Here is a 144,179-nt window from a genome sequence, read left to right as displayed (position 1 = left end):
GTTAGGTGCTGCTTAACAAATCATGCATCTTTTAGTTCATGGTGGCAGCAGAAAAAATAAACTGTTTCCAAAATGGATAGCTGGGGCTATAAGGCTTAGTCTATGGGATGCTGTTTGACATTTTACGAACAACATAAACAAATTATGTAAACTAGGTTCAGGAGAAAAAAAAACTTTGGCTCAAAATAGGGATATAGAAATGTCTGGGTGCATACAAAGTGGAAAATATACAGGAAAGGACAGTCAGCTTGGCTGATAAATGATAACATTTGGTAATTTTATGTGTAAGAGGAGTATATATAACAAGAGGAAAGGGGGTGAGAAGAAAGGATGCATAAGGAAGTAAAGAATAATTTATCTACAGTTGTAAGGGCCGTATTGAAATGAAAGAAACTTTCTGATTGGTTAAGAAGTTTTCTGATATAGCTCTAAAAGGAAGACAGTACAGTAAACTTACCGCCATAATAGATGTTAGAATGATCAATGCTGCAGTAGTCTTAGCTATATTGATTATATCCTGTCAATGATATAACAACCGTCTGGCTTCCAAAGCTTCTGGTGCCTTTCACATGTCAAAACTATCAGGCAGCTTGAGATGAGCGGACTAAAAGACAAGTTTGGGCACAGAGTCCTTCAGAGTTTTCTGTCAATGGAGAGAGGGAGGCTGAGCCCTGAAAGGACAAAGTTAGGAGCAACAAAAAATAAATGTCCATGCCCTGGCATAAAAAGCACACCAAAACCAAGGGGAATAGAGTGAGGGAGTGGCCACTGCAGCAATGATCATTTGAACATCTACTGATATGGTGAGTTTACTTACACAACTGTACTATGTTCATCATAGCTAAAGGGTAGATTATCCTAGCTAACTACATTTTGGAAGTGGAAAGAGAATTGTCCAGGAGCCCCTGGAGAATGGTCCTAGCAAAAGCTGATCTAGACCTAGAGAAGGAATCAAGCTTAGAGCACTGTGTAAAAATAAAGAGAGAGAACCAAGTAGCAGTTTCTAGAATACTTCTAGAATCCAACCCTTTCCAATAAAACATAGATGAGGCCAAGACCCTGGCAGAGTGGGCTTTGACCCTGCCTAGAATACATTTGTTATGGTGCGTATAACAAAAGGTAATAGCCTTAGACAACCATTTGGAAATAGTTTATTTTGACACAGGTTGTACCTTCTTCTTAACTTTACAAGAAATGAACAATTAATCCAAATATCTACAAGATTTAGTTCTGCTAAGATAGTTCCTGAGGTGACTGTGGACATCCAAGGTATAGGGTATCCTTTCTCCCTCATTTTTAGATTCAGGAAAGAAAACAGGGAGACGGATAGCTTGTGTTAATGTAAACTTGGACACCACTCTAAACATAAAAGAAGGATTAGTCTTCAATGACTATAGATAGGGCTGACTCACCATAAGAGCTTACAATGCGGATACCCTTCTTGTACAGGTCAGAGCAATTAGTAAAACTGTTTTCCATGTTAAGAACCACAAGTCACCAGTTTTCGTGGAGGCTTCTTATGCAAAACAACTTTCAAAAACATTTTGACATGAGACTGCATTGAAAGAGGAGGATCTATGGGCAGATATGCTGAAATGGCCAATAAGTGAACCTTGATAATGGAATAAGAAAGACCATGGGATAGTAACTCACACAAATATTATAAAACCAGAGAATAGTTAGCCCTGAATGGGTGCTGATTATGTTGATGGCATCAACTAGAAAACCTTTTCCATCTAATATATGATGTTCTAGTAGCAGGCTTTCTTGCCTCCATTACTACCTGCTGCACATCCTCAGTAAACAGTTATCTAAAAGGAATTAAACCCTATAATCTAGGCATTCAACTGAATTTGATTGATGTCAGGGTATATCTAACACCCATGTCTTTGTGTTAGTATATCCAGTCTGTGTAGAAGCTTATGGTAATTGCCCCAGGCCATTTCCAAAAGATAGGAGAACCATGGTTACCTTGACAAGAAGGGGACCACCACTGTGATCTTGGGGGATTCCTTCTGAATTTTCAGAAGTACCCTGGTTATTATTGGAAAGGGTGGAAAAGCAAACAGGAACATTCATGTTCAAGGAAAAGAAAAGGCATCCATCTTCCAGGCCTTCTTGCATGGAGTCATGGAACAGAATATTGCCAGCTGATTATTCAGAGAGGAGGCAAAGAGGCTTATTTGAGGAACTCCCCACAGATAGATCAAATTTTGGAAGACTCCTAGTTTCCATACTTGAGGGTCTACCCTGGTCATTCTCAACTTGTCTGCCACACAATTTTGCTCTGACAGAATGCAGGATGCCTGTACAGTGACAGCGTGCTGTGAAGCTATATCCCAAGTAAACATGGCTAGTCTGCAAAGAGGGTATGACCTGGTTTCCCCCTTGCTTGTTGATGTACCACATGACTGTGGTATTATCAGTAACCACTTGAAGAAGTCTTGTGGACCAAAGGTGATGCAGAGAATTGAATGCATTGATTAGGGAAAGCAACTCCTTGATATTTATGTGCTTGCATATGTCCCTGGTGTTTGACACCACCTGCACTTTTATCCCACCAGAAACTGCTCCGTAACCAAAGCCCAAGGCATCTGTGGTAACTGAATGCTTTGTAGCAGGAAGGAAGATCTGGATTTAAGGATAGCTGTTGTTTCCACCAAATTATTTCCCTCCTGACCAACCCCAGCACTGGGATTTGAAAAGCTAAAGACTGTTGGTGCTGGGAGCAAAGAAATTTCAGATACCACTGTATCTTTCTCATGTGGAGTCTTGCTGGGGCATCATGGAATCATAGATTCCATGAGACCCAAAATCCTGAGGTATTCCCTCTCAGTGACCAAAGTGTGAGTAGAAAACCTTAGAACTATGTCTAGACTGGGTATCATGGAATCATAGATGTCATGAGACCCAAAATCCTGAGGTATTCTCTCTCAGTGACTAAAGTGTGAGTAAAGAACCTTAGAACTATGTCTAGATGGGGTATCATGGAATCATAAATGCCATAACACCCAAAATCCTGAGGCATTCCCCTCACACTGACCAAAGTGTGAGTAGAAAACCTTAGAAATATGTCTAGATATAGATCTATTTTTTTTCCCGTGGAAGAAAAAAATCTTTGAACTGAGGTGTCTAGCTGACATCCCAGGAATGCAATCCTGTGTGAAGGAGTCAATAAAGAGTTTTGAATGCAGTCTTGGAATTCCAGCTTGTGTACCAGATCTCTTGCTCAAGAGAGAGAGAGACTCCTGACACTTTGAAAAATGTATTTATTTATTTACATTTGATTAGCGGGTAAGGTCCAGCTGGGCAACTAGCCCATTTTCAGCAGAGACCCAGGGAGAAAAACTCCAGAGAAGTAACATAGTTAAACATTAAGCCATTGCATACAATGTGTGAGGGACACACACACACACACACACACACACACACACACACACACACACACACACACACACACACACACACACACACACACACACACACACATATATATACCAAGGAGGACATGATGCTATGTGACAGCAAGAAGAGAGTCAGAAAAGGAGGGTAAGAACAGGTTAGTCTGGGGGAGAACAGGAGCATATCCAAAGATTTGAGAAGCATTGTTTTAGGCCCTGTTTGAAGTTGAATATTTGTGACGGATAGAATATGTTGAGGAAGGGAATTCCAGTATTTAGCAATTTTATGACAGTATAAGGAGTCTCCATGTGAGGTATGAGTTTTGATAACTTTAAGCAACCTTTATCAGCTGACCTAAGAGACTTAAGGTTAGTATAGGGTTGAACAAGGTCAGATAGAGCAAGGCAGTTATCAGGTTTATAAGTGACTGTATGGCTGATTAATAGTTGATTTAGTGTAAGTCACTTTGTGAGTTCTAACCAGTTTAGGTAGTGGAGGGTAATACAATGATGTAATTTATGAGGCTGGTTAGATGCAAATTTGGCTATCTTGTTATAACAAGATTCGAGGCTATTCATTTCTGTTTTGCAAAGGTTGGTGAATATTTGAGAGCAGTAAAGTAGTGAAGATAAGAGGTGGGTTCTTGGCTGTTGCATGTCTGGCATGCTTGGTAAGATAGGGTCTGGCCCTATAGAGAGTACCAAATTTTACATGGACTTTTTTAATTGTTAGTGCTATATATTTGTTAGATCTCAATGTATTGTGAATGGTGACCCTGAGAAGTTTTGTTTGTTTGACAGGTTCTATTTAAGTGCCATTGGAAGGAAAGACAGAGAGTTGTGGTTGATTATTTATTATGGAGGTATTTGAAGACCATAAGCTTAGTTTTATTGGGATTTAGTAAAAGTTCATGGACTGCTAAGTAGTTTTCAATACTATTGAGGCAGTCTGAGTTTTTATTTGAAGTTCATCAATAGTGTGAGCAGAGCAGATGAGGGAGGTGTCATCTGTGTATTGTATGATTTTGGCAGAGTTAGCAGTAGAGCTTAGGTCATTAGTAAAAATAGTGAAAAGTAGTTGTCCAAAGATTGATCTCTGTGGGACTCCTACAGAGATGGGATGCTGGGGGGAGAGTTTATTTTCCCATAAGGAGGCCTGTTTTCAATTAAGAGAGGTAGCTATGGAACCAGCTTAGGGCTTCAGGGCAAAAATTGTACGATGCCAGTTTATTTAGAAGGATTTGATGAGATACAGTGTCAAAGGCTTTTTGCATGTTGAGGAAGGTGGCAGAGACATGTTGGCTGTTGTTTTTAAGGTGATTAATGGAAATGGTAAAACTTATGAGGGCTGTATTAGTACTATGTCTGGGTCAAAAGCCATGTTGTATATCTGATAAAAGGTTGTTCTTCAGGAAGTTTGTTTTTAAGGTGATTAATGGAAATGGTAAAACTTATGAGGGCTGTATTAGTACTATGTCTGGGTCAAAAACCATGTTGTGTATCTGATAAAAGGTTGTTCTTCAGGAAGTACTATAATATTTGTTTGTGTATACACTTTTCTAAGATTTTGGCTAGAGGTGAGAGAATGGCTATAGGTCTGTAGTTGGATATATCTGTTGAGGGGCCTCCTTTATGAAAGGGTATGACATGGGATATTTTCCAAAAGAGTGGTACATACTATTCAGAGATAGAATGGTTGATTAGAATAGATATAGGGTAAGCAATGGATGTGGCGGCTAGTTTTAGAAAGTCGCCAGGTAGCTGATCAACGGCAAGAGTACACAGTTTTACCTTAGTTATTATATATATATTTTGTATGTAACTAGTTTGGATGGGTTCAAACTTGAAAAGGGTAGAAGTTTGGATAGTGGGAGTGGGTATGGTAAGAGGGGAATTAGTAGTTTTGCTTACTAGCAAGGTTATTGAATTAATGAAATGGGAATTGAATTGAAAGGCTATACATTCCATATTACTGGCAGTTGTTAGCACAGGGGTAGTGGGTTTTCCAAGATTAAGAAGATAGTTAATGATTGCTAGAATTTCTAGGGAGTTTTTTGGTATTTTAGTTGACAAGATTGAAAGTATGTTTTTCTGTCTTGTTTAATCTGCTTCTTGTCTTGATTTTGGAGTTGTTGTTAGGAGGTGAGATTAACATTACTTCCCTTAGTAAGAAAAAAAGACCACGCTCTGTCCCTTTGCTTAAGTAGTAGAATTGTTTCTTTCGATAACTAGGGAAGTGTTTTGGTTTTGATATGAATTTTTCTGAGTGGGGCAAGCTTGTTTAGTATTTACAGCAAAGAATTATTAAAATACTGCACTGCAAGGTCCAACTGTAGAGTTTTTAGAGGTACCCAGTTATGTTGTTTTAAAAGTGTGTCGAAGATGGTTGGGGAAAATTGTTTTTTGTTTCGATTGTAGTGGAATGTAATATTATTGGAGTTATTTATATATTTTCTTTTTTCTTATTAGATATGCTGGGAAGTGATCACTTAAACTATCAGGAAGACAGCCAGCTTTGTAGCTAATGTTAGATTTGTTTGTCAGAATCCAGTCGAGGGTGGATTGTCTTTTTGTATGTTTGTCTGTGCGTGTAGGGTGGTGAATGTTTTGATGGAAGTTATATAAGTTTATAAAATTTGTTAGTGAGTTAGAGAAGCAGGTAAGCCAATCAAGGTTAAAGTCTCCAAGTGTTACTGTTTCACGGCTAAAGCTAGAGGAGGCCCATTCACGGATGTTTTCTAATATTATGGAGGTTATTTGCTGGGGGAGGTAGATAGCTATAATGACAGTGGACTTAAATTTATTTATATCAAGCATGCAGCTAAAATTTCCAAATTAGAGAGATTGGGTGGGATGTAATTAAGTCGAACGAAATTAAGGTTTTCTTTGAACATGATGGGAATGCCCCTGCCACGTTTAGATACTCTAACTACTCTGAGGATACTGTACCCATTAGGAAAAAAAAGAACCTGCAAAGATAAGCAAGCCATCTAAATATTGAAAAATGTGGATACCGTGTGGCCTGAAATCAAGTATAACTGGAGCTAACCACTTTCTGAACACTGTTGGTGCACTGGATAGTTAAAAAGTTGAGCCAGAGAACTGATTGTGTGATCCAGACACAAAAAATCTTAAGAAAGGTCTAAAGTGTAGATGAATAGGGAAGTGATAACAAGCATCTTTTAAGTTTAGTGTTACCAGGAAAATTGAAAGAAGAAGAAGAGAGGTAACAGATTGTGAAGTGACATCAGTTTGGATTTGGGAACTCTCGCACCCAGGTTTAGGAAGAAATATCCGGAACTGGTCTCCAAGCATTTTCCTTCTTTCTTTGGTACTAAGAATATCCTTGAATAAAAACCCTTCCCATGAGGGAAGAAGGAGTTGGTTCTATCACTCATTGGAGCAGCATGTGATGAAAACTGGTGGCAACAAAAGCATCTGATCTGGAGGATGAGGAAAGACCACCCCGCTCCTGGAAACAGAGAATTTCTTCCCATGGCCATGTGTAACCTTGAATGATTTTTACAACCTATTCTAGCAATAGTCTCAGAGAAAGAGAATCCTCCACAGTGAGAAACTGAAACTGAGCTCTCCTTGGAGTATGAATCAGAAATCTGAGGAAAAAAAATGGAGCCATCCCTGAATCTTCCTGTTCAAATTCAGAATCTTGAATCTCTTAAGTTAATCATGTTTTTTAATCTTATGCAGTCTCTTAGTGATATTATGTACTGTTTTTGTTTTTTTTTCTTCTTTTAACACAAGTCATGTTTACATGTATATCTTGGAATGTTGACAGTTTTATGATTTTAATGGTAGTAGTTTTAATAATGGTGCATTTTACTTTAAGGAAAAAAGGGGGCATATTTTTGGCACCATTTTTTTTTAAATAGTTGTATTTAAGCACTGTTTCCTTTTGGTTTTACTCAGTTTCTGAAGAAGTTCCTTAGCAAAATGAACAAAAGTGCTTAAACTGATGTGTTTTTGGATGTAATAAATGCTGGTTCATGATTCCTGAGTGTCATTTTTTCTTTTTAGAAATCTGAGGGAAAAAAAACTGGAGCCATCCCTGCATCTTCCTGTTCAGATTCAGAATCTTGAATCTCTTCAGGAAAAGAGGTACTCCTCTTTATTTTACCATAAATACTTTATAAAATGGATCAATAGCCTGAATTAAACCCTGAGCCAGATCCATTAAACTACTTCTATCCAAACAAAATTGAGGAGGAATAGATAACATGCATGGTTTTCTGTTTCTTTCTGACAGGAAAAATGGGGCCAACCATGTTAATAATGGTAGCAGCAGTGTTCCCAGGGATGGGTATAGCATTCTGACACAACAGGGAAACATTCCGTTCCTTCTACCAGGACAAACAAGAGTGGCTTGTCCACTGAGGGAAATGATACATAGTGGCTCTAGGTGTTACATCAGAGGGATGCGGGGAAAAAGATAAGTGGTATGTGGTACAACAAATGGCCACAGCAGAGTCAATCACCTGCAGCTGATGCAAATTGCTCACCTGCTGTGGTGGCAAAAGCTGTTTGCTTAATTGTTTTTGTTTAGTGGCTGGAAAAAGGACTGACCATGGGACTGGTAGTCTGTTCCTTGGTCAAGCTGAAAATGGTGCCTCTTTCCTGGGGAAGAGAAGCAACAAATGTTGATAAACACTATGTGTCTCCAAAAGTAACCTTTTGACAGAAAAACACAGAAAAGAAAAGCACTTTAAAACACTATGCCAACACTAGAAAAGTAAAGTAAGCACAATTTCTCCACAGAAAAATTGTTTTCAGTTACTTTACACCAGTGGTCTCCAACCTTTTTTGCACAAAGAACTGGTTTTATGTAAGACAATTTTCTACAGACCAGCCATTTTGTGCACATAAAAATAAAGCATAATAAAGTGCATAACAAATACAACTCATCATAATGCAGAATCAGTGGGAGTGCTGAGCTTGCTTCCCTTCAACAAGATGGTCCCATCCAGGGGTGATTTTTTTTGGTTGCTGTCATCGCAGAAAACCCCACTTCACAAAGATAGGATGCTGGAAATGGAAGCAGGGTTACCAGTGCTTATTCTAACAACATTTTCAGTTTATATGAGTGATATTTAAAATCTGTCTCTATTATTTGTGGCTCTGTCTAGATTTATTGTGAGCGAAGTTGAGAGGTATGGTTGAGAGGTATGCAAACCTAATGGAAATCTTTTTCTGAATCTAGCAACTCTCTACGTTTATAAGAGCAATATTTACATTCTGTCCCTATTATTTGTCGCTCTGTCCAGATTTAATGTGCAAGAGGTTGAGCGGTATAGTCAAGAGGTACTCAAACCTCTTAAATGATGCTGCTGCAGCTGCTGCCACCAGGGATCATTCTCACTCTTCTCTCTCTCTCTCTCATGGAGACACACACACACACACACACACACACACACACACACACACACACACACACACACACACACACACACACACACACACACATTCACTTTTTTGTTTCACTCCCCGCCTAAAAGATTCTGTGCGGCCCATTACCAAATGATCCATGGTCCGGTACTGATCCACAGCCCAGTGGTTTGGGGGCCACTGCTTTATACCACTTTTGAAAGTGACAGCAAACATGAGTGCTCAGTTTAAATGTATGTTACATTCTCATGCCAGTCCATTAAAATGTAACATTCCTAGTTTTAAAATAACTTTCCAGTAGAGAAAAGTGATAAATGAGGATTAAAAATAAGAATATGGAAGTTTTTTCCCCAAAGGGAACTTATTTGCCCTGCAAAGGAAGAACACAAGCCGACCGTCGATCCTCAAAAGCCTCAGAGGAGCATACTCTTCAGCAACAGTAAAGCTGTAAAGGCTTTGTACCCAAACTTGTCATTTAGTCAGCTCGGCTTGAGCTGCCTGACTGCTTAGGTGCAGGGAAGGTACCCTGAAGCTTTGGAAGCTAGCCAGCTTGGCAGGATATAACCCATATAGCTAAGGCTACTGCAGTGGTGATCAATATGATGAACATATTAAGCTTTCAGTAATAAAGATGCCAGAAAGAAATTAATGTAAATTCAGGTAGAGCTAAAAGCTGGAAAGGAGCAGGCATACCAAGTGTGATCATGTGAGGTATTGCCAGCTATGCCAGGAGAAGTAGGTCGGTGGATATGTAACATACGCCAGCAGAGCTAGCTGGAGCTTTGTAAAGAATTATACATCATTTATATATCAAATGATTTGTACAGGTGCTTGTATTGAAAATGTATTTGCAAAGCTGCTTGTGTTAAAAATCTACCAACAGTGTGTCCTACTGGACAGAAAAAGAAATACACCTGCATGTCAGACTGTATTATAACTGTTGAAATTAATATTGTAACATTTGATACTGGAAGACAAGAGGTTAATCTTAGTCCAGCTAACTTTGAAAAATAGTTTATAATTAAATTACCTGGTAGGCCATAAAAATTGTATCTTAATTTCTGATTGCAGCCAGAGACAAAATGTCTGGGGAAACAAGGACTAGAAATCCTGCTGTATCGCCTTTAGCAGTGAATTAATTGCTACCCTGGAAGGGTGGAAGTGTTGAAATGGATTTATGGATTCCGGATGCTATAACACACCTTAGCAAAGCTCTTTCTGTGTATATGGCAACATATATGTGCTAGATTCTGGTTCAGTTTCTAGTAAAGGGGGGTAGTATGGGAGCCAGAAGTCAGATGACCAGATGTATGTGAGATCATTTTGTAGTCCAGGACTGAAATTATGTTTTAATACTAGATGAGACAGAAGTCTCAGAGCAGTCTGTTTTTGAAACCTGACATAGAAGGATCACTCATCTACTTCATCTTGCCTTGCTTTAATAATTAACTAGGGAATAGTAATTCTTTAGATGCATCAGAAAAAAATAGCGAGATTAATTAAGTACTATTTTTCCTGTATCCATGTGAATCTATTCATCTGTGTTATTTTAATATTTCCTGTACTCGAAATTCTGGTCTTTATTGTAAATAGATATTTAGTATTTTCATGTTCTTTTATTATTTATTATTAAATATATTTAAACTTCTCATTGTGGCTGGTCATTTAGAGAATATTTTAACCTTTGAGAGTACTTATATTTACTTGGTGACACTGTGGCCGGTCTTGGAAGCCTTGCTGTTTGGTCAATATTACCATTTATATTAATATTAATTTCACCAGTATAATTGGGTATCCTTATAAAAACCTTAAAGTAACTGGCTTTGGAGTATCCACTGGCAGTAACTACCTTATAGTCTGGGCAAAGGGTAGCACAGCGAGTAAATCTGTGTTAGCCTTTCCCAGGTGTGTGTGTGTGTGTGTGTGTGTGTGTGTGTGTGTGTGTGTGTGTGTGTGTGTGTGTGTGTGTGTGTGTGTGTGTGTGTTTGTGTATGTGCAAATCAAATTTCAAAGAGTGTGTGTGTCAGCTACTTGGAGCAGGGTCACAGAGCACTGGCTTTACAGAGAGAATGTTGGAGGACTTGGCTTGGATACTTGGCTGAGGACTCAACTCTACGGCTTTGCCAGTGGGAAGTCTTACTGGGGGCCTGTAGAGAGCAATAGAGAAAACCCACACCCTGGACTGAGTGTGTTCCTTGTGTGCTTTTAAGGGAAATTGTGCTTGATGCATGGAGCTGCATTTGGAAATACTGTGTGTATTTACTTTTGTTCCAAGTGAACGTCCCTCACTGATGTCAGTGGTAAGGATTCAGGCTCCTTGATTACTGGCCCAAAGATGGGACATTACACCAAGTAAGTAGGCTGAAATACTGACTGGCATCTTTGGTTCCAGCATTTACTAAACAATCTATGTAAATTAGCTTAGTCTTACTGGGCTTGTGTACTGATATCGATAATTCTCCTTTTTCCCCTCTAAGTTTTTATTTTACACTGTTCAGCTCATACAGTTGTTAACTATCTCTTGAAACTTTCTTAGTTTATATCATAGCTAAAGTTTACTGATGTTTTTTTTTTAAATAAATACTGTTACATTGCTGATTCAGTGAATGGGCCCTGGTCTGTTCACACTCACTACACTCAGGCTTATTCCAGTCTTGTAACCTACCCTCATTTACCACCTACCTCCTCCTACTCTACTTTTAAATTATCCTAACTCCACCTCTACACTTCTCCTAACCTATCTCTGCATCATTTAAATTATCATAACTCCACCTCTACACTTCTCCTAACCTATCTCTGCATCCAAACCATCAGAGCAATTGCCTTAAAATTATCATCTCTGAGTCATCCACTTAAAGTGCTTCAACCCAGTGTGTCAGACTAACATCTTGAACAAAATCTAACTTACGTGTCATACAAAATGACTCTGGCTCAAACTCTACTACAGTGCCTCCTCAGCATATTAACACTCTTTACCAACTACCATATCTCCCCACTAAACATAATTAGCACTCCTACAAACCCACACTCACTACACCATTTAGCAAGTGCATCAATCACCACAGCACCCAAACTGCACCAACAAACCTTCTTAGACTTTTTCAATTACAGATATCTTAAATTTAAGTGTTATATTACCATACGAAATCCAATACACAAATGGTTTTGGATACATACTTTCCTTCATAAAGTTTCCACCCAAAAAAAGCAGTGGAGACATTCACCCAAACATCAGCACCACACAACAGCAAATCCCCTACCCTAACAGCACAGATTAATTGTACCATTCTCTTTTCCTCTCCCATCCCCACTTCCACTCTTCTCCTCCTAAATACCAATCTTAGAAACTATGCCACAAAATCCAAGACATACATGCTTGTATTGCCACATATTCCCCAGACATAGTCATAGCTACAGAAACCTGACTGAAAAAGCACATCCATGACAATGAAATTACCCCACCTAGTTCCAATATAATTAGGTTTGACAGTAAAAATCATCAGGAAGGCAGAATTGACATCTACAAGAATTCCTTAAACATAACCAGGTACATTCAAAAACTGAAACAAAATTAAGAAAAGTTTCTAAAGTGAAAACTCCAGGCTCAGATGGTGTATCGAACTTCTGGCTAATGTATTAACATCTTTGCACAAAGATTTAACCCTGAGTAAGAATTACTTATATGCACATCCTGAACAGACACAGACCTGGTTAAGAACAGGAAAAAAGATACTCCTCCTTAAGAGTGAACCTACATGCCATCCTAAAAACTACAGACCAATAACTTGCTTTCCAACAATGTATAAACTATGTACTTGAATTGATGCCAACAAAGTTTATAGTCGATTAGAAGAAAACTCAATCATGGCAAGAGAACAAAAGGGTAACAAAAGCAAGTCATATGGAACAAAGGATCATTTGTTGCTAAATGCAGTCACCATCATCATCATCAACCCTCTTTATCCCATTTTCTACATGGGGTCAGGGTGTTGTGTCAACTGTCACCATCTGTCTCTATTCAGTGCCACTCTCTTGCCTTCTTTGACACTCATGCCTGACTGTTGCAGGTCTTCTCTCACACAATCCAGTCACCACTTTGCTGGATGCCATTGCGTCCTCTTACCATCTTCCTGTCTGTCTCAAATCTTCTTCACCAGATTGTCTTCTGCTTTTTCTGCACATATGCCCAAACCACCATAATCTGTTCTCTTCAACCTTTTCTACAATTGGAGCTACTTTAGTTTCTGCTCTTATATCCTCATTTCTTCATCTGTTCCACAGTGTGCACCCTACCACCAGTATCAGGCACTTCATCTCCATCACCTTTTGCTTCCTCATCTGCTCTGCCTTTACTGCCCAGGATTCCATACCATACACTAGTATTGGTCACACCACTCTTTTGTACACCTTACCTTTCAGTTTCTTTGGCATTCTTCTGTCATATACTACACCTGACACTCTGTGTCAGTTGGCTGCAGCCCTTCTAATTCTACCTTTGACTTCCTTATTCAGACTTCCCTTCTCTTCAACCACCACTCCCAGATACTAGAAGCTGTTAACCCTTTCCAATATTTTCCCCTCTAACTTAATTCTCAGCTTCTTCTGAACTCCGTCATTTGCTGCCATTAGAGCTGTCTTATCTGTACTCAGTTTCATCCTGTGTGCCTTAAGTTTTGCATTCCATTCCCCTATTCTTTTGCTGAAGTTCTTGCTCAGTCTGCCTGTAATACCACATCGTCTGCATACAGCAGCTTTGTTGATTTGTCCCTTCTGACTTGTCGGCTAATGTAGTCCATCACCAGTATAAACAGCAGTGGGCTCGGAGCTGAACCCCAATGCACACCCACTCCCACTAGGAAAATCTCTGAGAGACTGAACACTGTTCATACTTGAGTCATTGGGTCCTTGTACATAGCTTGCAATAATTCTACCAATGTTTCTTGGACGTAGACCCAGCACAGGACTTTCCAGATCAACTTTCTTGGGATCTTGTCATATGCTTTTTTCAAGTCTAGGAATGCCCAGCTGTGCTCTTTCCTCATCTCTAGCTTCTTCTCAACCATCTGTTTCACTGCAAACATTGAGTCAGTTCTGCTGCATCCTGATCTGAATCTGAACGGCTCATCTCCTTTCTTACTTTTTACTACTCTGAGTTTTCATTTATCAATTAACCTGTCCAGGACTTTCATGCAATGTGACAGGAATTTGATACCTCTGCACTGCACACAGTTGTGAATGTCCCCTTTGTTCTTAAACACTGGCACTAGTATGCTTATTTTCCTGTCATCTGGGATATGCCTTTCTCTTCACACTGGTTTGAGTACCCTCTGGAGCCACCCCCCCCCCCCCCCCATCTCACCCAGCATCTTTATTATATATGATGTGACCTCATCTGAGCTTTCTGCATTCCCTGACTTCATTTTCCTTAGCACAGTTCTTAATTCATCTATATTAGGCTCCTCCTCTTCTCCTCTCATTGTAAGCTGTGTCTGGAGTAGTACAGCTTCTCTGGGGTTTTCTTCATTCAGCAGCTGCTGAAAGTACTCCTTCCTCTGGCCTTTGATGTCCTGTGGACTGTTGAGCAGGTTGTTACTTGCATCCCTTATAAAGGGTGTCTGACTATCTTATCTTTCTGTGTTTGTCTTGCAATCTGATATAGTTTTTTGTGTTATCTTCTGACTTGCTTTCCAGAAGCTGATCGGGTGCCTCTAATATCTTCTTTGTTAGCCAACCAGTATTCCTTCCTATCCTGGTCTATCTTTTCCATCTCCCACTTTTTTATGCATGCCTTCTTTTTTTTTGATGACTTCCTGGACTTCTGCATTCCACCACCAGCTTTCCTTATGTACCTTATTTCCATGCCTGGCTCAGACACATATCTATTCTGAGGTCCTCACATATGCTGTTTTGAGGCACTGCCATTCTTCTTCAACTCCATCTATTTATTTTTCTTGTTGAGGTGCTGGAGCCCTGAATAATTCCTTGAACTGCAGTGCTTTTTCTCCAGTCAACTTCCAGGTCTTCTGCCTGGTCTCTGTTGAGCTTAGAACATTCTCTGACCACTAATTGCAGGTGATTGTGGTAACCAGTGGTTTATACTGTTGGATGACTGTTTTAGTGAGATGACTTTGCAATCGCTGATTCTTCCCCAGTGCCGTTTCTTCACTAGGAGGATGTCTACCTAAGTTGCATGTTGGCCACTCTTGTATGTGATCCTGTGCCTGTCTCTATTTCTAAAGCATATTTATTTATTTATTTATTTGTTGTTATTATATGTTGGCTACTATCAAGCCATTTGCCAGACTGTAGTCTAGAATGACTTCTCCTTCTTTATTCCTGTTGCCCCACCCATGTGGACCCAAGCAGTCCTCATATCCTGTTCTGTCTGTTCTGATATATGCATTCAGGTCACCCACTATCAACATCAATTCTTGTTGCCCTGCTTTATCTTGTAGAAATTGGAAGTGCTGTCTGAATGCACTCTTTTCCTCACTATCACAACCCTGTTTTGGAGCATAGGCTGAGATTATGACTACTGTCCTATCAGTAGGGTGGAGTCTGTCATTAATTCTGATGACATCCCTCACTGCTTTGCTTCTCCCTCACCACAACTCCTACACCATTTTTACCCTGTCCTCCTGAGTAGTAGACTTTGAATCCCAAGCCAAGTGGCTTTGCTGCACTTACCTTCTACCTTATCTCCTGGATACATAGGATGTCCCACCTCCTCCTTTCCATTATGTCATCCACTTCCAAGCTGTATCCTATCAGTGAACCTACACTGAGTGTAACAATTCTTAGTTCGTGTTTGGCAGGTTGATTGGTTTTATGTCCAGCTTTTGCTCCACAGAACTGTCCCAGTTAACCCAAGCTGGGAAACTGGATATTGTCCAGCCAGTAGCTTTATTGACCCAGGGCTGCTGGGCTTTATGGCAGGCACACATTGGCCCATATGGGGACATACACCCCTCCCACTGTTAGCAAGGGTCTTTGACATAGGTCAGAGTAGTCCGGATCCTCATCCCACTTATCACTGGCAAATACCTATGCCCATTTGGCAACATTAGTCAACATGACCGAATCACCTAGAGCCATACTTTACACCATTGAGTGGCTAGCCCTGCCACGGTGCACAGTCTGTGATCTGTATTCTCTTATCATAAGGATACTGTGCATCACAGTAGAGACCCAAAGTGGTTGGTTTATACAGCTCTGGCCCCTATAGAGCATCATGTAAAGTCTGTACTGCTGCCCACAGCAAGTCATAATGAAGAACTGTAACAAGGGGAAGAATCTAAGAATGTCATGGATAGATAACTAAAAAGCATTTGACAGCATCACACATTCATGCATAAAGACGTGCTTAGAGATGTATAAGACACACTGACATTGATCAATCACATTACAGTAACTATGAAACAGTGGCAAACCACTCTGCAATCAAGTTATGAAAAAGGACAAATTATCACCCAGGAATAAAAATTCAAAAGGAGGGTATTCCAGTGTGATTCTTTTTTTACAGTTGCTGTTTTGTCTTGCCTTTAATCCATTAAGCTGTCTATTTAAGGGATTAGGTCTTGGCTATAATTTGTGTAAACACCTCTCATGTTCTTTTCGTGGATGACTAAAAACTGTATAGTTCATTAGATGAGGAGTTGAAAACACAACTGCAAGTGATAAAATCTTGCTAAGATGATATAAGAATGTCATTTGGTCTTGATAAATGTGTAAAAACAACATTTAAAGCAGGAAAGCTGCAGCACCAAGAAAATGTCAGTCTGGGACAAGAGTGTGATATACAGGAACTTGAGCAGGAAGGAGTGTATAAATATTTGGAAATGATGAAGGATTAGCAATAAAATATGAAGAAATGCAAATAAAACTTAGTAAGGAATGCTTCAGCAGACTAAAATTAACATTGAAAACATCCCTAAAATCTAGGAACAAAGTTCCAGCTATAAATCAATTTGCTTTTCTGTTTTAACTTATAGTTTTGGTATGATTGACTGGCCTCAAAAGGTGTTGGATAATTTGGACAGAAAAATAAGAAAAATGCTTCATGCTTATCAAATGATATATAAAAAATCAGGGTATACCAATATTAAATATCGCTCATTCTGAAGGAGGTATGGGTCTCCTCAAAACTGATTACATATACAGATCTGCAATGGTAGGACTGCGTACGTATCTGCTAACCTTACCAGATCCAAACATAGTGAAAGTTTTAAAAACATGAGCAGAAGTCTAAGATGACTTCCCTGCTTAATTTAGCAGAAGCATATCAGTGTGAAGCAGGAAATGAAATTAAACCAGAAGTAAAAAAAATCAGGCAGCAACTGAATGCGCCAAAAACAAAAGAAAGAATATAAGGAGAAGGATCAGATGAGAAGGAAAGAAATGTGAAAAAGGCATAAATATAGTGGTAAGTACAGAAAACTCCTGGAACAACCTCATGGTGATTGGGATTTGATGCAGGAATGGTTAAGAAAAAGTGAATTTAAACCAAAAGATTAAAACTTAATATTGGCGTCCCAAGATAATGGACTAAGTACATGTTGGTTTACAAAGTCCATTGAACATTTGGGAGAAACAGACAAATGCAGGTTCTGCAAATCAGAACTGGAAACAGCCACACATCTTGTTGTTGGATGTGATACACTAATGGCAGAGGACCTGTATATTGAAAGGCATAATAATGTGGCAAGACTGCTGCAATGGAGTCTGTACAAACTTTACAATACTGAAATAGCTGAGAGGTATTGGAAACATGAGCCACAAAGCATCATAGAGAATGATGAAGTTTATGTCACATCGGATCACCCATTATCAACAGTTCAGAAAATAGATGCAAGAAAACCAGATACAGTAGTCCGTGAAAAGAAGACAAGAGTAGCATTGAGCATTGAAATTGCTACACCCATTGACTACAGTGTCTAACATACACAGAGAGACACAAAGTCATAAAATACTAGGATTTGCAGGTGGAAACGAGAGCAATGTGGAAGAAAAATACCCAGATAGTTCCAATAGTAGTAGGAACAATGGGTTTCCTAAAAAAGAATTTGCAGTCATATTTAAATATGCTACAAATACATGGGTCTCCATATGAATTGCAGAAGGGCTAAGTTCTGGGCACATTGTGGCTGTTGTGATGAGCAGTTTTGGCTAACATCAAAGACTGAAACAATACTAATTTCATGAACTTTAATCATACTCTGACTTAGGAATGGGGGTCCACTCCCATTATGGTTTTAGAAACCTAAAAGAACTATGAGATGCCATCATTTAATAATGCAAAACTACTTATATAACACCTCAAAATCAATAATAGGAACATGCTTTGTTTAGCATTCATATATGTTCCACCAGGTAAAAACATTAGCACTGTGAAAAATATCCTTTACTGGATATCCCACAATATACAACATGAAACAATAATACCAGATGACCTAAATATAGATTGGCAATTAATCAATTGTAGCACCCCATATGATTCCATAAACATATATGCATTTAATCAGTTAATTATATCAGTTATTAGAGACCACAAAAGCACTGGTAGGAAGTCAACTTTAGACTGGATTCTTACTAATAGACCCCAAAAAATTAAGGTAGCCGGTAGCCTCTCACACAGCCTATGTGATCACCTACCAACTTATGCTCTCCGAAGTTACAATATCCAAGATAAATATGTAATTTATAACCAAGTTCGTAACTCAAAAATACTTTGATAAAGACACTTTTATTAAATATTTAATAGAATATAATTGGAAAATACTAAAATCCTTAGACTTTGGTGTCTTTGCTTCAATGAGACATTCCTAAAAATTCTCAGTGGCCTTGCCCCATTACATACCAAAAGGGTCAAATCCAATCCTGCACAATGGCTAAAAAAGGAAACTAAGAAACTAATGCTACAGCATGATAAAGCCTGGAAAGAGTGGCTCAAACATAGAACACAAACTACATTTCAACTTTTCAGGTAACTAAGAAATAATACAAAATACCAAATAAAACATGACAAGCAAACATGTTATAATAACATCCTTCAAAATAAACATCTAAACAAGCCAAAACTCTTTTGGTCTTCCATAAACAAACTTTTACATCCAGGTCAAAATACCGGACCACCCCCTACATCCAGCAAGATTACTGATTCAATTCTAACACAGTTTAACAACTATTTATATAGACTATATTGTCCCTCGTAAATATTAATACCTCAACTACCCTCTCAGTACTTGCAGCCTCTACCACATACCCTTATCTATTTGACTTCAGCCCAGAACCTACATCCACCATTAAAAGGCTCCTACATAAGCTAAAGCCAGTCACCTTAGCTACTGACCAGCTCCCCTTGGACTACTTAATAATGGCTGTAGATGCAGTTGCTTTTTAAGTCTCAATACTGATAAATAGATCTAGATCTGAAAAATACTTTCCTTCCATCTGGAATAAAATCCTTTATTATAACTTTACACAAAGGTGGCACTTTTACAAAAATGTAATAACTACAGGCCCATTGCAATCCTGTCCCCCTATTAAAAATACTTGAAAAATGTATTCATGCTCAGCTTCTACATCACTTAAATTCAGCTTATCTATTCTCTGAAATACAGACCCCACCATAGCACAACCAACGCCCTAATTAATTTCATTAACACTATAAACCGGCATAGGAACAATGGTAACCTAGTGTCAGCTGTGCTCCTAGACTTATTCAAAGCATTTGACATTGTATCACCCTAATATTTATGCACTCAACTCTCTTCTATATGTCTCTTTCAGTCTTCCTTTACATGATTTCTTAGTTATCTATCTGGGAGGCAACAAGCAGTTAAATGATAACAGGACCTCTTCTCCTCTCTCCCAGTTACCATAGGTGTCCCACAAGGCATTATACTAGGACCCCTTATCTTCAATATTTTTATAAAGAAGCTTTATACTGCCCTAGACCAAGCATATGTAGTAAAATACACAGGTGATTCACCTTTAATCTGTATAGTCCCCGCAATATCCAGACTCCAAGAAATCACTCAAATTCCTTTCTCGTCAATCAAAACCAGGCTGAAAAATTTAAACCTGTTCCTTAATCCCAGTAAAACAAAACTGATTCTCTTCACCATAAAACATCATATCAATCAAAAGCAAACTTTCTTGGTTACATCTACAAATAATACTAAGGCAGTACTATATACTATATTACTGGGCATTTTAATACATAGCAGTCTTAAATTTGATCAACGTGTTCTTCAAACAATTAAAAAGACCCACCAGAAACTTGGTTCCCTTTACAGGGCAAAACAGTACCTTACAAACCCAGCAAGAAAAACTCTAGCCTCATCATATTTGCTTCCAACCCTGTTATATGCCTCACCTATCCTTACAAACCTAAGATCTACACTAAAATCTAAACTAGCCTACTGTTACAACAAAGTATTTAAATTTGCTACCAACACTGCACAGTGTACTCACCACTTCCAAGCCTTAAGCAGCTAAACTGGCTACAGCTTAACAACTACATAACATACTCTCAGCTAGTTATGGCATACAAACTGATATATTATCCTGAATAATGGCCTGCATTAAAAATATACTATTACATTACAACCCCACAAGGGACCTATATTTTGGTGATAAATTTCTACTAACCAGTAGTAAAGTAAATAATTCACTGGAGGCTCACTATACTCCTGTCACAGCTCTAAACTCTGGAATGCCACCCTTACACAAGTAAAAATGACTAACAAACTCCCAAACTATAAAATCCATCTCAAACAATACAATACTTTACCCAGTCCTGGTCACACTCATGATCATCAACAGGTTCAGACCTCTATTGAAAACAAATTTTATTACTTATCACTAATTTTTTGCCCTCCTGTACTTGAATCAATACTCCAATATTTATCCTTCTCTTAAACATCAGTTCTCATCCTTCTCTTTTTCTAATGCTCCTATCCACCACACTACCCCTCTCATGCATTCCCGGAATATCTATATTATAAACCTTCCAGATAACACCAGTCTGGAACAGGCAGCCTAGATAGGACTAATTCTATACCCTGCTCTCTGACTCGAATGCTGTTACTACTATCCTCTTGTACAATATTAATATCTCCTTTCCTACATAATTTTATAATTTCATTATATTTCTTGAATTCTTTACAAACCTATACAATTCTAAAATCTCCCTTCCCATATAATTTTATAACGGTACTTCATTATATCTCTTAAACTCTTTAAAGCCTTTATGTACTGAAATGTAAGAACATTTAAACTTGTTTACACTTTTTTTCTATATACAGTATAAATCCATTTACCTTCCGCAAGATTTTAGAGCTATTAGAACAGTATAGGCTTATAATTGTCGATGTAAATACCTTACTGAAAAAACTTGTCTAGCAATTTTTTTTCTAAGAAATGCAACTGTTGTTTTTCTGAGAACTGTCTAAAATTCACTTGTTAATATAAATATACTGTGATGGACCTTTTCTCTCTAGACCTCTGCTAAAAATGAGCTCTGCCCAGTTGGACTTTCCCAGTCAACAAAGGCAAACAAACAAATGAAATAAGCAGAATAGATGGATGGTTCCAAGTTGGGAAGGGCATTGAGATTGAGTAAACAAGTAAAAGTTTGTGAGAATAACATGGAAGGATGTAGAAAGAGTTACCGGATTTAAGAGGGCTTACTGCCCATATACCAGATGGATTACCAGACAGAGTGTTGAAGAAACTGACAGGGTTAGTATGTAGTCCACTTATAAAACGTTATAACCAGACCCTGCAGATGGAGGAGGTTATATTAGACTAGAAGGCAGTCTTACTGCTGCTTTTACATAAAGAGGAATCCAAAAAGATTCAAGGAGCTCTAGGTCAGTAAGCCCTGTGTTAGTCCTGAGGAAGATGTACCCAACAGTTCTTACAAGTCTGTTAAAGGTCTGTTACAAAAACAGACTGCTCAGGAAACAATAACATAAATTCAGAAAAGGGAGATCATGCCAGCTAGTCAGGAAAGGGGACAACTGAAGGGAATAAAAGGAAACCAGTGAATATGATTTTCTAAAAATGTATATAGAAGGCTGATGGCAAATCCATAAATGACAGTTCTGGGGGCAACTGTGCAGAATGCAATAGACAAGCTGATGAAGAATCTAGTGAAGCTGATGGTATGAACAGAAAAATGGCAGCTAAGTTATGATGTGAGGAAGTGCAAGATTTTTTTACTTTGATTACAAAGATCTAAAAGTAAAATAGGAAAGTACTGGCATCCATGGAGGAGGAAAAAGACTTGAAGATCATTATTATCACTAAAATGAATCAACAAAGAGCAACATCAAGGCTTAACAGAAGCTTTAGAAGTGAAACCTATAGATCCTGAAATCACAATTATGTTGTTTAGGTCTTTATTGGGTCCACACTTGGAATGATGTGCTCACTTTTTGAAATTACTTAGGGCATAGGAATAAGCCACTTGAGAAAGTCCACATTAAGGCTGCAAAATGATAAGTTTGCTCAGTCAGCTATCACATGAAGAGAGGCTACAGAGACAGGGAATGTTCACTTTGAAATGAACAGGGAAGAACACAATTAAGGCACATAGACGAGTGAAGAAAGTGCTAAAGAGACTAGAACTTAGAAGAAGGCTTGGGTGCCTGATAGATGCAACTAGGTTTATAATGGTTGTCAGAAGGTATTGTTTCACTATGAGGGTGTTAGGGAATTGAGCAGTCACCATAAAAGCTGGGACAACATTTAGGCTTAAATTAGCTTGGGATGGCTGGAATAAAAGTTCAAATGAAATTAAGAGGCAGTTGTAAGGATGTAGCTGCCACTTCCAGATAGAGTAGATATATTTGTTGACCTAAACTGTTATGGTAGATAAAGCTTGGATAAATACCACTGTGTTTGTACATTGGAGTAGGTCAAGCTATCAACATAATCATTTTTTTTAAATCCTGGTTATCCCATTTTTGTGTGCACTTATTACAACTAGCATGTGGCTGGAATCTAGGGACTTCCTATCTTCCAGCATCACTGGATAGTTTATAACATACACATCCAATTGATTTTGCATGTGAAATGCATCTACCACCTCTAAGTTTGTCTGCTTGCCAGTCTGTCTGTCTCTCTCTCTCTCTGTTTCCCTCATTTTCCCTATGAAAAGTTTCCTATATCAGAGAACAGATTAAGTTTAGATACTAGTTAGTTTCCTGTACCAGACAATAGACTAATTTTAAGTAGTACTTAGCTTCCTATGCCAGATGACAGATGAAGTGTATGTAGTAGTTTCCTATAGCAACAGGACAGATTGAGTTTAGGTAGCAGTTAGTTTCCTATACTAGACAACAGACTAAGTATAGGTAGTAGTTAGTTTCCTATACCAGATAACAGACTAAGTTTAGGTAGTAGTTAGTTTCTTATGTCAGATGACAGATTAAGTTTAAGTAGTAGTTAGTTTCCTACAACAGATTAAGTTTTGATGCTAATCAGTTGTACATCCAGCTGCTGGTAGCACTGTTCAGTCAGTCTGTTGAAAATGTGGCCGTGGGAAGATGGCATGCTGTGAGATGTAACAACAAAGGCTAATTACACACTTGGTTACAGAAAATATATAAATGTTGCCAACATGAAACAACGCTGTCAGCCACCAAAATGAGCTAGATGTGCTAAAGACTTTATTGTAGGTTCATAGATTAGTACTAGGCTAACTGCTCTTGTGGGCTATTTTAAGCCTAGCCAATTACCCCATGTGATAATCAAACCCTGCACCTTGTGTTTGTAAGGTAAACACTTTAACTGGTATGCCAACCTCCTCAACAACAGGTCACAATACTGCAGCAAAATATGAAACCATGTGCAGAATTTACTGGCAAAGCCAGCGTGGATAGCAAGGTAGGTATCAAGAGGTGGACATTTGATCTGTGCTCATCCCATTTACCTGAGAGTGATCAGAACAGAAAAAGAAAATTTCACTGATCTGCTGAAAGCAAGCTAGAAAACCTGCAGTATATCATGGTTTCAGTATAAGTGGTTTGTGTCTGTGGTTAGTGGAAGCAGCCCTTCTATAAAAATGTCCTTATTCATTTCTTCAGATTTCTTAACATTTTTCAGACCCAGCAATTCCATGCAGTTTGCCAACAAAGCCAGAGGCAATTATGTGCCTATTCCCAAATCACAACTTGGTGCTTCTCGGGTAAATAACCATGCAGACTTTGCTACAATGGTAACCAAAAGCTGTAAATGGTGATTAGGTCAAACAGTCAGAGGATGTAGACTTTTGCACTGTAAGGAAATTCTAAGAATCTGAAATAAAAATATTATGGCCCAACACCTAGAATTTTTTTTAGTGGCAACGGCAGAAAATGAAAGTAATGTAGTTACCCTAAAGGTAAATGTGGAGGACCAGGTCCATCTTCATCTAGCTCTAGTACTCAAGGCTTGGGTAGATCAGCACCTAAAACTTTCTCAGGATCCCTAACTTCTTCCTTTTCCCCACAATTCTTAGTGTGGAAAGCCCGTCTCCAGATTTCTCCTAGCCTGCAGAAAACAGAGTACAAGAAAATAAAAGAAAAACTAAAGAAGGAGAGAAAAACACTCTGAAACAAGTTCCAACCCCCTTGAAAGGCAAGTGAAAGGGTGTGAGGTCATAGAGGAAAATGGACCTAATTCTACAAATCTATCATTATGCTAAGTACATTATGTTCACATGAGATTGGACTGGTCCATCTTCCGCTACCTCTAGTTAAGAGTTGACAGTAGGACTTGCTAAGTGAATCATTGCAAAGTTTATCTTGAAAAACAGCATCTCTAGAAGAATCATTTCACCTTAAATATCTTGAAAGATAGTATCACTGAAAGGAACTAAACTGGAGATAACTGAATCTGATAATCTCTCACAAAGAAAACGAGAGTGACCATACCTCTCAACTGTCCAGATTTTTGGCTCATATTTTTGGTCTATTCCTCATAAAATGTGTATTTTTTTGGCAAATCACTGGGATGATCTGAGGATTGAAGTCACTAAATAATGACATACATTTGAGTTTCAGACTTCAAATCCTTCAGAAAATGTATGTTAAGATGGGCGTGGCCAAGGATAAACACAGGGTAGCAGCAGATTACTTCAGCTCCACCAACATAACTACATTAACAGGAAATTATTACTTCAAAACTCAACTAATGGAATAATTTTCTTTCTAAAAACGTTTGGACTATCATTACTTATAATAATATCCAAAAAAGAAAGAAAATTTGACTGACTTTCCTGTCAGAAATCTTTTTGGAAATTTCTCTCTCATCACTTCTGTTCAGAATGAGTTCCAGCAAGGCTAACAGTCAGGATTCCATCATTAAGGAAGAGCTTCAGACATTATTATCAACTATACAACAACTAACAACTAAAATGGACAGACTGGATGTTAAAATTGACAATTTTATAGAAAAAACCACAAAACAAATGGATGTACTACACCAAGATCTACAACATCAGAAAGCCCAGATAACAGGTATAGAAGAGGCACTTAAAGATATGGACAACAGAATTAAGGAAGAAGAAATGAACATTGAATTTTTATTGAAACAAAATACTCACCTTCAATTCAAACTAGATGACTTGGAAAACAGATCCAGACGTAACAATATAAGGATTTTTGGACTGCCAGAAAATATAGAAGGTAATAATATTACATCTTTTTTAAACACTTGGCTTCCCAAGACTTTAGATCTGTCAGAGGCATTTTCTTTTGGCATTAATAGAGCCCACAGGTCTTTATCTATTTCTAATACAAATAAAAATTATCCTAGATCAGTTATTGTAAGATTTTTATCATCTTATGACAAAGAGATGGTATTAAAATCTGCATGGGCTAAATCACCTATAAAAATTAATGAAGCAATTGTGCACTTTGACAATGACTATTCCTCTTTGGTAATATCAAAAAGAAAGGTCTTTTTACCATTAATAAGAGAGCTTAAGAAAGCACAGTTCAAAACTCATCTTTTATTTCCTTCCAAACTGAAAATCTTTTTACCTGATGGCCCTAAAATTTTTGAAGACCTGGACTCTGCTTTGGTATATATTAAAAAAAATAAAATACTAGACAAAATAGAGGATATGGAATGGGCAAGTCCTTCGTTAAAAAGAATGGCAACAGGAACATCTTGGAAGACATCAGAGAAACAAAAAAGACTAAAAAACAAATGACATGTTTTATATTTCTTTGAACTCTTTAATCACAGTTTCTGCATTTACAAGAAAACCATAAATATCTTAATGATTTGTACAAAGTTATACTAATGTGCAAGAACTGAAGTTTTATGGATAATCAAACTTTCATGAGGAACAAATAATCCTGATATAAATCAACTTGTTTCTCTTCTGTAACTAAGAGACCTAAGGTTAGTAATATGTTATATCTTTCTTTCTTTATTTATTTTAAATAATAGTACTCTATTTAAACTAAACACATATGGGAGGGGGAGGGAGGGCAGGGAGGGGGGAAAGATGAAAAAAAGGAAAAAAGGGGAAAAATAAAATATTATTTCTTTTAAATTATTTATGCTGTTTAAATAAAACTGCTTTATATTATACTATGATTAAATTGCTCAAACACATAATATCAAATAATAAATTATGATATAACTGTAGTTGTCTAGAACTATAGAACTAAAGCAGTTGTAAGTAATGTGTTCCAGGTTTTACTTTACTAAAAGAAACAGCAAGTAAATATATATGTAGGTAGTTTTTTTTTTTTTTTTTTTTTTTAAGAAGTAACAAGGTTCTGATAATACTGATGTGTGTTTGTAACATACTTTGAATGAGAAAATGAAATGGGACACATAAATATAAGAAATGTTTATGTTAAATAATTTAAGGCTTGGTTTCACTGCCATAGAGACTGCAATGACTTGTGGAGTGCTTCGAGAAGGTTTTACACTGTATAAATCCTTTTACATTCAAAATTAATGTTTGACACTTACTTTTACTAAAATTCCCGCCAGAATGTTATAAGAGACAATTTTAGTTATAGGTATCCTCATGAATAGTGTCCTCGAGCCAATTTAAAAGCTTCAACATTCAGCAAATGCACAGAGAAGCTGAAAGTAGCCATTTTGAACTTTGACCCCTGATTTCACACAGACACGTCGCAAATTCAAGAAGTAAACCAGTTTCAGGAAGTAGAACTGCTGTAAATGCGGTATTGTGATGAAAAACGAACTTTATGACAACAAAATGTGAGTTTTTCTTTATAATAATTTATTTATTTAAGATGTAACTTATAAAATGTAAAAGTTATAATGATTTTTAATGTCTTAATATGCCATAGTAAACAAATGAAATAACTTAGACTGCATAGAAGCTAAACTCATGCATATATGACTCTGAAAGCTAATATAGTTGCTGCACTTCAATGCATATAGGTGCTTATAATTTAATGATATATAACATTATAATGCATTTATTTTAACAAAGACAAATAAGTATGTGCATTATTATGATTTTATTTTAGAAGAAAGAGTCATGTGGTACATTCTAAAGCTGCAGTGTTGATATATGAGATATAGCAGGCTTTCATCACAATGATTCATGCATAACTAGAGATCAACACTGCTTTGTAGTCTGTTCTTTTTATCTCATATACTGAGAATAATCATTTTTATTTAAATGGTAAGAACAAGTAGGAGAAGGAAGCTTGTAATACATGTAGTTTAAAGTTTTAAAACTACTAATAATACTGTTATGGCAGAAAATATGAATACTCTAATGTAAATAATATTTTGAGTCATAATAGCCTTAGATAATAAATGTTATTAAATTCAAATGAACATAAACATATAATAAGAACCTATCACTACAAGTTTATTTTAAATAACTAAAAGGGTATCTCTCTTTTTTTTTCCTCTACTCTGCTCTCTCTTTTAAGATTGTTAGAATGCTTTTATGATGGTGTATACGTTATATAGAATAGATATACATAACATTGTTAAGATGACTATAAAAGTTTTATATGATAATACAAAGGTATTCTCAAAAATAATGTTGGTAATGCTTCTATTTCTCAAAGATGATTTATAATGAGTCATTTATTGTATAAGTTTTAAAGTAAACAAATATGAGATATACATAATACATGTTAGTGATATTGATTATAAGTTCTGTTTTAGTTTCTTATACATTATCATAAAGATTAGTTAGTGTAAATGTTATAATAACCTATTTCTTAACTTTCATATCTAGCTATTACATTAATTACATAATTGATTTTCTTTTATTTATTATACTGTAAAACAAGAAGCTGTTATATAAATTGTTTAAGTCCTGCTATAATAGATAATCAAAATAATGAGCTTAACTTTAGTTAATAAACGTTAGTATTTAATTAATTTTGGTGGCAGCTGGCGTACTGCTGCTTAGGATAGGGAGATAACTTGAGTGGTATTTGCTACTCGAAGTTGGAGTTTTTAACTCCAGGCTGGATGCAATGTTTAATCCAAACAATATTTTCATATGATTTTGTCATGTGTACATAGTTTTGACATCCACATCACATTTTATAAACTCACTGTCACTACAAATAAAAGTTAAAATTTCACAAAATTTCATAAGATTTTCACTAATTGCAGCTATAATTAATATAATACCTAAAGGAGGAGACATAATAATACTTACTTTAGTAAATGCTATTCTGATTATATGTTTTATATGTTTATAAAAGTTAAATGGTAACTTTAAAAGGAATGTCTCTAAACATTAATGGATTGAATAATCCATGTAAAAGGGGAAGTTTAATGAGATATATTAATCTGCATAGAGCCAACTTAATATTCCTTCAGGAAACACATCTCCTGAAAAAGATATAGATAAATTAGCCACTAATAAATATACAATCTTGGTTAGCTCAGAACACACACAGAAAAAAAGAGGAGTGGCTATTTTATGGAACAAAAATATGCCCACACCTAAAATTATTAAGTCATATAAAGATGACAAAGGAATGTTCTGCCTGGTTACAATACAGATTAATGGGAAAATCTATACATTGATTAATGTATACTGGATACCAGGAATTGGCATTAATACAGTGAAATACCATCTCACTAAGATTATATCATTTTCTAAAGGAGATATTATTTTAGCAGGAGATTTTAACTGTATCCTACATGAAAAAGATACTACTACTATAGGAAAAAGGAAAATCACATCTAATGCAACATATTTAAAGGATTTCATTAATTTATATCATTTGAATGATATTAATAATCAGACAGATTCTAAATCATTACCATATACCTTTTTTTCTAATAGACATAGAACTTATTCAAGAATAGATAGAGTCTTTATTTCTAACCAACTGGTAACTGACCTAACTAATTCTAAGATCATTTCATGCCCTATATCGGATCATAATTCAATTGTCTTTGAATTTATGGTAAATATTACTCATAATGTTCAGATCAAAAGAATACCTGCATACCTAACTCAACTAAAAGATTATAAAGATTATATACTTACAGAGGTACAACATTTTTTGGGCTTAAACACTACACCTGACGTCTCCATTATTTACATTTGGGATGCTCTAAAATCTTATTTATATGGACAAAGTATCAGATGGTATAATAACAAAAGGAGAATTTGGGACAGGGAATTAATAGACATACAAAACAAATTAGACTCATATAAACATAATAATAAGGAAAATATTATGCACAAAAAAAGTCATTGAGGAAATAAATAAATTAAATGAGAAATACAAAGAAATTTTAAATCACAAAGTCAAAATAACATTAGAGAAATATAAATTTTTGTCTTACTCAATAAGTCCCAAATACTTACATAGACTTAAAAATAAAACGAAAAGGCTTAATAAACAAAATCACATCAAAGAATTTTTTTCTTCAAGGAAAAAGAAGAATGTTTCTAGTTTACCAGAAATATTAGATGAATTTAGAAATCACTTTCATAACATTAACCATAATAACATTAATATGGAATCTAAAGATAGAATAAAGAACTTATAATTACAAACATGAACAAAAAACTTAATAAACAACAGGCTGGATTAATAGATAAAAATATTTCATATACAGAGGTTATCACACAAATAAATAAACTTAAATTAAACAAAGCACCAGGTAATGATGGTATTATTCCTGAGATTTATAAAATCCTTCCTAAGAGTACCTATTCATTAATACATAAGGTTTTTATTTCAGCTCAAAATGAATTAATAATTCCCCCATCTTGGCAATACACATTTCTTTCACCAGTCTTGAAACCCAATAAAGATCCAACTAGATGCACATACAGACCCATTTCACTACTTAATGTTGACTACAAAATGTTCATGAATATATTTGCTGACAGATTAAAGACAATCATTCCAAGTATAATAGATATGGATCAGGCAGGCTTTATACAAATAGAAATACTTTTGATAATATAAGGAGAACTTTAACTCTGATTGATTATGCAAACAGAAAAAAGAAAGATTTGACACTCATCAGCCTTGATATAAGTTCAGCATTTGACTCAGTAAGTTGGGACTATCTGTTTATCTTATTGAAGTGTACAAATTTCTCTAATACATTTGTGAACTTAATTGAACATTTATTTAAAGGAGCGTTGGCATACATTAAAATTGGAACATATGTCTCACAAAAGATACCCATATTAAAAGGCACAAAACAAGGGTGTCCACTTTCACCATTGTTATTTACTTTAATAATGGAGCCTTGGGCTAATTTGATTAGGAACAGCAATGATATAGATGGATTTGGTATAGATGAAAATACAATATCTAAAATCCAACTTTTTGCAGATGATGTTTTAATTGCATCAACAGGGACACATTCTTCTATGCAGTCATTATTTGATAAGATGACAGATTTCAAGAATATTTCAGGTTTGATATTTCATGAAGAAAAAACTAAAATATTACCAATATACACAGGGAAAAATGTTCTCATTAGTGATTTTCTTAAATACATACCCAATTCAGGTCAAATAACTTATTTAGGCATAATATTAACTAAAGATATTAAATCCATTATACATCATAATTATAGTAATTGTCTTCATAATATACAAACTCATTTCAATAGCTGGAACAATATGTTTTTTACCATGGAAGAAAGACTCACAATTATTAAAATGATAATATTCCCAAAGATGTTATACATAATACAATCAATAATACTCCCACCTACAAAAATAATTATTAAGAAATTAAATTCACAAATGTTAAATTGCTTATGGGCACCTAATAGCCCTAGGATTACATTAAAGAAACATACTAATAGTTGGTCCCAAGGGGGTATAGCATTTCCAGACTTTGATTTATACACTATCTCCTCTATTATAAAAGTTATAACATTACTAATAGATCAGTCATATGTTGCAAAATGGAAGGAATATTGGGAATTAATTAGCATGCACTTCACAAAAATATCGTTAACACACAAAAATACTATTATAAACAATCCCATGTTATGGTTACTTAAAGAGTTTTGTACCTCATCTATTACACCAAAATATATAACTAGTTACCCATTAAATATTATTATTAGATATCATAATTTTATATATATGCACCCTAAGTATAAGGAATGGAATTTTATCTTATTTCCCATAATATATACACAAGGTATTCTTTTATCATCCACCTCTGAAAGAACTCTTCTAGTCACAGAGAATAATTTAAAGTATTGGTATCAGATGCTGTCAGACAATAAAGTAAAACATTTAGACTTCTTAAAGCAAGAATTTGATTTGAGAGAAACATGTTGGTTAGAGATTCAGACTTTTAGACAACATCTTGCTAACAAACTTGACTTAATGTCTTTAACAGTTAAAGAATATGTTCCAATACTGATTGACTACTTGATTCTAAATTTACAACAAAGGGTCTCTGATAAAGGTAAGCTCTCACACATACATAAAATTATTAGAGATGAAACCTATTATAGTTCAGATAATTACTGGAATTATTTCAATACCATTAATGGTGAATTACCAAAACAACAAGATAAACAATATATATTGGAATCTGCTTATAAAACTACTTCTTCTATTAATTGGAGACTTTATACCTGGAAATTTTTACATAGATCTTTCTATACACCCCTAATGATGAAAAAAATTAACAAAAAAGATAACATATGTAAGAGATGTACTGTATAAATAAATGCTGATTGGGCACATATGTTTTACGATTGTATAAAACTGAAGGAATATTGGATGTTAATCAATGATTTTTTGCAGGCTCTTTTTACAAATAATTTCGTAATCTCTAAGTCACTTATATTATTTAACACCCCTGTTCCTAAATGTGTTAAAAAAGTTAAACTTCCTTTACTATGGTCAATTCTAGCAGTGGCTAGAAAAATAATAACCAGAAACTGGATTTCAGATACTCCTCCTTCATTTAATGAATTTAAAAATGTTATGATTGAAGTGTGTCATATGGAACTAATGACAATAAAGTCAAGAACCATTAGGAAAACATCTTACTATAATATATGGGATACCTTACAAAACTTGTTAAAACAGTCTTAGTTTTATTAATAAGATGTTACAGTTTAATTAATTGATTTAATTTAGAGTGGATGTCTTTGTAAATACTTTAGTTGTTTTATTAAATGTTATAATTGTTTATATGTTAACTGTTTGCATAAGACTATCATAATATTTATTTTGTATGTTAAAACTAATAAACTTGTTTTTTAAAAAAAAAAGAAAATGTATGTTAAAACAAACCCTGTTACTGTATCAACTTTATACGTTTATAAGAGCAATATTTAAAATATGTCCCTATTTTTTGGGCCTTTGTCCCCCCTTTTTGTCAGGCTTTGTCAGATTTATTGCACTAAGAGGTTGAGAGGTATGAAGGAGACAAATGCTAATAATTTTTGAAGGGAGTATGCCATGACAGAACTAGCAGTCCCCGAGACCAAGGATCAAGAATTAGTCCTTAACTGCCAAAGTGAGAGTAATGTGGTTGTTAGGATTAAGAATCTGAACTATTAAGATAAAGGCATTCTGACAGTGAATAACAGAAAAATGGGTAGCCTAAAGGCAGTATGCTGACAAACTCTGGGGGAGTCTATACCTAAAAATAAAGTCAGTTGCAAGGTCAGTAACACAGGACCTCAAGAAGAAAAAGGGATCTAGTAAGCTCACAGAGAACAGCTAAAGGCATTGTCAATAACCCTACCAATAACCTCACAGAGAGGGAATAAGTCTGGACCCTAAAGTAAGGAGTAAGGACAAGTATTAGAACCACAAGAGAAGTGCTCAGTAACAATAAATCTGGAAATTAAGCAGAAAATGAGTGAGAGACATTGGTCTAAAAGCAATAAATTAGCGCAACAACAATGAAGACCAGTCTGGGCCCAAATGCAGTGTAAAGTACAAAGCCAGCAAGAGGGAGAAAACTCTTTAGCACAGAGGAATCTGGTAAGACAGCAGCAAATTAACTAAAAAGCTTTTGGCAGTATATCTTTCAACAGCCTAACAAGTGCGAAGTCAGCCTGGGAATGGCAGTCTTAATGCCAGAAGAGTAGGAGTAAAGGAGGAATAGCAAAGGGATATGTGAACTGCACCCAATGGTTGAAAGAGACAACTGCTGCAGGGGGAAAAAACATGTCCTGACCTATAAAGGAAGCATAAAGGTTTCAAATGGAGCAATGTAGAAATCACAAGTCAAGGGGAATTTATTGTCCTGAAAGAAGGGAAAGAAAGATAACATGAACAAAGCTATCTATAAAGGAAGAGATGTAGAGAAATTCACAAATGGCAACCTGTGCAAAAAGGGATTAGATGGACGCAGACAACTCCTTGACACAAAGCTTCTCAAAGTCATATAGCAGATAATTCCTTAAAAATCACTGTTCAGTAAAGATTTCAAAATAATAGCAATAGCACAAGAGCTTTGCCACAGATTTAATAGAATAAAAGCAGGCCAAATGCTGTGTACAGCCCAAACCCTATTAATCAGGAAAATTAAATGGTTAAAGATATGCCCTGCCTCTGAATGTGCCACCTTGGTACAGGGAAGGGCATGGAAATCCAACAATAAACAAAACAGACTAGAAGAATGGAAAGGGGAACCACAATACAAATTACTGAAAAGTCAGCCTTGCCTAGATTGCAGGGAAGTACGGAAGTCTTTTTCTAGAGCCTAAGCCGCAGGAATTAGCCCACCTAATAGGTAAAGTATGAGAAGGAAGGAAGGAGACAGGTACAATAAATTACTCTGTGAAAAGCTACAACAGGTGACATCCAAGGACTGGATACTATAAGAACCAAAGGGGAATGCACTGTACAAGGTGATCAGAGTTCAAGCTACCCTATACAAAATGCATTTCTAGGGATTAGCAAGGAAAGGAGAATCAGGTACATTGCAGCAGACAGGTACTTCCAGTCTACATTCCCTGGCTGGTCTTCCTGAATAAAGTACTTCTCATATCTAAGCATGGATACATGTGATGCCTCCACCGCGAACCCTGCCTCTCAGGAAGGATTCTTCAGAAGAGATGAAGTCTGCATATCCAAAAAAAGAACCAGGCGTGAATGACAACAGAAGCACAAAGACCACAGGCCTTTTATGAAAGGAATGAAGATCTAATAATGAGGTTCTGTTGTAGCAGGACAGGAGGTAAGTCTTGTGGGATTTCTCTTGTAAGGAACAGAACCACAATCCTTGAGGCTGAAAGAAATGGAACTGCATGGCTAGCAACAACTACTAGAAGCACAGAATTAGATCAGTGTGCATGACAATGGAATGGATCAGCCTAGCAACAGGATCATGGCCACTGAATCTGCAGCTGTCCCTGAAAGATCAAGTTAATAACAAGAAGAATAGGTGGTCTCAGACCAGCTTGGCAGAGGGATCCTGTCAACATGTCTCTGTGGCTATCCCTGAGTAGTTGAAGAAACAATAGGATGTGCAAATAGCATCATGTCCAACTGTAGTGAAATAAAACTAAACATCAGAGTGGCAATGAAGAACACCTGACAGTGCTCTTACAACAACCTCATAAGGAAGGTGTTCTGGCCTCAATAAATTGAGGAGGCATTAGTAATCATACAAATAATTAGAAGGAGAGAGGTTCCACAGCACTGAGGTTTACTGACACCAGTGGTGGGGGTCACCCTGGTGAACTTGATATTCACACTCAAATCTTGCATATGGAATAAAGTAGGGTATGGAGTACAGACATACATGCATAAATGAAAGATTATCTGTGTAAGTATATGGCTATACCAGTGAATATCACCACCTTGCAAGACTAACAGGCTTAATCACAAATTTACAGGTACACCCCACCACCACTGTGGACAAGAAGGAGGTTGAGAGTTTTGTTTTGTTTTCTTTTTTTCTATATGAAGTGAGGAATATGTCAGAAGCTTGATAAGAGGTGGGTACCACTAGGATCCATTCACCTGCATAGAAGACCTGTACTCCCACATGAATATATGATATGAAGTTTTGGAAAGCTGTAGAATATTTGCACAATTCAATTAGCAATAATAGTACATGACTAACCATGCACTGACCACACAGAAAAAGATAACACATAAAACCTGTAATATTTACTATTTCAACCATACTATACAGAAGGAAGAACCTTTTTGACACAGCAAGCCTCTTCAGCAGAATGAAATAACATCTGAATTCCCTTGCTTATACAATTAATAGAAAGTCATGTGATCAAACTACTTTAATATAACATGCAATAATATCAAACACAAATAAGCAATTAAAGGTGTATTGAGATGTAAAAGAACTTTTTTTACAATTAAAAAGTATAATTCTGTCCTAATAGGATAACATGAGGTCATTGTTGCAACTGGGGGTAAATGGGGTGATATGGAAGTAGGGGATCTTAAGTTATATGAGGGGGAAGGAAGCCTATAAGCAACTGACTGATGAAAGATTTTATATGAAGTTGCCAAAGGATCCAACCACAATATTTCAAAGACAAATAAAAGAATACTTACAATTTTGTGTGGATCATGAGGCTGTTTTTCAGAAGCTGATGTATTTTTATTTTATTTTTTATTTTACATTTGTTGACAGGGATAGTCCGACTGGATGCATGTCCATTTTCAGCAGAGGCCCGGGGAGAAAAGCTCCAAGGGTAAGCAGATACAGCATTACATAATACCAGCATTACATATTACAAACAGACTATTTACAGAGATTACAGAAATATGCAAGTTAAACAAGTTCCACAGGTTAAAGTTAGTCCTGAGCACAAGTCAGGATTAAATTAAATTACACAGTAAACTGGTTAACAGATTTTTACACATTCGAGTTAGCCAGGCTTGATACATTGACATAGCCAGTTAAGTGACAAATGTTATTTGAGTCTAGTTTTAAATTGACCTAAGGTGGAAAGTAAGGTAATATCAGCTGGAAGAGAGTGCCAGGATCTACTTACAGAGTTTGCAAAGAGAGAATCACTGGCTGTGTTATTAATTTTGCTAGTCTGAATTAGTAGTTTGTTAGAGGATCGAAGCGGTCTAGGATTGTTATAGGGGGTGATAATATTTTTAAGTGCAGGAGTATTGTCCGGATTATAGAGGATTTTATAGGCCATAATCAGTTGGTTATACTGGATTAGGCTAGGTAGTTTAAGCCAACCAAGCTGATTTAGATTGATGCAATGATGTGTCCTAAAAGGTAACCCAGTGGCAAACCTGGCAATGTGGTTGTAGCAAATTGAGAGTTTGTTAAGGACAGTCTTGTTCAAATTCGAGAGTAAAGGGGATGCATACAGAAGGGTTGAAAGAAGGTGAGAGCGAGCTATGGCAATGATGTATGAGTTGATTGTTTCAAATCCTAAACCCTGGATGTGTTATTCAGAACTTAAGGAGCATAAAAGATTGGAATGTCTAGCAGGTCATCCCATTGTTTCTGGTAAGATCTCATTGACTAAGCCACTGTCTGCCTTTTTGAGCATATGGGTGAAGCCCTTGTTAACATTAAATTACATTTAAATACTATGGAAATTTTGCAGACTGGAAATGGCATATTTGCACTATGCCTGCTAAATCACTTATATCCAAAATGAGAGAGGGAGGTATATGTGCAATTCTAATTTGTAGTCTGGAGAATTTAATGACATTTTTGTTGGAAATAAGTCATATAGGTCTAATAGCATCTTCCATTTCAAGGGAGGTAGTTATTTGCAGATTCAAGTAACTGCTATAAAGGCAGCTTGTTACCCATATTTATCTTGATCTTTTTATGGGTTATCTAGAAGAACTACATATTTATGATGCTATTAACAATAAATTTATTTCATCTTTTGATATTTGGGCACATTTCTTGGATGGTGTTTGGTTGGTGTGGAGAGGTAATTTTTGCTAGTTTACAGGAATTCTTTGTGTATTTATTCAGTTTACTTGTAAGGCTGAGCTGTTCAACACTGATTATTTGGATGTTTTAGTAACTAATCTGGATGTCAGTTTATGGACTACTTTTTCTAAACAAATGCTTCTTTATTTTATAACAGTTGCAATCTGAAACATTTTGTTAAAAACATCCCCAAAACCAATTTATATAGGCTGTGACAATCCACCACTGGACCAGTAATCAAAGGAGCCTCGATCCTCACCATTGGCAACAGTGTGGGACGTACACTGAAAGGATGACAAGGTACACACACAGTATTTCCAGATGTAGCTCTATGCATCAAGTGGAGTTTCCCTTAATAGCACATAGAGACCACAGTCAGTCCAAGGCTGGTTTCTCCCTCTTTCTACAGATCCCCAATAAGACTCCCCACTGGCACAGCTATAGATTTGAGATCTCATCTGAGTGGTCAAGCCAAGACCCCCATCACCCTCTCTGTCCAACCAGTGCTTCATGTCCCTGCCCAAGTTGCAGACACTCACATTCTTTGAGGTTTGATTTACACACACACACACACACACACACACACACACACACACACACACACACACACACACACATACTCCTGGGAAAGGCTGGCACAGGTTTACTAGCTATGCCCCCTTTTGCCCAGACTATAAGGTAGTTATCACTGCCACTAGCCAACTCCTTATCAGCTACTCCCAAAGGATGTCCAATCTTAATGTGTAATATTACTATTAATACAAATGGTAGTTTGACCAAGACCAAGGCTATTAAGAGTAGCCTGCACAGTGTCACCAAATAATTATGCAAGTACACTCAGAACTTAAATATCTCTACACAGATCAGCCACAATGAAAGGTTTAAATATATTTAATAATAAATAATAAAAGAGCAAGACAATACTAAATACATATTTACAGTGACATCAGAGTTCAAAATCACAGGAAATATTTAAAACAACATTGCAAGACATTCTCAAATAAATAAAGAAAAATAGCTAAACTAAGCTTCACTATATTCCTGACTGAATCTAAAAGAATTACTATACCCTAGTTAACTTACTTACAGAGCAAGGCAGATGTGGTGAATGGCTCTTGTTGTTGTTGTCAGGTCCAAGACAGAATACAGAATGAGTGTCTCTCTAAGAGGCTTCTTAAATTAATATCTCAAATATTACTGCTGGGATAGCTTGCAGAATGACATTGTTTCTTGTCATCTGACTTCTAGTCCCCAGGCTAAAACAATCATTGATGAAGCTGGCAATATTTAGCATCTACCTGTAAAAAATACATAGACAGGGGCTTTTCCACAGATCTTTGGCAGATGTTGAAAGTCATAAAACAATGAAACACTCCAAGACAATACGAAATGCTTCCTTGTACAGACATTGTATCTCCTGCTGCACTGAAACTGAAAGATATCTTCTTTTATGGCCTAGCCATAAAGTTCATAGGTTCATAGGTTAGTACTAGGCTATTGGCCCTAGGCCTATGCAAGCCTAGCCATAACAATTCCCTGGCTATTTCTTCCGACACTATGTACTTGATGTAATTTCAGTTGGTTTTCTAAAATTTACTAGACTGAGGTTAACCTCCTGTATCCCAGTTTCCACTGTTAAAATACATACAGCTGAACACTTACAATAGTGCATGTACATTTCTGTTCTTTTGCAGTAGGGTACACTGTGGATACATTTCAAGCACTTTGCAAAAACCTTTTCAACACACTCGTCTGTACCAGCAGTTTGATATACACATGACATACAGTTCTAATACAGTTATAACACAAGCATCTTATATAAATCACGTTGATATTCACAAATGACATATAATTATTTACAAAATTGCAGATAGCTGTGCTGGCAGTATCTCCCTTTGTCACAGTATAAACTGTGTTTCTGCATGCTTCTTTCACTATTTTAGAAAAATAGCTGAATTAAATTATTTTATAGTCTAGGCTTGGAGGCACACAGTCTGTGCTGAGAGGCTTTCTGTATTGTTTTGGAAGTGTTTTATTGTTTTATGACTTCCAACATTTGCCAAAGCTCTGAGGAAAAGCCCTTGTCTATGTATTTTTACAGGTAGATGCTAAATGCTACCAGCTGCCATCAATGGTTGTTTTGAGCCTGGGAACTAGGAGTCAGATGACAAGCAATTATGTCGTTCTGCAAGTTAACCCAGCAGTAATATTTGAGATATTAATTTGGGAAGTCTATTAGTGAGAGATAACATTCTGTATTCTGTCTTTGACCTGACAACAGCTAAAGAACATCCATTCACTACATCTGCCTTGCTCTGTAAGTAAGGTAACTAGGATATAGTAATTCCCTTAGATTCAGTCAGGAATATAGTGAAGCTTAGTTTAGATATTTTTCTTTATTTATTTGAGACTGTCCAGCAATGTTGTTTTAAATATTTCCTATGATTTTGAACTCTGACGTCACTGTAAATATATATTTAGTATCATCTTGTTCTCTTATTTTTTATTATTAAATATATATTAAATATATCTAAGCCTTTCATTGTGGTTGATCTGTCTGGAGATATTTAAGTTCTGAAAGTACTTGCACATTTATTTGGTGACACTATGTAGGCCACTCCTAATAGCCTTACTCTTGGTGGCAGTGATAGCTACCTTATAGTCTGGGCAAAAGAGGGCATATCAAGTACACCTGTGCCAGCCTTTCCCAGCTGTGTGTGTGTGTGTGTGTGTGTGTGTGTGTGTGTGTGTGTGTGTGTGTGTGTGTGTGTGTGTGTGTGTGTGCGTGTGCATGTGTGTGTGTGTGTGTGTGTCTTAATCAAACCTCAAAGAGTGTGTAGGTTAGCTACTTAGACAGGGACACAAAGCACTGGTTGGATAGAGAGGGTGCTGGAGGTCTTGGCTTAGCCACTCAGCTGAGATCTCAACTCTATAGCTGTGCTAGTGAGGAGTCTTACTGGGAATCTGGAGAAAGAGGCTGAAACCAGCCCCAGACTGACTGCGGTCTCTGTGTGCTCTTAAAGGAAATTGCACTAGATGCAGAAAGCTGCATCTGGAAATACTGTGTGTGTGTGTACTTGTCATCCTCTCAGTTTACATTCCCCACTGTTGCCAGTGGTGAGGATTGAGTCTCCTTAATTACTGGTCCAGTGGTGGGGCATCGCATGACACACAGAACAAATACAGGAAGCCTGCTGCAAGGCATTCACCAGATGAACACCAGCACTAAGATATTTAATAAACTTAGGGAATATTTGTTAGTAAAAAACAGATATGAAAAAAAGCCATTGTTCCTCTCTAAATAATTACCAGTAAAGTCCAAATTAGACTGAAATGACTAAGTGGAAGTAAAAGAAGGGCTGTTACACATGCAGGTATTTAACAGTTACATGAATAAACAGACGTACATTCTGATTCCAGCTGTCATTACAGCACCACATACATCTCGCAAAAGTCAGAAAAGGTAACAGTTTAAGTCCAAATTAGAACAGTAGTGCCACCTACAAATCTTAAAATTAGTTGCAGCACACTAAAGATCTGTTCATAAGCTGAAGATAGAAAGTTCAAAGTAACAAAATAACCAGAGAAGAACATTAGGTAACACAACTCAAAATGATTAACCTTAAAGTCAAGGACTAAGAGGACCAAAGTGAAAAAGAGGATAAAGGCACTGAAGAACCATTGAAATTCAGCAGAAGTGTCATAAACTAGCAACTCCTGAAATAAATAGCAGGTGGGGAGAGTAGGTAAATGTGACTGCACTTAACTTGCAGCAAAATAGATCCAGAGTATGTTTCTTCTACATTTAGAATTGTGGGAAAATGGAGGAGTAAGGTGGCCTGGGATTAATTTTAACTACCAAGCTGGCTGAGTTATGTGAGACAGCAGCTCTATATCTAAAGGAAGATGGTCCATCCCAATCACATGTAGTATAATAGAAAATATGCATGTATCAAAAGTGCATCTTAAGTATAATGGCAGCCAAATAAACAACACAAGCATTTCACAGAGTGTTGTACATAAGCTAAGTGGTCATGAAAAACAGAGGCTGTAGTACAACATCTTGCCACTTGTTTATGTTGGCATGACCAGAATTAAAATACTTGTGCACATTTGGTGAGGCCAGTGTGTATGCTAGTACCTCTGTGATGAACTGTGCTAAAGCACAGTGTTTGATGCCGCATGAGATGATGGAACAACTATATCTGGAGGAATTCAGTAGCATTTACCTAGGTGCAGTGTAAGATGATGGTGCAATTATACAAACACGAATGGTGTCACATACGACTGTATGTCCAGTACAGCTCTTTCAACACAAATGAGGCTACCCAAGCTTAATGCCTATGCATACACATTGACATGAGTGGTGTTTCTGTGCCTAAGTACAGCATTTGATGGCTGTAGTATTTTAGTGGACTACACCAGAAACTAATCCAGTTATTAAAATACTACATTTGGTCAACCATTCAGTAATTGACGTGTTTCTTCAGTGTTCCTTTTGGTCAACATTCCTGTTAACTGACCACAGTTGTGGTTGACTATGCTGTTGATTACAATGCAGTATCCTAATAATTGCAATGTAGTCATTGCTCTGCAATTCTGGAGTTAGTATATATAGGCAGAGAGGTGTGGGGGTTAAAGCATTCACAGTGGGGGTATGAGGAGTTGGAGCCCCCCATAACAGCACTTTTATTAGGAATGTAATACAGAATGTAGTTTAGTGGGTAGTCTTTTCTGTAATGTCAGCATGTTTTATGCTAGTGTGTAATGAATGTGTGCTATGGTTTGTTTTGACAGTAATAACGAAAGTGATTGGATTTTTCTTTTTGCATTGCTAAAATAAATATAGCCTGCATAGTTTATCCTTGTGGTACAGTCTAAATTCTGAATGCACAACTAAGTTTATATGCATTTTCTGATCATTCATAGAATAGATGTCTCTAGCAAGCCCAGAGGATGAAGGGTTTGTTCTGATAGTGTTAACAAGCTGCTTCCTATTACCAAGAGCAAGTGGTTTGATTCGTTCCATCTCTGTTTGCCTGCTGTGTGACTCTGACTAAGCCAGTTAACCAGACAATACTTCAAAAAAACTCCAACAAGTAGCAGAAACGAACACCAGCCACAGAGATGAAAAATTGAGCACTTTAATTCACATATCCTGGTACCTCGGCAATTCGCCTTCAATGGGACAATGCATCAGACAAACCCATCTCCTTAAATACAAACGCATTAACTCATTAATCATTTCATTAGTTCCTTAATTGGAACTATATGTTTTTTTTACAAACGAACATTGCCTTATCTATTATTTATTACTAAGCATAAGCGGCAGATTTATGGTTATTTTCATGTGAATTTGGAAAATTTTGCATCTGCCATGGTGCTTTGCATTTTTAAATGATAGTTAAGGATGTGGTGGGTTTGAGGCTCAATTTTTCATCTCTGTGGCTGGTGTTCATTTCTGCTACTTGTTGGGGTTTTTTTGATGTGTTCTTATTCTTTTGGTGTTTCATTATGGATCGTGCTGTGGCAGAAGGAAACACCAGTGGTGACAATTTCTTGTTTACTGAATTTCTCAAAGAGAGAGAAAGAAAGTTTGCTACTTCTGATTTATGGCTCACAAATGCAACCGAATCCTGTTCGGATGATTTTGCCCAGTTGGAAAGATTAATGTCCAAGGAGGTGACTGTTTTTATGACTCCAAGTTATTGGAAAAATATATTTCGTTGAACATCATTCCTAGAGGGCTGCGCATCTATAGATTACCTGCCGGTGGTTTCAGTGAGGATGAAAGTGATTTACTTTCAGAATGGAGGCAGGTAGCACAGGATTGTACTCTTAATTGGCTAAAAGTACTCATTAAAAGAAATAACAGAACCGTTGATGGTCTGTGTAAAGAAATTATTAAATTGCAGCATGAGCTAATGGACAAAACCTCTCCAAATGTCTTCCAAGGTACTTTTAAGGTTATTAACGAAAAGATTAGTAAAGTGGAGAGTGACGTTATGGGGAGGAAGAGATCCAAGGTAAACAGGGATATCAGGGACTATGAAAAGAATGAGGTATTTAATTGGCCACGTAAGGGTCGTCGTCAGCGTCGGAACATGAAGATACGTATGCCGAGAAGTGAGGATGGTTCATCTTGTTCATCTGGGAGACCGCCGGCAGTCGAAAGAATGTGTCGTTTGAAGATGCTGGAACAGACAGCTCCACTGAATGGGTTGAAAACAGCAGGACTGATCAAAATGCAATTAAATCGAATGTTCAGACCTGCTCCAGGAAGAATCAAGGGAAGACATCTTTTTCTTACAAAAAGTGACTGTAAGTGTTTCCCGGACTTTGAACTTAAATCATACCAATGAAAACATAATTTCACCAGTTGTAAACATTAATGCGAACTCTCCGGAATTTCATGTTAATGGTAGTTGTGGTGAGAGTGGTTTTTCCACTCACCCAGATAATTTAAGCATTGTTAATCTTTCTAATGTTAGTTTGTCTTTAGAAATTTGTAAAGTTTTGTGCAAAGGTACCAAATTCATACCGACAAAATTGCCCATGTTAGCTGACGTTCTCTTGGATGTTAAAAGATTTGTTCGTAAGCTAAATTTAAAAGTGTTTTTTGCTGAACGCAATGCAAATATGTGTGTGGGCTCTTTGAATGACTATGACAACATGATAGAGTGAGAAGAAGATGATGAACTGTTTAATTTGAGTATTTATGACATCCCTGATGATTTGTCTTTCGAACATGATACTGTTTGTGATGGCAACCAGGATGGGGGAATGTTTGGTATGGGTTATGCTCGTCTAGGATTGCCATACTTTTCTAATGATAGCACCTTTTTACCCCCGAAGCGATCAGTTGCTATTAATGTTTTTGAAAATGTGGTTTGTGCAAGAATTGAAAAAGAGTATATAGAATTCTGTAAGAAAGAAAGAATATTTAATCTTTCTAAGGAAGAATGGCTTGCACTAAAGGAATTTAGGACCACTTTAGACAAACTGACTGTAAGACCTGCTGATAAAGGGGGCAATAGGGTCATCATGGATTGTGAAAAATATGTGGGCATTGTTGAGACATTGCTTAGAGAAGATGTATATAGAAAATTAAATGCTAACCCATTAAAACAGTATTCAGATGAACTGGTTGAACTGCTTGAAAGAGGGAAAAGGCTTGGATTTTTATCTGGTAGTGATGTCAATAAATTGTTGATGAAGGAACCTAGGCACCCCTATATTTATGCCATTCCGAAGGTTCATAAGGATATGGTTAACCCTCTGGGTAGACCTATCATTTCAGGGGTTGGTACATATGTTGAGAAAACTAATACATTTATTGATTTTCATCTTAAGACATATTTACCCAGAGTTATCTCCCATGTTAGGAACACTCAGGATGTGTGTGGAACTTTAAGGGAGATGTCATGGAACAAAGATTTTTATTGGGCTATGGTGGACATCTCTTCTTTATATACTAACACTGATAAACGGTGGGGCCTGGAAGCCATGAAAAAGATGATGGGTGAAGGCCCCAGAACCTCATTTCTGTTGTCATTATTGGAATTTAGCCTTACACACAATTATTTTGTATGGAAGAAGGAATTTTACCTTCAAGCAAAAGGTACAGCCATGGGTGTGGCCTTTGCTCCCACTTATGCAGTTATATATATATGGGGGAATTTGAGAAGGAATTTATGTTTCACAAAAAGTTTTTTGTTAATAATGTTATTTTTTATAAAAGATACATAGACGATCTCATTTTTGTGTGCAAAGGGGAGTCTTCCCAGTTTGGTGATTTTATGCAGGACCTAAATATGAACTAACATGGGCTTAATTTTGTGTTTGAGTGTTCAAAACAAAAAATGTCCTTTTTGGATGTAGAATTTTATGTTAGGGAAGATTATAAGGTGCATTTTAGACCATTTAGGAAACCGACTTTGGTGAATAATTTTTTACATGCAAACAGCATGCATCCTCCCCATCTAATTAATGCATTACCTGAAGGGGAATTCAAAAGAATTTTAAGAAACACTTCTAATCCTAATTTGTGGGATGAGACACTTGAATAAGTGCGTCTTAGACTTCTTAGCAGAGGGTATTCGGAAGAAACATTGTTAGGCATCAAAAACAGATTATGTGGTGGACAGAAAATAAGAAAGGAGTATAGTAAACAACATATAGTTGCTAAAGAGGAAAAATTATTTTTTGTCTCAAGGTATTCTGATTTTTCACGAACAATAGAAAAGATTATTAGGCAGTTTTGGAATGTAGTTTGTGATGATATGATGGTAGGCAATCTGTTTCCTAAACATGTCACCTTTTCTTACAGTAGATTTAGCAATTTGAAGGAATTGTTAAATAAAAAGTTGAAACATTCTACAGATGGATTGAATGTTGGTATGGAAAAATGTGGTAGGTGTTCTGTATGTCATATGGTCAGAAATTTACATGGAAAGAAAATCAATTGGAAGAAATATAGGGCGTTTGAGAAATTCAATTGTTTGTCACATGGGGTGGTTTATTTTTAGGTTGTAATTGTCCCAAACCATTGTGGTACATTGGTCAAACCACTAGAAAGATTAAAGTTCGCATTTTAGAACATCTGGGAGACGTAAGAAGGGGAAATTTGGACAGCCATGTGGCTTCACATTTTGTTAAAGTTCATAATAGTAACACTGAAGGATTTATTTTCAGTGTTTTAGCGAGACCGCATTTTGAGGTTGGCAATTTCAAGGTAGAACTTAAGTTAGAATACAAGTTGATTCTTAATTATCATACCTTACATCCGAGGGGCATGAACTTAGATGTTGGTTTATCATCATGAAATATTTTATAAAACTTTATAATATTTTGTATAATGATATCTTTGCTTGGTAACAATAATTTTGTAGTATGATAACTTTGTACTTAGATATTTTGTATCATAAATTTGTATTTTGATAAGGTTTTGCACTTTGACATCATGTACTTAAAGTATTTAGCATCATGTAATGTTTCATTGTGACAGCTGTTTATTTATTTATTTATTTATGAAAAGTTTGGTTTTGGAGTAGCTGATATGTGTTATATTTATAAATTTGAAGTATTCATTCACTCATTCATCTATGTTGCATATTATGTTCTTGGACGCCAGATAAGGCGATGTTCGTTTGTAAAATTTATTACTAAGCATAAGCTGCAGATTTATGGTTATTTTCATGTGAATTTGGAAAATTTATCTATTTTGCATCTGCCGTGGTGCTTTTCATTTTTAAATGATAGTTAAGGATGTGGTGGGTTTGAGATTCAAGAAACATATAGTTCCAATTAAGGAACTAATGAAATGATTAATGAGTTAATGCATTTGTATTTAAGGAGATGGGTTTGTCTGATGCATTGTCCCATTGAAGGCGAATTGCCGAGGTACCAGGATATGTGAATTAAAGTGCTCAATTTTTCATCTCTGTGGCTGGTGTTCGTTTCTGCTACTTGTTGGAGTTTTTTTTATGTGTTCTTATTCTTTTGGTGTTTCGTTAACCAGACAATACTCTCAGGTCTTGTATGACTTGCTGTTCTCTGCATGACTATTGCTGATCTCTGACTGCATTTGATTTTGAATTGAAGTTATTAATTTAGGGTTTGGTTACTTCTATTTTTTTTATCTTTTTCTTACATTGCATTTTGTTTTGTTTTAACCTTTATCCTTTTTGGAGTTTTAAGAGTCTAGGGTCAGTTAGAAAATATTTTTTTTACAGACAGTGAATAACATCCAACTAATTAGTGGGAGGAGCTGAGAAATAGCATTCCTTATTTAATTACAAATATTTAGTGGCATCTTTATTTAGCTGTAGTGCTTGTTTGGCTTGCTGTTCTCTGCCTGACTATTGCTGATCTCTGTCTGCATTAGTGGCTTTTGAGTTGCCCACCCCTACTATAATTCTGATTTTGGACAGTCCTCCCAGTCTCATTTCATCAGCTCATTCTACTGAGAACTGAGAGATCAGCTGGGAAGGACCTCCCCCTTTGTCTCTTAAACTTGAATTATCTTCTGTTTCCTACCTTTTCACTTACTAAGAAAAAATTGCACCTTATTCAGCTGAGTTTACAGTTTTTGTGCTTCTCCCTACTTTATTTATCTTTTTTGCTGCATGTCCTCAAAGTGTTCAGTTGCATTTAATCTGCTGCATTTATTACTGCTTAATAGCAGCCTGATTATATTGTAACTGTTACTCTAAGCCTGTTAGTTCTGATTTAAGCACGTGGGCTCCAAACTAGTTATCTTACAAAAGGCAAGTTTGCGGTCTACTCTCTTGTGGTAAGAGAGGTAGCTTACACCCTTCTGGGTTGGGAATTGCTGGTGAAGGCTTATTGTGTCTGTTATTCTAAGTGTCTTTGTTCTGATTTAAGCACTTGGGCTCCAAACCAGTTATTTTACATTACAAGGGTTTGTGGTCTACAAACTTGTGGCAAGAGAGGATAGCCTACACCCTCTGAGCTGGGAATTATTGGCTGAAGGCTTATTGTGTCTGTTATTCTAAAAGTGCCATAGCTCTGTTTGGACTTGGGCTCCAAACCAGTTATTTTACATTAACAAGATTTGTGGTCTACACTCTTGTGGCAGGAGAAGATAGCCTACACCTTTCTGAGCTGGGAATTGCTGGTGAAGGTTTATTGTGCCTGTTATTCTAAGTGTCATTGTTCTGATGTAAGCATTAGGAAGATCTGTGGTCTACACATTGTTGTGGCAGGAGAGGATAGCCTACAACATTCTGAGCTGTGAATTGTTTGTTGAAAGCTTATTATGTCCATTATTCTAAAAGTGTCTTCATTCTAGTTTAGGTACTTGGGCTCCAAACCAGTTATTTTACATTAAGAAGGATTGTGGTCTACACTTTTGTGGTATGAGAGAGTAGCCTCCACTCTTCCAAGCTGGGAATTGCTGGTGAAGGCTTATTGCAGCTGCTATTCTAAGTGTTTTTGTTCTGGTTTAAGCACTTGGGTTCCACACCAGTTATTTTACATTGGCAAGGTTTGTGATCTACACCCTTGTAGCTTTACTGTCTAGACAGATTTGTAACCACTAGAGCATCTTGTTTGCACATAACTGAGCATTGCTCATCATGGTCCTTGTCTTATTGACTTATTCAATATTCAAATTTCCTTCACACTTCTATTGTAGATCAATAGCTAGGAATATGCACTCCCTGACTCTCTCTATGGCCATTCTGGATGAAATGGGTATTCTGAGGCATTGTAGCAATTGCTTCATATACAAGGATGACCCACTTATTCTTAATAAAACAGATAAAGTATGTGAGAGGTGTAAATACACTTTAACTCTGGAGGCAAAACTTTCTCATACAACCAAAACTAATTGTATAAAGGCTGTCGGTGACACTTGCACCATGCCTACTGCACAAGTTAAAGACCATACATGTAAAACTACTTATGCTGTGGTACTTACAGGTAACCTTCCTAAACCACTAAGACCTCTTGCATGGTAAAATCAAAGAAAGGTTCCTCAGCCATCACATAAATACTCCGTTAAAACACCACCCACAGCTACACATAGTAACACTGTATCCAGTGCATCTACTGCTAAACCCTTAAAGCAAACCAGCATACAGCCACATTTCCTGGTCATTGGTGATTCTATAGTGAGGCATAGTGATGTCCCCCTCACCAGACTGTGTAAGGAGAGAGCCATGGTTTGCTGTCTTTCCGGGGCTAGGATCTATGAAGTCACGCAGGCACTTAGGTCATTAAACTACTGGTACCAATATGACTCTGTCATAGTCCATGGGTGTTAATGACCTGAGACGTACCTCCCTTGACTATATGAAGTGATACTTGATCGAGCCCACTGATTATGTGTCTCAGGCAGGTATGAGCCTAACACTGAGAAACATAGTACCTTCTCCAAAGATGATGCCATGCTACCAAGAAAACTGATTAGTTTTAACAGCTGGCTTTGCTTCTGGTATCAATCCAAGGTTGCACAATATTTGACAGCCTAGGAGTACATGGTTGATGGACCACGCTACTTTTTCAGAGATGGTCCACATTTTTTCCCTCTAGCCTTTTGGATACTGGCAAAGACATTTTCCACCCCCACAGTGCCTTTTTTAGGCAATACCAAACCGATAAACTTGCCAATAATTTAACTGAACCTATGAAGGAATATCTGAAGGTGGTACTGCTCAGTTCTAGAAGTCTTAACAAGAAACTCCACTCCCTCCAAACCTTCCTGTCCCAGAAGAGTGTAGACATCTGTGTAGTAATGGAGACATGGTTTAAAGTTGTGGAGAGTACCCCGGCAATGCAAGATTATAATTCCTTTCACACATTTAGACCAGCTACTGCACAGGAGGGAACTAAAGGTGGAGGAGTCTCAGTCTACATTAAAACCAACCTGACAGCCAGACTAGTTAAAGTTTATGACCCAATGAAATTCATACATGAGCAACTCACCATAAACAGGGTCTTGTACCATATCCTTGCAACCTATAGGTCCCCTTCTATGGTCCAGGAAATCCATACTACCTATCTCAATGCACTAGCATTCCTCACTATTCAACCCAATACAATATTCATGGGGATCTCAACCACCCTCTATAGGTTGGGAATCCTACACCACTTCTAATGCACAAGCCCAGCAATTCTTAAACTTTGTGAATACCAACATCCTGGAACAGTTAGTCCATTATCCTACCATGGGTACTGTGACACCCCTACACTGGCCCAGTAATCAAGGAGCCTCAATCCTCACCACTAGTACCAGTGAGGGATGTACACATTGGGAGGATTACAAGTACACACACAGTAAAGTACAATTTCCCTTAAGAGCACACAGAGATCACAGTCAGTCTGGGGCTGTTTATTTCCTCTTTCTCCAGATTCTCAATAAGACTCTCCACTGGCACAGCTATAGGGTCCAGATCTCAGCCGAGTGGTCAAGCCAAAACTTCCAGCACTCTTTCTGTCCAACCAGTGTTTTCACACACACACACACACACACACACACACACACACACACACACACACACACACACACACACACACACACACACATACACACACACACTTTGAGATTAGATCTATATACAAACACACAATCACTCCTGGGGAAGGCTGGCACAGGTTTACCAACTATGCCCCCTTCTGCCTGACTATAAGGTAGTTATCACTGCCACCAACCCCTCCTTATTAGCTACTAGAAGGCCCTTGCAAAGGGTGACCGATCCTACTGTGTAATGTTATTATCCAAATGATAACTGTGACCAAGAGCCAGGCTATTTAGGAGTGACCTGTACAGTGTCAACAAATACATATACAAGTACTCTAAGAGCTTAAATATGTCTCACAAATATCAGCCACAAAGATAGGTTTAAATATATTTAATAATAAATAATAAAATAACAAAACAATACTCAAACAGCACAGTAACTACAGAGTTTAGAATCACAGGAAATATTTTAAAACAACATTGCGGGACAGTCTCAAATAAATACAGAAAACATCTAAACTAATCTTTACTATATTCCGATATCTAAAAGAAACAACTGTACCCTAGACTTACTTGCAGAGCAAGGCAAGTGCAGAAGTGCTGAATGGATGTTCTTGCTAGGTCCAAGACAAGATACCAAATTCAGTCTTTTTCTGAGAGTTCTTAAAGCAATATCAAATATTACTGCTGGGTTAGCTCAGATGATATCACTCTTTGTCACCTGACTTCAGTTCCCAGGCTAACAGATACTAACATAATTTTTAACATCCCTGTGTGAGGAGTACATTATCTCTCAGATGTACAGCTGCTAGGATGTTATACAGCAATAAAACAATTTAAATTTTAAACATAGTAACTACTTCTCTCCAAGACAATAGAAAAAACTTCTAGCTCTAGACATCCTGTCTTTTTGCTGCATTGGAACGTAACTTTTATAGTACATCGTAAATCACTTAATTTCAACTTATTTTCTTGAAGTTTTGTAAGTTAATCTTCTGTGTTCCAGCAGGGTATGCTGCGGTCACATTCTTGAAGCTCAGTACATAACATACAGTTCTGTACAACACACACTTCTGCACCAGTAGTCTAATATACACATAACATATAGTTCTCTTACATTTGTAAGACAAGCATATGAATCATATTAATATTCACAAATAACATATGATTATTTACAAAATTCCAGATAACTGGGCTGTCAGTGTCACACAGCACATCATTATTCTTTTGGGAAAACTTGGCTATTCTTAGAAAGGCCCCCCAGGTTGTTAAGTCTAGTAATAATCTAAGAATCTATGAAACTATGAAAGAGAATACTTATGTCCAGTGGGTTTACCTAGTTAACAAATGTATAAAAAACAAATGTTTTGCAGACTAATAAGATATTATTGGCAATGGTGTATTTGTGTACACTAGTGATATAATGCTTTGCACATCTGTGTTTGACTGCTGGAGAATCAACTGCTGTGTAAGTCAACAGATGTTGATAGTCTCCAACAGCGCAATACTGGTAAAAGTACAATGTTAGTGCAGCTGTTGCAGCATGGGATGCTAGTACATTTATGTTGGCACTAGTGGGGCTTGCTTCAGCATGGGATGTCAGTACATCTATGGTGGGGTCTCCTTCTAATGACCGAAACGCCGATTCGCCGACAGTGAAATCACCGACACGAAACGACCGACAACGCAGTTGACCGACACGCTCGAATCCCGACAGACGGAAGACCGACAAGGGGAATGTGTAAGCGCGACCTGGTAAGTATGCGATAGTGAGGGATTTAGGAGTAGGGAGCGGACAGGTAAGTGTGCAATACTCAGGGATGTAGGGTTAGGGTGTGTGATAGGTGAGTGTGCGGTAGTGTCGGAGCTTGGGGTTCGGGTGTGTAAGTGAGTTAGGGTTAGGGTGCAGGTAGGGAGAGTGTGCGGTAGTGTCGGAGCTTGGGGTTCGGGTGTGTAAGTGAGTTAGGGTTAGGGTGCAGGTAGGGAGAGTGTGCGGTAGTGTCGGACCTTAGGGTTAGGGTTTGGGTTAGGGCTAGTGGATATGTGTTGTAGTGTACTGTGTTGTTTACGTGTAGTGTGTCGGTGTTATGGTGTTCGGTGTTTCGCGTTGTCGGGTTTGTGTGTTGTCGGGTTTCTGGCGTCGGTGATTTCACTGTCGGCGAATCGGCGTTTCGGTCATTAGAAGTAGACCCCTATGGTGGCACTACTGGGGTTTGCTCCAGCATTTGATGCCAGTACATTTATGGTGGCACTAGTGCGGCTTGCTCCAGTATGGGATGTCAGTACATTTATGTTTGAACTAGTGGAGCTTGCTCCAGCATGGGATGTCAGTAAATTTATGGTGCCGCTAATAGGGCTTGCTCCAGCATGGGATGTCAGTACATTTGTGGTGGCACTAGTGGGGCTTTCTACAGCATAGGATGTCAGTACATTTATGATGGCACTAGTGGGGACTTGCTCCAGCATGGGATGTCAATACATTTATGTTGGCACTAGTGGGACTTGCTCCTGACTCTGAAGAATGTGTGACATCAGAATGTTAATGTTGACACTAGTGGGGATGTCTGTGCTCAGTGTCTGCATAACACCATAAGCAGAGACATGTTTGTCCACATATAATGTGAGATGTCTGTGTTCATATTAGTTATGCCATCTGCCAATGTGGATCTACCTGACAACATCGACAGTGCATAACACCGACAACGACATCACCAACATCACATAATCGACAGTTCACAAACACGACACCTCATACACTCAACACATCATAACAACAACCAACAAACAAAACAAATCCCCTGTCCAAAAACCACACACACAACACAAGCACACCAAAATCCTAACAAACAAACAATAAACCTTACATACACAACTATCTACAACCCTAACCGAAACCCTAACCCTAAGGTCCGTCACTATCGCACACTCACCTAACCCGTGCCCTAACCCTAACTCACTTAACCCGCCCCTAACCCAAAAAATATCACTACTGCACCCTTACCTAACCCATGCCCTAACCCTAACTCACTTAACCCACCCCTATCCCTACAGACCGTCAACATCGCACACTTACCTTACTCGCACCCTAACGTCCGTCACTACCGCATACTTACACATCCTTTCCCCATCTCGGTGTTCTCCGCGTCGGTGTTTTCATCCGTCGGTCTTCTGACTTGTCGATCTTCTGGCGTCGGTGATTTCGTTGTCGGTCTTCTCATCTGTCGACGTTCTCAGGTAGACCCGCCAATGTACAGTGTCTGTCACTGTACCTGCATCAGCAGTAGTGGGGCCAATGTGCCTGTGTTCAGTGCCTGCATGTTTGCAACAGTAGAATAACCCCTACCTGTGCATAATGTGTGATACCACAGTATGACTAGAAAATGATTGAATTTAATAATTGGCTTAGTTTCAGTCCAAGGGAATCCAATATTTATCAGCATCGGAGGACATGGTTAACATACCATGTTGCTTTGCCAAGGACGGTAAGGCCAATTACAAAATTGGGATAGCCTCCCAGACTAAAGATGATCACTAGGCCTTCTTTAGCTACGTCAGGAACCTTAAAGGTAACATTCAGCAGTGTGCAGAACCAGTGGTAAATTGCACAACCTTCACTGACCAGGATGACACAGTGTATCTACTGGCTTATAAATTTTGCTCTTTCACTCCCCCCTACTCCCCCCACTAACCCCTGTAAAATTCCTTCTAGCATATTCCCCCAGCTATCAGTACGGAGCAGGTCCTGGTGCTGCTCACTATGTTCAAAAATACTGCTTCAGTGGGCCGGACAGTATTCTTGGTTGCCTCAAAAATAGCCTAACACATGACCTAGCAGAGCCACGTGAGGAACTCTTCAACTACATCCTCAAAACAGGTTACATGCCAGGTGAATGGAGGGCCACAATGGTCATCTCCTTCATAAGGGTGGACAATTAACTGACCCTGGGAAGGACAGATCCATCAGTTGGATAAGTGTAACATACAAAGTCATAAAACAACCTATCATGGAAATGAAAAACAAGGACATTGGTAACCTACAGACATGGGACCCATCCCAGTTTGGCTTTGTTAAGGGAAGGCCTTGCCTACTCAACCTGGTAGGCTTCTTCAAGAGGGTCACAAAGGCTATGAATGAGGGGAAAATGGTGCACCCTGTCTACCGTCAACTGGCCAAAGCATTTGATACAATAACCCACTCAGGTATTGTTGACAAACACTCAGAACTAGACATGAATCCCTACATACCTCACTAGATTGCTGATTGGCTCACAAATAGGATACAAGATGTCAGGATCATTGAGACCACCCTTACAAGGAGACCAGTCACCAGTGGAGTACCCCAAGGCCCACTCCTGTTTGCCATCTACTTCTCAGAAGTCAAGGCTAATGTCAAAGGCCTCTGGTTCATCAAGTTTGCAGATGACTATAAATTGTGAGCTATCATAGATCCCCCCCATGACACCAACATCTTATAAAAGGGTCTAACACAAACAAATGACTGGTGTCAAAGCCAAGTTGTAAAACTCAGTGTGAAGAAGTACATTATATTGCCCTTTGGAAAATTGTCCACCCAAGCTAATTACTCCATCGATAAAACACCCCTAGGAGTTGACCCGGTAGTTACAGATCTGGGAACATATGTAGACAGTAATCTGGCCTTTTATCAACATATAACCACGACAGTAAGAGAATCATTCTATGTCATCCAACTCATAAGCAAGGGGGTGGAATCCAGGTCCAAGAAATTTATGGTACCACTCTTCTCAACCTTTATCAGACCCATTGAGTACAACGCCCTCTTTGACATGTATTAACCAGGCACTTACAACAGCTGGAATGCCCTCAAAGAATCCTCACCAGGAGAATCCAGGATATAAATACCCTGTCCTACACAGATTGCCTTAAGACCATATCACTGTACTCAAGTCCCCTACAGGTTACTGTAAGGTGATCTATGCCTATTATATAAGGCATGCCCATAGCCAGTTCTGATGGATTTCTTGCACATTCACAAAAAAACAGCACCAGAAACACTAGATCCAAAAACCTGAACTTTGCCTGTGACATGAACAGAACATGGTGGAGAGACTGATAAATGTCTCAAAGGATCCCTATTCTATAGAATAAGCTCCCTATTTACGTGAAGCAGAGTTCATACCTGACAATTTTTAAAAGAAACCTTGATCATTGGATGAGAAACTGCAAAGTCACCCCGTTCCAGCCCCCATAACTCTGATGGACAGAGGTCAACAGCAAGTAAATTAATCCCTAACATTCCCTTCCCATATAACCCTTAGCTACCTCTTTTCTAACATACCCCACCATACAGGCATCCAAGGAACTTGGGGATAAAACTGGGCTAGGTTGAACAGCTAGGCTTGTAAAGACCATGGTGGCCATTAACTCAGTATAAACCTATGAACCTATCCCATTGAAACACAGATTTTAACAGGAGATAAGACCGTACATTGCACCCAGTTTACACAATACTTGTAAGACAAAGTGCAGGTCCTACTTATCTTGCAGGAAATCTCCCCATCCGGCCACATCCAGTAAAGAATGTCCTCATGCTTGTCTCATGCCTTGCTAAATTCAGTCATACTTTTTATTATGACCATCACATCAGAAAGGCTGCTTCAATCAACTGCCACTCTTTTATCAAATAAGGCTTCCTCATATGTTCATTGGGATGCACACCTTTTATTGGCAAACTGTGTCTTCTTGTATTCTCACACATTTTTATATGACATCCAGTTGGACTCTATGAATTACCTTGACGTTCTTAAAATCTTCTAATGTGGATTCTATGAACTACTTTAAGTTTTTTAAAAGCTTCTAACGTACTCTGTTTTGGCTTTCATAAAGTCTGTATATATATATTTTTGTTTATTTTTTAAATGCTTTTATTGAATTATCACTTGTGACAGAGGCAAATTTACATTTATACAAAAGTAATCAAACTGTATTAACAAATTAACATTAACAAACATTATTCTTCACATATATTGCTATACATCATATAACCTAAGCAACATTACATAAATTATTCAATTCCTGCCCCTTTTTTTGAACAAGAAACATCTTTATTAAACCATCACTTACAACATAAGCAATCAAACATTTATATAAATGAAAACAAAACACACTGACACAATCCCAGTTGCAAGCATTTTACATCACAAGCTATACTGACACACTCCCAGTTGCAAACATTCTACATCACTTACATAGCTCATTTAAGTTCTGCTTTCTTTTAAACCTCATTCCTCCCCTGTATGTATTGTTCCCACAATTCCCATTTTTTCCTGTTTTCATAGGTGGTTTATAGGGGTGTAATATGCTAATGGCTCTGGGGGCTTTACAAGCCTAGCCATAGGATTAATCTGGCATAGTGCCACTCGACCTTAGTTCCCAGTGCCTCTGTCAAGTAGAGCCACTGGAGTTATCCCCGGGGTGAATTTTCTGTTTCCCATTCACTCATCAAGATTTCTCTTGAAGAGGTCAGTGAGGTGCTCTGCTTGACATGTATGGGAAGTCTACTTGATAGCATGGGGAGTCTGTGGGTTATGAACCTGTCCCTCCAGCATGTTCTATTAATTGTGGTTATGAGGTTGAGGTCTCTGGAGCGTGTGGTGTGGAGGGATTGAGATTTCTTTAGATGTAGCATTTCTAACAGAACTAGGTCAGACATGGCTTTGTAAGTCAAGCAGAGATCGCCTCTAAGTAGGCGATATGAGACAGAATAGTTGGAGTTTTTTGAGTCTGTCCATATAGGACAAGTATTTAAGGCCTAGGATCCTCTTTGTGAGGTACGTTTGGGCCTCTCCAGTTGTTGCAGGTATCTAGAGAGGTACATTCCAAATGGAACATTGTACTCAATAACTGGCCTAATGAGAGAAGAGTAGAGCGAGACAATGACCTTCTTTCTTCCTGGATGCAAAACCCTTAGTAATAAGATGTGCGACATAGAAGGACTTTCTGACCACAGCGGCAATGTGATGATCAAAAAAGAAGTTGCTATCAACCTGAGTTCCCAGATTTCTTATAACACCTGTGTTCATTGGACTACCATCAATGTGGTAATTCATGCGAACCGGGTTTTTCCCAAAGGGGATGATGACACATTTTTTGGCATTGAGCTTAAGGCCATGGTTCTGACACCAGTCGTTGGTCTCAGTGAGGCCATTCTGTAGGATATCAGTATCACTTGGGGGGTTAATAATAGCTCCCAACTTACAATCGTCTGCAAACTTTCTCAGCCAGAGTCCCTTCATGTTGGCCTGGACTTCAAAGAAGTAGATACTAAACAGGACAGGACCCAGGACCGAACCCTGTGGTACTCCATTCGTGACTAGTTGGCAGTCTGACTTAGAGTCAGCTACTTTCACACTGTGGGTTCTATCTGTGAGCCAGTTTGCAACCCACGATATAGGGGTTGATGCCAAGCTTAGTGAGTTTTTCTATGATTCCTGAGTGGGGAATGGTGTCAAAGGCCTTGGCCAGATCAAGGTAGGCTGTATGAACCACCTTGGCTTCATCCACAGCTCTGGTGACTGACTCAAAGAAGTCGACTAAGTTGAGCAGGCATGATCTACCCTTCACAAAACCAAACTGTGTGGGATCCAGAGTATGGAGATTCCTTATATCCTTGTTTATTTGGTCCATGATGATGCATTTCATAGCTTTGCATATCAGACTCATCAGGCTAATGTGGTGATAGTTCCCAGGGTCTGTATTCACTCCTCCTTTGTGGAGAGGGATGACTGTAGCAGTGTGGGGTTCAGGCACCTAGGCAGCAAGACATTTCCCTGTGGTACATTTGACTGGAGACACATGACTGAAGTGACATTTAGCTGCAGAGAAATATGGCTGTTTGCACATTCCCTGCGGGCAAAGATGAGAATGTGTTGCCATGCCCACAACTTCAATTACCAAATGCACAGGGGAAAAACAATGTCCATGGTCCCCAAGAGAACATGAGACAGTAGGCAATATGACAGGCATCAGCAGCAGGCTGGTCAGAGGGCATGACAATGGCAGTAAAAATGCAGTCCCCAATGGCAGTCCCTTTATAATTGAAGTGTGTGGACCACTAACCCCTTCACAGTATCTAGGGAACATTACCTAAAACACATACTGGAGCATAAATGTGACTATAGTAGCCTGCTGGATTTCCTCCATGCTGTAGCACACTTCTACATGTTGTAGTTACATAAATATGTACTGTACACTCATTACTTCTTCTGCCACCATGCATTTTGTTATTAAAGCTAGTGAGCATGGCAGTGTGTGCTTCTCTTTGTCCACATGGAATTTGCAAACAGCCATATTTCTCTGCAGCTGAATGTCACTTCAGCCATGTGTCCCCAGTCAAATGTACCACAGGGAAATGTCTTGCTGCCTAGGTGCCTGAATCCAGCAGTGTGCCATTTGGTAGGGACAAAGCCTGAGGTGAGGCTGTGATTGAAGTCGGCACACAGGTGAAGTGCCAGTTCAGTCTGTAGTTCATGTAGAACACAGCCAGGGATATTGTCAGGTCCCATAGAAACTGTATTCTTGGCTTTGGATAGTGCTGTTTTAACCTGTGCAGCAGTAATACTGGCTGCCTGGCAATCTACTGGTATTGAGATTGGTTCTCTGGGGGGGAGAGGGGTAAAGTTGGCACTGAATCTGTCAGCCAGTATACTGGCAATATCTGTTGGCTCATTGTAGGAGGTACCATTGTGCAGTAGCTCAGAGCAAATCTGGATATTGCCGTGGAGATTCTTTACATAACTATAGAAGGCCTTGTGGTTGTCTTTACTGTCTGCTGCAATTCTGTTTTCATAGCTAGCTTTAGAGGATTTGATGAAGAATCTCAACTTTTTGTTGAGGCTGATAAGGGAGTTTTTCCAGTCTTGGGACTTCACCTTATTCCACATCAGTTTCCTCCTTCTGTTGCAGAGTTTGTTTATGGCAGAGGACCACCAGATTGGCTTCCTTTCTTTGGAGGAGAGCATCTTGGATCTCTTGGGTATGGCGAGATCCATTCATTTGTATACGTGTTCATACAGTGCATTGATTTATGATTTGGTGGTCATGCAACTATTCTTCATTTGCATGGGTGCTGTGAAGTTAGCCACCTCTGTTCTTAGGAGCCCAAAGTTAGCTTTGGAGAAATTTTTCATGGTGGTTACCTTTGTGGGGGGGGGGGGGGGTAGGAGGGATGTGGATTTCCAAGGTGATTAGTTTGTGGTCGGATCTAACCAGGGAGGAACTGACTATTGGTGTAGAGCAACGGTCGCCCATGTTAGTAATGACCAGGTCAAGGATGTTGCTACCTCTAGTGGGGGTAAGAACGAACTGGTCCAGGGCATTGGAATTAATGAACTCCAGGAAACATTGGGCAAGTGTATTGGTACATGAGTAGTTTTCCCAGTTAATGGTGGGGTAGTTGAAGTCACCTAGTAAGAGATTGTTAGGTTGGACCCTAATATTCTCCAGGGTGCTTAGGAACATGGAGTTTGAGTCTTGGGACATGGTTGGGGACCTGTTGCAGGCTACGACCTGAATTGCTGTCTTACCCAATGTTAGCTGCACCTGAAGTATCTCTGATGCATTATGTTGGGCTACCAGTCTGGAGGTGTGTGCATCCTTTATGAATATGGAAACACCACCGCCTTTGGAGCTTCGGTCCAAGTTCTGGGGCTGAAAGGTGTGGAATGAGCTATAGCCTGGTAGTGCAGGGATGCTTTCTGCTGCCTTGAACCAGGTCTCTTTTATGGTACTCCCATCTTCACAAACCTTCACTCCTCACTCTTTAATAAACTACAATGCTGCTACTGCAAAATTTGCATCCAACTTGCAGCACCATACCCATCATTGCCAAGCTATCAAAATGCTTAATTGGTATGAATTCTCCCAATACCTCATTTACAGCCAACTAACTCTGGCTCACAAGCTAGTAGTATATAACTCAGAGAAATGCCCTGCTCTACTGTCAACCCTTCCAGCCTATATCTACTCTAGAAATATATGGTCCACAAATAAACACCTTCTGATCATATCAAAAGCAAACAAAATAGCAGGACAAAGCCTATACTTCTGTTCCATAGCTAAATTATGGCATGCTCTACCAACATCTATTACTTTGTTAGATCCCCTTAATGCTTTTAAATCCTCACTAAAAACTACTACCTTAACAACCCCACATGTCCTTACTCCCTTAATACCAGACCCCCATAACCTTCTCCTTATTACTCCTCTATCCAAAGCTATTACCAATCACTAAAGACCAATCCACCTACTATTTCTCCCTAACTCATTCCTTGATAAAAAATATATGTATATCTATATCTATATAGCTATCTCTCTCTCTCTCTCTCTATATATATATATATATATATATATATATATATATATATGGGATATATATGGGATCAGTACTGTTTATCGAATTGCCGTTTCACCAAAAGTGAAACGGCGGAGCACACTTTCGCGAAAATGCTTTCATCGAAAAAGCATTTCTGTGAAAGTGTGCTAAAAAAAAAGACAAAAACATGGGGAAATGGCTGTTGCTGAGATTGTAGCACAGTGGGGATAAGGAAATATTCCCTTTTTCTCACTGTAGAGCGATCTGAGAGTGAGAATATAAAAGTAGGGGGGTGGGGGCACAGCCCCCCACATGGAGGGTGCAGGATATATATGGATCTAAGACTATTACATGAAATTACGTTGCCACGAAATGTAAATGACCGAACATACTTTAGCGAAAGTGCTTTTCACAGAAAAAGCACTTTCGCTAAAGTGTGCAAAAAAATTTAAAAATAAAAAAAAATTGAAAAAAAAGCACATTACTCAAATTTACGCAAAAAAGGAACCTACAATGGTCTAACCTCAAATCTTTTAATATTTCAAGCAAATGCCATGAGTCCTTTAAATAGAAGCTAGAATTTTGTGTCACAGGATTCAAAACATAGTCTAACCAAATGGACAAAATCTCAGTCTTTGATCTAGGTGCCAAAGTAACTGGTCTAAAAGGAGGATTCTGTACTTTTGGAATCTCAAAAAGCATTGCCATCTTTGGAAATTCCACTTGCAAAAAAGAAAAAGTTTGGTGATCTATTTCACCCTGACAGAACATATCAAATAGCAATGTATCGAGTCTTAAATAACAATTCAAGCATTTGCTTGAAATATTAAAAGATTTGAGGTTAGATCATTGTAGGTTCCTTTTTGCTTCCTTAGATGTAGTTTCACTTTATACAAGTATTGATCAGGAATTAGGACTTGAAAATTTGCGAGAATATTTAAGTAGTCACACTGATTTTTCTGGTACAAAAATTAAAACTGTTTGTATACTTATGAATATAGGTCTAGAGAATAATTTTTTTTTCTTTTTAATGGCAGTTTCTATAAGCAAATGTTGGGAGTGGCAATGGGAGCTAGGGTAGCTCCTGCATTTGTTAATTTAGTAATGGCCAATTGGGAGAAGTTTTTAGTTACAAATAATAGGGCAGAAAATATTTTATTATATCGTCATTACATTGATGATTTGTTCTTCTTATGGAAGGGTGATTATGACGAATTTGTTAATTTTGTTTCAGATTTAAATGATTCCACCAGCTTTTTAAAATTTATGATTACTGGCTTCAGTGAAAGCATAGATTTTCTGGATTTGCATTTGACTTATGATTACTGCAATATGAGTTTCAACAGCAGTATATATAGAAAATCTGTGTTTGCAAATCAGTACCTGCACAGTGATAGTCTACATCCACCACATATGAAGAAGGGGGTGGTAAAAGGACAACTGATTAGGTTGAGTAGACTTACCTCTAATGATGATTTGTTTTTGTATGAAGTGGACAAACTAAGAGGTTTCTTTGAGGCTAGAGGTTATGAAACAAGATGGTTGAAGAGGATAGAAAAAGAAGTGTTACTCTTAAGAAGTGGGAAGGCTGTTCCTATTTTACAAAGTATTAGTGGTCAGTGGGTGAATAATAATGGTTTACATAACAGTATTAGTATAAGTACCACTGCAAAATTCAGTTGTTCTTTTCCTTTACCAATTACAAATGAGATGGGATTTATTAGGAGTATCATAAAAGACAAATGGAAAATACTTTTAGGAAATTCGGATTTGATTAAGGTCATCGGCCCATGTCTGTCTTTCACTTATAAGAGGGGAATTCATCTAAAAAGGCTTTTGGAACAAGGATCAAGTGTGTACAATAACCACAGTGTGAATGTAATTCAGAAGAAGGGCAGTTACGCATGTAACAATTGTAGGCAGTGTAGGTATATGAGTAACACATCTTCGGTCTTCTTCAAGCATAATAAAAAAACATTTGGACAAAAGTTTTTTTCGACTGTAATAGTGATATGATAGTTTATGTTGCACAGTGTCTTTCTTGTCCATGCTATTACATTGGAAAAACTATTAGATGTCTGAAAAGATGCATATATGAACATCAGTTAGCTATGAGGAAGGGAGATGATAAAAATGCTTTAGCTAGACATGCTAGTGTGTGTAAACATTTCAAGAAATTTGTTTTTTCAGTGTTGGACAATGTGAGTTGTGAAATGTTTTCTGGTGATTATAAAAGTAGATTGGAATATAAAGAAAGTATATGGCAGATACGTTTGGGTGCAGATAGTGTGCCAGGTCTTAATGATGTTATTAATTTAAAGTATTTTTTACAATTTATGTAAAATATGTGATATTATATTTACACATAATTATGCAGTATGTGTGTTTTTTTTAGTATGTAAACATATATGAGTTTACACAGTCTTATTTGACTTTTTTATAATCTGTGCCTTTAATGTTTATTTCAATGTTGCACTACTAATTAATCATGTGATTTAATTGTTTAAAGTATTTAAATGTGAAGAAAGGGTAGATGGATGTTTTCTGAAGAAGTTCACGATCATTAAATGTGAATGAAAGCTTAACGAAGTGTCCGTGTTTTCCTGAGGAATAGTGTTGGTTTTGACATTTTTTGTTTTAAGTTCATTTTCTAGTTACATAGTTGCTCAGTTTTTACTTTGTCTGAAGTGATCTGCTTATTACACATCTCTCCAACTCTTCTACTGAAGGGCAAAAACAAACAAACAAACAAAAAAAGTGATGTTCCTTTTAGCCAGGTGGATAGATGCACAACATACACCCCGTCCCTGCTGCACACCCATTTAGTTTCTCTGTTTCCTGCCAAACCTTTCCCAGTTGCATTCAAACCTGAGCACTGTAGTATTCTATGTGTGGTCTAAATTGTAGCAATTGCTTGCTACATAGTTCGCTACCATTTAAAAGTGTAAAAAAAAATCTTGCTTTTTTTTTTAACTAAAACCTGAGCACAGTACTGCTCCATGCAAGCAGGCAGGGCACAAAGTGTAGCAACTGTTTGCTTCATTGTAGTGGAAGTTTCTATAGTTTATGCCCTGCCTGCAAGGAGCATTACAGCACTCAGATTTTAGTTTTTTTTTTCTTATACACTGCAGCAAACTGCATGCTACAAATGCATTAGACAATTTTTTCAACTGTTTGCACTGATGTTGTTCAGCTTTGAGATGCTGAGTAGCACAACACAAAAGAAAGGTTGTTTCTACAAACACTAACTATTGGTATGCAATTCTGGTTACATTGCTTATAGTGGTAAGGACAACCAGTACACAGTTTTCTCCATGAATAGTGCTGCAGACAACAGTTTGCATAGTTGCTTCATGCTTCACGTACTGCAGGTATACAAATGGGTAAGATGGTGAACAGAGGTTTATTCAACTATATTGCCAGTTTTATGAATCATGCTACATTCTAGTATGTCAGTCAGAGATTGCATACCATGCATATGAATTGTGCCATAGTGCCTTGTATCTCTTTCTCACTCTTACTATTCCCATATACAATTCATATAGCCTCTCAAGCATTTGCTCTCAGCTGACTGTGACAATCATCATCAGATTTAAACACTAAGCCCCTTTCATAAAAGAAAAGACATGATTTCCTTCAACTTCAGCCAGCCTTTCACTACATCTTTCAGTACATGTATCTCTAAATTAGTGTCAGTACATCTGAGGAATTGTTTTACTTTTTACTTTTTCTTCTGTCATTGGCAACTACAGAATTACCAGAAGAATCTCTAGTTGTTCGTCTAGTAACCATTCATGCTTTTCATGTAACTTTGCACTGTTGCGTATATTTGATTTATGTAGTATTCTCCCTGGTCTGCATTTCACTTTTTATATCATCCTTTTAACATAATCAACAACCTCTGAACTGCATTATGCAAGGACTTCATAGCCTTGCAAGGATTTGTGGTTTCTTTCCACGTGAACTTCTTCACCATACGTATTTATGGAATTTATCAAATCCTTACATTATTCATAATAGTTCAGTCTCTATCTAAGAATACATCTTTAAATATGCAATCCATAGGCAACTGATTTTTTTGAGGCAGACTATTTTATTAACAAAAGAAATACAGTAACACATCATATTAAGAGTAACAATAACTTCCAATAATGTTTATCATTCATTCAACATTATTTTTCAAATTAGTCTAGTAGGTCTTAAAATCTACTGCTATAAATTCTTGATGTGCACTACATTAGCCACTAATTTGTCCTCTGTCCTGACGTCCTCAGTTGCTTAACTTAACTTAAGATCACTCGTCAAACACCAAGAACAAAAAAGTTGGAGGAGCTTTTGTTTTCCATTTGCATGTAATAAGTTATTATTTTAGGTGTAAAAATGTAAATACATTTATTGTAGATAAGTCTAGCATGTCTAAATAATTAAAGTAACCCAAAAGAAACATTGCTGCCATGATCTCAAACTGGGCTAGCCAAATTATATAAATTATAAGCTATAAAGTCTGCTTAAAATTCTGTAGTGCTGTATATTACCAAAGCATGTGAATCTAGTCTATCAGAGTCCCAGCTGAACCAGTACAAAAGATTTTTGTTAGTTCTAGAAAAAATCCTGCCTAATTTTGATGAGGTATAAAATAGTTAAATTGAGACTGCCATCCAAAAATAAATATAAATTTCCTAAATCCAGTGGCATATCTAGGGGATATAAAAACTCCAATCCAGTCAGCCCTGTTGATTTCTAGATTTAAATCTCATGCCTACATTTGTCTATAAGTATCCAAGAGCTTTTCTCTAGGGGGGACATATCCCTCTTCTGTTATGTTCCTCATTCCTATTATCCACCAGCCAAATTATTAATTTAGGCCAATCTGATCTACTGTCTCTAAAATGTCCGTTGATCCTCATTTTGTATAGTATGTTTCTTATCTACTGTAAGATTATACTGATTCCTAAAAGACTCACAAATAATTGGATTCCCTGCATCCAACAAGTGTTCCCAATAAAATAGACCTGAATGGAACTGTAAGCCAAAGTGCCTGTAATACTAAAGATTGACTTTGCAGTGTTCAACAAGGATACCAAAAGCTTGGAATAAGGCCTTAACTGAGATTCCTTTCTTACACTCATCACCTCAGTCAACTCTTGCATGCCCCACAAATTGCAGGTATATTATTTCTTCAAACTGATTGTTTTGGTACCAGAAAAATCTTTAGGATCCCAAGTCTACTAAAACATGCATAAATCTCCTGGTCTAACAACCTGAGTGCATCATGAGAAGAGAAAAATTTAAGTAACTGCCATTGTAACCTGTTTTTTTTCTCATTTCACATGAAGTTTAGTACACAAGATCTCATTTTAATTCAGTACCTGGAAGTTAGTGAAATTGGATTCCTTGGTAAGTGTATAAACTTTGTGGTTAAATATGCTATGAGACTACTTGTGTGGAATACACAATGTCACTACAAAGCTATTTTTCTCTTTGACAGTAAGACATAGTTTTTATTAATATCTCTGTCCAAGTCACTTCCAGGGAAGAACTAGTCATATTCTTGAATTGTAAACCTAAATATGTCCATTGATTCAGTTCCTTCCAAGTGGGCACTTTCTAATAAAAGGAGAGGGTATGTAAATTATTTTAATTGTTTTTGTTTTGAGAGGATTAACTCTATAACCAGAAAGCTCCTCAGAATAATCCAATTCTCAAAAAAAGTGAGATTAGAATCTTTTCAACATTACAGAGCTATATCAAAAGGTCACTCGCATAAGGGGATAATTTCACCAATTTTTCCCTAATCTATATCCTTCAATGTTAGCAGATCAGAGTGGTTCTAGTTAGAGAGAGAGAATAACAGAGGTGAAAGGGTCAAACCTGCCTAGCATCCCTTCCAATATTAAATGGAGAAGAGAATTTCTTCCCTATGTTAATCCTAGCAATTCAGTCTTTATAATTTTAGTCAACATATCAATAAACATCTGAGGAAATCTCACATGGGCTAGAGTTTCATAGAAAATGCCCAACACACTCAGTCAAAAGCCCTTTCAGTTTCAAGTCTTGTGATTAGCAGAGAATGACCGTAATTGACCTGTTTTCTATATTCACAGCAATCCTAATGAGGTTATTAAATGTTATTTTTGGAACAAATCCCATTTCATATAGACAGCTGGTCTATTTTCTTTTAGGTTCACTAGTCATATAATATTTTGTCTGGCGTCCACTTACAACAAAACTGTCTTATTCACATCATAGTATTTTAATGCCAGTACAGCTGTAATTAGTTTAAATACTTGAAAACATTTTTCTTGTTCACATCTCCATAGCATTTCTACAGGCATTGTTAGCTCAGATATTACGTACTAATGTTACAAGATACTACATAATTTCTAGAAACATCTTTAATGCCTGCCTACATTAAGGCCTTGACATTTACTCATCTGATCTGACCTTTTGTCATCAGGTTTCAGTTAATCTGACTTTAGAATAAAAGACATTAGTTACACACTTGTCATATTTATTTTCCATTTGCTCTTATTTATATTGAAATGATTCTTTTTCAGTCTATTCAGCACATGCACCCGTCTCTCTGAAATGTTCCTATTTCCATATGACACCACATTAACAGATAATTAATTACTCTACAACAGCTTCCAAGCCATAAAATACTTGTGCATTTGCTTTTTAAAGTACTTTTTTTTTTTTTTTTCCAAAGAAAAATACATAGTTTTATTTCATGAATTTTCTTTTTTTCAAAACAGGTTTATTGTTTTAACATACAAGAGAAATATCATAACAATTTTATACAAGTAATTAAAAATAGATATGATTATAACATTCAACAAAACAACTAAAGTATTTACAAAGACATCCACTACAATCACATCAATTAATTAAACTAAAATACCATGCTATTGAAATTAGGATTTTTTTAACAAATTTTGTAAATTATCCCATACAATATAATAACATGTTTTTCTAGTTGTTCTTGACCTAATTGTGTTTATTTCCATATGGCACACTATATTCATAACATTTTTAAATTCATTGAACGAAGGAGGTGTATCTGAAATCCAATTTCTGGTTATTATTTTCCTAGCCATTGCTAGAATAGACCATAACAAGGGAAGCTTAACCTTTTTAACACTTTGAGGTACAGGTGTGTTGAATAATATAAGAGATTTAGAAATAATGAAATTATCTGTAAAAAGAGCCTGCAAAAATTCATTAACTGACTTCCAGTATTCTTTCAATTTTATACAGTCATAAAACATATGAGCCCAGTCAGCATTAATTTCTACATTACATCTCTTACATAGATTATCTTTATTATTTATTTTATTCATCATCAAAGGTGTATAAAAGGATCTATGTAAAAATTTCCATGTATAAAGTCGACAGACAATGGAAGACGTAGTTCTATAGGCAGATTCCAATATATATTGTTTATCTTGTTGATTTGGTGGGTCCCCATTAATAGAAGTGAAATAATTCCAGTATGTATCTACACTGTAAAATGTTTCTTGTCTGATAATTTTATGTATGTATGAAAGTTTACCTTTATCAGAAACTTTATGTTGTAAATTTAATATCAAGTAATCAATCAGTGTTGGAATAGATTCTTTAACTGTTATAGACATTAGATCTATTCTATCAATGAGATGTTGTCTAAAGGTCTGAACCTCTAACCAGCAAGTTTCTCTTAGATCAAATTCTTGTTTTAAGAAATCTAGATTTTTAACTTTATTATCAGATATCAACTGATACCAGTACTTTAGATCATTATCTATAGCTAAATGAGTTCCTTCAGAAGTAGATGACAAAAGCATACCCTGAGTATACATTATAGGGAATATAATAAAATTCCATTCCCTATACTTAGGGTGCATGAATATAAAGTTATGATAGCTAATAATAATATTTAATGGGTAACAAACCATATGTTTAGGTGTAATAGGTGAAGTACAAAATTCCTTTAGTAACCATAACATGGGGTTATTTACAATCATATTTTTATGTGTTAAGGAGATTTTCATGAAGTGCATACTAATTAGCTCCCAATAATCTTTCCATTTTGCGACATATGACTGATCTATTAATAAAGTAATAACTTTTACAATAGAAGAGATAGTATATAAATTAAAGTCTGGAAAAGAAATACCCCCTTGAGACCAGATATTAGTATGTTTCTTTAATGCAATCCTAGGTCTATTAGGTGCCCATAGGAAATTTAACATTAGTGTATTCAGTTTCTTGATAATTAGTTTTGTAGGTGGAAGTATTATTGATTGTATTAAGTATAAAATCTTGGGGAATATTATCATTTTAATAATTGTAAGTCTCTCCTCCATAGTAAAAAACATATTATTCCAGGTATTAAAAATATTTTGTATATTAAGAAAACAGGTATTATAATTATTATATATAATAGATTTAATATCTTTAGATAGTATTATACCTAAATAAGTTATCTGACCTGAATTGGGTACATATTTAGTAAAATCACTAATGAGAATATTTTTTCGTGTATATATATATAGGTAGTATTTTAGTTTTTTCTTCATTGAATATTAAACCAGAAATACTTTTAAAATTCATCATTTTATCAAATAGAGACTGCATAGAAGAATTAGATCCTGCTGATGTAATTAGAACATCATCTGCAAAAAGTTGAATTTTGGATGTTGTATTTTCATCTATTTCAAAACCCTCTATGTCAGTACTGTTTCTGATCAAATTAGCCCAAGGCTCCATTACTAAAGTGAATAATAGTGGAGAAAGTGGACATCCTTGTTTTGTACCTTTAAGAATGGGTATTTTTTGTGAAACATATGTTCCTACCTTAATATAAGCCAACGCTCCTTTGTATAAATGCTCAATTAGATTTACAAATGCATCTGAGAAGTTTGTGCACTTCAGTAAGGTAAACAGATAGTCCCAACTTACTGAATCAAATGCTGAACTTATATCAAGACTAATAAGTGTTAAATCTTTCTTTTTCCTATTTGCAAAATCAATTAATGTTAAAGTTCTTCTTATATTATCAAAAGTATTTCTATTTACAATGAAGCCTGTCTGATCTATATCTATAATGTCGGGAATGATTGTCTTCAATCTATCAGCAAAAATACTCATAAACATTTTATAATCAACATTAAGTAATGAGATGGGCCGATATGAAGTACATCTATTTGGATCTTTATTAGGTTTTAAAATTGGCGAAATAAATGTATATTGCCAAGATGGGGGGGTTATTAACTCAGTTTGGGCCAAAATAAAAACCTTATGTGTTAATGAATATGTACTTTTAGAAAGGATTTTATATATCTCTGGTATAATACCATCATTACCCGGTGCTTTGTTTGATTTAAGCTTATTTATTTGTGTAAAAACCTCTGTATATGAAATACTTTTGTCCAATAGTTTAATCTGTTGTTTATTAAGCTTTTTATTCATGTTTGTGGTTATAAACTCCTTTATTTTATCTTTAGGTTCCATGTTAATGTTATTATTGTTAATATTGTGAAAGTGATTTCTAAATTCATCTAGTATTTCTCGTAGACTAGAAACATTCTTCTTTTCCTTAGAGAAAAGATTTCTTTGATATGGTTTTGTTTATTCAACCTTTTGTTTTATTTTTAAGTCTATGTAAGTATTTGGGGCTTATTGAGTAAGACAAAACTTGTATTTCTCTAGAGTTATTTTAACTTTATGAGTTAAAATTTCTTTGTATTTCTCATTTAGTTTGTTTATTTCTTCAATGACTTTCTTATCCATAATATTTTCTTTATTATTATGTTTATAAGAGTCTAATTTACTTTGAATATCTAACAATTCCTTATCCCAAGATTTCCTTTTATTATTATACCATCTTATACTTTGTCCATATAGATATGATTTTAAGGCATCCCAAACATAGACAATGGAGACTTCAGGAGTATTATTTATGTCTAGAAAATGTTGTACTTCTGAAAGTATATATTCTTTATAGTCTTTTAGTTGAGTTAAGTATGCTGGTATCCTTTTGATCTGAACATTATGAGTATTTTTTATCATGAATTCAAAAACAATTGAATTATGATCAGATATAGGACATGAAATGATTTTGGAATTAATTAAATCTGTTACCATCTGGTTAGAAATAAAGACCCTATCTATTTTTGAATACGTTTTGTATCTGTTAGAAAAAAAGGTGTATGGTAATGATTTTGAATCTATCTTAATATTAATATCATTCAAATGATAAGAATTAGCAAAATCATTTAAATGTTTTGCATTAGATGTAATTCTTCTTTTTCCTATAGTGGTAGTATCACTTTCATGTAGTATACAATTAAAGTCACCAGCTAAAATAATATCTCCTATAGAGAATGATATGATCTTATCAAGATGATGTTTCACTGTATTAATACCAATTCCAGGTATCCAATATACATTAATTAAAGTGTAAGTCTTCCCATTAATTTGTATTGTAACCATACAAAACATTCCTTTGTCATCCTGATAAGACTTAATGGTTTTAGGAATGGGCATACTTTTATTCCATAAAATAGCCACTCCTCTTTTTTCTGAGTGTGCTCTGAACTAACCAATACTGTATATTTGTTTGTGGCTAGTTTATCAATATCATTTTCAAGAGATGGGTTTCTTGCAGGAAGACTAAGTTGGCCTTATGTAAATTAATGTATCTTATTAGGCTTGCCCTTTTACACGGATTATTCAATCCATTAATGTTTAAAGAAATTCCTTTTAAAGATGTCATTTAGCATTTTTAAAACTTAAGAATCTTATGATCAAAATAACAAATAACAACATAAGTAATGTTACATCTCCTCCTTTAGGTGTACCTTTAAATATAGCTGTATTTATTGAATCTCTTATGGGATTTTGTATAGGATTCAATTTTGTTTGTAGTGACAATGAGTGTACAAAATATATTGTGGATGTCAAAACTATATACATATAACAATGAACAAGTGAAAATAATGTAAGGATTAAACCTTGCATCCAGCCTGGAGTTAAAAACTCCAACTTAGAGTAGTATTTACCACTCAAGTTAACCCCCTACCCTAAGCAGCAGTACCTCAGCTACCACTTTATCAATTTAATACTGGTTATATTTAACTTAAATTAACAGCTTTCAATTCAATTATCTAGCAAGAAAAGACTACACATTTGATAAAACAGCATCATATAAACTAAAATAAACTTTTTTTTTAAATACTATTCATACTACTATATACATCTATGTAATATAATACACTTGTATTCAAATAGCATTCAAATAATCTTGATATCAGGAACCAAGAGGAGAGAGAGAAATAAAAGACGTGAAAGAGGGAGAGAGAGTGAAAGAAAGAGAGAGAGAGGAAAAAAAAAAAAAAAAAAAAAAAAGGGAAGGCATATTTACATATTAATTTATTCAAAGTATGTAAAAATAAGCTCTAATATTCATTTAAATCAAAAACTTTGGCTAATATGGTTCAGACATTACATATATTAAGATGCATCTATTTTCTGTCATGTAAATGCAGTCAACAGCTTCCAAAAAAAAACTTTGAATTGCTTGTATATGAGCATTTTACTCATACTCATTATTGTCAATAGAATAAAATATTATATTTATAGAAATTGTTATAAATCATACTGCATAGTTATGCAAATTCTCAGAAACACTTGCATTATTGTAAAAAAACCATCTGTATTTTGTATGTCTATACTACTGCTTTAAAATATATCACATGACAATTTCTTCCAGAATAGAGTTATAAAGTTATTTATGCTTGTCAATCAGATGAATTAAATGAGTTATAGTAATGTATATGTTTGGAACATAAGTTTTTAACACAGATTAGTATGCTGCAGTCAAGTAGATTTTCAAAACACTTGAATAAATGTTTCATTTTCTATGCCTTCTAAAATAAGACATTTACTTACTACAAGAAACTGCATCATTTAAAATCATTATAACTGACATATTTTATGAATTATAACATAGATATTTAAGTAATTATATAAAATAACTCACATTTAAATGTCAAAGAGTTCATTTTCCTTCACATAGTTGCATTTGCATCAGTTCTACTTCCTGGTAGAGTGTTCTTCCTGAATCTGTGATGTGTCAGTGTGATATCTGGGTCAAAGGTCAGATTGACTGCTTTCAGCTTCTCTGTGAGAATTCTGAGAGTTGAAGCTTTTGAAACAACTCGAGGACACTGTCCATGAGGTAAGCCACATCCCAGATTGTCTCCCTTAACATTTTGGCGGGAAACTTGTTAAAAACTAGTGACAAACATTCATTTAGCAGTGTAAATGCATCTAAACATGACAAAACCTTCATGATGTATTTTACAGGTTATTACAGCCTCTATGTAAGTGAAATTAAGCCCAAAGTTATTAATAAGTAATAAAACTCAATATTTTTGTCCCAACTCAATTTTTATGCAAATCTTATTATTTACTGTGTCTATATGATCAAAAGCATTTCTATATATTAATATGAGAAAAAAAATAAAGAGAAAGAATAAAGAAAAGAAAAAGAGAGTAGAAAATAAACGAGTGTAAAGCAGAAATAAAAAAAAATGTAAGAGAAAGCTATAAGAAGTATATACAATGGAATATTACTTACTGTTTATATTAATAGAGTTAAAAATAAAACATATTATTTACTATTATTTAGTTCTAATTATTATTAGTTAAAGCATGACAGATTATTTACAAACAAGCATAAGCAGTATAATCAAGAAAGTATAATTAGGAATAGCATTTGAAGAACATATAAACTTTTTACAAGGAATAAATATGTTATTATTCCATTTATCATATTTTCATTACTCTTCTCTCCCTACCCTCCCCCACCCTTTACCCACTACATAATCTAAATAGAATGTCATTGTTTAAACAAAGAAAAGAAGAAAAGGAGAAAAAAAAGAAAAAAATGTATCAAATTACTGACCTTACTTCTCTTTTTCAGAAAGAGAAACAAATTGAATAATAGCTTGTTATTAGTTCCTCAGATATTTTGACTGGTTATGAAACAAAACATTTCTTTGCACAAAGAGAATAACTTTGATTAAATCTTTTTCAGAACATTTGTGGCTTTCTGGAAATGCAGGAACTATATTTAAAAAGATTAATAATGAAGTAAAATGATGAGAGAAAAAAAGAAAAAAAACATAGAACAAATCATTTGTTCTTTAGTCTCTTCCTCTTCTCTGAAGTCTTCCATGAAGTTTCAGTTGCCAGTCTCTTTAATGAAGGACTAGCCCATTCCATTTCCTCTATTTTATCCAAAATCTTATTTTTTTTGATAAACAGTAAAGCAAAGTCTAAGTCATCAAAAATTTTAGGACCATCAGGAAGGAAGATTTTTAGCTTGGCAGGAAACAGAAGGTATGTTTTAAACTGTGCTTTTTTAAGCTCCCTTATTAGTGGCAGAAAAACTTTTCTTTTAGCTATTACCAAGGAAGAATAGTCATGCTTTTTAAAGTACTTCTGGTGCTGACAAAATGACATGTAGAAGATTAATGAAATGCTACCATTCTAAAGGCATATTTAAAGTACATAATTTGAAATCTTCCTTAAATGCCAGAAACCACTATGCAAATAATAGTAAAAAGAACAAAGCACTTGACACTGACACTTCTTCAATTGTAAGCAAAAAGTAATGTTGTCTTTCAATCACTTTATTCAGAACGTCTTTTTCACAGCAACTCCATTGTGTCTAGCTTCTTCTGAATGACACCATATCCATTCATATCAGCTCTTCTTCTAATTAAAGTCCAGAGTACTACAGATATTTTCCTAGAAGCATATATCATTGGCAGAGCATGTTTTAATTTTTCTGCAATATTCATCGGGTAGACTTTTTAAGTCTATAAATAAATCAGCACAGTCATGCCAGATACTATTGCTATGACACTGTGTACTATCAAGGATGTCTTTGTTGGACTGATTCTGTATATAGTGGATATAAAAACTGTACACACCCCTGTTAAAATGCCAGGTTTTAGTGATATAAAAAAATGAGACCACAATAAATCATTTTAAAACTTTTCCCACCTTTAATGTGACCTATAACCTGTACAATTCAATTGAAAAACAAACACATCTGTTAGGGGAAAAATATAAAAACTAAACAACATACAATAAGCTGGTTGCATAAGTGTGGACACCATTAAACTAATGCTTTGTCGAAGCACCTTTTGATTTAATTACAGCATGGTATTACAGCACTATTTAAAACCTATACTGCAGAAAGTATCTGTAAATAAATTATATCAAAACCATACAGTGAGTCTTCATAGCTATTGCTAGCATTACACTGTTCACTGGAAACTGTAAGTTAAGTTTAACAACATACTATGATATGATGATGAGCTTTTTAAATTATAGTCAGTTTTTACACATTCAGAACATATTTTTAATAAAAGAACTTTTCTGTCATTAGAACTTTGTTTAACTCTGGTTTCATGGTTTTTTCCATATCTGAATTATTTAACAAGATTACTTTCACTAGACAATTGGCTTGCTTCTGAGACAGTTTATGCTGTACCACAGCTTCATCTAGAGGTACGTAGGAGTTCCTGTGCAACTCGTTACTATCATAGCTTCCACAGTCTCTATTTTCATATGATGGGATTAATGACAGTTTGGATTGGTCTCCACTATGAAACTTCACTTTAAAGTTTTACATATTTGTCTTGGACAGCTGTCTGCAGTTTCTTCTATTAAATTTACAACCTTCTCCATAAATTACATATTAGCATGACTCAACTGCTGTACCAACATGCACAGCTACAAGTTGCAAACTTTCCTATAGGCTTTGAATTATAAACTCTCATGCCTTAAATCTAGTAATTTTCTTCAATTTCTGTAATAATAATATTTTGTCTCTAATTTCATTTCAGCATTTCTTTTACTTTATGTTAATTTTCTAGCACCAGCAAGATACTTGAAATTGGTAATCTCTTTTCCAATCTTTTTTCCCATTAGTAATGGTATTCATATACATAGTGCTCAAAGGATTACAAGCACTGTGCAGCCAAAGTCCTGTTTGCCATTGCTGTGGATGGTGATTTATAGACATGGATTGCAGTCCATAACAGAAGTGTAATAATGTGCCTGTTTTTTATGAAATGCACACAGAAGCTCACTGTACTCAGTGGTGTACAAAGTGAGTCAGTGCCCAATTCATTCCCATGTCTCTCCACAGCCAAAAAGTTGCTGTACTGTCCTGTGTTGCATGACAGTGCAGCACACTACACTACAGAAAATCTATGTGCACAATCAATGCCCTTTGCCATTGGGGTGTTCTGCTGTCACACTGGACTATGACTTATAAAAATATGACAGTCATTAGACAGCATAGCAGAGCAAGGATCATTACTATATTATGGTAATGTTAGAATATGATGATGTACAAGCTAATGGCAGGAACTCACCAGCATTAGTGGGTGGGGATGGGACAGGTTTGGTTGAGGTAGTAGATTTGCAGCACTAAAAGGAACTCTGCTGCTGATAGGGATGTTCCTATTGTGCAGCAGATATATTTTTGTCAGCACTGCATGGTGAGCAACACATTAACAGAGAAGGAGGATTGCTGTTCTGCCAGTTTTAGTACCATTGCAAGCAACTAGGTACTGTCCTAAAAGTTACCTTGTTAGGACCAGCTGGTACTCCATGGTGCTACCTTGCTAAATCACATATGAATTGGGGAAGGGGGTAATTTGCATATGCACTTCCTGAGCATGGACTACGGTGTCAACACAATAGGGCAAAACCTTGAATATGTACTCCATCTATGGATTGCAGTGCCAACACAGTGGGGTCAGAACATGTCTTGCCCTATTAAATACAATTCTTAATGATTCAAGGACAGTGGTTTTGCAGATTAACTACATACCAGCCCTGATCCATGGCACAGCAGTGTCTACGAATTGGATCTTGAGTCCCTAAAATGGAAATTTCAATGCTCTAAATTTATTAGTTTACAGTTCTTGTAGATTTTTGCTACAGCTCTTTGTCACAAGATTCTTCACTAATTGGAAAGCTTATGCCATTTCTCCATTAGGCCGAGGATAGTGTGAATGTCATATACTTACATTTTGAGTCATGCACAAATAATCTCTGTTTCTTATGTATGCTTTCTGGAACACTGTCAGAAATGGCAACATCAGACATTCCATTTCAAGAAAATGGGCTTTAATGCACTAGTCACACTTGTATTTGTGTCTGGTTCATGAAATTCTTTTCCAGGTTTGTATTTTATGTTTAGATTATACTTACATGTAAAATAACATCCTCTGCAATGTAGCAGGCACCTTGTATAGAAACATTCTGAATATTTTCACAAGTATTTTTGGCTTATTCCCAGCACCTGCACTTCTTCACCATGTACATATTTATGGAAATTCTTTAATCCTTATAATAATGCTTAACATTTTTTGCACTATATCTGTTTAGTGAAGTGTTCTTGATCCATACAAAACAGATCTGTTGCCTTGTAAGATCATAGCTCCCATACCATCCTAACTGGTATCTACTTGTAACATAACTATTTTATTAATGTTCATGTATTTAATATATGTGACTGCTGCCTTAAGTATTTCAAAATTATTTACTATTCATAACTGCATTCCTACACACCTTTCTGTATCATCATCTTTATGGCATAATTTATTTTATTCACATTTGTTTACCAGGGTACTGATCAGTGCTGACCAATTTCAGGCTAAGCCTGGGATAACTATCTCAGACAAATTAGGTAAAAGCTTTGAAATACTCTGCTTCAGTCTTACAAACCTGGCATTTGAACTGCTCAGATTGTTTTTCTTCTCAATCAGATTTCAAACTATCTATTGACAGAATATGACCTATGGGTATCAAACCTGTCACTCTTACTTTACATTTCTTCTTACATAGATTGAAATGTTTCTTTAATCCATTAAGTAGCTACATCTATTTTCATGCTCTTTTTATGTCTGACTCCAGACAGATTATGTTTACAACTTCTTCAAAGCTTTTAATTATTTGGCAACAGTTCAATGGAATGCCAAATGGAAGTATAGCAAGTCTGTCCTACCCTATTATTAAATAAATACATTTAAAGAAATCAGTATTATATCCTCACACTAAGTCTGTATTCACCTAGCTTTATTAGTCATAAACCGTGGTTTGCATAAATTAGTGAAACAAACAAACTTGACAATCTAGATTGGTAAAACCACTATTTTAACTTATGCAGTGTCATATTCTCCTGGCAAACTTCATAAGCCTATGAATAAATTAGCATAGTCATGCAGGATATCACTGAAATCACTACACCCAGTAACTACAGTGTCTTGCGTACAGAGACACACAAAAGTCATAAAATATCATGATTTGCAGGCAGAAATGAGAGCGATGTGGAAGAAAGATATCCAGACGGATCCAACAGTAGTAGGAGCTCGGGTCTTATAAAATAGAATCTACAACCATATTTATAAATGTTACCAAAACATGTAACTCCATATGAATTGCAGATGGAGTCATTACTGGGCACATTGCGGGTGCTGCTAAGAGCACTTCTGGCTGACATCAAAAATTGAAACAATACTAATTTCATGAACTTTAATCATACTTTGACTTAGGAATGGGGTTCATTCCAGTCATGGTATTAGAAGCCCAAAAGATTTGCAGAAATTAAAAGGGGAGATATCACTACAATGATTATACAAAGTAGCAGAAATAAGTCTGTGACTTCATGAACGGTCCTGCACGTATGCAGTCTTTGCTTTCATACTGTAAATTCTTTATCAGGCTTATCTTTTCCTAGAACAAATGACACAAGTAAAACAACATTTCATTTCTTTATGTGCAAATATTAGAAAAGGAGTCTGTATTACATTTTTGTATTGATAAAATGGGAAAAAGGGGTTGAGGATGGATGGATGTCAGCCTTTTCTGATTTAATACAACTCTGTGAGCAGAATATGCTTCCAGTGCAAGGAGCACCCTGATTACACTCCATCAGCAAAAAGGCAAACTGGTTAAGCACTTCAGTAGTGCAAGACTCAATCTTAATTGTTAAGCACCCCCAAGTGTTGTTAAGATCAGGTCTCGCACTACTCACTAAGAAACTAGAATGCTGGCTAGCAAACCAGAGTTGAGCTCAGAAACAGCTTAGTTTCTGCCTGCTGCTTCTACTCTTTATCCCTGATTTTCTGACAAAATATTGCCCTGAAGTGTGTTTTGTTGTCCATTTGAGAGTGCTCATCAAGTCTTTTAACAGCTCTGAGTGCCAGCGAAACACTTTTTTTTACTGTAACAGTACTACATGGAGCAGATTGGACCATGCATTACAGAGTTATAATTGGATCTCCGATTGTAACCTAGTGTTATGTGAGACAAGGATGCCAAGATTCACTTCTCGAGCTTCACTCTTGAGGTAAATTTATTGGCATCCATGTCTTGAACATATAATGCAGTTATGATCAGAGACCCTGCTCATAATCCTCTATGTAATATACAAACAGCTATCTTTAGGGCTATCTGTCCCCCACCTGTCTTAACAGCATTTTATAACAAGGTATTACAGTACACACTTGTCTAGTTTAATGCCAGTAGTGCACCAACTAATTCTTGACAGCTTTTCCCAGCAAACCTAACTTGCATTTATCCAAAAACGACCACTGGAACCACAACACTTGTATAAACACTGATTTATTGAAGTAAAGTGCTTTTCGTCGCCACAATAGTAGACTTCCTCAGACAAATAACATAAAAGTTTCCTTCGTTTAAATACAAGTTAGCTGGCTTTAATTTATAAACATTAAGCCTATCAACATACTCTTTTACATGACATCACTGAATACAATTCTATGTACAAATCTATGCACAAAATTAAAGAAACAGTCTGCTGTCATCTCTCTTTTAAAATAAATAAATTAGTTTAACTTATAAATTTGAATGAAGGTTTTAAAAGTGTGTGTGTGTAACTAAACTACAGAAATTGTTAAGTTTAGGGAATAGTATGTTTAAGTATATTTAAATGTTTCCCTAACGTATTAAGCTTTTCAGCTTTAAAATACACACAATTGAAGTTACTTCATTTAAAGCAGGAGGGGTGTAAGAATTCAGTCAAAGTTGCCAGAGAAGCTCCTGCTTCTCTAACAATAAATGTTGGGGACCTCTTTTATACTGGCAGGGACTTGACCTATCACTTTGAAAACAAAAAGAAAGTGATGTGTAGGGTTCTCTCTGCAATGACTAGCTAATGCATTTGTTGCAGTCTTTTTCTGAGTATGGTAGGTATGCTCGTATATTCTTTCCCTTAATCTCCTGTCGGTCTTTCCCACATAAAAGGCTGGGCAGACCTGACAGGTTGCTAGGTAAACCACAGATCTGGAATTACAACTATATCTACCCTTCACGTCAAATCTGCTGGTGCCTATTCCCAATTTGTTTCCTGTTGCTATATATTTACAATAATTGCAACTTTCACATTTATAGGTACCTTCTGTTCTACAAAATGACTTGGGGTCCATTTCTAAAATGTTTTTTAGGTTCCTACCTTTTATGTAAACAAGTTGTGGACCATTCCCTAATTTCTCCAGGACTTCTTGTTCTGCCACAAACAGGTTCCAATTTCTCCTTAAAATGCATTCAATTTCCTTGGCCTCTAGGCAAAATGGGGTAATAAAGCTAGTACTTGGTTTCTCGATGATAAACCTACTTTCTGGCTGGTAACTCAGTACTAAATTATTAGGCAATATCACATCATTAACTTCCTCTACTGGATGTACATGGTGGCCAGACATTAGAATTGGTTTGTAAAACCGTGTTCTCCTTTTATACTGCACTTCATCTAAAAGGTCAAGGACTAAATTGTTTGGATAACCCCGACTCAAAAACATTTGTTTTAATGTTTCACATTCATCTAGAAAAGTACAGTCCTCTGCAACCATCCGTGCTGCCCGAACAAACTGGCCTTTCAGCACTGATCTCTTCTGATGAAATGGATGGCAACTCAAAAAATGTAACATGGTATTAGAGTAAGTTGGTTTGCGATGTATTCTGACCTCAAACCATTTCTCCTCAGTGTTTTTCTTTAACTCTACATCAAGGTAGGTTATGATGTTGTCATAGTAAGTATGTGTAAAATTGAAGAAACTGGTGACTTGCATTTATGTTTCAATGCTTCACATGCATTTTTAGGTTTCACAGTATTAAGAATTGTCATTTTCACAGCACCAACACAGAGTTCATATTCATAATTCTGTTCAACAATAAACGTTTCAAACTCTCATTTTTCATTTACATACTTCATAAGAACATCCTTTTCTCGCATAAACTAATTGAGGTTGATTAAAAGTTGGGCATGCCTCCTTTCATGCACATAGTCACAAATACTGTAAGCTTAAAGTGTGTGTTGATTCTGTCATCTATTTTGAATTCTTATCATATGGTTCTCTTTTTCATATCCATTATAAGTTTTGTTTTAGGTAATTACTAGGTTTGCATTCCAGGGGACTGTTGAGATTAGAACCCAAATTCACAATTCTCATTGATGCTTCATTGTTTGACTCTCATTTTATTTTATAAATGTCATTTTCATCAGTTAATGCTTTTAAATGTGCATTAGTATTTTCACTCGCACTGCACATATCCAACGTTTTGAGAAAGTCTGATCTTTTTCTGTAAATAGCTTGTTCATTATCATGTTTTTATGCCACAAATTATTCTACAATTTCTTAAATAATCATACAGGGCACCAAATTCAGTCTTTGGATCTATTCTTCAGCTCAAGTAATGTATGTCATTATCTCTGTAGGACATTGTACTGTTGTATAGTATATACCTAATAAAGGGCAAATTCCGTCTGGGATGGTAATAACTGAACCTTTCTTTTAACTGTTGCCTCTTCAGAAAAGTAAATTAAATACCTTTATTACTTATTTCCCAGCAAAATGCAGTAATTCAGCACTCCAAATCTTTTCAGATATTTCATCTAATTCACATGTGAGGAGTAAACTAAATTTTTGCTCCAAAGCTTCCAGTTTGTATCTAAATTTCCTTGAAGATTAAGAGTTCTAGGCCAGCTGGCTGAGATACCAAAGCTAAAACCTTTTATAGAGCTACACTTCCAATGTATGACCTAAGCCCACCTGTGTAAGGGTAGATAAGAGAATATACGAGCATAGATCCTCAAACTATCTCCAATCCATTAAGCCTGAAGACACTTGAGAAAAAAAATAAATTAGCCAGCTTGGGGGGGGGGGGGGGCAGAAGGACAGTGATCCCCCTTGGTAAATGACGAGAAGAGGAAAAAGTAGCAAAAAGGGGGAAGGTAGGAGAGAATTAATATTGCAACAGTGGTCTGTAGGTCATTGACTTTTATGGTAAGGTCTTACACAACTGTACTGTGTCCTTACTCAAACCACTGCTGCAGTATTCTAAACTGTTGTGAGATTTCCAAAGTTTAAGAAGTGTAAAGGGTGGATGGAAGGGAAACAGGAGAATTATCTAGTAATCCAGAAAGGACTAATCTGGTGAGAGTGGCTCTGGATTTAGAAAAGGCATCCACTCTATACTGGTTGGTGAAAGTATGCATAGAAAATCAAGTAACTGCTTCTAAAGTTGTTCTAGAGTCAATCCTCTTCTAAAAAGCTCCAGATTAGGCCACTGCTCTAGTAGAATGTGCTTTTGCTGGGGAGGGTAAGGGTTTGCCTTGTAGAGATTAGCAAAAGAAATGGATTTTGAAACAATCTGGCAACAGTTTTGTTTTAAAACTGAGTTTCCAAACTTAGAGTCTTGGAAAGAGGCAAACAATTGGTCAGATTTGCAAATATCCTTGGTCTTATCAAGGAAGAATGTGAGCTGTGCATGCACATCCAGGGGATGTAGAATTCTTTCCTCCTTATTTTGTGGATTAGGGAAGAAAATGGCCAGATTAGTGGCCTGTTGAGGGACAGTTCATTTACTACCTTAGGCATGAAAGAGGTATTGGCCCTTAAAGACCCACTGTCCTTATGAAAAATAAGGAATGGAAAGATTATCAAAACATCCTGAAGGCCAGGAACTTGTCTGGCAGAGGTGACAGCTACCAGAAGAATAGTTTTCCAAGTACAAAATATTACAGAGGCAGATGCTGCTGGTTCAAAAGCAGGGAGTAAGTTTTTACAGTACAAAATTGAGGTCCCAAGTAGGGGAGATAGATTTCCTTGGAGGTTTCAGGGAGTACACCATTTAAGAACTGTTTTACCTCTAGTCTGCAGAATCTCACACAAGTAGGACAGGACCACTAGGGTATTAGCATGGAGTGGGTCCCTGTATCTAGGCAGCCACCATTTAGTCCATCTTGTCCATTTGCCTCCTGAAGAACCCAAGCATGTCCTCAGAAAACTGGTGTCTAGAAGGATCAGAATCCTGTTATCCATAATGCCAGGCTGAGGGATGACAGGTTGGGATAAAGTAATGATCCATTCTGTTGTGTCAGAGAAGTCCACTGTGGAGGAAAGTTTACTGTGATGGCCCTTGGCTAGGTGGAAGAGAAGGGGGAACCAGTGCTGCCTTGGCTAATAGGGGTCAACAGTACGATCATTTGTCTGTTCCGTTTAGGTCTTCACTAAGACCCTGGGAAGAAGATGAAGTGTAGGGAAAGCATATAAGCACCTGCCTCTCCAAGGGAAGGGCATTGCATCCATTGTCATGCCTAAGGACAGTAAGTCCAGCTGCAAAAAGTGGAAAGTTATTTGTTGTGGAAGGAGGCAAAAAGATCTAAGGCACTCCTCATTTGTGGACTATGTTTAGAAAGCTCTCTCTGTTTATTATCCATTTGTGGGATCTTTCCTTGGTCTGCTTAGAAGGTCTGCCAGGACATTTTCCTGTGAGGGGAATGTAAACCACATGGAGGGAAGTGGTTTGCTTTTTTGTGGCCTGCTCTCACACTGTCTACACAGTTGGTAAAGATCTGGTGACCCCATCTTATTTATGTACCACATGACCATTGTATTGTCTGTGAATACTTGAGAAACCTGGCTTACAGGAATATAAGAAACTTTGAAAGGCCTGAATTAGTGCTCCCATCTCCTTTAAAATTATGTGTTCTGACCTTAGATTTGTAGGCCATCACCCCTAAAATTTCAGGTTGCCCATCCATACTCCCCATGCCTCATATGAGGTTTCTGTGTGCTACTTTTATAGTGGTGACTACGATTTAAAGGGGAGACCCAAGTAAAGTTTTATCTGTGATATCTACCACAGTATTTCCTTCTTTAGGCAAGGCAGGAGGGGAACCTGAGTATCCTGGGGATGAGAATGTTGAAACCAGGTTGTTTTCATATGCAGTATGACAAGGGAGACCATGGAAATGGTTGCTGACATGAAACCCAGTGCTCTAAGGAACTGCCTTGCCATACAGGATTGAAGGGAGAGAAGAGAAAGGAAGTAATCAGCTAGGTTTTGCAATTTGTCTGGAGGAAGAAAGGCTTGCATGAGTTTGGTATCCAATCTGTACCCCAAGAAAAATAGATATTGGGTTAATTGTTGACCTGTTCAGATTGCTTGTGAAACCCAGGGTCTGAAGTAAGGCCATGATGAATTTGAGGTGAGACAAGAGCACTTGCTGAGAATGGGCCTGTATTAGCAGGTCATCCAAATAATGGGATATCTGGATTCCTGCAGTCCTGAGGTAAACTATTACTAGGACAAGGCAGTCCATAAAGATTCTGGGGGGTGTACAGAATCCAAAAGGCCAAAACTATGATGAGCCATTAGAAAACTTCAGAAACTTCCTGTAAGCTGGATAAACAGGAATGTGGAGATAGGCATCCTTTAGGTCCAAAGACACCATAAAGGCTTGAAGAAGGATGAATGGAAGCAGAGTCTGTAGGGATGACATCTTGAAAGATGAAACAAACAGAAAAGTATTGAGGGTGGAAATATCCCAAATTGGTTTCCAGTATCCTCCTTTTCTTTGGACGAGGAATAATCTGGACTAGGACCCCTTTTCCCATGTTGTGGAGGCACCAGTTTTATTGTGTCTTGCTGTAGCACGGATTGAATGATGGGACAGAGGAACTGCATGTGCTTTTGCAAAGGATGAGAGATACCTATGAAATAAGGGACTACTTTCTAGATAATTCTGTATCCCTTTTGGATGACTGAGAGAAGAAATTTGTCTGAAGTGATGAGTGACCAGCTTTTTATTGAAGATGCAAGTCTTTTGGATAGGGGCAGGGATGGACCAAGGGGTGGACAGAAAGTAGTCAGGCAGACTTGTTTGGGTAAGTAGGCCTCCTACTTCTAGGGTCCCTGTCTGGTTCATCCTGGAATACTTTCCTAGGCATTTCCTTGGCCTTATGAGGTGGCCTGGGTTCCCTGTGGGCAAATGAAGTGGGTTTTACAGGGTAATTCCTTTGATATCTGGGAACAGAAGTAATAAACATCCATCTATAGTTCTTCATAATTTTACCTTGTTCCTGTAACTCTTTAAAAAGACTAGCAGCATCTGTACCAAACAAAAAGTCTTCATTTAAAGCAGAGTCAATAGGTTTCACCTTATTATCCTGTGGGAGGTGCTGAGAATGTAATCAGGCGTATCTCCTGATCACAGAACCTGTAGAAGCTGCCCTGGAAGAATTTTCCACAGCATCATAGCTGCATTTAATGCTGTGCCTAGCTACTTTGGAAGCCTTAGACACCAAAGATAAGGCCTGTGGTTTACTGGCAAGTTCCTAAGGGGAGGGCAAAGTTTTATTTAAACTACTGAAGAGAGATATTTAGCCATTTGAGATGGATAATTCAAGACTGGAGGATAAATACACTTTTTTCTCCAATTTGCCCATTGCAGTACAGTACATATTTAAAGGAAGGGCACTAGCAGCAGGTAGTAACTCAGAGGGCTTGTCTGTTGACAGAGAAAACAGAGGGCTCTGCCACAGGGTTTTTGTATAGAAATTTCAAATGATCAAGTACCTTGCAAAACCTATCAGGCCTTTTAGGTGCTAAAGGTTGGGAGCCTGGTCCAGCAAAACTGGATGCAAAAACATCTGGGAAGGCCTCCAGAACAGGAGGTGCAGGAGAAGGGGGTTCCTACTTCCATGAGATTATAATATTTCTGTTGATAATCTGAAATTTGTTTAGATTCCCATACAAAATGCTTCAGCAAATTAACAATAGTTTCTCCAAATTAAGTTTCTTACATGGGGGGGGGGGGGTCTGGAGAGAGGGAGTCTTCATCATAGTCCACTTGACCTGGTAAATGGATTTGGGGTAATTAGATCAGGGAGTTTTCATCTGAGTCTGATTCATTCTTTATCTTCTGAGGTGTGTAAGTGCCTGTTTTGGGGAGTGGAAGGAGAAACAGTAGTAGTAGTAGCAGGCCCTGCAAAGGAAGGAGGCCTGAGGGCCATTATGGCCTTGAATAGGCTCCTTTTATTTGAACATCTAGAGGGAAGGAACACTTTTTTTCCTAGGCACAGTATCTGTTTTAAATAAATGCAGAAGCTGCAACCCTTGACAAATCCTAATAATTGCTTCAGGAACTTACTCTCTAAAGAGGATTTGTGATATGCCCTTTGGTCCTTCAGAAATAATTAAATGGGGTTGCCACTTCTCTCCAATATCTGTACCTTCAATTGTTTCGGATTTGCAAACCTCAGCCATACTGGCCTCCTGTGGGTACATTCAAGTCTGACTGGGCAGTCATGATATCAGGCCTAGGCCTCTTAAATTTTTTCTTTGGAACAGGTGGGATGTCATGGGAAAAAGGGTCTGCTATCGTAATTTGGGTGAGGCATTTAAAGTGCTAAGTTTCCAAGTTGAAATTAAGAGATGAAAGTCTTGTTCTTCTTTGTAACAAAGGGGTCGAAGACTGAACAATTTTTTTAAACGTGCTCTACACCAAGACAGAAGAATCACTGGGAGTAGAGATACCTGTAGGCAATCTGCCTACCACAATCACACTTTTCCCTCCTAGATGATATCTAGATGATATCTAATACATCAACGGCAAAATAGCTGAGAAAAATGACAGGCACTTCCTCAAAAGAGTACATATATAAATGAGTGAATGTCAACAATACCAATGACAATTTATAGAACAGACTGATTGGTGCAAGACCTGCATTCCGACTGGCAGTGGGATAGTCTGGGAATTCACAATCACATGTCTGCTTATGTACCCCTTACACCTGTGGGCTTTGGTCACTTGTCAGATGTATGGCTCTGTGGAAGGTTTTAGCTTTGGTACCCCAGTTGGATGGCCATGTTATTAGGCAAGATAATCCAAAAGTTTGGAATAATGCAACAGTGATCTAAGGGACATTTACACTTCTGTAGTTGCAAACACAGGAACTCTTGAAAGTAAATTTCTTCACTTCTACAGATGTAGTTATTTAGTTCTGACAGACAGCTATCCACGCTTAGAAACCATGTCATGTCAGGAGGCTTAAAAATAATAGAAATGGTCAAAACTCTTTGACGTCTATATCCCAACTGATTTCTGTAGAACTTGAGTGTGTCACATAGCATGCAGGTCAATACAGTCTGCTCATTATGCTTGAAGATAAATATCCATACATAACTTGTGTTTATTCCTCTATGGATAAACAGCTTAATAGAGGAGCTGACACCCAACAAACTGCCACAACAATGCCTAGACAGGAGACAGTGACAAGGTTATGTACTATGTTCATTCTGTGTTGTCCACTTTCATTCCTCCTCAACGGCTGTGTTTGGATCCATTCCTTGGATCCAACTCAGCCGTTACTATTGCTTGTGGCTACTAAAAAGCTCTCCAGTCCCTCCATACCCATAATGTACCAAACCCTAACATACCTCAGATCTTGTTTGCTGTTTTACATAATGTAGAAAAAATTACTATAAAAATCCTAATAGAATAAGCCATATCTGGGGCTCAACAAAAAGGACAGCGGTGTCCTTGTAATCTCCTGTTCTTGCAGAAATTTATTGAGAAAAGAGGTTGGCGGTTGGTGGGTGGGGAGTTCAGGAAGAATGAAAATGGCAATACAGATGGAATATTATGGTAAGTACATAACTTCTTTATCTGACATTGTCAATTTTCATTCTATCCTCAACTGTTGAGACAGAGTCTCCAGCTACCTAAATTCCTAGGTGGACTCTAAAGAAGGATATTCCTGAGCACAGCTGAGCCAAAGTCCACTCTTCCCCTCAAGATCAAATCAAGTTTGGACTGAGTAATAAAGGTATGAGGATCTGCCCAGGTTACAGCTGCACATATGTTGACCATGGAAGCCCTAGATATGTACACTGAAGATGTTGCCATGGATCTAGTTGAATGTGCTCTTAGAAGTTTTGGGAAGTATAAACCCAATTTATTGTAGATAAATGATATGCAGTCTGTCAACCACCTGGATAAAATTACCTTTGCAACTGATTTTCCCAATTTAGAATCTGCAAAGGATACAAATAATTGATCTGTCTTTCTAATATCTTTCGTTCTACGTAGATAAAACCATTTCTGTGGACATCCAATAAATGCTACATATATTCTCCTTTGTTTGCAAATTTAGGAAAAAAGACTGGCAGATTAATGAACTAATTAATATTAGATTCTGGCAGCACCTTAGGATGGAAAGAAGCATTGGTACACAGTGTAACTCTATCCTTATGAAAAATCAAGTAGGGAGGTTTAGAAGACAGCGCTTGAAGTTCTGAAACTCTTCTAGCAGAGGTACTGACCACTAGAAAGATAGCTTTCCAAGTCAGGAATTTAAGATCACATTTGGTTCCTGGTTCAAATGGAGAATGAATTAAGGCCTGCAGCACCAAATTTAAATCACATGGTGGAGTATGCCTCTTTATATGAAGGTTTCAGTAGGAGTGTTTCTCTCAAAATGGCTTTACAAAGCTTAGATAAAGCCAAGGAAGAATTCTCAAATCCAGTATGAAAACTAGAGAGTGCGACTAACTGAACTCTAATTATTGAGGAGCTAGCTCCCTCATTAGAAATTGCTGCCAAAAATTCAAGAACACTTTGTACATGGGCTGAGAAGGGGTCAATGTGTTTCTGCTGTGTGCAAAAAATTTATCTTTTTCCATTTACTCCTGTAAAGTTTTCTTGCAGAAACCTCATGGGAAGATGAGTATGTGACAGACAGGGGAAGAGAGCATCAGTTATCTATTAAAGGAATTGGAGAAACCACACTGTTAGCTTGAAGTTTGAGATATTTGGATGAATAATGCCTGGCAGGTGTGACAGGAGGTCTGGAAATAGATCCAGAATCCAAGGTGTGTAAAGTAGATGAGATCAAAGGAAAAGGAACCAAATCTGTCAAGGCCAGTGAGGTGCAATGAGGATGACTTCAACCGGGCAGCTTTCTGTAAGAATTTGGAATTAGGGGAGTTGGAGGATAGGCATAGAGCACACCAGCAGGCCAATCATGGAGTAGAGCATCCCTTGGTGATTCCCCAGGTGGAAACTTCTGCACTTGTTGTTTAGAGGAGATGCAAAATGATCCCAGCAAGGCAGGCCCCATTAATGGAAAATAATATCTGTCACCTTCCTGTTGAGAGACCACTTGTGAGGTAGTACAGTGGACCTACTGAGCTTGTCTGCTATCATGCTGGACTTGTCTGCAATATACATTGCTATCAGAAAGTGGTTGGAAGAAATCGCCCATTACCACAGTATGAGGGCTTCTTGACACAATGGTTAAGACCTGGTCCCTCATTGTTTGTTGATGTACCAAACTACTGACATGTTGTCTGTCTGGATCACAATTGTCCTGAAAGAGAGACAGTCTTGGAATGCCTGCAACTCTAAGAGCATTACTGTCATTTCCTGAACACTGATATGTGTACTGGCCTCTTTGGGAGACCACGTGCATTGGACTGTCTTCCCCAAGAAGTGCCTCCCCACCCTATCTCCCACCCAATTTGGTAAGCATCTGTGGTCACTATAGCCTTGGGCTGAGGGAGGATGAAAGGATGGCCTTGTAGAACCTGTTCTGATCAAATCCACCACCAAAGGTATCTCTTGCATGCTTGCATGATTCTTATTTTTGCTGACTTGCATTGATAAAGGATCAACCACTGTGCTGCCAGCATCCATTGAAGAATTCTCATATGAAATCTTGCTAGAGAAACTAAAATTATGGTGGCTGACATTTTCCCTAAGGCTTGCAGCATTAATTGAGCTGAAATTTTAGCACTGTGAATTATTTTCCTGATCTGGAATCTAATGGCCTGCACTCTTGAGAGAGGAAGAGAAGCTGTCACTTATACCATGTTGAACATCACTCCTATGAATTTCAATGTTTGAGATCCCCAGATAAGAAAAGGTCCAGAGTACCTGACCTCCTGCTGTTATTAGTAGATGCTTGGTCGGGGCAGTAATGAGCCAGTTTTCTGCGTATGGAAACACTCAGAATCTCTGCAGTCTCAAGTGAGCTGCTACCACTGCCATGCATTTGGTGAACACCCTGGCGGCTGTAGTGCGGTCAAAGGGCAGAGCTCTGAACTAAGGACTGGCTCCTAGCCAGAAGCATAAATACCTTTTGGATTGTCTGTTCATTTTTATGTGATAGTACACATCCTGAACATCTATTAAGCACATCTAATCACCCTTGCCCAAAAAGGACAGAATGAACTGAACCATGACCATCAGTAACTCTGTGTGTTGAACTGACTTTGTTCAAGTCGCTGAGATCAAAAATTGTTCCACAGTCCCGTTTTCTTTGGCACCATAAATAATACTGAGTAAGTTCCAGACTCTGTCTGTTCTGGTGGGACCTCTTAGATGACTCTGTTTCTAGCAGCTTTAGTATTTCTAGTGCTGCTGCTTTCCTCTGACTGTGTGGATCATCAGGAGATTTGCATACAGATGAAGGTGGGAGGGGGGGGTAAAGGGAATTATATAACCTCTGGAAATAATTCTCGGCACCCAAGTATCTTTTATGTCTATGCAGGGATAATTAACTCCCAAATGCCTCCCGAGAGGACAATCAGGCCTCCTTTCAGGAGCACTGATAGGGTCTATCAGAGAAAGAATCTCTGGACCCTTGGTTCTGTGGGGCTCCTCTGCTGCGTGGCATTGTCATTCATTTGATTTCCCCCACTGTCACCGGATGAATTATTTGTACATAGATCTTGGAAAGGACCCCAGGACTTCCTGAACCACATTTTTTGACCACCGCATTGATTCCTAGAAAAAGATCTTTTTGGAGTCAAAAACATACACCCACTACAGAGATGGTCTTTCCATCTTTTTCACACCTGGAGAGAGTGTCCTTAACTTTTGGGCCAAACAACAAGCTGCCGTCAAAGGATGCATTGATGAACAAGGACTTAAAGGGCTCCAGAAAATCACACAAGCACATCCAGGCATGCCTCCTGATGGAAATGCCTGAATCTGCTGCATTCAAGACATGTCTCATGGATGAAGTTGAAATACAGTTAAGGGTAGCCAACTGTGAGGCCAGAGAAGATCGAGCAGCAGTAGTGATCCCCAAAAGAGATTTTGAAAGTTCCTTGATCAAGGCCCTTTGCAATCTCATAAAGTGGGTCAAGTAGTTCAGCAACTTAAGGGCAAAGGTCACTGAAGCATATTAGGGGGATGGACAGAGGAACTCTGCTCAGCAAGTTCCTTCACAGTGGCCCCCTCCATGACCATTGCATCTACAGGCACCCCCTTACTCTCGAACTCCCTACCAACAGGTGGAGCCAGAATCTGATCTGGCCTCTTGTGGATTGGATCAAATGAGTCAGCCTGCTTCCATGCCCACCTACAAATCAAGCCAATGAGCTCAGTGGTGTGTGGAGTAATCCAGGAGGTAGACTGGCCAGCTCCAAAGGCTTCCAGAAATACTGATTCCTCTGGAGAAGGGTTATCAGAGGACCAACCACCTTTCTGTTTAAGTAATTTAAGGATGTCTCCAAATGAGACATCTTCAAGAGGTGATCTTGGTGACCCTTCTTCATCGGAATCAGTATCCTTGGTGATTGACTCCTTAGGGGTGTCCAAGTGCCTCCTCTTACATGTTCTTTTCCTAGAGTCTTCCTTGGTGGGATGCTCTGGTGAAGTACTGGAAGAGATCGTAAAACCCTGCTGGATGGAATGGAGTCTGAGTTGGCTGTTCTTGTGGTGTAGAATGATGTAGCTCAAGGTGCAAACTCATCTGATATCGAGATGGAAGATCTGAATGGGTAGGATCCATCTGCCCTGCCAGAGCAGAAAACACTCTCTTCACTACCTCAAAGGCAGATTGCTCCCAGGAGAAGGAAGACAATGCAGAGAAGCCAGTCTTCTGACCCATTGGTTCCTTCTGCCCCAAGAGCAATCTACCAGAGGCAGAAGTTGGAGTTGAGATGTCCAATATCGAGGCTCTGAGGGGCAGAGATGGCTCTGAAAACTTCAGAGTTCACTTCAAAGCCTCAAATCCAACAGAGGCACTTTAGTTCCAAGAGTCATCTATCTCTGAAAATGCTGGAGCCGGTGCACTCAGTGACAGCTTCAGATCCAAAGATAAAAATATCTTCGGATTGAAGCAGATGGACATGGAAGGCTGAGATCCATGGGCTCCAAAATGATCGGTTGGATCAGAGAAGGAGCCACCACAGGTGCTGTGGTAGAGTGATGGGCTTCCTGACCCAAAGGGGTAGGAGCCAGGAGAACACGCATCTGTATCTGCACATAGTGGAATCTCATCATTCTGTCCATATCTTCTTCGGTCAAACTACTGGAAGAATGATATGAGTCAATGGAAGGTGACCTAGAGTGTCATCTTTCTAACAAGGGCGAAGGTACTCTTGAAGGTACTGGATGAAAGGAAGGTGAGTACTTAGCCCTGGGCAACATTCTCAGATCCAAAGAGGTAAGATTTGCGGAGAGTTCTGTCGGATGCATCAGAGGTCGGATCACAGCAGACTTCAGATCTGACTTGTGTTTCTTTTTGGGCAGTTCTGAAGAAGACAGAGTTGAAATATAGAAGTCTTTGGAGGCATATCACATAACAAGGAAAATAAGACTTAGTTGTGGGGGATTGAGCCTTAGAAATAGCTTCACAGAGGAAGAAGGAAGCAAACCTTTCAATATTAATTTGTTCTTCCTGTCCACAATTGCTTGCGGATTAAAATTATTGCAAATAGAACAGTCAATTTGGAGGTGGTCCAGGCCCAAATAGTAAACAAATAAGGTGTGGGCATCTGACAAAGGCAATTTGTGTCCATATTTCTGATGTTTTTTGAAACCTGAAGGTCCTTTATCAGACATACTGCAAGAAAAATAGAAAACTAGCAAGAAATAGTAAGGAAAGTCTTATTATTTATATATATATATATATATATATAGAGAGAGAGAGAGAAGGAAAAGATGCCAGCAACAGTATAGAGAAATACACAAAAGTGTGATAAGATAAACATACAGAAAAAGGGAATTCAAGAGATACCATCTATGGTATATAAAAAATACACAAACCCCAGGATTCAATAAACTTCGTGCAGGAATAGTGCTATTCCTGCATGGAGTGAACCATGTCCATTTCGGCATAGCTTTAACAGCAGCACTCCTTGCATATTCATGAAGGCGTGCTACTGCTAAGGCCAAGCGGACACGAACACTACTGAGTGCAGGGAGCATGTTTAAGTAGTGCATGCACATCTAACACACCCCCTACACTCTCAATTGCTGTACAGCACATTTTAAATGCTTTTCAGTGTTACCGGACACTGAAAGCAAATAAAATAGTAAAACAGTATCCACGGTCACTGAAATAGCTAGGAGATCAATAAATAAATGCAGGGGGGGTATGAAAGGTACCATCACACCCCCCTGCATTTTTCAAAGTGTCATATGGCACTTTCCAAGTGCTTTCAGTGTCCGTGGATACTGAAAGCAGCTATATAGATAGGAAGCAATGCAGGGTGTCTGTGACAGGTACTGTCACACATCCCCTGCATTGTGAAAGTGCTGTACGGCCATACCCCTCAACTGTACGGGTTTTTGCAGAATATCCAGACATACCTCTCAACCTCTTAGAGCAAGAAATCTGGACAAAGCCATAAATAATGGGGGGACAAAAGCCCAAAAATATTGGCACTTTTTAAATATTGCTCTTACAAACTCAGAAAGTTGATAGAATAACAGGTTTTGCAATGGTACAGATTTCTTGAAGGGTATGAAGTTTGAAACGCAAATGTCTGTCATTATTTTTGGATTTAAACCCTAAGAGATTTGACAATGATTTGCCAGAAAACTACAATAATATAAGAAACTAACCAAAATTATGAGGTAAAAATCTAGACAGTCTGCAAAAATCTGGACAGTTGAGAGGTATGCATCATATTTCTTGTGTGTTCCCCCAAATATCTGTCTCTACCTGACAAATAGAGGACTGGAGTCATTAAATAATGACAAACATTTGAGTTTGACTCCACATCTGTTGGAAAAGTCATGCTAATGCAAAACCTATTATTCTATCAACTTTCTAAGTTTGTAAGAGCAATATTTAAAATATGTCCCCATACAATTGCCCTTACTGTGACTGACAAGGAGTACTGATACATGTAAATAAAGTGGTTTTAATAATTTCCTTTTTTCTTTTTCATTCTAATGTATGTTTAAGTGTAGCTCAGCAGGATTGCACATTAGGGCCCTCTGCTCAGCACTGCTTAAACATCTCATAGCAGCTAAATAAAAATGTATAGCTAAAATCTCAATGATGTGATAGTGCAGTGGTTAGAGTCCCGGCTTTGCATGCAGGTTTCACAGTTCGAGTACCAAGACAGGCACTTTATTTTTACATAGGAAAGCATTGTTAAAAGTAATGTTTATGTTAAATTATGAAGTAATTGATATTTGTCACCCAGGGGAGTGTAGCTGTTCCAAAATGGAAGCGTGAGTGCATATAATGTGAAATCATCCATGTATACACAAGTGTCCCATACAGTATAGTCACAACCCAAGGTAATGTAAAGAAAGCACATAGGGGGATGTCATGTAAAGTAAATCACATACACTTAATATGTCAGCAATGATGAATTAATCTGCAAACCTAATATTTTTTTTAAAATGAAAACTGAGCAATGCTAAGTATGCTATGCTTAGCTGGTTTAAGCATTGCTTAGATGTAAATTCTAAGCAGCAGTTAGCTCAGCTAAGCAGATTTGCACACTGTTAAGCAGTGTTCAGCATTTATGTCTTAAAGCACTGTTCAACTCAGCTTAGTGGATCTGCGCACCACTAAGCTGGGCTCAAAAGTTTCAAAATGGTCCAGTGACAGCAAAGGGCAGGAATATGGCCTTATGTAAACTGCACAGGTGGGAATACAGCCAGAGCCTGTTGTAGTTGATCTGTGCAGGTACTATGTCGAGTGTTGGTGAAGGAGCGCACTTTCGGGTGCAGCGCTGGGGCATTCAGGAGTCCAGGGTCATGGCTGTACTCCTTGTAGAAAACCATGAGGAGGGACTGCTGCAGGGCCAGTACCAGGGCTCACACTACAAAGTGGAGGCCTGGGACCATCTTGCACATGATCTCACCAGTGCTACTGGCATTCCCCGAACTGGTGAGCAGGTATGGCATCATTATGTCGATCTAAAGCAGAGGAAGGGGTGCTTGTGGCCCAGTGGATCCAGGATGCATGGGCATGGAATGCTCCAGTAGTGTGTAAGTATCAGTATCAAGTAGTTTGTACCAAAGTCTAACCTATGTGATAGACAGGTATGCATAATATTTGTCCCCCCCCCCCAACAGCTGCAGCAGAGAGGGCTAGCAACATTGAAGCCCATGCTAAAAGACTGCTAAGGCTGCACCGACAGGCTGGTGAGTTCAAATCTGTCTTGCAGTATATAGTGCAAATAACTAAAGAGTACATTGTTTACTGCCAGTAGGCATACTGTTATCGTGTTAACCGAATAAAGTTTTTCCGACTAATATTGATCTACAGGATATGTAGTACTAAAGCACTGTGTCATGTCACTGTAATAAAAATCTGTTCCACAAACTGTTATGTTTACTCTGGTATGTTGTTGTAGAAATAGAATGTATACAGGTTCTCCACAGCAAATATGGCTTTGACAGCATGCAACACTAAGGTTGTTCTGAGAACCAGCTGTTAAGAAAAACTGTAGACTGTGGAGCTGTAAAACAAGATATAAATGAAATATGAAATATATACTGCACTAAGCTCTGAACCCTGAATAGTAATGTGTAATGTATCACAGGGTGTCCCATGCAGCATTGCCATGTGTTAACCTTTGCTTTCCAGATTGTATTATCTCAAAGGATTAATGCTTAGTACACTAACTATCTGTCATGCATGCATCTCAGGATCACAAGGTCAGATTGTCTAGCCAAGAGAGTATTAGTCAGAAACCAGTCAAACAAGAAACAACAGTTCTCAGTAGCTCAGTGTGATGAGAAATAGCTTAGTTGTTAGTTTTGCACACCCAGACATAGTTCGAATCCAGAGAGTGGTAGAAAGATGTGTGCATATTTACACACAAGGAATCAAGACTAAATTTAGAAACAGTCAGGTAGTGTTAACAGATATTTATATTTTCTCCACAGGTTTTACAGGTAAAGAAATGTTGGTAATAGCTGTATGAAGGCTATAGTAATACACCATGAACAACTGTTACACTGTACAAGCCCATGCCTGCAAATGACAGCAGGATAGGTACATACAACATGCACTCTTCCTGATACATCTCTCAAGTGTCATGCTGTCACGGCTAGTGGTCACTGCTGCCAATAACCCTGGACACAGATAGGAAACCAGGTGAAGTATGCCAGTAGCACACTCACATAGCAGTGCAGGGTACCCATTCTGTGCCAGATATGTAACCCTGACATGTACAAGCCCTCTCTAGTCATGTACCCAGAGTTGTCACAGTTTGCCCCATACCATTCCAGGTTGACAGTTTAACAGGTATGATTGTGCTACAGAAGCTATGGCCCATAGGCAGATGTAAAGTGAGGGCAGACCTGTAGAGTACTGAGCAGTACTGTTGTGAAAAATAGAAGCCTAAACAGTTATTAATGGACTTTCTGGCTTTTCCCCACCCCTTATCTTCATCAATAATTATCATTCATATACTACGGGTATGTTGTTTTCAAAACCAAATGTTGGGACATGTGTTCTATTATTGTTCATATATTTAATTAGCTGCATGTTAACATACCTTGTTCAAATACCATTGTTGGTGGCCTGTTACAGTCAGTGTTACTGGCATGCTGTTACAATGCATATTGTTGTTCCATTTATGCATGTGTTCTGTTTGCTATGCAACTGTTTCAATCTGTTGTAAGGGGTTAATTGAAACACCCACTAATGCTGTTATAACTAATTTTGAAATGTTTTGTGCATGACTAACCAATATATTTTGTAAAACCTCAACACCATAGCACGTTTGGGAAGGCAGATTCCAGTGGATCCACCTGTCTCGCCTCATCTGGCCATGGCACCAGGCCCCAGCACATCTGGAACACAACCCAGAACTGCCTCCTCTGCTGGTCCTGCACCACCTTTGGGTGGAACCACCTAAGGGGATGGGGCCTGTCCCCCCGGGCATGGGCATGGAGAGGAGCCCATCACCTGCCACCGGTTCCAGGGTATGGTTCACAGTGTCATCCGCAAAGAGTTGGATGGATGGCTGCGCCAGATGGATGACCACCTGGAGCACCTCTAGGGGCAGGCTGCCCCTCCTGTACAGCCCCTAGCACAGCCATGTTTGGGGCCGTGAAGGTGCAGTGGTGACTGCCCATGGGTGGGGACTTCAGTCCCGCTGTATCCATTTGGGGGCTTATGGGCTTCGGATTCCCACCACCCTCCCTTTCAAAGGTGTTTAACCCCACATGTGTCATATACCATCCCTGTCTGGTGTCTTGTCTGTCTGCAAATGCAACCTATCCTACCCAACCTACCTCTCCAAACATACATACGGACCTTCCCTAACATCCCACTCTCACCTTAATAAAAAAAAAAAGGGGCATCTGTCCCACAAAAAAATAATTGCTCCATATATAGCTCTATATTTTGCTATCATGTACAGTGCAATGAATCAATCTACCTAAAAATTATTCTACAAATGTCTGACACCAACACCCCTCCCTGTGGGGTGTGAGGCTGTAAATTCCAAATTCTACACATTATTCACAGCTGTTGCGGCAGAAGAAATGTAAAGCTATGGTCCTTTCCTACACCCGTCCTGCACATCTCTAGCTGGTTTTCTTAATTTATTTATTTTTATTTTATTTTATTTTACATTTGTTGACCGGGCTAGTCTAGCTGGATGCATGTCCATTTTTAGTAGATGCCCGGGGAGAAAAGCTCCAAAAATAAAAATAGAAATAATAATAATACATACATACGTTAAGAGTAATAACAGATAAAAATAGTAGCTGATAAAATGTACAAAAAGTTAAAAAAAGTTATTACATAAGAAAGCAGTTATTACAAAATAATAATTTTTTTTTTTTACAAATGTTTTTTCCCCTGCTTGCCCCCATTTCACCACTTTCCTATCACCCTTTTTTCCTTTTCTTTAATTAAACTTAGCAAGGGTTTAAGTGGAAATAAGCGCCACTAAGAGAAGCTAATAGGACTTAAGCATCTCTTAGCATCGCTTAGCTTTGCACAAAACCACGGAAACCCACTTACAACTGCTTTAATCACTCTGTCTCCACCAGCTCCAGTTCTGCCTAGCAATGAAATAGACGGCTCTGGCAGGTCTTGAACCGAGGACCCTGTACACTATAGTCAGAGCAATGTACCACTACACCATTTGAGCTGTAGGAATTTCTGATGCTTTTTGAAACATATCATGCAGTAGAGTCATCCAGCAGTAGGGATAAAACTCTGTGGAATCAGTCATATTTTGTATATATAAATATACACAAATGTGTATGTATGGAAATACGTGTGTGTATATATATATATATATATATATATATATATATATATATATATATATATATATAACATGCAGTGCAGTCATACCTCAGAACTATACCTCTCAACCTCTTACTACACAAAATCTGGACATAGGCTGTCAAAATGGGAGGACAAAGGCCCAAAAATAGGGACATATTTTAAATATAACTCTTATACAGTGGATATAAAAAGTGTACACACCCTTGTTAAAACGCCAGGTTTTTGTGATATAAAAAAATGAGACCACAATAAATCATTTCAAAACTTTCCCCACCTTTAATGTGACCTATAACCTTTACAATTCAATTGACAAACAAATCTGTTAGGGAAAAAATATGAAAAATAAAAAATGTACACTAAGCTGGCTGCGTAAGTGTGCACAACCTAAAACTAATACTTTGTTGAAGTACCTTTTAATTTAATGACAGCACATACACACCTGCCATCAATTAAAGAGACTCTGATTAACCCCAAATAACGTTCAGCTGTCCTAATAGGATTTTCCTGACATTTACTCAGTTGCCTGCTACAGCAAAACCATGGTTCACAGAGAGCTTACAAAGCATCAAAGGGATCTCATTGCTGAAAGGTATCAGTCAGGAGAAGGGTACAAAAACATGTCCACAGCATTGGATATACCATAGAACACAGTGAAGACAGTCATCAAAAAGTGGAGAAAATATGGGACAACAGTGATGTTACAAAGAACTGGACGTCCCTCCAAACGTGATGAAAAGACAAGACAAAAACTGGTCAGGGAGACTGCCAGGGGACCTACAGCAACACTGAAGGGGTTGCAGGAATATCTGGCAAGTACTGGTTGTGTACTACATGTGACAATTTCCCGTATTCTCCATATATCTGGGCTATGGGGTAGTGTTGGAAGATGGAAGCCTTTTCTTACACAGAAAAACATTGAGGCCTTGCTAAGATCTGCAGAACAATACATCGAGTCTCCCAAAAGCATGTTGGAAAATGTGTTATGGTCTAATGAGAGCAAGGTTGAACTTCTTGGCCACAATTCCAAAAGGTATGTTTGGTGCAAAAATAACACTTCGCATCACCAAAAGAACACCATCCCCATGGTGAAGTATGGTGGTGGCAGTGTCATGCTTTGGGGTTGCTTTTCATAAGCTGCAACTGGGGCTTTATTCAGGGTGGAGGGAATTATGAACAGTTCCAAACACCAGTCACTTCTGGCCCAAAACCTTCAGGCTTCTGCTAGCAAGCTGAAGATGAAGAGGAACTTCACCTTTCAACATGATTATGACTCAAAGCATACATCCAAATCAACAAAAGAATGGCTTCACCAGAAGACAATTAAAGATATGGAATGGCCTAGCCAGAGCCCACACCTAAATCCAATAGAAAATCTGTGGGGTGAATTGAAGAGGGCTGTGCACAAGAGCTGCCCTCGCAATCTGACAGATTTGGAGGACTTTTGCAAGGAAGAGTGGGCAAACATTGCCAAGTCAGAATGTGCCATGCTGATAGACTCCTATCTAAGAAGACTGAATGCTGTAATTAAATCAGAAGGTGCTTCAACAAAGTATTAGTTTAAGGGTGTGCACATTTATGCAATCAGCTTATTGTACATATTTTGTTACATTTTACCCCTAACAGATTTATTTGCTTTTCAACATTAAATGTGGGAAATGTTTTGAAATTACTTATTGTGGTCTCATTTTATATAGCACAAAAACTTGGCATTTTAACAGGGGTGTATACACCTTTTATATACACTTTATGCTTAGAAAGTTGCTAGAGTAACCAGATTTGTTTTAACATATGTTTACTGCAGGTTCTGAAGTCTGAAACACAAATGTATTTCATTAATTAGTGACGTCAATCCTCAGATCATCCCAGTAATGTGTCAAACACAGGATGTCCGAGGAACAGAGCAGAAATATGAGGTAGACATTCTGTGAAAATCTGTATATTTGAGAGGTATGTTCTGTAGAAGTTGCCACTGTGCTATACAGGTGAACAGCAATAATGTGTACATGGGTACAGTGTGTGCTAGAAGAAGGCCCATGTCCTACTAACACAACTCACGTATCCCAGAAGTGTATATTAGTAGTAGGATTAAGTGGAAATGGCTGCACGACATGATGTTGAGGGCCTGTCCAGACTGTGTATGTTGTGGTCTGACTATGTGTCATGCAATTCACCATTCGGATATTGCGTGGTCTGTGTAATGCCTTTGTGCCACCTCACCTGTATGTGTCCATGTGTGTGTACCAGCAAACCTTATAGTGCAGGTATTCCTTTACATATGTTGTCTTCCCCTCGCAGGTTGACATGGGGTTTGTGGTCCTTCCCACTTAGGACCTGATGTCAGTGTCTCTCCGGACTCTGATGATAATGGTGGTCACAGTGAGGCACAGGTGGGGTTGTCAGGGGCTGAATCTGTGCCATCGCTGGCATCCCACTGTTAACCACAATGTCCCTGCACACAGTCACAATGCCCACACATACTCCACCCCCAGCAGCTACAGATAATGGAGAGATTGTGGGTGGTGGCATGGAACAGGCTAGTGTGGCGACTATGGCAAATGTAAAGTGCAGACACTAGCCTTAGCCAAAGACTAGGTGAGGTCCCGCACAGGCAGATGGACAGGGGGTGCTTGAAGGAGGACTGCTGCCCATCACGCCCCTGTTGCAAATGCCACAGCAGGTGTCATTGGACCATCATGGAGGCACAGGCCTGTACTGAATGCAACACCAGGTAGATACTCAGGGTCCTGGATGCAACTCTTCCTGGCATCCGTGACAACCTACATACCCTTGCTGAGGCCACACGTCACAATAGTGAGGTCATGAATAGATGGTGGGTGAGACTTTGGCAATCCTCAACCATGGAATGTCTGTGCTGGAGTGTGTGGTGGAAGATGGGCATCAGCCACGTGGATATAGGTCAGCACCAAGAACAGCTGAGGGTCTACAGCGCCATGCACATTCACACTCCTGTAGTGGCAGTACCACCAGCACTAAGGGGGGTGTTATCCACACCACAATGGAGCAGGCCATGGGCACATGGTCCTGGCCAGTCCCGTCAGGGACATAGATCCAACAGACAGCAGTCACCACTGGGGAGTAGTACTGCATCTGGCCTTGGGCCTGGTGGTGCCAGTGAGACCCCTGGCAGGACCAGTTCCCATGTCCATGGCCGGAGATGGTAAACTGTACACCCTGCCATGTATGGTCCACAGCTGTCCAACATAACCCTGTGAAGGGCAATCACAAGGTGTGACTGTGTGCATACTAACACACACACACATCTCTATCACAGGCGGGTCACCTCCAGACACACACAGCACCTCTGCAGCCCATATATAGAACACCCCTCCAAACACACAGACACACATGCTCTGGCACACCCACACCACACCCTGAGCATATGATGATACCTGTCATCCATACCATTGATGCAGGCACATGCTAATATGGGTCTGATGCACAGGGTGAATAGAGTACAGTGTAGCTATGTAATGCTGTATAAGGTGCTGTATGCTTGCATTTGCTATGGGTATACCTCAAAGTGTATGTGCATTATTATCCATGAAGTATTACTGGTGTTATTACTACTGACTGAATGTAGTCTGACATGCTGTATTCTGTTTGTGTTCCAAGTGTCTGTGTGTCTGCAGGCTGTGGTCCTGCAGACATTACCAATGGTGAGTAGGGCTAAGTGGAAACACATTGACCATGTCATAGCCAATGTACAGCTATATATGTACATGTTTACCATGTGTGTATGCATGAAACAGTGTGTGAAGGACACTGTTGGCAGACAGTGTGACCTTGCATACATACCCCCACCTTGTCACAGGCAGCTAGCCTTCATACATGTCACCTTAGTGTTCTGTAGTACCACAGGCTCATACATACAGAGGATGTTACTGGAGTACTGGCACTAGGTCCTCACAAGCCTAGCCATGACCTTAACAAGAACATATTCACCTATCTTGTGGGCACACAGTAGTCACAGGGCCTTCTCATGTCTACATATTGCACACACATGGACAACATGCAATGTTTGTGTGACATTATCAGCTGTGGAGTGTGGGACACTAGTTGTAGTAATAGCATGCCCAACGCAAGTGCAACACACGGGATGTCCCTTGGTATGCTAGTATGACACCTTCTTTGTGTGACATTACATTTGCTTACAGTATTTCTCATGACAGTAAGGTGCTTCAGATGTGCAATCCCTTCTCTATTCAAGCAGTACAGAACTGTATGACATGTTCCTTGTCCCAAAGTTCTGGGACCTCTTTTAGCTGTTTCAGTTGTCATCACAGGTTACACCTTTCCAAACATGGACTGCAACCTGCAGGGTGGTTCAGACAAACCTCCCAAATGTACAGTTTATAAAGACTGTCCTGATGCATGCCACATATCAGTAATCCATTTTCTCATACACATGTGTCTGACAAATTGTTGCCGAACCATTGCAGGCTGCAGTCATAACATACTGGCAGACATTATGAGTTGCACACTTCATACAATTCAGACTATCTATGTTAATGCAAACCCTGTTATGCTATCATCGTTATATGTTTTAGGAGCAATATTTGACAAGTGTCCCTATTATGTGTCCTTTGTCACCCCATTATATATGGCTTTGTAAACATTCCTTGCTCCAACAGCTTGGGAGGTATGGGTACAGATGGTGGCTATACTTCTGACCTCTGCATATGTGTGCAGATTGTCCTGATCTCTGACACATGATTTCTTTACATCAGGCATGAACATGTGGTCTTCTGGCCAACATCTGATAAAACCATTACAGAATGACATTGTAGGTTAATGACAGCTATTGTCATGCAACAACACATGCCCTTTGGAAGGTGCATTCAATTGCATGACCTGTTCTGTTATCCACTTCCCACGTGTCACAGTAATATGTAACAGGTGTGCCCAGTGTTTGCTGTTTGCCCCAGCTTCACATATGGCATTCACCTGATATCTGTCTGTAGACTGCTGCAAGGTGATGTGATACAGTAATAGACTAACAGACTGTATATCAGCATTATGTTTCAGACAGGTATGAGGTCTGCTGCTGCCATGTATGTCACTACAGTGACTGTGACAGTTCGGCAATGTGTCTCATAAATGCCCATTGTTAGGGGTCACAAAAATATTGGTTGGAAACATCTGGATATTCCATATACATATGTACAAATGGCTGGTATGGCCTGTACAGTTTAACATATTGCACATACAGCAGATGCCATTAACTGGCTCTGCAAAGTAATGCCATGGTGAGGGAGTCAACAGCCCTTACAATGCTATAACTGACACACACCAGCCACAGGGAATATGCTTCTCAGACACACACACAGCATCACAGTTGCCAGTATTGAGTTTAGAACCCCTACCTATCTAGTTATTGGTACTACAGTGTTATGTAGTTGTTGCATGCACCACAAAGCTTATATGGTTGAAGAGTAACCCAAAATTATTTTAAGGTAATTAACATCACCAGCCCTTCTAAAGTACGGCAATGGGCAGTATACTGGGAGAGTAAGGCCTCAAAATACTGCATCCTACAAATATACACACTTACAAATACTTACACACACATTTGCCAGAACTGAGATTAGAACCCCCTAAGTATCTAATTAATTGTACTAGAGTATTACACAGTCATATGCAGGCATCAGAGGGCATATAGGGCTGAAAAGTGTATACAGGTACTTCTATTGTAGATGACATCAGCAGCCCTTGTAAACAGGGCAGTGGGAAGTGTACTGGATGGAAAATGGTAAAACCCACACCCCCAGAGGATATGGTCTCAGCCAAATACACACAGTATTACAGTTGCCAGTATTGCATTTAGAACCCATACCTATCTAGTTGTTGGCACTACAGTATTATGCAGTTATTGCACATGCCACAGAGCTTATAGGGTTGGATAATGTCCCAAGATACTTCTAAGGAGATTAATATTTTCAGCCCTTGTAAAGTATGACAATGGGGAAGGTACTGGGAGAGAAAGGCCTCAAAATACTGTATCCTGCAAATACACACACACACTGACATTTGCCAGGACTGAGATTAGAACTCTAACCTATCTAGTTATTTGTACTATACTGTTACATAGTTATTGCATGTGCCATAGAGCTTATAGGGCTCAGGGTTGTCAAACAGCACTTTTAAGGTGAATGACATCAACAGTCCTTGTAAAGTATGGCAATGGGGAAGTGTACTGGTAGAGAAATGCTTCAAAATACTGTATCCTACAAATATACACACAAACACTTATACACACACAAGCACACTTACATTTGCCAGGACTGAGATTAGAACTCCTACCTATCTAGTTATTTGTACTATACTGTTACATGGTTAATGCATGTGCCATAGAGCCTATAGGGCTGAAGGTTGTCCAACAGTACTTTTAAGGTGAATGACATCAACAACCCTTGTAATGTAGGGCACTGGGACATATGGTAGGGAAGGTCTGTAAAACACTTTATCCTACAAACATACACACTTATACATATACACACACACTTGCCAGTACTGAGAGTAGAACCCCTGCCTATCTATTTGAACTATAGTGTTAGGGAGTTATCACAGGTGCCACAGAGCTTATAGCACTGAGGCCACTCCAAAAGTACTTCTAAGGTGAATGCCATCAGCAGATCTTATAAAGTAGGGCAATGGGAAGTGCACTGGGTGGGAAAGGCCTAAAACTCTTACTCTTACACCCACAGTTACCCACACTTACATATGCCGGGACTGAGAGTAGAACCCCTGCCTATCTAGTTATTTGTACTATAGTGTTATGCAGTTATTGCACGTGCCACAGAGCTTATATAATTGAGGTTAGTCCAAAGGTACTTCTAAAGTGAATGACATCAGCAGATCTTGTAAAGTAGGGAATGGGAAGTGTAATGGGTGGGAAAAGCCTCTTAATACTTAAGCCTACATACACACACACAAAGGCAGGTGATGTGATATTACAACCCCCCCACCTCAGTACTATCACACAAAGGATCTCACCTTCATGCTGCCACATGTGACTGGTTACAACTGGTATGCCACTGTCTGCAGCAGGACATCACTCTATGCCTTTCAGGGTATCCTTGTGTATGACTCACTCTTTGTGTCTGTCTCTCTCTTCCCCATGTCTATGTCTGTGTATGCTTGGCATATTGTACTATGTTGCCCATATATATGCATGTGTATCACATGCATCAGATGCAGATATATCACATATAGGCCACCTACAGTTGGCTGTGGATAATCCTGTCTGATGGGTGTGTGTGGAGACAGTTAAGGTGTACATAGCTGTGTGTATGCAAAGACATCTGCACAATACAGATATATAGTCCAATGTGGTTTCTGACATGGGCATTACTTCTCTAAGTGTAGGAGCATGCCTAGTATGACCTTCTATAGCAAGTGTGGGACTCCATTCCAGAGATTGTTGTACTCCAGTCTGACACTGTGTGCTACAGCCATACCTTGCAACCTGTTAGTGCAAGATATCTGGAGATAGCCTCCCAAAATGGGGTGACAATAGGCCAAACATAGGGAGATACTGTAACTATTTCTCATATTAATGTATGACATGCCAGAGATACAGGGTTTGTTTCAGCAGACATTTTCTGACATATATGATGTTTGACACTGTAATGTATTGTGTCATTACCTACTGACAGAAATCTTCAGATTATCACAGTGATTTACCAGAGAAATACAAGATGGATGATGCACAGACCAATATTATGAGCCAAATGCTAGACATTCATGCACAATCCGGCCAGTTGAGAGGTGTGCCTACAGCTGAAGGACAGATAAACCTTTGTGATATACTGGTTGGGGATCTCCTGCTTGTGTGGTATTCATCTTACCTGAAAGGTCATATCCTGGTGTGGGCATACCTCTCAACTGTACAGTTTTTCATATTGTCCAGACGTTTGTCTATTTTTTGTCCATGTGTCATAGACTTGTGGTTTTCTGGCAAGTTGGTGGCATATACTTAAAGACTGAGATTTTGGGAAATGATAGAACATTTGTGTTTCAGACTTCATAACCTTTAGTAAATCCATGCCAATATAAACACTGTTATTCTATCAACTTTCTAACCTTATAAGAGCAATATTTAAAAAAGTGTCCCTATATTTGGGCCTTTATCCCCCCATTATTTATGGCTTTGTCCAGATTTCTTTCTCTACCAGGTTGAGATGTATGCTCCTAGCATTTAGCAGCGTGGTCTTTCATTTGCGATTTGTGTTATGTTGGCAGTATGGACCCCATGACATTCCCTACAAAGGCACTAATGGTGAGACACGGGCCTTTGCCAGAGGCCTGTAGGCCTTGTGAGACAGATGCAGGCACTCTGTAACAAGGTGGAGCGTTCTGTCGATCATATGTTCCCAGGCTGCCAGGCAGTGGATCCCCCTGGGATGACACTGGTAAGTGAGCCAAGTGTTACTGACAATCACTTTCTGTTTGTATTGAGCCATCAGTCTGGGTGACAGCAGGATGCTTTTCTCACACCTTCTACCAGAGCTACCATTGCCCATTCCCATCTGATTTCTACCCTCTTTTATGCCTCACCTATCTTCACTAACCTTAAGAAGGCCAACCTAAATAAACTAGCAACTTGTTACAATAGCATTGCCCGCTTTGCCACCAGTAACCCTTTCAGAACACATCACTGTCAAAACCTAAAACTCCTAGGCTAGCTGGAGCTACAAAACTGTCTTTTGATATCCCAACTTACCATTGCTCACAAGATACTGTACCAACCTTATAATACCCCTATACTTTCTCAACTTTTAATCCCTTACAATAATCTTACCTCCCTTCGATCTTCTTCTAAACTCATGACCAAATCTGTAAAGTCCCATAACTTAGCTGGTGACTCTCTGTTCTCTAATACTGTAGGAAGGATATGGAATCAGCTACCCACTGATATCACTCTAATCCCCTCCTTACCACTCTTCAAACAAAAAATCAAACTGTACTTCCAAAATCACTGGCTCTGCTCCTGCAGGACTCCTGACTGATCTTCTTCCTTCCCCCTATACTACTAATATCTTTACACTATACTTATTTACTTTACTTCGTCCTTCTTCCTATTGCCCTGCTACTCTCCTCCTATCCTCCTACCCTCTCCTCCTTTTTCTCTCCCCCCTCCTCTTTTCCATCACAATACTCTTTTCCACTCTATACTTTTGCCTCTTTCTCTCTTCTGCCTTTGTATTTCTTCTGTAATTCCTTTCTGAGTCTCCCATTCTACTTTTTTCTCTCCAACGGATTATCAAATATATGTTGCTAATCGTAATTGTTTTGCAATGTTTTACTGAATAATAATATTTTGAGTGTGTTCCTTAGAAATTTAGTTTTTTTTTTGTGTTACTAAACGTATATTCTTTTTGTACTGAATTTATTTTATAATTTGTCTCCTTGTAATTTTGTATCTGTGGAGCTTTTCTCCCCGGGCCTCTACTGAAAATGGACATATATCCAGCTAGACTAGCCCGGTTAACAAATGTAAAATAAATAAAAAAATTATGGCTAGGGACATACCTGCATGGGACACATATTCAGCAAGCTGAATCATGTCTGTCTTCCTATACTCCAGGAGGTACATCTGACATCGTTCACACCGCCATGTACCAGGCCAGAGTGATACCTGTACATGTTGCGTGGTGACTTGAGCGCATGTGTGATATGGCAGATTATGGCACCTGAGAAACAAGTAACCGTGACTTTCTCCTTATCCTGCCTGGTGTGTGACACATTTGTGTGTCTCACACTGGAGTCTGCCATGAGTAATATGTTGGGTGTATGGTAAGGCCTTAGCGTTTGCAAGACCCTGGTGTGTGGACTATGTGTGGTCTGTGGTGTGTGGGTTTATGGGGTTCTCGTATGTTTTTGCCTCTGAAGTGTCCTTTGCTTGGGGTTTTGATTTTTTTTGTGGACCTCCAGTTATGTGGGCATGTGTTGTGTATTTGCAGATGAGCTTTACTGACTCCATACACTGCAGGGCACCTATGTTACTGCAATATTTTTTCTGGAGTGCACCTACTTTATTTGTCTGGCCATTGGTTCCCCTTATGTGTGTCTCTTTGTCCTTCTGTAGTCCAGTCACAGGCTTTGCCCACATTGGCTGCTATGTATTTGTAATTCTGGTGTGAGTGGGGTAAATGCCATAACATCACACACAAGGTTATGGACTTCACACCTATGAGCTTACCTATACAGCAGGATGCCCATTACTGCACCACTACATCTGCTGTGCTCTTCAGATGGTTTGTGTTACTATATGTTATTATGCAGCCTCATGTTGGCCTAGCTGTCAAATCATCACAGACTCTGACACCTGGCCAGGCCCATATATGGCAGTCAGACAAAGGCCCACACATGGGGACAGGGTGTTAATACTGTTCTGTTAAACATAGACAGTTGGGGGACCAGTTTGGTTTTTGCTTGCTTTCTGTTCTGGGTATGATGTCTGCTTCGCCGCTGTCTGCCACTGGGGTTTTCACATGACCTTTTCTTGTTTTGCAAATAGTTGGTAGGTGAATGAAATGTTAGGACAAGCAGAACAGATATACAAGGCATACTTGTGCTCCTTCTATGACAACTTCTGTCATTGCAGGGTATGGCTGTTGACCAGTGACATGTCAGTACTGACACAGAAAGGTGGCAGCCTTTTATAAACTAGTAGTACACTGACGTGCTGTCCTACTAGGCACCATACCTCTCAACTTCTGAGAGCCATAAGTAATTGGTGGACAAAGACCTAAATATAGGGACCATTTTTATGTATTGGCCTTACAAACCTTGACATGGGATACAATAACAGGTTTTGCATTAGCATGCGTTTTTCTATAGGGTATGAATTCTGACACTACACTCTGTCATTATTTTCTGACCTTAGTCTTACGAGATTTGCCAGTGAATTGCCAGACAATCACTATTTCATGATATACAGACCAAAAATATGATGCAAACCACAGGGCATTCTGCAATAGGTCTGTACAGTTGAGAGGCATGGTAGGCATTGTATAGGTTACTGTAAGCTGTGTACTGTTCATATGTGTGGCCCCCTGTCCATGACCTGTCCAGCTTTTCTGCAGTAACAGATATTGATGTCTGGACTGTGTGTAAAACTCCTACCGTAGGCGTATCTGACATGCAAAATAGGTGGCACTACAGTTCTTGGAACATGGCCCTGTCAACCAAAGTACTGTACCTAGGCAATTAAGACACAACAGCTGGCAGTAAGTGCTGGCCACATCCTGACAGTATTAACCACACATATACATAGCTCATTGTACCCCCGCATATTGTGGACATGGAACAAGTTATTGTGTTGATTGGGACAGCACTGGCAATCTGTGCTCTGCTATTTCCCTACAAACATACATGTTACTGCATTTCTATGGGAATATGGGTGTGTGGGGGGGCACACATCAACCGTACACATTTACACAGACTGTGCTGATATTTGCTTTACATTTTGTGTCCATTTAGCATAGTATTGTGCCCTGTCTTAGAGAATAGAAGCATATCACTAAAGACCACAGGTCAGATTGTAATGGCATAAATTTGAGTTTCAGACTTCTTACCCTTCAGAGCCTTACTGCAACTGTAAGACCTGCTGTAATATCACTGTGCAAGTCTGTAGGGGGCATTTCATCACTGTTGCCATTTGTGTGCCTTTGCCAGACATTTCTTTATGGTTTTCTATGGCTGACTTGCTGGGTGAGGCTGAGAGGGGAGTATGGGACCCCCACATTGACATCTATGCATGTGATCTAGGACACCCCAAGTTAGTTGCCCCCCCCCCCACATATACTGCAGTGGGATTTGTCAACTTGGGTACTACTGCATAGTGTGAGGAAGCCAGGATTGGGCAGACATTTCCTGGTGTCCCACACAGCTGTCAGTTGTCTGCTGCTATTCCAGTAGGCCACCCCATTCCCTTGCATGCATGCAATACCATAGATATGCTACCAGAACATACTACTCCATTTATTAAATTTATTTATTAAGAAGACTGACTTACCTTGTGCTTGCGACAGTTGTGAGGGCGGTGCTTGAGGGCTGCCTATGTCAGATACACACAATGCACTGCCTATAAACAGGTAGTGTGATGTGTGTGGCATCCATTTTACTGTGTGCGTGAGTCAGAGAGATATGTCAGTCCCTGGGTCCCTACAGTGTCAGTGTGTGTGCTATGCGTTGCCTCTTTGCCAAGGCCAGGGCATACTGGGCACGCCTCCTTCTGCCTACAGGAGCAGTCTCAGGCTGTTCCTCCTCCAAGTCCCTCTGTGCCTGTGGGGACCTTGGCAATGGTATGGGGCTGTGTGACCCTCCCCCATGTTGTTCCTGCCACAGCTGTTTCCACAGGTTAATATTGTGTAGCATTGCACATACTATGAACATGTGTGCACATGTGGCTGGAAAGTATTGCAGGGCTCCACCAGCTATATCATGGCAGTGGAACTGTGACTTTAGCAGCACAAACATATGCTCTATAATGATCTTGGTTTGTGGTGTGACTCATTATGGTGTTCTTGAGTGTGTGTGTGCATTTCTGATGGGTGTCATCATCCACAGCCCCATTGCATAGCCAGCATCCCTCACCAGATGGCCATATGGGATGTCCCCCTGGTAAATCCCTGGTACAGTTGTGTGGAATGCCATATGTGGGAGTCGTGAGAGCTTTCAGGGCTGCCAGCACACACATTAATGATAATGTCCTGGGCATTGCACATGATCTGGCAATTGATGGAGTGAAAGCCCTTGTGGCTTACATAGACCCTACCCCTCTTGACCAGGTGGTGCTTTGATGTGGATGCACGTGCAGTCTATGGCACCCAGTACCTCTGAGTAGTCTGCTACATGGTGGAAGAGGTGCAAACTGCAGGTCCTCTCCTCAGGGGGTGCTGGGGAAGTAAATGTGCTCACCGGCATGTGGTAGCATGGCATCCAGGAACTGGTGGAGTACCCTGGATGCAGATGCCCGTGAGACCCCCATGATGTCCCCAGCAGGTCTTTGGAAAGTACCTGTAGCTAGTATTCTCATGGCTACACATACCTTGGTATCCACTGGGATGGGTTCCCCTCTGTTGGTTCTGGGTACTGGGTAGGAAAAGCCTCTTGATACTTAAGCCTACAGACACACACACACACACACACACACACACAAAGGCAGGTGATGTGATATTATAACCCCCAACTCAGTACTACCACACAATGGATCTCACACAATGGATCTCACCTTCATGCTGTCATGCTCAATGAGTTGCTGAAGAAAGTCTGCTCTTCATTTTTCTTCCCTTGAATCTTGATAGTTCTTTCTCTCTTGCACTTCAAATAGCTTAAACACTTTGCACTTCAACAGGTTTTTGTAGCAATTATTGTAGCACACCTAAGTGCCATCAGCACTAGTTGCTCTTCATGGAAATAGCTCCGTACTTAGCAGTTATGACCACCCCTCCTGGCATGATTAAAGGGCAGTTCCCTGTACTTTCTCCTATTAACCTGGTGCATTTGGGCATTCTGAGGCAGTGTAGCAACTGCCTCAGGTACACAGACAACCCTCTCCTCTTACCTCCCAACACTCAAAACTTGTGAGAGATGCACTTGTATCACCAAACTGGAAGCTATGCACTCTCCAGCCAAGACTGGACTAGCTGGTCAAGAGGAGAAGGTCAACACCTGCATCACACCACATGGAACACACAGCTCTCCAGAACACCCACCATCACATCTCTCACATAAAAACACAAACCACACACCCATCTTCGCTGAGGCTCTCAGTAGACATTTACCCAAACAGCAGAGACCTCCAAGAGAGAAACGCACTCAACCACAACACAGCACAAGCCACAGGACACACAGCTCACCTCCAAAGTGTGCCCCTCAACCTAAGCCCCTAAAGCTAAACACCTTTCCCAATACACTAATCATAGGTGACCCAATAGTGAAGCACACAGATGTCCCACTCATTAGGCTGACTGAACAGCAGATAACAGTCAGCTGTCTAACAGGTGTCAGAATCCGACACATCACACACACACACTCAGGTCACTCCACAAGTACAAATATGACTGTCATTGTCCATGTGGATGTGAATGACCTGAGATGCAACTCCCTGGACTACATGAAAAGAGACATGGAGGAGCTCTTGGATTATATAGCCCAGGCAGGTATAACCCTAGCCCTGAGCAGCATCCTACCATCACCCAGAATGATACCACGGTACAAGCAGAAAATGATTGATTTCAACAATTGGCAAAGTTTTTGATATCATTCTAAGGCTACTGCAATACCACCTAAGTGCTTACCCTTACCAGGGGAATATTTCACATATTCACACCCTCTGTTAAAAGCCAGTAAATGGCTCTTAAAGACATAACATCCAAGTAGAGAATAATAAAGGGCCAGGGCTAAATGTACCCCCCCCAACAGTGCTAACAAAAGGGGCTGATAACTATTGTTTTAAAGTGTCTTATATTGCTGCTAACAAAGTCTTTATATGTATCTACAAACTTTGATTTAATTAGCTTTACTGCTGCTGTTAAATAGAACAGAATTGCTTGTTAACTGCTTTCTATAATTACTGGCTGATTACTACTGTTTTATAATGTCTTATATTGCTGCTGGCAAAGTCCTTACTTGTATTTACAAACTCTGATTCAATTAGTTTCACTGCTGCTGCTAAGTAGAACAGAATTGTTTTTTAACTGCTGTCTATATTTATATTGTTATAAAAAAGGGGCGCACAACTGCTGCATCATAGAATCTTGCATTTCTGCTACCAAAGATTTAATATGTATTACTGCTAACCAGATCTAATGTCCCTGTGAATGACTGCTATAATTGTGTCAGGTTTTGATCAGTGTTATTTTGAGAAGTTCATAGGTTCATACTAGGCTATCTGCCCAAGGGCATTTACAAGCCTAGCCGATAGTTTTGTGGCTTACGCCACCCCTTTAGTTTGGAGAAACTATGCCCATTATTTTGCTGTGCCTCTGTCGAGCAGTGACACTGAGGTAACCCCTGGGGTATATCTGCGATCTCCCATCCATTGGTCAAGATTCCTCTTGAACAAGGCCAGCGAGGTGCTCTGCCTCACATATACCGGGATTTTGTTCCACAGCATAGGGAGTCTTTGGGTGATGAATCTATCCCTCCAGCACGTCCTATTAATAACCGTGTCGAGGTTTAAGTCTCCCGCCCTTGTGGCTCTGAGGGATCTAGATTTTTTGAGGTGAAGCATGTTCATCAAATCTGGGTTTGACATGGCCTTGTATGTCAGGCACAGGTCACCTCTGAGCAAGCGGTAAGCAACTGAATAGAGCTGGAGTTCTTTCAGTCGGGCAGCATAAGACAGATTTTTCAGACCCTTTATCCTTTTGGTGAGGAACTTTTGTGGCCTCTCCAGCTGCTGCAAGTGTCGGGTCAGATACATTCTGAATAGGGCATTGTACTCAATCATTGGTCTGATGAGTGATGAGTATAGGGAGACTATGACCTCCCTTGATCTAGATGTGAATCCCTTCATGATAAGGTGGGCAATGTAGAAAGTCTTCCTAACTACTTTAGCAATATGAGTGTCGAATGAAAGGCTACTGTCAACTTGGGTCCCCAGGTCCCTGATAACTTCTTCTGTGATCAGTGGATTGCCACCTATATGGTAGCTAGGGGTAACCTTGTTTTTCCTGAAGGGTATGACTATGCATTTCTTGGCATTTAACTTTAGGCCATGGCTCTGGCACCAGTTATCCGTTTCTGTGAGACCCTTCTGAAGGATATCTGTGTCAGATGTGTTTTCGACTACGGCGCCCAGTTTGCAGTCATCTGCAAACTTTGTCAGCCATAACCCTCCTGTGTTTGCTTGTACTTCAGAAAAGTAGATGTCAAACAAGAGTGGGCCCAGGACTGAGCCCTGTGGGACACCACTTGTGACAGGCTTTGAGTCTAACATGGCGCCAGCAACTCTGACCCTATGGGTTCTGTCACTCAGCCAGTTTGCAACCCATCTTGTGATGTATGGGTTTACATTTAAGCTGATGAGTTTTTCAATGATACCCGAGTGGGGTATTGTATCGAAGGCCTTCGCCAGGTCGAGGTAGGCTGTATGGACTGCCTTTCCCTCATCAATGGCCTTGGTGACTGTTTCGAAAAGTCAACCAAGTTTAAAAGGCATGATCTGCCTTTGACAAAGCCAAACTGGGTTGGATCCAAAGTCTGCAAATTCCCTATGTCTTTATTTATGAGATCCATTATGATCCTCTCCATGGCTTTGCAGATAAGGCTTGTCAAGCTAATGGGACGGTAATTTCCAGGGTCGGTGGAGGCACCGCCTTTGTGAAGTGGGACCACAGTCGCTGTGCGCCACTCCCTGGGTACGTATCCGGAGGTGAGACTAAGATTAAACAGCTGTCCTAACTGCGGGTTTAATTCCTCATTGAGTTCGTGGAGCACACAGCCGGGGACACCATCAGGTCCCATGGATGCTGTGTTTCTTGCCTTGGAGAGAGCAGTTCTCACCTGGGCATTAGAGATGTTTGGGGGGGCTACAATCATTTGGTATAGATATCTCTCCTTTTGGGGAGGAGGGGGGGGAGAAGTTTGCACTGAACCTGTCAGCCAGTATGTTGGCTATGTCTGTAGGATCAGTAATCTTCACATCATTTTGAACTAATTCTGAGCATATCTGGGAGTTTCCTCCCAGGTTTCTAACATAGCTAAAGAATGCCTTATGATTGTCTTTTGAGTCCTTAGCTATTTTTCTCTCAAAATTAGCTTTGGATGATTTTATGAGAGCTCTTAGCTTTTTACTTATAGTGATCAGCGGTGTCTTACCTTTTAAGGATTTTGCTCTATCTTGTAGTAGCTTTCTCTTTTTGTTGTAGAGTTTGTTTATGGCTGGGGTCCACCAGACTGGACGCTTGGTGCAAGGAGTCTTTGTTTTGCTTGGGATTGCCTGATCCATGCAGCCCTGCAGGTGCTGGTAGAAGGCATTTGTAAGTGATTCAGCGGCTTGAGTAATGTTTACCGCCTCGGGGCCTTAAAGGAGACCACACTAGTCTTTAGAAGTGTGAAGTCGGCTTTCGAGAAGTTCTTTACTGTGGTCTTTTTTATTTCAGGTGGGGGAGGGATGAGGACCTCCAGCGAGATTAGTTTGTGATCTGATCTCACCAGTGAGGGGTATACTTCCGGTGTTGAACATTGTGCTCCCATGTTCGTGATGATGAGATCAAGTATGTTTTCTCCTCTTGTGGGGATGGTGACTAGTTGTTCCATGGCATTTGAGTTTATGAATTCCAGGAACTTTTGGGCTAGAGTGTTTGGGGTTGAGTAGTGTTCCCAGTCTATATTAGGGTAATTGAAGTCACCTAGTATGATGGTGTTCGGAGATACATTTATCCCCTCCAGTGTTTTCAGGAAAGCCATGTGAGGTTCCTGAGTTTGCGAGGGTGGCCTGTAACATGCTACAATTTGCAGAGCAGTCTTGCCTATGGTTAATTGCACCTGGATGGTTTCCGATGCATCATGCGTTGCCACCAATCTTGAGGTGTGGGTGTCCTTGATGAATATGGATACCCCCCCTCCTTTCTTGGTATTGTCCGGATTTTGGGGCCGGAACGCATGATATGAGGTAAAACCTGATAGTGTTGGGGTGCTCTCAGGAGCCTTGAACCAGGTTTCTGTCACAGCACAGACATCAATGTTCTCCATACTGAGAAGGGCCTCGAGTGCGTGCATCTTGAGGTTGAGACTTCTGGCATTGAGCAGCATTACCCTTAGTTTTTTCTGTATTGTGTTCTAGGGTGGTAGGTTTAGAATTTGCGCCTTGCCTAAAAAAGGCACTATGGGGGTGGCAAGAGCCTTTGCCAAAATCCAGAATCCCAGGGGTGACAGGTGCAAGCCGTCCCTTGTGAAGCAGCGTGGCTTGTCCAGCATGTCATCCCAGGCAGACAGACATTGGATCCCCTTTGAATGACACCAGAGTTTAAGCCAATTGTTAAAGCTGATCATCTTGTCTCTGTATTGTGGCATCATTCTTGGTGAAGGTAGGATACTGCTCAAGGTCAGGGTCATACCTGCTTGGGCTACATAATCAGAGAGCTCCTCAATGTCCCTTTTCATGTAGTCCAAGGAGGTACATCTCAGGTCATTTACACCAGCGTGGACAATGATTGAGTCGTACTTGTACCTGCTGTTGAGAGACCTGAGTGCTTGCGTTATGTGGCGGATTCTAGCGCCCGACAGGCAGCTTACTGTGACCTTCTCCTTACTCAGTCTGGTGAGCGGGACGTCAGTGTGTCTGACTATGGAGTCACCAATGACTAGTGTGTCTGGCATTATGTTTGGCCTTAAGGGCTGTGACTGCTTGACACTCTGACTGTGTGGTCTATGTGTTGCAGGTGTTGTGTTCTGAGGTGGTAGTTGTTTGGGTGTCTGCTTTGGTTGCCTCTGCTGTTTTGGTAGATTTTTGATCAGAGCCTCCGAGTATGTCTTTGTGTGTTTATGTGTATGATTTGAGGCTGTGATGGTACTATGTGAGACTGGGTCTATAGTGTGTGTGGTTACCTTCTCCTCCTGTCTGGTCTTGCCAGTCCTATGTTGAGAGAGCTCAGCCTCCAGTTTGGCCATATAGTTGCATCTCTCGCATGTATTTGTGTTTTGTGGGAGGAGGAGAGGGTTGTCTGTGTACATGAGGCAATTGTAACATTGCCTCAATATTCCCAGGTTCACCAGCTGAGCAGGAGAGGACATTAGCAACTGATCCCTCGACATGCTAGAAGGAATAGACAAAAAAACTTAAAAAAGGTTCCGGGGGATGTGGGTGACCGAGAAATGGGGTTTGCCTTTTTGGGGTTCTATCTATACAAGAGTGCTGTATCAAGGTGATAAGTACTGTAGGAGCAAGTGCTGGGCTTTACAGATAGAGAATAGTCTACTTTGGAGTCAAGTAGAGATAATTTTTAGTTATAGGATACACTAATTAGAACAGTAGTATAGTTCGAGGTAGGTGGTTTTAAGGGAAAATTTGAAGAGTGGACTTTAGGTAGCCCGAATAGTTTAAACCTGATTAACCACCGCTGCCCTAGTGTGCAACGGTGGCAGCTCCGCGCTAAAGCGCGCTTTATAGCAGGGGGCTGGAAAAGACAGGAAATGACCCAAAATGGCCAATAAACTACAAGTTACTGCCTTAAACCACTCCTCTAAGGACAAACAGGCAGCTCAGTACTCCCCACTCTCACTGGTGAGTAAAGAAACTTCCCCCTGACCAAACAAGGAAAATGGAGAAACACAAGAACCAAGACAAAGTCCAGGGATCAGCAAAATCTGGTCTCTGGAACACTAGCTAGGAAAGTATGGAAAAACAAAGATATTTTTTTGTTTTTTTTCAAAATTTTTTTACAGAAAGGCAGAAAACACAATAAATGCTATAATTTTTGACTAATTGCTATCAAAAGCTAGTACACTTGAGTGTATTAGCCTGTAATTTAACTTTTAGGCAAAACTTAAATTAGCAAGTGCAGTAAACAGTTTGAGCTTATAAAGACAGTAAAAACAGTGCAAACTTCGATAAAACAAGCAAAAACAGTGGTCAAAAGTTTCAAAATGTCGAAAAAGCCAAGAAAAATACTTAAAATCTGGAAAGGTAGTCTTTTCTGGTCTCTGCTGCTACAGGAACACTGCTGGCCACCACGAGGAGCTGTGCTGTGTTCTCAATAGCTGGAAAAGCCCGCCAAAGCACGCTTTATAGCAGGGGGCTGGAAAAGACAGGAAATGACCCAAAATGGCCAATAAACTACAAGTTACTGCCTTAAACCACTCCTCTAAGGACAAACAGGCAGCTCAGTACTCCCCACTCTCACTGGTGAGTAAAGAAACTCCCCCCTGACCAAACAAGGAAAATGGAGAAACACAGGAACCAATACAAAGCCCAGGGATCAGCAAAATCTGGTCTCTGGAACACTAGCTAGGAAAGTATGGAAAAACAAAGATATATATTTTTTTTTTTTTTCAAGATTTTTTTACAGAAAGGCAGAAAAGACAATAAATGCTATAATTTTTGACTAATTGCTATCAAAAGCTAGTACACTTGAGTGTATTAGCCTGTAATTTAACTTTTAGGCAAAACTTAAATTAGCAAGTGCAGTAAACAGTTTGAGCTTATAAAGACAGTAAAAACAGTGCAAACTTCGATAAAACAAGCAAAAACAGTGGTCGAAAGTTTCAAAAGGTCGAAAAAGCCAAGAAAAATACTTAAAATCTGGAAAGGTAGTCTTTTCTGGTCTCTGCTGCTACAGGAACACTGCTGGCCACCACGAGGAGCTGTGCTGAGTTCTCAATAGCTGGAAAAGCCCGCCAAAGCGCGCTTTATAGCAGAGGGCTGGAAAAGACAGGAAATGACCCAAAATGGCCAATAAACTACAAGTTACTGCCTTAAACCACTCCTCTAAGGACAAACAGGCAGCTCAGTACTCCCCACTCTCACTGGTGAGTAAAGAAACTTCCCCCTGACCAAACAAGGAAAATGGAGAAACACAGGAACAAAGACAAAGCCCAGGGATCAGCAAAATCTGGTCTCTGGAACACTAGCTAGGAAAGTATGGAAAAACAAAGATATTTTTTTTTTTTTTTTCAAGATTTTTTTACAGAAAGGCAGAAAACACAATAAATGCTATAATTTTTGACTAATTGCTATCAAAAGCTAGTACACTTGAGTGTATTAGCCTGTAATTTAACTTTTAGGCAAAACTTAAATTAGCAAGTGCAGTAAACAGTTTGAGCTTATAAAGACAGTAAAAACAGTGCAAACTTCGATAAAACAAGCAAAAACAGTGGTCGAAAGTTTCAAAAGGTCGAAAAAGCCAAGAAAAATACTTAAAATCTGGAAAGGTAGTCTTTTCTGGTCTCTGCTGCTACAGGAACACTGCTGGCCACCACGAGGAGCTGTGCTGAGTTCTCAATAGCTGGAAAAGCCCGCCAAAGCGCTTTATAGCAGAGGGCTGGAAAAGACAGGAAATGACCCAAAATGGCCAATAAACTACAAGTTACTGCCTTAAACCACTCCTCTAAGGACAAACAGGCAGCTCAATACTCCCCACTCTCACTGGTGAGTAAAGAAACTTCCCCCTGACCAAACAAGGAAAATGGAGAAACACAGGAACCAAGACAAAGCCCAGGGATCAGCAAAATCTGGTCTCTGGAACACTAGCTAGGAAAATATGGAAAAACAAAGATATTTTTTTTTTTTTTTTTCAAGATTTTTTTACAGAAAGGCAGAAAACACAATAAATGCTATAATTTTCGACTAATTGCTATCAAAAGCTAGTACACTTGAGTGTATTAGCCTGTAATTTAACTTTTAGGCAAAACTTAAATTAGCAAGTGCAGTAAACAGTTTGAGCTTATAAAGACAGTAAAAACAGTGCAAACTTCGATAAAACAAGCAAAAACAGTGGTCGAAAGTTTCAAAAGGTCGAAAAAGCCAAGAAAAATACTTAAAATCTGGAAAGGTAGTCTTTTCTGGTCTCTGCTGCTACAGGAACACTGCTGGCCACCACGAGGAGCTGTGCTGAGTTCTCAATAGCTGGAAAAGCCCGCCAAAGCGCGCTTTATAGCAGGGGGCTGGAAAAGACAGGAAATTACCCAAAATGGCCAATAAACTACAAGTTACTGCCTTAAACCACTCCTCTAAGGACAAACAGGCAGCTCAGTACTCCCCACTCTCACTGGTGAGTAAAGAAACTTCCCCCTGACCAAACAAGGAAAATGGAGAAACACAGGAACCAAGACAAAGCCCAGGGATCAGCAAAATCTGGTCTCTGGAACACTAGCTAGGAAAGTATGGAAAAACATTGCTTTATGTTATCTATGTCTCTTATCTTCTAGCTTGTCTCTCTTGCCTCCTAAAGTTACTCTACTCATCCTGGGCTTCCAGTACTAGTCAGCAGGAAGCTAAGAACCCTCTCCAAATATCGGCAGGTCACCTCATTGCATAACAATCCTACAATCCCCTTTCAAGGAAAACAGTAAATAATGTCTGCTGAATAATTCCAACAAGAAAGACTTTCTATTGACTGTACCACTAATATAAATGTTATAGCCAGGCCTGAGCTACGACAGCCAGCAGCCTCTGCTTTCCCTTCTTAATTAACTTCACTATCTCACTCCTCCTACCCGCATAGATACCTCCCCTTGTTTTTTCCCACTTTACTACTGCAGTCTACCAATTTTACTCCCTCTCAATCCAGCCTGTAATACTTGAACTGCCCACTAGATGGCACCCTAATTCCAGGCATTTCCTCCTCTTACCCTTTTTCTCATGATCAACTACTTACCTCATTTCTTAACTTCAGTAGTCCCAGAAGTGCTATTTAGCTGTCTCTTTTGTTTTTTTCCTTCATTTCTACTGTCCACAGACACCTCTCTAGTCCTCTCTCTCTCTTTTTTTCATTTCCCCTCCATATCTACAGACTACATACACCTTCTAGCCCCTATTCTATTCCATTTTACCACTAAACTTAGCCTAAACTGATTGTTTTTCGTTATCTGCTTCAGTATCTGTTTCTACCCACTCTGTTCGCCCTGTGGGCTCACTCCGCTCCCCTCCCTACCCCCAAATCCCACCCACCCCCAGGGGGTCCTATCTTCATACTCTCTAACCACACCCCTTCCTCTTCGCATTACGCTGTAACCACACCTCTTCCTCTTCCCTTTACTCTTTAATCATACCTCGTGCTCTTACCATTCCTCCTCAGATACACTCTTCCCACTCCCTTTTCTCTCTAAAGACTCTCCAATTACCCAACTCCACTACTATTAACCTCTCACTATCCTCCTCTTATCACACCACACCCTACTCCCTCTTTCATCTCCACCCAATACATTTCTATCTACCACCTACAAAGAACCTATATCTATTCATATAATGAATAAACAACCCATCCCATCTTTTATCCCACTCTTATTCACACTCTCACTACTACCTCATTTAATCCTCACCCATCTATTTACCTCTGTTGAAAACCCACTAGACCCCAACCTAAATTATCCCAAAAAAGAAACCAACTCTCCAAACTCACCTTTCCATTTTATTCATGCTAATATAACATCCTCATCTAACTACATACTTCCTAAATATCATAGAACACTACACAGAAAATACAACAATCTAAACCCCAAAAATGTCTATCTCTAAACAACAGATTCCCCAACCCAAACTATCTAAGCCTACTACTCTCTTTAAAGGATGGTGACATCCACCCTAACCCAGGCCCTCCAACAACTCCTATCTCTCTCCTCAACCTCAAAGAATAACCTACCCAAGCCCTCGCTAAACCATCAAACTCCCTTTTAATTGCTCATCTTAATATACGTAGTATAAACAATAAAGTAACTCAACTCCAAGCTCTAACTGAAATCTATTCCTTTGATATTCTCTGCTTAACAGAAACTCGGTTAAAACCTGTAACCAAAGACAATGAAATCATCCCACCTGGATATAATATCCTGAGACTAGACCGAATATCCAAGAAAGGTGGAGGGGTTGCTATCCTATATAAATCTAGCTTACAATTAACCACTCATAACTGTAAACCAACTTTAGACTCCAATGCAGAAATTCTTATCTCCAAACTTCTTCTTAACAATTCCAAATCCATCTATATTATCTGTATATATCTACCTCCTGGTAACAACACTGCCACCATGGAAAACATACTTTGCTGGCTTTCCCAAAACCTACCTCAAGAAACCATTATCCTAGATGACACAAATATTGACTGGAACTGCTACTGCAGCAGCCGCCCCACAAACCATATTAACCTATATGGGTATTCCCAAACCATTACCTCCCCTACCAGGATAAATAAATCTAACAAGGAATCAAGCTTATTAGACTGGATTCTCATAAACCATCATCCTCACATGTATGACTCAGGAACCCTCCCTAATGATTTAAGTGACCACTCTCTTACCTATATCATCAGACATAAAATCAACTTTCCCACTCCACTATGTGTCAGAAACATCAGGTCTAAAAAGTACTTTAACTCTGAACTTTTACAGATGGAACTAAGAGTGTGTAAGTGGTCCCCCTTACAAAACCTCCCTTTAGATGAAGCCGTTAGTTACTTTTACTCCAACTTCCTTGTCATCCTCAACCACAATGCCCCAACCAGACTAATTAGAACTAGAACCAAACATGCTCCACGGCTCTCAAAAGAAACCAAACATAAAATAAATCTTAGAAACAAACTTTAGGAAAAATGGAGGAAAACAAAAAACCCTATAGACCAACTAACATTTAGACAACTAAGAAATGAAACTAAGAAATATATATCCGACAAAAGAAACTATTACCTGCAATCCCAACAAGCTAATCTAAACAAGCCACAGAAATTTTGGTCTAGTATTAACCAACTTCTCCATCCAGGGCAATCCACTACTCCAAACCCTCAAAACACTGAACACAATAAACCAATGAATACAGCTAATGCTTTTAATACCTTTTTAACTGATGCTATACAAACACTACCTGGTCAACTATCACCAAACAACTTTACTCTACCTTCCTATGAATCAACCTCACCCCCTACTTTTCATTTTCAACCTGTCCCAACAACTTTTTTCTAACTCTTCTACAGAAACTGAAACCATGCTCACCCTCAGCAGATCAACTCCCTGCAGAATTCCTACAACAATTCGCCAAAGCTATTGCTTATCCCATTTCTATCCTGATCAATAGAACTATTACCCCAGTTTATGGAAAATTTCCCATATTATCCCCCTCCATAAAGGAGGACAATCCACTGAACTCTCCAACTACTGCCCCATTGCCCTCCTCTCACCTTTGGCAAAGATCATGGAGAAATGCATTCACAGACAATTACTTGACCATCTTACACAAAATAGCTTACTAGCCAACTGTCAACATGGTTTCAGACCATCACATAGCACTACTACTGCCCTTCTTTCCTTCACAGATTGTATCAACAAAAACTGCAATCTAAACAAACTCTCTTCAGCACTATTTATTGACCTGTCTAAAGCTTTTGACATGGTAAATCACCAAATTCTCATCAAAATACTGCAATCCCTGTCACTAGATACATCCTCTATAAAGTGGTTCCAGTCCTACCTTGATAAAAGACAACAGGCCGTACTATGGCACAAGTCTCTCTCTACTCACCTGCCCGTCAACCTTGGTGTCCCCCAAGGGTCCATCCTAGGGCCACTACTTTTTTCCATATTCATTAATGACCTTCACCTTGCCATTCCCCAAGCTATATGCATACAATATGCGGATGACTCTACACTGATATGCTCAGCCCCCTCCTCTTCTGAACTTCTCTCTCTTACCCAACAAGTATTTAACACAGTTGAGCAATGGTTCACACACAGATGCCTTCTCCTAAACCCCAAAAAGACTAAACTCCTCCTTTTCTCTCCTACTAAGATGTCCCCCCTCTGGATTTCTCAGTTAACTCTACCAATAAAACTATTATATCTCTCCTGAACCAACTACCAAACTATTAGGTGTCACCATTGACAACAATCTGAACTTTGATATCCATATTAACAACACTATAAAAACTGTCAACAAAAAGGCTCTCTCTATAGGATAAAATCCTTCCTCCTACCGTCAGCTAGAATCACAATAGCACACACTCATCTAATCTCTTCTCTACTTTATGCCTCACCTATTTTTACTAACCTATCTAAAAATAATCTTGGCAAACTGGAAATGTCCTACAATAACATTGCCAGATTTGCTACAGGCAACCCATTTAGAACCCATCACTGCATTAATTTAAAGCAGCTGGCATGGCTTGAACTACAAAATCTAATTCAATTTCATCAGCTAACTATAGCCCACAACACTCTTTCCAAACCTTCAAAAACTCCTATTCTTTCCACACTCATCACTCCCTATAAAAACCTGAAATCCTTAAGGTCTTCTCAGAGACTTCTAGTACAAACCACTAAACCAAACAACAAGGCTGGAAACTCCCTTTTTTCTAATATTGTTGGAAAAGCCTGGAATCTCCTCTCCAATGAACTCTCCACACTTCCCTCACTATCCTGCTTCAAAAACAAATTGAAAGTGTTCTTCAAAACACACTGGTTATGCCTCTGTACTAAGCCTGACTAGTTTGTGTCTCTTAATACTTTGCTCTTCCTACCCCATCTACTCATTAACTGCAAGTCCTTCCTAATTAACCATTATACTACCTATCTCTAGACTATCTTGATTGTACTAGCATGCTATGTTATGCCTGTATTCTGTACTGCTAATTTTACTGTGATAACATGTAATAGGTACTGTAAATAGGATTTATTTTGTCTTATGTTTCCTTGGTTGTTATTGTGTCAATTTCATTGTCCTATCTAGGAGCTTATCTCCCCGGGCCTCTACTGAAAATGGATATGTATCCAGTTAGACTAGCCCGGTCAACAAATGTAAAATAAAATAAAATAAAAATAAGGGGATTCAGTATCTGCTTGGGATGGCATGATTGACAGACCTCGGTGCTTTGCCAGAGATGGCCTGCTTCTGTCACCCCTGGGTTTCCGGGTACTGGCTAAGGCTTTTGCCACCCCTATAGTGCCTTTTTTAGGCAGTGTTCCAAAGACCAAATTATCACTGTAACAGCTATAAATAAATGCAATCTGAGGTTCATGCTGCTCAGTGCTAGAAGTCTAAATCTCAAGATGCACTCACTCAAAGCACTCCTCAAAATGGAGATCATTGTGCTGTAACTGAGACCTGGTTTAAAAGCAGCAGAAAGCACCCCTGCACTACCAGGCTACAACTCATTCCACACCTTTAGGCCCCAAAACATGGACCGTAGTTCCAAAGGCGGTGGTGTCTCCTTATTCATACAAAATATGCACACCTCCAGACTAGTAGCCCAGCATAATGCATCTGAGATACTTCAGGTACAACTAACATTGTGTAAGATGCCGATCCAGGTCACAGCCTGCTATAGGTCCCCAACCATGTCCCTGGACTCTCACTCCACATTCCTAAGCACCCTGGAATCTATTCAAGGTCCAACTCAACATTCTCATACTAGGAGACTTCAACTACCCCTCCATCAACTGGGAAAACTACTCAAGCACCAATACACTGGCCCAAAACTTCCTGGAATTCATCAATTTCAATGCCCTGGACCAGCTCATTCTGACCCCCACTAGAGAAAGGAACATCCTTGACCTGGTTATTACCAGTAGTCAATCCCTCCCTGGTCAGATCTGACCATAAACTAATCACCATGGAAATCCACATCTCACCCCCCACCCCCGCAAAGGTAACCACTTTGAAAAAATTCTCCAAAGCTGACTTTGGACTCCTAAAATAGAGGTAGCTAACTTTATGACACCCATGCCAATGAAAAATAGTTGCATGACTGCCAAATCGTACACCAATGCACTGTACGAACATGTACATAAATGCATGGAACTAGCCATACCCAACAAAACCAAGACACTCTCCTTCAAAAAAAGTAAGTCAATTTGGTGGTCCACTGCCATTAATAAACTCTAAAACAGAAGGAAGAAACTCTTGCAGAAAATGGTGAAGTCGCAAGACTGGAAATATTCCTTTATTAGCCTCAACAAAAAGTTGAGATCTCTCATCAAATCCTGTAAGGCCAGCTATGAAGGCAGAATTGTTGCAGACACTAAAAACAATCACAAAGCCTTCTATAGTTATATCAAGAACCTCCACGGCAACACCCAGACTTGCTCTGAGTTACTGCACAATGGTACCTCCTATACTGAAGCCAAGTGATATTGCCAACATACTGGCCGACAGATTCAGTGCCAACTTTCCCCCTCTCTACCCCCCTAAAGGACCAATCACAATACCGGAAGAATGCCAGGCAGCCAGCATTACTGCAGCACAGGTTAAAGCTGCATTGTCCAAGGTTAAGAATACAGCTTCCATGGGACCCAATAAGATCCCTGGCTGAGTTCTACATGAACTACAAAGCGAACTGGCACCACATCTGTGTGCCCTGTTCAGTCACAGCCTCACCTCAGGCTTTGTCTCTACTGAATGGTGCACTGCTACAGTCATTCCACTTTATAAAAGGGGAGCAACTACAGACCCCGGGAATTACTGCCCCATTAGCCTAATGAGTCTATGTAAAGCTATGGAGTGCATCATCATGGACCTGATTGACAAAGATAAGGAAATCTCCAAACTTTAGACCCCATGCAATTTGGCTTTGTGAAAGGGAGATCATGCCTGCTCAACCTGGTTGACTTCTTTGAGTCAGTCACCAGGGCTGTGGATGAAGGTAAGGCAGTGCATACAGCCTACCTCGATCTGGCCAAGGCCTTTGATACCATTCCTCACTCAGGAATAATTGATAAACTCACTAAACTAAAGACCAAACCAAAACACACGCATGAGGGACTGAGTGCACGGTCCAAACCAAAACAGTAAATCCTACCAAAAACGGACCAGCACAATGGTACTACGGCTAAAAGACATTTATTGATGAAAATTATTAAGGCAAACCGATTTCAGCTTTACTAAGCCTTCTTCAGTGCTAAACCATAGATAGTCAACAGTTAAGCAGCCCCTACATCCTGGTATTATATAAAGAAATATTTAAAGGCATATTGCTCATAAATAAATTAATTGAATATATATACACATATATAACAACTCTATTATATTTGTGAAAACGAACTGGTGAAAAACGAGCAAAAAATGAACAAACTAGTGAAAAACAAAACCAAAACTACGGAACCTTGCTCCAGCAGAAAAAATAATAATAACACAAGTAGAAACAAGAATAATCCTGAACGCAAATTTATTATTAAGCGTTTTCGCCTTGCTAAATAGCTTGGCTTCCTCAGAGATAAGATAAAAACAGTTTTTCAAAAAGCAGACTTAAATACTAGAAAGAAAGGAAGTGATGTCATTGAATAGCCTTTTTTTTAAAAGGCAATCACCCAAGAAATACATATGTTTTTAAAAACATGTTATTTCCGTAGAAATATATTATTTCCGTAGAAATATAAGCAGTTAATCCTTACAAGTACCTAATAACAAACAAACCCACACCCCTTATAAAATGTACTTGTTTAAATATAAAAAATGCACAAAAAATATTACAAAAAAGTGCAAAAAATCAGAATAGTGCAAAAAATCAGAAATGTCAGCCATAGACTAGCCTAAAATATAAGGCTGAATTCAATATCATCCAAAAGGGAAAAAAAAATTTTCTATAATATCTAAAACTTATTTAAAAACACATTTGATGAACAAACATATACGAAATATATATGTATAAAGGCAGGTAAAAAAACATCAACTCTCATTTAACCTGTCAAAATGTTCAATGTAATTATTTAAAAACACATTTGATGAACAAACATATACGAAATATATATGTATAAAGACAGATAAGAAAACATCAACTCTCATTTAACCTGTCAAAATGTTCAACGTAGATAACTTCTTAGTTTTAAAACTGGTAAGATGTTACAATTATCGTTTAGACCAGGGGAATGAAAGGCATCTGTCCTAAATTGCCACTCCAATTCCCTTAATTCTAACAGTAATGAGGTTGGACCCCCTCTAAATGATGGGTTAATTTGGTCAATCGCCATGAAAGAAAAACTATGCCCAGGAAAATCAATTAGATGTTTAGCCAAGGCATTATTATGATTTTCATTCCTCATGGCGTACTGATGCTCATACATATGGTCACGCAATCTGCGGTCCGTCTTTCCAATATAGAAAGAGGCACAGCAGTTGCAGAAGGCCGCATATACCACTGATTTGCTTTCACAATTGAGGGGCAATCTAATAGTGTACTTCTTGCCCCTTACTGTGAAAGTCTGACCCACCTTTGTAAGGTTACATCTATTACAAAAGCCGCATGGGTACATCCCCAACCTTTTGTTAAATTGTATGTCTGGGGTGTTCATCTGTAATAGTTCTTTTAAATTGTTATTCCTCTTAAAAACAAATTTGGGAAAATCACCAAATTTCTTTACTAACATAGGATTACTTAAAATAAAATCCCAATTTTTCTGAATAACTGACACAATTTCTCTGGAGTCAAAACTAAATGTAGTGACATAAAGGGCCGGATCAAAACTTCTTGTTTCAGTAAGCCCCCTATTTTCAATTTCCAAAACACTTTCCTGCATAGATGTGAGTGCCAAATCAACTTCCAAGACATTATTTGACAAAATTGCCTTAAAAAAACCATTAATCCTTTTCGAGGTTACTTCATTCAAAATGTCATAGACAAATTTGTAAGGGTAATTTCGCTTCAGGAACATATCAGTTAATAAATTACATTCATCATAAAAAAGCTCCAACGTACTGCACATTCTCGCTGCTCTGACAAATTGGCCTTTAACAATGGCCTTCTTCTGTCTAAAAGGATGATGGCTAGAAAAATGTAAGAATGAATTGCAGTACGTTGGTTTTCTATGTATTCCTGAAACAAACGAACTGGTTTGTAAGTCCTTCACCAGTTTTACATCAAGAAAATCTATGCTTGATGTTGAAAAATTGTAGGTGAATTTCAAGAATTCTGTAGTGTTATTAATGTTTAACACAAAATTATCAGCTGCCATCCTGTCACCTTCAAATAAGATAAAAATATCATCTAGGTATCTCGTATAATATTTAATTGGTTTTACAAGATCAGATGAGGCAAAAATATAATGTTTCTCCCAATAACTCATAAAAAAGTTCGCTACTACTGCTCCACAAGGGGAGCCCATGGCCACCCCTTTTTTTTGTAAATAATATTTTTTGTCAAACATAAAAAAGTTTGAAGATAACACTATGTCCAGGACCTCAGTTATTACATCAATCTCATTGCTTGAGGCCCCTATTTCCAATAACAGTAAAGCTAACCATTCAAGAGCTTCGTTGTGAGGAATTGAGGTGTACAAGTCAACCACATCCACAGTGAGGAAATTCAACTCACTGTTGAAGGGTTGACTGTTAGTGGCCTCTAGAAAGGACCAGGAATCTTTACAGATCCCAGATAAATGTCCCGTATATTTGGACAACATTTTATCAACCAATTTGGCGGAGGGATAGGTCATGAAAGACCTTCCGTCTATTAAGGCTCTCATTGGGGGGTTCAACAAGTCCTTATGTACCTTTGGAATGCCGAACATAACAGGTATTTTCGGTAATGTTATATCTATAAAATTATATGTATCTAAATCTATTTTGTTTCAAGGAATAAATCCCGAAAATACCCCCTTATTCTTTTATAAGCTCCATGTATCTCATTAAGGGATGCTTCGGCATATGCTGGTGATTCCAAAATAGAAAGCATTTTTTCTTTATAGATTTTATCTTCCAATACTACTAGGCCTCCCCCTTTATCAGGTTTTAACAGTCTAACAGACATGTTGCAAAGATTACGCAACATTTCTGATTGGGCCTTAGTAATGTTGAACTCATATTTTGAACTCTTCTTACACTTGTTGTTAAACAAGTGTCTCAAATCCACCTCACATGCTTGTTCAAATGACAATAGTGCCGGGTGGAGGGGTGGATTGAACACGCTGGAGAGTTTCAAAATTCGAGAACAACTCGAACTAATAGCTTCTTCATTGAAAAAAAGTTTCAAATTCAACTTTCTAACAAAGCTTTTCAAATTTATAAGTTCCTTAGATACATCACCAAACCTACTAGGGACAAAAGTATACCCGTACGCTAACAGTTCAATCAATTCTTTTTCAAATATACAGTCCGTAAAATTATAAATTTTAAAGTCACCATTTGAATTCATCAGTATGTCAGGACCTTTTGTTACAACATGATTGCCCCCATCAGTGTCTTCCATTTGGATTCCATTTAGAATCCCTCCAGTCAGGGTCAGTCCAGAAGAACTATTTATTTCCAGTTCTGTCTCCTGTTGGTACGTTGTCGTGGGTTGCGCTGTTCTAAAAAATTGTTATTATTATTATAGGAGTTATTATTTCTGTTGTTATTTGCATAATAACTTTTTATTCTGTTACTGCGTCTTGGGCCTGTGTCAGAGTTGTTATAAGCCTCCTGGTCAGGTGAATCATCATTAATATTGGCCTCAGCAGTATGATTTACAACAGAATTGTTAAAAGAATTTACACCACTACTTATTGTCGCTCCTTGTTCAAGAACACAGAGTTTCGGGTAAGCAATGTCTGATTGGTAAGCTTGCCTATCTCTGACAAGCTTCTTAACTTTATTCTGTTTTAATTTAACAAGCATTGCTTCTATGCTTGTTAATGTCCGATCATAATCAATTTTAAACGCCGGAAAATTCAAATCTTCCTTCAGTTGTTTGTCAAGCAACTCAATTTCCAACAGCAATTGACCTGCTTGCTGTTCATAATGTTTAATTATGAGTTCAAGTAATTGAATTCCCTGCGTTTGAAACAGTTCTTTTAGATCACTAAAAAAAGGGGCCGTATTAATTAACCCTGATGGAGCAAATGAATTCCGCAAGCCTTTCGGTATAAGGCCCTCCTGTATACATTGTTTGAAATATGCGGATTCAGGTTGTAGTTTTTTTAATTTTAAAACATGACTATCAAATAACTTCAACTTATCCGATAGAGTAATAGTGTTACCACCATCTCTAGCAGCCGCATTATTAATGCCAGAGTTTGAAAAAACAAATGCTCCTGTATCAGACATCCAAGCCGCTGCGTTAAATGAGTGACTTACTTGATTTGGGGCACCCAAGACAGCAGGTTCTCCATGTGTCTGCAAACCGGAATCACCAAAATGGCCGTTAGTCCTAGAAGAACTTGGTCCAGCAGGAAAAGCTGGAAAATCGCTACTGCGTATGCCCACAATAGAATTAGTGTTGGATCTGTCATTATTAGCTACCCAAGAAGAGGCGGGAGGTGGTTGCGCTGCTGGAATAGAGTCGTCCCTTAAACACGCAACACCATTAGAAAATAACGGTGAACCTCTTCGTTCCGAAGTAGCGTTAATTGCGATAGCATCCTTCCTTTCAACTGCATCGAGTCTTGCATTGAGTCTGTCAAGCTTCTCAGACAGCGCTGCCAATATGGAAGTCATCTGACTGATGTTGTCCGAGTTGTTTTCCGAATTCTCATCCACTCGCCCATTGGCCGTAATTGTTGAGAATATATTCGGAGTGCTGGGGCTATCAGGTCTATCCGTAGCCATGAAAACGAACTGGTGAAAAACGAGCAAAAAATGAACAAACTAGTGAAAAACAAAACCAAAACTATGGAACCTGAGGAATGAAAATCATAATAATGCCTTGGCTAAACATCTAATTGATTTTCCTGGGCATAGTTTTTCTTTCATGGCGATTGACCAAATTAACCCATCATTTAGAGGGGGTCCAACCTCATTACTGTTAGAATTAAGGGAATTGGAGTGGCAATTTAGGACAGATGCCTTTCATTCCCCTGGTCTAAACGATAATTGTAACATCTTACCAGTTTTAAAACTAAGAAGTTATCTACGTTGAACATTTTGACAGGTTAAATGAGAGTTGATGTTTTCTTATCTGTCTTTATACATATATATTTTGTATATGTTTGTTCATCAAATGTGTTTTTAAATAATTACATTGAACATTTTGACAGGTTAAATGAGAGTTGATGTTTTTTTACCTGCCTTTATACATATATATTTCGTATATGTTTGTTCATCAAATGTGTTTTTAAATAAGTTTTAGATATTATAGAAAAATTTTTTTTTCCCTTTTGGATGATATTGAATTCAGCCTTATATTTTAGGCTAGTCTATGGCTGACATTTCTGATTTTTTGCACTATTCTGATTTTTTGCACTTTTTTGTAATATTTTTTGTGCATTTTTTATATTTAAACAAGTACATTTTATAAGGGGTGTGGGTTTGTTTGTTATTAGGTACTTGTAAGGATTAACTGCTTATATTTCTACGGAAATAATATATTTCTACGGAAATAACATGTTTTTAAAAACATATGTATTTCTTGGGTGATTGCCTTTTAAAAAAAAGGCTATTCAATGACATCACTTCCTTTCTTTCTAGTATTTAAGTCTGCTTTTTGAAAAACTGTTTTTATCTTATCTCTGAGGAAGCCAAGCTATTAAGCAAGACGAAAACGCTTAATAATAAATTTGCGTTCAGGATTATTCTTGTTTCTACTTGTGTTATTATTATTTTTTCTGCTGGAGCAAGGTTCCGTAGTTTTGGTTTTGTTTTTCACTAGTTTGTTCATTTTCTGCTCGTTTTTCACCAGTTCGTTTTCATGGCTACGGATAGACCTGATAGCCCCAGCACTCCGAATATATTCTCAACAATTACGGCCAATGGGCGAGTGGACGAGAATTCGGAAAACAACTCGGACATCAGTCAGATGACTTCCATATTGGCAGCGCTGTCTGAGAAGCTTGACAGACTCAATGCAAGACTCGATGCAGTTGAAAGGAAGGATGCTATCGCAATTAACGCTACTTCGGAACAAAGAGGTTCACCGTTATTTTCTAATGGTGTTGCGTGTTTAAGGGACGACTCTATTCCAGCAGCGCAACCACCTCCCGCCTCTTCTTGGGTAGCTAATAATGACAGATCCAACACTAATTCTATTGTGGGCATACGCAGTAGCGATTTTCCAGCTTTTCCTGCTGGACCAAGTTCTTCTAGGACTAACGGCCGTTTTGGTGATTCCGGTTTGCAGACACATGGAGAACCTGCTGTCTTGGGTGCCCCAAATCAAGTAAGTCACTCATTTAACACAGCGGCTTGGATGTCTGATACAGGAGCATTTGTTTTTTCAAACTCTGGCATTAATAATGCGGCTGCTAGAGATGGTGGCAACACTATTACTCTATCGGATAAGTTGAAGTTATTTGATAGTCATGTTTTAAAATTAAAAAAACTACAACTTGAATCCACATATTTCAAACAATGTATACAGGAGGGCCTTATACCGAAAGGCTTGCGGAATTCATTTGCTCCATCAGGGTTAATTAATACGGCCCCTTTTTTTAGTGATCTAAAAGAACTGTTTCAAACGCAGGGAATTCAATTACTTGAACTCATAATTAAACATTATGAACAGCAAGCAGGTCAATTCTGTTGGATATTGAGTTGCTTGACAAACAACTGAAGGAAGATTTGAATTTTCCGGCGTTTAAAATTGATTATGATCGGACATTAACAAGCATAGAAGCAATGCTTGTTAAATTAAAACAGAATAAAGTTAAGAAGCTTGTCAGAGATAGGCAAGCTTACCAATCAGACATTGCTTACCCGAAACTCCGTGTTCTTGAACAAGGAGCGACAATAAGTAGTGGTGTAAATTCTTTTAACAATTCTGTTGTAAATCATACTGCTGAGGCCAATATTAATGATGATTCACCTGACCAGAAGGCTTATAACAACTCTGACATAGGCCTAAGACGCAGTAACAGAATAAAAAGTTATTATGCAAATAACAACAGAAATAATACCTCCTATAATAATAATAACAATTTTTTAGAACAGCGTAACCCACGACAACGTACCAACAGGAGACAGAACTGGAAATAAATAGTTCTTCTGGACTGACCCTGACTGGAGGGATTCTAAATGGAATCCAAATGGAAGACACTGATGGGGGCAATCGTGTTGTAACAAAAGGTCCTGACATACTGATGAATTCAAATGGTGACTTTAAAATTTATAATTTTACGGACTGTATATTTGAAAAAGAATTGATTGAACTGTTAGCATACGGGTATACTTTTGTCCCTAGTAGGTTTGGTGATGTATCTAAGGAACTTATAAATTTGAAAAGCTTTGTTAGAAAGTTGAATTTGAAACTATTTTTTAACGAAGAAGCTAATAGTTCTAGCTGTTCTCGATCTTTGAAACTTTCCAGCGTATTTAATCCACCCCTTCACCCGGCATTATTGACATTTGAACAAGCATGTGAGGTGGATTTGAGACACTTGTTTAACAACAAGTGTAAGAATAGTTCAAAATATGAGTTCAACATTACTAAGGCCCAATCAGAAATGTTGCGTAATCTTTGCAACATGTCTGTTAGACTGTTAAAACCTGATAAAGGGGGAGGCCTAGTAGTATTGGAAGATAAAATCTATAAAGAAAAAATGCTTTCTATTTTGGAATCACCAGCATATGCCGAAGCATCCCTTAATGAGATACATGGAGCTTATAAAAGAATAAGGGGGTATTTTCGGGATTTATTCCTTGAAAACAAAATAGATTTAGATACATATAATTTTATAGATATAACATTACCGAAAATACCTGTTATGTTCGGCATTCCAAAGGTACATAAGGACTTGTTGAACCCCCCAATGAGAGCCTTAATAGACGGAAGGTCTTCCATGACCTATCCCTCCGCCAAATTGGTTGATAAAATGTCCAAATATACGGGACATTTATCTGGGATCTGTAAAGATTCCTGGTCCTTTCTAGAGGCCATTAACAGTCAACCCTTCAACAGTGAGTTGAATTTCCTCACTGTGGATGTGGTTGACTTGTACACCTCAATTCCTCATAACGAAGCTCTTGAATGGTTAGCTTTACTGTTATTGGAAATAGGGGCCTCAAGCAATGAGATTGATGTAATAACTGAGGTCCTGGACATAGTGTTATCTTCAAACTTTTTTATGTTTGACAAAAAATATTATTTACAAAAAAAAGGGGTGGCCATGGGCTCCCCTTGTGGAGCAGTAGTAGCGAACTTTTTTATGAGTTATTGGGAGAAACATTATATTTTTGCCTCATCTGATCTTGTAAAACCAATTAAATATTATACGAGATACCTAGATGATATTTTTATCTTATTTGAAGGTGACAGGATGGCAGCTGATAATTTTGTGTTAAACATTAATAACACTACAGAATTCTTGAAATTCACCTACAATTTTTCAACATCAAGCATAGATTTTCTTGATGTAAAACTGGTGAAGGACTTACAAACCAGTTCGTTTGTTTCAGGAATACATAGAAAACCAACGTACTGCAATTCATTCTTACATTTTTCTAGCCATCATCCTTTTAGACAGAAGAAGGCCATTGTTAAAGGCCAATTTGTCAGAGCAGCGAGAATGTGCAGTACGTTGGAGCTTTTTTATGATGAATGTAATTTATTAACTGATATGTTCCTGAAGCGAAATTACCCTTACAAATTTGTCTATGACATTTTGAATGAAGTAACCTCGAAAAGGATTAATGGTTTTTTTAAGGCAATTTTGTCAAATAATGTCTTGGAAGTTGATTTGGCACTCACATCTATGCAGGAAAGTGTTTTGGAAATTGAAAATAGGGGGCTTACTGAAACAAGAAGTTTTGATCCGGCCCTTTGTTATGTCACTACATTTAGTTTTGACTCCAGAGAAATTGTGTCAGTTATTCAGAAGAATTGGGATTTTATTTTAAGTAATCCTATGTTAGTAAAGAAATTTGGTGATTTTCCCAAATTTGTTTTTAAGAGGAATAAGAATTTAAAAGAACTATTACAGATGAACACCCCAGACATACAATTTAACAAAAGGTTGGGGATGTACCCATGCGGCTTTTGTAATAGATGTAACCTTACAAAGGTGGGTCAGACTTTCACAGTAAGGGGCAAGAAGTACACTATTAGATTGCCCCTCAATTGTGAAAGCAAATCAGTGGTATATGCGGCCTTCTGCAACTGCTGTGCCTCTTTCTATATTGGAAAGACGGACCGCAGATTGCGTGATTATGTATGAGCATCAGTACGCCATGAGGAATGAAAATCATAATAATGCCTTGGCTAAACATCTAATTGATTTTCCTGGGCATAGTTTTTCTTTCATGGCGATTGACCAAATTAACCCATCATTTAGAGGGGTCCAACCTCATTACTGTTAGAATTAAGGGAATTGGAGTGGCAATTTAGGACAGATGCCTTTCATTCCCCTGGTCTAAACGATAATTGTAACATCTTACCAGTTTTAAAACTAAGAAGTTATCTACGTTGAACATTTTGACAGGTTAAATGAGAGTTGATGTTTTCTTATCTGTCTTTATACATATATATTTCGTACATGTTTGTTCATCAAATGTGTTTTTAAATAATTACGTTGAACATTTTGACAGGTTAAATGAGAGTTGATGTTTTTTTACCTGCCTTTATACATATATATTTCGTATATGTTTGTTCATCAAATGTGTTTTTAAATAAGTTTTAGATATTATAGAAAAATTTTTTTTCCCTTTTGGATGATATTGAATTCAGCCTTATATTTTAGGCTAGTCTATGGCTGACATTTCTGATTTTTTGCACTATTCTGATTTTTTTGTAATATTTTTTGTGCATTTTTTATATTTAAACAAGTACATTTTATAAGGGGTGTGGGTTTGTTTGTTATTAGGTACTTGTAAGGATTAACTGCTTATATTTCTACGGAAATAACATGTTTTTAAAAACATATGTATTTCTTGGGTGATTGCCTTTTAAAAAAAAGGCTATTCAATGACATCACTTCCTTTCTTTCTAGTATTTAAGTCTGCTTTTTGAAAAAACTGTTTTTATCTTATCTCTGAGGAAGCCAAGCTATTAAGCAAGGCGAAAACGCTTAATAATAAATTTGCGTTCAGGATTATTCTTGTTTCTACTTGTGTTATTATTATTTTTTCTGCTGGAGCAAGGTTCCGTAGTTTTGGTTTTGTTTTGAACTCTATTATATTTGTTTATATTATAAATCATTATAAATGATATTATAAAAAATGACATGTGCACACATGATTAGATGAATATATCAACAATACGCATAAAAGGGCAGGCAAACATGTTATTCCATTTCATTTAGTCCAGGTTTGAACAAAGCTCCTAACCTGGTAATCCATATAGATTCCATGTTAAGTTTGTCATGCCAGCCTGCTTTAAAGTTTCTATGCAATTGAATCTTGTCTATGATGATGAATTTAAAATGTGCAGTGGGATGGGTGATGGTGTGTTTGTATAAGGCATTAGACAAACGATGGTTTCTGATGGCACTAAGGTGTTCACTGATCCTCAGTTTAAATGGTCTGGACGTCTGACCAACATAAAAAGAGGAACAGGTGCATGTGGCTAGATATATGACCCAATCTGAACTACAACTTCCAAAAATATTAATCTGGTATATCTGAGATGTGTTTTTACTTGAAAATTCCTTAGTTTTAAGAATATGCTCACAAGCGCTGCAATGGCCACAAGGGAAACATCCCACCAAAGGGTCACCAAACAAAGTGGTTTGAACTGTTGTGGCTGGTGTATATCTTTTGTAGTGAGTAAAACGAGATTGTATAGTGTGACCCCTGCAACATGAAAAGGCACATTTGTCTGGTAGAATGTCATTTAGTAGTTCATGAGCCTTTAAAATGTCCCAATGTCTGTTAATAATCTCCGTAAATCTAGATGTATTGTTAACAAAAGTGGTTACAAATCTGATCGGCTGGACAGAATTGGATGTGTCATCACTCCTAGAATGTTGGTACTCGCTGGTCTGGTCAATAGTTTTGGAAATATGATGTCTGGAATATCCACGACTAACAAGCCTATTGGACAGATCTTGTACGCAAGCTTGATGGTGTTCCTCTGATGAACATATGCGTTTTATGCGTAGAAATTGGGATTTGGGAATATTTCGGATGATGTGGCGTGGATGAAAACTGGATGCATGTAACAGCATATTATATTGGGGGAACTTCCTATGTACCCGTGTAGCCAGTGTATGGTCTTCCTGTCTAGAAATTACTACATCCAGAAAAACAATCTCATGATATTGTATGTTGAGAGTAAATTGTATGTCCCAAGGGTTGTTGTTAAGATACCTAACAAATTCAGACACTTTGAGCCTTATCCCCATGCCACACCATCCAACAATTATCTAGATATCTTCTCCAGATATCCAAATTGTTGATGTACAAATTATGATGAACATCATATATGTATGATTGTTCAAAAAATCCCATAAATAAGTCAGCATATATGGGGGCAAAAGAAGCCCCCCATTGCCGTGCCTCTGATCTTCCAACAGGCTTGCCCATCAAAGTAAAAAACATTTTTACACAACACATACTCAGTAAGTGTAATAAGAAAATTATTGAAACCAGTGGAATATATTTCTAACTTGTCCAACAAATATGAGATTGCAGCTATACCAGCGTCATGGGGGATACTCGTGTAAAGAGATGAAACATCTAATGTACATAACCACCAATCCGCTTCCAATTGTGAATCCTGAATGATGTTTAAAAATTCAGTAGTGTCTTGTATCCTTGATCTAACATAAGGCAATAATGGTTTTAAATAATATGTCAGGAAAGCAGATAGTGGTTAAGTTAAAGACCCTCTCCCAGAGACAATAGGTCTGCCTGGGGGATTGGTAGGATGTTTATGAAGTTTTGGAAGAAGGTATAAATATTGGGCCATAGGTTCCACCACTTTAAGTTGTTTACAAACCTGTTTACTAATAATACCTTTTCTGTCGCTAAATCCAAAAAGGAATCTATATGTACTTTAAAATTAGGTGTTGGATCAACAACCATCCTAATGTAAAATTGAGCATCGGACAATTGTCTGAGAGCCTCAGCTTTATATTTACTGTGATCCATGACCACAATAAACTCACTAAACTAGACATCAACCCCTATATCACTAGTTGGGTTGTAAATTGGCTCACAGATAGAACACACAGTGTGAAAGTAGTAGACCAAGTCAGACTGCCGACCACTCACGAGTGGAGTCCCACAGGTATCGGTCCTGGGTCCTCTCCTGTTTGGCATCTACTTCTCAGAAGTCCAGGCCAACACAGAGGGACTCTGACTGACCAAGTTTGCAGATGACTGCAAGCTGGGAGTCATTATTAACTCCCCAAGTGATGCAGATATCCTACAGAAAGGCCTCACTGAGATCAATAACTGGTGTCGAAACCATGGCCTTAAGCTTAAAGCCACAAAATGTCTCATCCCCTTGGGTAAAAACTCAGTTCCCACTAATTACCACATCGATGGGAGCCCACAGTGAACACTGAAGGCATTACAGCAGATCTGGGGATGCAGGTTGACAGGAACCTCTCCTTCGACCACCACATTGCCACTGTAGTCAGAAAGCCCTTCTATGTGGCACATCTCATTATCAAGGGTTTTGCATCCAAGAAGAAAGAGGTCATTGTCTCTCTCTACTCTTCCTGCATTAGATCAATCATTGAGTATAGTGCCCCATTTGGCATGTACCTCACTAGATACCTGCAACAGCTGGAGAGGCCATAGAAGTACCTCATGAAGGGGATCCTATGTATTAAACATATGTTCTACATGGACAGACTCAAAAGACTCCAGCTATTCTCTGTCTCATATCACCTACTTGGAGGCAATCTTTAGTTGACTTACAAAGCCATGTCTGACCCAGCTCTGTTAGAAATGGTACATCTAAAGAAATCCTGATCCCTCCACACCTCACGCTCCAGAGACCTAAATCTCATTACCACAATCAACAGAAAGTACAGTTGTGTACACTAACCATAAATGTAGATGTTTGAGTGTATTCATTGTTGCAGTAATTACATTTGGGTAATCTCCTGGCAGGTTGCCCTCAGTCGGCCTGATTAACAAAGTCTTGGGTCTTGCATCGGTTGCTGTCCCTCCTTCCATGACGTCAGGTGTATAAAACATGCAGTAGACGCCATTACATCAGTTTTCCTTGCCACAGATGTCAGGTGCCCCCCAAATGGGGAGCCAAATATTTAAGTAATTAAAAACACAAAAATATACCTCCAAACAAAAGCATATACACCAAAAAGGCTTTTAAGCATAGTAAAGGAAAGAAGAGGTATAGTACGAGAAAAAAACAAGGGGTTGGAGGGAGGGTAACCAGGACTGCAACAGTGAATACACTTGAACATTTACATTTATGGTAAGTGAACACAACTGTAGTATGTTCTTCGTGTTTCACTGTTGCAGTCATTACATTTGGGTAGATTCCCAAAGCTATGGTTGGGAGGATGGATTTATACAGCATTATGACTGGCTATAAGGCCCTGCAGGACAGCAGAGACAAAGCCAGCCCTGGATTTAGAGAAGAAAGGAAAAAGGTAATGTTTGGTGAACGTATGAACTGAGCTCCCAGGTAGCACCTTCTAGAATGTCTCTGAGAAAGGCTGTAGAAGTAGATGCAGCCCTGGTGGAATGAGATCTGATCCTCTGGGGGATAGTTTTACCATGGTGCATATAGCAGAAATTAATACAATGGCTTATCCATTTGGAAATAGTCTGCTTTGAAATAGCCTTTCCCTCTGCACCTGCAGCAAATGCCACCAGTAGTTGTTCAGATTTTCTTTGAGATTTTGTCCTGTTTAAGTAAAATCTAAGTTGTCTGTGTACATCCAATGAATGCAGAATCCGTTCCCCCTTGTTCTGTGGATTGGGAAAGAAGGTTGGCAAATGAATGGTCTGATTTAAGAGCCACACTGGATACCACCTTAGGCATGAAGGATGGATTGGTCCTGAGAGACACCCTGTCCGCATGAAAAATAATGAAAGGCTCCACTGCCATAAGAGCCTGTAATTCGGAAATCCTTCTAGCTGAAGTGACTGCTAAAAGGAAAGCTGTTTTCCGGGAGAGAAATTTTAAGTCTGCAGTAGCAGCTGTCTCGAAAGGAGGAAGAGTGAGTTTTTCCAATACAAAATTGAGGTCCCAGGCAGGGGAGGGAGCCCTCCTAGGTGGTCTTAAGTTTTTGGCCCCTCTGAGATACTGCTTTAGTAAAGGATGAAAGAAGAGGGGAGGGTTCTGTGTTGTAATGAGCTGAAATGGCTGAGGCATGGATTTTTATGGAAGAAAAGGACAGCCCCTTGTGAAGCATCTCAGTTAAGTATTGTAAAATCTGAGGAATATTGGGCACTGCTATGCTTATCCCTTGTGACTGATTCCAGGCACAGAATCTTTTCCATTTGTCAGCATAAGATTTTCTAGTACTAGGCCTTCTTGCCTCCAACATGACATCCATCACAGGTTTGCTGAGGGGGATGCGAAAGGTGAATTTAGGTGATTAGCCACACTGCAAGATTCAAAGTTTGGAAATGAGTGTGCAGAATTTGGTTGTTCTGCTGAGACAGTAAGTAAGGTGTCTGAGGCAGGTGCCATGGTGGAAGGTGTGACACATTGCGCAGGAGTGGGTACCAGTGTTGGCGAGGCCAGTCTGGAACAATCAAAATCATTTTTGGCTTGTCCTGTTTGACTTTTAGTAGAACTTTGGAGAGCAGAGGCACAGGGGGAAAGGCATAGACTGACAGGTTTTTCCAGCTAAATGATATAGCATCTACTTTCCAGGCTTTTTTGTAATGAGTTCTTGTGCAGAATTTATCCAACTAATAGTTCTGGGGTGAGGCAAAAAAAATCTATGTCTGGACTGCCCCATTTGCATGTCAACATGTTGAAAATCTGTGGTTCCAGTTTCCATTCGCGTGGGTCCATGAGATTTCTGCTTAGTTCGTCTGCCAGAGTATTCAGCTTTCCTGGCAGGAATTGAGCTTGTAGTTGAATTTGACAGGTCAAGGCCGTGTTCCACAATGCCATGGCTAGTCCGCAAAGTGGGTAGGAATGTGAACACACCCCTGCTTGTTTATGTACCACATAACTGTGGTGTTGTCTGTCATTATCATTAATTGTCCTATATGAAGGTAGTCCTTGAAAGCTGTCAGTGCATTCTGTACAGCTAGCGTCTCTTTTTTGATTGATAGGAAAGTGCCTTTGATTTGGGCTCCATTTGCCCTGAATGCACTTCCCTGCCAGATGAGCCTCCCAAGCATAGTCTGATGCATCTGTAGTTAGGGTTTGGGTGGCAGGGGGTGGAGTGAATGACAGTCCCTTGTTTTGGTGGCAGGCCTCTGCCCACCATAGGAACTCTAGTTGCAGTCAAGGTATGATAGGAATCATTGTTTCCAGGCTGTGACAATGAATTTCTTTAAGTACCACTGAAGTTTCCTCATATGTAGTCTTGCATATAGAATTCGAAGAATGCAGGAGGCCATGAACCCCAAGGTTTGCAGAATTTGTCTTGCAGATAGCAGGGTTTTTGTGGCCACCTGTTTGAAGTAAGTCACCAAATGAATTTGCTTTTCTGGTGTAAGGTAAGCCATCTGGGAAGTTGTATTCAAGCTTGCACCCAGGAATGTAATTTTTTGAGAGGGTACCTGTTGTGATTTCTTTTCGTTTAAGGTGTACCCTAGACAAATTAGAACCTTTTTTTTACAAATGCCAGATGTTTTTGAAGACTGTCCCGGTTTTCTGCCTGAATTAGACAATCGTCCAGGTATGTATATATTTGAATATTTCTTTGCCTGCAAAATGCAATTACTGGAGACAGGCACTTTGTGAAGCCCCTGGGCACAGTAGATAAGCCAAAGGGCAGTGCAGAGAACTGGTAATGCAAACAGCCTGCTTTGAAGCGGAGGATTTCCTGACTGGGATATGCAGGGAAGCCTCTTTTAGGTCTAGAGTTACCAACCAGGCATCTTTGCCTAGCATAGGAAGTAACTTGAAGAGTCAGCACCTTGAATTTTGGAATGTCCAGAAATGTGTTTAGAGTAGATAAGTCCAGAATTGGATGCCATGATTTGTCTTTTCTGGGTGCCAGGAAAAGTCTTGAATAGAAACCTTGTCCGTTTTCCTCTTCTGGGACTGGTTGAATAGCTCCCATGCTCATGAGAGACAGTACTTGTTTCTGGGCCTCTGCCCACTGAATTGGGGGAAAGTCTGGCCATCCGTTTGGGACTGGCAACATGCGGAAATGAAATCTATACCCAAGGGATACTATATTTAAAACCCATTTGTCCTGGGTTATAAGTTGCCAGTTTCTTACATGAAGTTCCAGTTTTCCCCCCAAAGGGCCAGCTGAAAGGTAAGTGCTTGGTAAGTGCAGAGGGAAGTCATTGAGACTGCTTACCATAGGGAGGTGCCTTTTTGTTTCCAGATTTTGAGGAGGCGGCACACCATTGTTTTGATCTAAAAGTCCCTTGTGACTGAAACCTGGAGCCTCTGGAATGTCTGGGTTTGACTTGAGTGGCTCTCGAAGAGACTGGAAAGGACCAGTTCTTAGTAGGCCAGTGCATACTAAATCTTGGAGGTTGCACTTGTAAGAAATCTTTCACAGTTTGCATAGATTTGGCTTTATCTTCCATCTTTTTTACAACTTCTTCAGCCTTATTACCAAAGAGACAGTCCTGTTGTAAAGCAGCATCCAACAATTTTGCTTTAATATGATCAGGCAGAGTTTGCTCTTTGAGCCAAGCATGCCTTCTTAGCACAGAGCCAGTTACAGCAGCCCTGCAAGAGGCCTCCAAAGAATCAAAACCACATTGCAAAGTATGTTTTCCAATTTGTTCAGCTGAATGCAATAAATCCTGTAAATCTTTATTTTCCACACAGTCAACAATTAACAACATTTTCTGTTTAAGCAGTCCCATGATATGCTGCTGGTATTTAAGCATATGAAACTGACAGTTTAAAGCCCTGATTGCCAAGGTTGCAGAAGTGTAAACCTTCTTTCCCCATCTATCCAGCAAGCCTGGAATCTCTATCAGAAGGTGTAGGATTTTTAGCAGTAGAAGCCTTAATGCCCTTGGGACCCTGAGAAATGGTTTCAGGATCTGCAATAGGATTTTTGAAAAGGAAATTGTGGGAGTCAGGAACCCTGTAGTATCTGTCTGGCTTACAAGGAGCCAGAGGCAGAGAATCAGGAGCCATACTAGATTCTGAAAAAACATCAACAATGTCCAGGAGGTATAGCCAAAGGCCTATG

This window comes from Protopterus annectens, chromosome 9.part0 (assembly GCF_019279795.1).
Source record: "Protopterus annectens isolate FY-2018-M chromosome 9.part0, PAN1.0, whole genome shotgun sequence".
Taxonomy (NCBI): Eukaryota; Metazoa; Chordata; order Ceratodontiformes; family Protopteridae; genus Protopterus; species Protopterus annectens.
Note: the sequence above shows the minus strand (reverse complement) of the source record.